The sequence below is a fragment of the Serpula lacrymans genome (assembly GCF_000218685.1).
Source record: "Serpula lacrymans var. lacrymans S7.9 unplaced genomic scaffold SERLAscaffold_17, whole genome shotgun sequence".
NCBI lineage: Eukaryota > Fungi > Basidiomycota > Agaricomycetes > Boletales > Serpulaceae > Serpula > Serpula lacrymans.
The window spans coordinates 737,223-853,755 of NW_006763306.1; the positions used below are offsets into that span (position 1 = coordinate 737,223).

Here is a 116,533-nt window from a genome sequence, read left to right on the forward strand (position 1 = left end):
TACAAGCAATGGAAAGAAGATGTCCAAATATTCTTTCCAAACTCATTTGGGAGAAGAGAACTTCACTCCACTGTACACAGAATTCCTCCAGAGCGATGGGGGAGGAGAATATACTGGCAACACATTCAAAAATCAACCCCCAGAAGATAGTGTCCCCCAAGGAACCACAGCCGCAGATACTCCAGAACAAAATAGCATTGCAGAATACATGAATCAGACATTGGCTACATTAGCAACTGTTACGATAACACAATTTTCGGACCTTTCCTTTATTTTTCATTCTCCGCTTTAACCTTGTACTTTAAGCTTTCACACATGATGCCACGCGGCACTTCCCCTTTTGTCCAAACTCCTCTTTTTCGCGCCGCATTGCCTTTCTTCTTATTTTAGACACAACTCTCTCACGCAGTGGAGCTGGCCATGCGGGCTAGGCCCCATGACATCATCAGCCACTGTCTCTATCAATTGTATAATACACATGTACAACCAAACCTGTAGTAGTATATATACCCCAATAGATCCAGGAGACTCCTCAGCGAGTCCTCCTGTTGTATACCAACAAACTCTCTGCAGCTCAAGGGGTAACCACTCCCTCATCATCTTCCTTATAGTGTGTTCTGTGTGCGCTAGAGTAACTAACTCTTGGTCGTTACAATAGGAAGCCTTATCACATCCAGATAGAGAATTATGGAAGTATGTCTTGAAGGAGGAACTCCTAAGTTTCAATACTAATGCAGTATATGACACTGTCTCACTTCTGAATGGAGTGAAACCTATCACACCAAAACCTGTGTTCCAGATCAAGTTTGATCAAAATGGAAACATTGCGAGATACAAACTCCAGATTGTTGCACAAGGTTTTACTCAAAGGGAGGGGATTGATTACCAGGAGGTTTTTGCTCCAGTTGCTCCAGTTGCAAACTTAGAATCAATCTGAATTATTCTAGCCCTGGCAGCAAAGTACGACCTAGAACTTGATCAAATGGATGTATCCACAGCTTATCTCAATAGAGAGCTTGGGGAAGAACTGTACATGCTTCCTCCAGGGGGTGTTCCTATCCAATCTGGATACTGGTGGAGGTTGAAGAGATCCATCTATGGATTAAAACAAACTGGTTGTACATGGGACAACACTTTTGCTCGCAAGCTCCAGGAGCTCAGTTTCACAATACTAAATGCAGAAATATGTCTCTATGTATTCCGGGGCAACAAATAAATACGCTTTGTTGTTGTCTATATAGATGACCTCCTCCTAGGAGCTTCATCCCAAAAATTCATGGATATCACAAAAGCCAAACTTGAATCCATATTCAAAATGCAGGATCTTGGAGAAGCAAAATATATCCTCAGAATACAAATCCAGCATAATTGTTCAAACAAAACAATCTCTCTATTGCAATGCTAATACATTGACATAGTCCTGGAGCATACCAGAATGAAGAACTGCAAACCAGTATGGACACCAATGGCCCATAGATCAAAACTCCTCAGAAATGCTCCAGGGGAAGATATTGTGCAACATGAGATGCATGTTGAAGGACATCAAGTGTCATACCTCTCAATTATAGGCTCCCTCATGTATGCCATGCTTGGAACCTGCCCAGACGTTGTTGTAATACTAAGCAGACACAGCTCAGCTCCAAGGAGCCATCACTGGGGAGCTGCCAAACATGTCCTCCAATATTTTAAAGCAACCAGGGACATGGAACTATGTTATGATGGCACAGATGTCTTCATAGACATGGATTTCTATGGATATTTGGATGCAGATTGGTCTGGAGACCCAGACACATCTCAATCAACATCAGGGTTTGTTTTTATCACCTTTTGAGGAGCAATCCCCTGGACAAGGCAAAGCATGGTAGCTTTATCCTCCACGGAGTCAGGATACATTGGATTGAGCAATGCTGGACAACACCTTGCATGGCTTTGGACATTTTTTTGAAGAAATTGGACATGCTCAAAATGGACCTACAACATTGCACTATGATGATCAAGCAGCTATTATTCTTACACAAGATATGCAGTTCTGTGCTCGCACAAAGCATATTTAACGGAAATATCATTCCATCCAAGATGACTTAGTATCAAAGGGAGAGGCAGTAATCAGATATGTTCCTACAGGAAATATGGTTGCTGACATTCTTATTGAACCCCTCACTCACAACAAGCACTGGAAATTCTCTAAAGCTATGGGACTATGGTTGCACTTGAGTGGGAGTGACAAAACTGGATAAACCCGGTCTCTGCTAAAGCGGCCATTGTTCTCCATGGAGCATAGCCACCACTCCATGGAGTCACTATTGTTCTCCTAGGAGTCTTTATACCTTGGCGAGTAGCACCTCCAACTATAAGTAGTAGGGGGTTTAGTATAGGAATACCTCAATCGTTTCTATAGCCTCTTGTGCAGTGGCTGAGGTATGTTACATTACATTTATTAGAGATTACCCTAAACTAACATCTATTGTAGTTTCACTTAGATTTATTATTTGTTGACTCCTCAATTGATAGTGATTCTGTTTCCACTGAGATCATTTCATGAACTCTCTACACTGATGGCTACCACAATCACTGCTCTAGATTTGTGTTTCATGTAGGTGTTAGCTGTCAAAGCTAGATAGAGTGTGTAACAACCAAAAGTTAGTTACTCTGGCACACACAGGAACACACTATAAAGGTAGTGATTAGGGAGTGTTTACCCCTTAGGCTGCAAAGAGTTTGTTGGTTAACAACAGGAGGACTCGCTGAGGAGTCTCCTGGATCTATTGGGGTATATATACTAATACAGAGTGTTTGTACTTATGTACTGTACAGTTGATAAAGACAGTGGCTGATGATGTCATGGGGCCTAGACCGCATGACCAGCTCCACTACATGAGAAAGTTGTATCTAAAAATAAGAAGAAAGGCAATGTGGCGCAACAAAGAGGAGTTTGAACAAAAGGGGAAGTGCCGCGTGGCACCCTGTGTGAAAGCTAAAGTACAAGGTTAAGGTGGAGATGAAAAATGAAAGGAAAGGTCCGAAAATTGTGTTATCATAACAGAGTGATATAAGTTTGACTGGCTTGCTAAAGCTGATATATTGGTATTATATACCTAGATAGAGTGATATACTGGAAAGCTATTAATGAGGTGTCTCTATAATGTTTGTATAATTGTTACTCGCAGTTTAACTGGCTTGCTAAAGCTAAGGCAGTTAAACATGTTTCTGTATGAGTGGCTGTGCAAATTTGTAATCATGGAATAGGAAATCCGGTGAAGTTCTATCTATGGTTGTCATATCCTAACAGTAGGCTGTTGAGAAGAGGAGGCCGTAAGTTGACTGCCTATAATCCAATGCTGTTTGTCTGCTTTTCGGTCAAGCTACAAAGAAATAACGCATCTCCCCCTCTATTGTTTGACCCACCCACAATGACTGAAGAATTTGTACTAGACCCGTAACCTTGATGCACAACACTTTGGGAGAAAATATACTGGTTCATTGTAAAGTTCGTTGCTTGCGAGATTGGCATCTCTTGAATAGCCCGAGTAAAACCTTGTACTTGGGCTGTGACTTGTTCCTCGTTTTGCTCTCGTTCACCGGAAAAATTCCAGAGTAGTCTCGTCGTTATCGTTGTCATTATCATCAGTTACCTCTTACGGATGCAGGCATAACATGATGAATCAGTCCTTCTCATTAGGGGATCGGAGAATTTGATCGCTCACCACCCTGTGTCACAATTTCAACCGCAGTAAGAAAACTTGCCGTGGTACTGATTAATGATGCTTGCTCTAGCAAACAGAAATTGACATTGGTCAATTTGAACGGAACATGTCTATCTTGAAAGAGTTTTATTTCTGGTGCTCACCTTCTGCGGTAAGTGACATTCTTGCAATGCTATCTGAAGTTCGCTACTTCACCTTGAGCAATGATCTCAGAAAATCTGCAGCTTACTCACCTTAGCCATTTGTAACAGGTCAAGGCTTTCGGATGCCAGTTGGAGATGGCGACGATGCATTTTCCAGGATTTGTAAAGATTCCGTGACTTCCTTGCTTGCTCATACCCGCGTCTGGTGAGAAGCAGGCTAAATGAGAAAACAATCAGATAAAAGAACGGCGGATGAAAACATCCGAGCTAATGGATGATAGAATGTCTGGGGCAATCCTAACACTCTCCATAGATTTGAAGTCGATAAGGAGGCAGCATGGAAAATAGGTGGATTTTCGAGCTTGGAAAGGGTGGGTCTGTGGGTTTCAAGTCGGGCCGCGCTGAGAAATCACCATCACTGACAGGTTAATGGCTCATTGAGGTATAAAGAGATATAAACACCGTGACTGGCATGGATTCAGAGGCCGAATGTACGAATACTGGTTATTGACGGCCCGCCGCCATGGTACTTCTTCAATGGTCTTCAGGGCCCAGTCGATCTGCTGGGAGCCTATAGCTATAGTGGAAAGAGAAATATCTCAGTTGTGTATGATTGATTACCTTAGAGCCTGAGGCCTGCCTGAGGACTCGTCACCGATACCTTCCATAGAAGAGCCACAGAAAGTTAGTGAAATATATTCAAAATATAGATCCAAGTGATCGAATGTACAATCCGACGGATGCCATAGAAAGGGAAACAGCGCACTGGGGAAGTATTCAATTCGAACGTCTGGAAGGTCTGCCGCTGTGTTTAGAGCACACCGCGGTCCTTGGTTTTGTGGCGTGGTGGTTATTCGGAGGTCCATATGTAGATGTGTTTTCGGTCAAACTTCACTTTGCCAGTCTTCATTACTAGTGGCTTCGCTGCTGGCAAGTACTCATTAATGCTGTCTCGTCGCAAGCGTCAAGCTGAAGAGTATACGAAAAGAATCCAGTATGAGGCGAGCATCGATGAACGTGCGCTAAAAACGTTCGGCGAACCTATATCGAGTATGCCCGGTACCATCAGACCAGGTGAATTATGGTGGTGCAAACACTACCAATGGTTGAAAGATGCTGGATATCTGCTTCGCCCTCGATACTCTCCAGAATGGGTCCCTTCATGGCAAGGTACTAAAAAGGTTTGGATGGAGTGTGAAGATAGTCGAGGTCCGAGGGTACGCTGTGATACATATTCTCTGTGTTTTTCCAACACGACTATTCTCAGGTACAACATATACTGGATGCAACTCGCACATTTGATGGAGTATTCGTGACTCTGAAGTTAATGAACAAGTCCCGACATCCGTATGAGATTGAAATAGGGCAACTGTTTTCAGCAGAACCGCTCGCCTCTGACCCTGCAAATCATTGTGTGCCAATTTATGATGTGCTCCAAGTACCAGAGGATCAGGACCAAGCCATTATTGTGATGCCTTTATTACGGCCGTTCACGAAACCTCGCTTCGATACTTATGGCGAAGTAGTCGAGTGTTTGCACCAGCTGTTTGTGGTAAATCACCTGCACCTCTCAAATATATACATATATCTCTAATAAGCTTCATGGGTACGCCAGGGCCTACAATTCATTCACAAGCAACATGTTGCTCACCGGTATGTATATTTATTGATGAGACATCATAACGTTCCTTGATAGAAGATTATTTTAGTGACTGTATGGATCTGAATATTATGATGGATGCTACGCATCTTTTCATCGATCCTTATCATCCTCAAAACCTTCTCATGAGACGAGACTACAAAGGAGAAGCGAGGTGCCTCACTCGTACTCAGTGCCCTCCAAAATATTTCTTCATCGACTTCGGCATATCTCGCCGCTACGATGCTAACAACGTTGCGCCGTTGGAAGCCCCAATATGGGGTGGCGATAGAAGCGTGCCCGAGTTTCAAAAGTCGAACAAGCCTCGTAACCCATTCCCGACGGACGTGTACTATCTGGGCAATATAGTCAGGAATGAATTCTTGTTGGTGAGTTATATCCGCATCATCAACTCAAGTGTTAATCTCGGATGGTTTTGTGCATGTCCAGACACAGGATGGCTTCGACTTCATGGAACCTCTGGTGAAAGACATGGTACAGACTGACCCAGCAAAGCGGCCTACTATGGATGAAGTCGTTGCACGTTTTGACCAGATTCTCAAGCAGCTCAGTAGCTGGAAACTACGGTCACGCGTTGTTGACAAGGAGGATGGAAATATCACAGGCCTTTATCGTGGTGTCACTCATTGGACCCGTCGCATCGGTTATATCATCAGGAGATTGCCGGCGATACCAACGCCTTGAAATCCTTACACTCTTTACCATTATACCATTATACCCGCTACGTCTACCGGATTCCTCGACTCTGTGTAGTCTACTTTATGTGACCAGGAGTCGCAGCTACGCAGGAAAAGCCTTGGATTGGAGGGAAAGAATAAAACATCCCTTTTGGGAACAGAGGTTGGCCAAAAAAAAATTAGATCGCACAGAGGCTAAGGTCATGTTCGGTAGCATCATTTTGCAGGTTATATCATGTTCATATCATGGCCCTCCGGGGCAGACCTGGACCTGACATCTCGCGTTCTACAGTGCATTATTGAAGATACATTATTTCATTATCACTGATACATTAACGCTAGCAAAATCACTTGTTAAAGTAAGGGTTACCAATGCTTTTCAGTGGACAGGGGATGGGTCATCACCTCCCCTGCAGGCACATTCAACATTCCAGCAAAAGGAAGAGTGAATACAGAGGAAATAGCGAGTAAAAAAAAGGCCCATGGTATCTCAACAACAACCGGTGTTGATGATGAGAACTGTTGTTAGAAAAACCACACACAAAACAAACTAACACACAATCCTCCCAGATTCCACGGAACTTGTTTATGGGCTTTGCCTCCTAGAACAGTGGGTGCTCTGGTTGTTCGTGGGGTGGTATGTATGACGAGCCTTCAAAGTAAAACCCAGGGATGTATGGGTGTGGGTTTTGAGGAGGAGGGATAGTTGGAATATAGAAAGATAGGGGCTTTGTGGCGAGTATAGATGAGCACTACCTTGCTAATCGTAGCACAAGGTAGGTTTGAGAATGACAAGATGACAAGGTGACGAGGTTCCCAGTGATAGCAGGCTCCTGACGCACAAACTGTAGTGCTCAGAAGGACTCTAATTGAAAGGGATGATAATCACTTTCAAAAAGTGACGAGTGACGATGACAGCAGTTAACAGTGGTAGCAGTGGGAAGTGTTGTGACCACACTGGATCACAAGTAGTAGTAAGTAGTGAACTTGAGATTAGAGAAGAAGTCTGGAATCGAGTTCTTGTTGTTATTTTACAAGGTAAAATACAGGGGTTTATATAGTAAAAGAAAAGTAGGCTATGCACAGTATAGCTGTGCAAACAGAATGAGAAAGAACATGAAGGAAGGAATGTATGCTGACAAATCCTGTGTAGGTAGTACAGAATAAGATTGTCAAAAAAGGAAAAGAAAGGGATAGAACAATAAATGCTGTGAGTAATGTCACAGGTTTGTACAGCCATAAAGTAAAGTCCAATAGCAGAAAGAGAGCAAGAAAATCATGATGTCATGGGAAGATGCAGTAAAAAAAGGGCAAGGCAAAAAAATGTCAGTATCAACACAGTTCCTTTATTGTCAGTCAGGCATTCTAAAAAAATATGTGTCCATAAAAATGATTCAAAAATCAAAAATAATTGCACTGTAAATGAATGTTCTGCTGAAAAAAAGAAACTGGAGCCACCAGTCCACCACCTAGTCCAAATCTGACAGTTCCATGGCCTTACCAATAGACTGGTTGTGTTGGACCACCTGGTCAAACAAGGGAGGGAGAGGAGTAGTCCCAATTTGGAACAAGTGAGTCCCAGGCAGTGTGTGGTAGGTGTAGCTGTAGTGAAGACAATGGACGAAAGATAAGTGTACCCAAGTGAATGGGACAGCAGTGTACATGGGCAACGCAAGGGGATGAACCTGTTCCAGCTCAAAAACTACCCACCCACACTCCAACCAGGCAAGACGAGTGACCAATGTTTTGATGGAATACAATGGAAGATCAACGTCATGAAGATGGACCTGTTGCCCAACTTGGACCGGCCGCCAGGGCTTTGCTAATATCAGCAGTGGCACATGGTGGTTGATGGATTGGCGACGGAAGCGGATAGAAAGTGGTGACATCAGATATGATGGGGGAGCAAAGAAGATGAGGAGGAGGAGGGTGGAGGTGATGAGGAGGTGAACTAAAATAGGGAAGTGAAGGAAACAACAAAAGTGAGGGCGCAATGCAATGTGTAGCCAGTGGCAACACAAAAATTTGCCAAAATGCCGAAACATGGAAAGTACCGAATAGAAAAGCAAAGGTGAGCGCGACTGTATTGCCTAATAGAGGTGGTGCTGATCAGCCACAAGTTCAAAAAAGGCAATATTAATTACTATTCCACGTGGCACTGTGCCTGTGTGGCGCAAAGGCGAGTTTTTTTGAATATTTGCTTCATTATTGACACCTGTCCATGCTACCAATCAACTTTGGTGTATGACATCGCCAAAATGGTTTGGCTTTTGGAACAGCGGGAATATTGTCCCATCCACTGAAAACCAGCTGTTTTGCCACGATGGGCAGACCTTTAACCCTGCATAAGCTTTAGATTTTATTTTTTCCTCATTTGTTGGTTTGCACATAACCATGTCATGCAGGGAAATGAGCGTGACAACCGCCCGCTTAGTCAATAGCACTACAGTGCCAGCCCATACTCCAGCCCATTTGGCTACATCATTGCATGATGCAGCATTCACGTAATGTCCGGCCCAAACAAGAAAATTGGCGAGCTGGAGGGAAATAGCGAACTGGGGGTTGTTGGACTCATTATGAAAGATTGGGTGGTTCTCAATCAGGGTCATGATCACATCAAAAGGGTGTCATTATGGCAAGCCCACTCAAGCAAGCCAAGTTGAGGCTGCCAAAATGCAGGTGCTTTGGGAAAAAAACCCTGGTTGTGAGGCAACGACAAACTATAACAAAAACAAAACCTCTCTCCTTCTGCACTTGCAGGGAGTAAGAGGTTCAATGAGTCTTGAGATCGACAGATGCTAGTGAATATAGCAAGTAGAGAATATGAGAGGAGACTCAAAGGTTTCTGATAAGAGGTAAGGTGGATAATTCAAGTAATAGAAAACTAAAAAGCTATACATGAGATGTGTAGGGTTTATATAGCTAATTATCCGTTCCTGAGACCAAAAGGGGAATAAACGAAAAGTGGTCTGAGGAATAAATCATCCAATGAGAAAAAGAGACAACTATTGTACGACTTTGAATGATTAATCAGCGAGTGAGAGAATTGTACTAATAATAGGTGTTTGTCACGCGTGTTCAGGAACCGTATCCTCATGATGAGGTACGATCCTGACTAAAGTGTTTATTAGTATATCCAGGCCTTGATGGGGCTTGGAGCTGGTTGGCGAGATGCCTACTACCAGCCCCTACCCATCGTGCTGGCTGGCTGGGAGTGATACCCAGTCTCTGATCTGCGATATAAAGTGGTAGCGATGATTGAGAAAGCCTGTGAGGGCTTTGAGAAGTAGAATAGCAAATAATACCTCTAGCCCTAGAGCCAGAGGTGTAACAGGGAAAGTGTTCAAAAACCAAGACATGGAGAAAATAATAAATGGTCCTTACACTGGTCTCTTCCATCATTTTGTGTAGCATCATGTATACTACAGATGTGAACTGCATAAGTGTGAGCTGAGTGATCGGATGTGATTGATACCCCATATCCCCGGCATTGTTGTCCTTACCACCCTCCGACCCTCAATCCAACTTGCCTATGCCGTCAGACCCGCCGCTAAGTGATAAGCTATCCAAATTGAGCCCCAACCCCAACTCTGATCCCACATTGGAGCTAACCAAGTTGCTGGAGTCAAAACCACTTGATGATGACATTGAAAGGCCAATAGACAACTGGGCTGGTTTTTTCAGGGAGGCTAGCAAGTTATTAAGTAGCGTCATTTGTGAGTTGACAGATAAACTGTCGAGAGCATCAAGATGCTTATCACGGATTGTAGGATAGCATTGGCTCATAGTTATGATGGATTTGTGGGTGGGGAGGCTCAATCTGATCTGAATTCAATTCTTATATATACAACCTTTGTAGTCTGACTTTGTGGATCTGATCAAGAATTCTTCTATACCCGACCCTTTCTGGTAAATCTCCACTTTTCTTTTCTTGTTTTCAGGCTCCTGAAAATATTTCAGTGTTTACTTTGAACAATGCTATTGCTTATGTTTTGTGGTTGCTGGCCTATGTGATACATTTCAATTGTCATTGATCATAAATTATATGCTTGACGGGTGCGAGATGCGGGCGATGAGAAATAATTGCCACTCGTTGTAAACCCGTAGAATTGTATGTAACAAATCACAAATGTGGCATAAATAATGGGAATAGGCAGTAAAGTAACATTGCCTGGCATTACAAATTGTAACAGTGTGTATACAGGTTCAAGCAAGAACAAATATGATCGTAGCCACCAAAGCAACGTGGTAGCAAGCTGAGTTCATTTTGTTGATGACTGCGCTACTGCAATCACGTGAAACAATCGTTTACTTCAACGCGTCAGATAGGTGAGAATGATCATGGGGCCAGTACAACAATATCTCACGTATTTTATCACCACAGAACCATCTTCGCTGTGCGTCCATATTTCCTCTGGCTAGAAGAGATTTTCTGATTGTCGCATTAATCTCGTCCTCTACTAGATGCAAATGAATGCATCACCGCTCGCGGCTCGCCATAGCTTCGGACCAATACGACTACCAAGTTGATAGACGCCATTTTTCTGGTCCCGGAACTGTTCAGATCCCACGCTGGCACGTTCGACAAATGTATGTCTCCACTAGATCTCTGGTCCTCTTTGGTGATTCTAGCCAAGCACGCCATATTGACTTGGATCTCAAGTAATACACGAAGATCATGCAAGATTACGGTCAAAATTCACAGTTCTAGGAAATGTCTAAACGAGCAGGATCGTCCATGTCCGCATCCATCCTGTGGGTACCCATAGTTTTCATCCCTTCAAAGTCCAGACCCAGATCATGAACCGCAAGGCTTCCAAACTATCACCGTCGCTGTGCGGTGCGACATGTCATCTTCCATGGAGCTCGAACAATGCCTCAATGCCAGCACGGAGGCTTCTAGTCCCAACACTCTATCCTCATTCTGCCTGCACGAGGCCTAAAAGTCCCATGTAACGCTGTAACGTGTTCTGCCCTACCGCTCACATCAGAACTAGCAGCCAGCTATATCTATAATTGAACGTGGGCCTTCCTTTTTCGTTATTGAACGCCGCGTTTTTGGGGGTATCTTGATATACAAAACGATCGGATTACCTTCCTCTGGATCTGTCACAGTAACCTCGAACAAATCGAAAGGAATCTTGTCTTGCGGGTCTTCTTTCTCGCACTCCCTCTCCCACAATCATCAAAGCCATATCGCGTCTTACACACTTTCCGTAGTGTTCTCCGTCATTCTTTTTGGCGTTCCATGTCACTTTTTTCAATCTTCGGGTGTAATTGCACAACTTACTACGGAGTTTCGGACCTAAACAACTGTCACCCGTGACCCCGCGGGGACCAGTGTTCAGACGACATGGACGTACAATTTCCAATAGGTTTCCTTAAGCCTGCCAGTCCTAGCTTTACCCGTATGTGGTTAGAAAAAAAAGAAGGGCTGCAATCGTAACCTGGATATGAGAGACGCTTGGATGATACCTCATCGGCAGCACTATACCATGGTGGACAGCATTACTCGTCAACTACTCGAGATGCGAGATGCGAGACACCAAGTTGTAGGGTTGCCCGATGAGTTCCAAAGAAGTAAAATATATCATAAAGGGGGTATCAAGATACCGGAAAAAAAAGCAAAAAGAAAGCTGCGGAGGAGTGTTTGTGATGACGGACAGAGCTAAAATTGCAGAGCAGGCTGAATGAGTGTGGTGGTAAACATGTAAGAATGAAAGGACACAGTCCTGATGAAGATCATATCGGTGAGTACGGTTCGATTAAGTGGGGACTTTTACCGAAATATCATGACGACTCACCGAGGTGTACAGTAATGTATACAAGGTCGTGAATTAATCGTAAATCGAATGGAACCCTAAGCGGACCTGCCTAAATTGAGTACCCAATCTCCCCCTGACTTCGGCTGTGTCAAGCCCTGGAAGACAGTATTGTGCAAGAGCACATCTACGCGCTTGAGGCCTTGCGCCTCTTCGACCGCGGTGAGGCCATGGGTCGCCTTACATCGCAGCTTGCAAGCCTCTTCATAGCTCTTCCTGTCCTTTAGAGGAATCGACTGCCGCTCCAAGGGCGTCAGCACCGTATTGAACGATGCGTATATGGCATCGAACACATCACGGCAGCGGATGCCGTCTGTCCGGCTGACATACACCTCCCAGTCAGTTTTAAAGGGGCACTGGATCACCATTTTGGTGATCGTGACATCGGCCGCAGGCTTATCGAGGTCTTTCGCATTCAGGTAGCGAGGAGGGTATGTGGAGTTGAAACGGATGAGGTCGATGGGGAACGCGATGTCGAAGTGCATATGCTGCTTTGACCGCCGGGCGTCGTAGGGGAGTAGCTGCCAGTGGAGGTCGACGGCGGGGGGCTTCATGGGCACTAGAGAAATTGAAAGCGGCCCGATGATCAGATAAGGTACGTAATGAGTGGCACACGGGGTATATGCTATTTACCTTGACGGGAGATAACGTTCCGAAGGGGCTTGCCCTCAAAGGCTTTGGCCTTCGTCGCCGCCGCAGTGGGCGACACTCTATCGACATCGCCCGCAACGTGAACGGGCTTTGATTTTAGAATTGGCCGAAGTGTGCGCTCGTTGCTTGAGGGCATGGTTGACGGAGGCCTGTTGTATGATGTGCCAGGCTTGATCGGTGTGCTTGGTCTTGACATGTGTCTGCTCGAGGTCGATGAGGATGATGAGCAACAGTCTTCCCCTCCTCCTTCGTCTGGTAGCGGTTTATTCGATATGAGGGGCGTGGCTGGCGTGCCACTACGGCCCCCCTTGAGCTTCTTGAACATGACGGTAAGTGAAGGCGAGGTGGATTGGTCCGACAGAGATAAATGAAGTTCTTGACAGTGCGGAGGGGAAGAATGAAGGCGACGTGGGGAGAGAAGGAGAAATGAAGATCAAGAGGGCTGATCAAGAAGAAGGGGAAGGGAAACAGTTAAGCAGGGTTCGATCGCTTTATATTGATTTCAGGAGCGAACGTTACCTGGTCGTGACAGAAAGAAGGACGAGTGAAGTGTCGTGAAAGCCTCGTAGCCCCGCACGGGCCAGCGTAGTCAGCTAAGGACGCTGATATGGGTGGGGGGGTGACGCGTGCAGGACAGGAGGGAGTGAGTGAGGGGGGAAGAAATACCCTCCTCGAGTCTGACACGAGGCTTGGAACTCTTATGGCAATCTATTTAGGCTCCCAAGAAACACTGGCCAATCACAGCGCGCGTACCGCCTCACGTGACTCCAAAATCAGCTTTTTGGGCGTTTATATGGCCATGCCTCCTCAGCTCTCTCTCCACCGCATGGCACAACAAAGCATGCTCCACCCAGATGCCTTTCTCCCTGTAACACAGCAAGTGTTCCACTATCACCCCCGTGCGTTCGCCTGGGTCCTGCAAGTTACCCCACCAGAACAGCCCTCCACCGCCTTATCATGCGACAGAAGAAAAAAAAGAACACGTTTCTCGACGTCGAACCCCATTACACCGCTCTGGATACTAAATGTGTAACAGGTTCAGCGCATGGCTATATGACTCAGTCCTGTCCTTGTCGTGACGCCCGGTTAATTCTACCCTCCTAAGCGCCTTCTATGTCGCAGGGTCGCAGCATTGTGTACGTAGCACTTCCAAATTGATATTTCCTACATATATTCCGCAGAATATCTGATTGATAAGGCAGTGAATGCGCGTTTGTCAGTTACGATTACCCCTAACTAGGATCGTGGGTAACGCATCCATAGAGGTACACTGTACAATGTAAACGCTACCTAGAGCATAAACACTGAGCATTGATATGATGTAGACCTAATAAAGATTGACAGATGTGACGTGATCGGCGTGCTTTGGGGATGGACTGAAACATCAATGCTTCTGGAACAATGCAGCTCACGGTGGACACGACCAGCTCACCTGCACTGATGGAAAGTGGGATGTGATCCAAAAACGCGTGTGGTGGAGCAACATGGTCAGATGGACTCGACTCAAAGGGGTTAAGATTCATATGAGGCATATGATTCGACGTTCTCTGAAGGTTCGAACGAAGGCTCAAGTATAGCCCTTCAAGCTATCCGTCCGGTCTGTCGTGACAACATTACCAGAACGAGCTGAATTCTGCAACAAGCAAGCAGCGGAAAACCAGAAGCCAACAAGTCATCCTGCCGGTTGATGAGCAAGTCATGAGATCAATTGTATAGGGAGACATGTAGATGAGGGGTGCAAATGATTTTGAAGGTGGTGGCTCAGGCCTTCCAAACCGTTAACAAGACATGTACACAAGATCCAGTGCCAACTGGTACGGAGCGCGGCCGTTCCTGGCGGACAGACCACTCTCCTGGTAAGGCTGATGCCCGCCGATAGGTAAGCAATTGATAGGGGCCTAGGACTGAACGGTATGAAGACCAGTCATGATTCAGATCAAGGAGGAGTCATCCGTACAAGGAGGACGCAACGCCAAAAAGTCAGACCCGGTGCTGCAGTGTGGGAATTGATTACCAAGTATGTCACTATCTGTTCGGACATTCCCGACCCAAAATTTCTCCACTTTCCTGTCGCTCGCCATCGTCCTCGACAACGACGGGACCGGTTTTTTTTCCTCCCAACAATGGTCACCCATGTGCTGTTCGAGTCGGCGTCTGGCTATGCCATATTCCAGGCGATGTTGTTCGAGAACATCGCTGCCCAACACAAGGCCGTGCAGGATTCGATAAAAGACCTCTCCAAGTTCACAAAAATGGTCTCGTTGGTCAGTTTTTCACCATTCAAAAGCGCTGCTGAGGCTCTGGAGAACATAAACGACGTTTCTGAAGGTACGCATGGCTTGTTTGCACGATAAATCAACGGTGGCTTTTGAATTACTTCCTAATGCGAATTTTTCTCCACCTCAGGTCTGCTAAACGAGCACCTTCAATCTCTGCTCGAACTCAACCTCTCAAAATCCAGCAAAAAGTCTCCCGTCTTGCTCGCCGTATCAGAACCCGCACTCGCAAACTCAATAAATGCGACACTCAAAATCAAATGCGAAGTCTCAGAACAGGGCCTCGAGCTCATCCGCGGCATCCGCCTTCACGCGCCCAAGCTCCTCAAAGGCCTCGAATCCAACGACCTCACCAAAGCCCAGCTCGGCCTCGGCCACTCCTACTCCCGCGCCAAACTCAAGTTCAACGTGAACAGGTACGACAACATGATCATCCAAGCCATCGCCCTCCTCGACCAACTCGACAAGGACGTCAACCTGTTCTCGATGCGCATACGCGAGTGGTATGGATATCATTTCCCAGAGCTCGTCAGGCTCGTCCCCGATAACTACACGTACACCCGCGTGGCGCATTTTGTGGGCGATAAGGATACGCTGAATGAGGAGAAGCTGGAGGAGCTGGCTGTTATTTTGGAAGACGATACGACGCTTGCGCAGAACATCCTCGACGCGGCAAGAGGGTCGATGGGCTCGTCCCTCTCCGAGATCGACATGCTCAACATCTCCGCCTTCGCCGTCCGCGTCGTCTCCATCTCCGACTACCGCAAATCACTCATAGCCTACCTGAGCGAGAAAATGAACCTCGTCGCGCCAAGTCTCACCGCGCTCCTCGGCGAGCGCATCGGGGCGCGCTTGATCAGCCATGCGGGCAGTCTGACGAATCTGAGCAAGTACCCGGCGAGTACGGTGCAGATTTTGGGTGCGGAGAAGGCGCTGTTTAGGGCTCTTAAGACGAAGGGTAATACGCCCAAGGTGAGCGTGCTTTTTTTTTCCCGTTAATTTGGTGGACGATTCACTCATGCGTTCGACAGTACGGTCTTCTCTACCACTCCTCCTTCATTGGCCGCGCAGGACCCAAGCACAAGGGCCGCATCTCCCGATTCCTCGCCAACAAATGCTCCATCGCATCGCGGATAGATTGTTATTCAGGTAAAGCTCCCTCGTCCCCTCGTCTTCGTACTCCCATCCCAACGTTCCACTACCCCCCCTAGATAACCCAACTCCAAAATTCGGCGAAGCCCTACGCGCCCAAGTCGAAGAACGTCTCGCCTTTTTCGAGACAGGCGCAGCACCCTCCAAAAATGCAGACGCCATCCGCAAGGTCCTCGACCAGCTCGCTCTCGATGACGACGACGACGAAGGCGCCGACTCGGACGCAGAGATGGCAGACGGCGACGCCGAGCCCATCCTCACCCTTCTCGAGCCCAGTCCCAAGAAGGAGAAGAAGAAGAAGCGGAAGAGCGACGCTATGGATGTCGATGGGGATGACAGCGAGGGCGAGGGCGAGAAGGCTGCCAAGAAGCCCAAGCTGTCAAAAGAGGAGAAGAAGGCGCTGAAGAAGGCAGAGAAGAAGGCGGCGAAGGCGAAGGCGGCTGTTGATGGCGAGGTAAGCACCCCCTCCTTTTTTGTGACGCCAAGCTACCCTGTCATCGCACTTTTTCACTCACGCGCTAAAATGTACAGGAGATTCCTAAGAAGAAGAAGGAAAAGAAGGAGAAGAGGGAGAAGGAAAAGAAGAAGAGCACGGAATAGCGAGATGATTTGCGCGTCTTTTCGTCTTTTCGGCACACACACCCCCCCCCCCTCTCATCATCTCTCATCTATCACGACTCGCCTCTGTTCCAAGTTATATTTGTTGCATGTTATGTGCTTTGGGTGTAGAGTACATCGAATTGATACACTATGTATTACCTGCCCGCCCTGCAAAACATGCGCGAGATATTGACAGTGCCCAACTCACAAGAAATGCATCGACAAGGTGCGTCTAGCTTTTAATTTAGTAATTTAGTGCTATAAAACAGATGATCGTTGCTGGTATGAACACCTCGTTATGCGTTATGCCTCGTGCCATGCGAAAAACTAGAGAGGTAGTCGAAAGTAGCTGCTATGGAAAAGATCGTGACAAGTCATGTACATGCTGCTGGTATCTCTAAATGAATACAACAAAAGCAGGAAAAAAAAACGATTATACGCGCGACGAACTGAAAAAAAGGAGCTGCGTCGCAAAGTGAATACAATATCGAACAAAACCGAATCATGACTCGGCGAGTCTTGCACACCCTCTTCATATTTCGCGATTCCATGCCTAATGCTTTTCAACCCCATGCAGATCCAGAGCGACTCGAGCCAGGGTATCAGTATCACCCCCCTATCGCTATCGGGTATCCCATCCCCTCCCCCCTCACTCACTCCAACCCAACATTAACAGCCTGCACCACCACCATCCCCGCCATCTCCACCCCCGCCAACACAACAGCAGCACCCACATCCCCAATCGTCTTCCTCACCATCTCCCCTTCGCTTCGACTGCTTCCCCCTCCCCCTCCCCCTCCCCCTCCTCCTCCTCCTCCTCCTCCTCCTCCTCCGCCCCCGCCGCCAGCACCGTGGCCCCATAACCCTTGTTTACACTCTTCCGCTACTTCTCGGAGCTCGCTCACGTGGCTCTCTACCGACATGCGTCGCGAGCGCCCAGCAACGACGAGTAAGCGCGTCCCGCTCTCCACCGGGCGTATACCCGCCCCCTGCGCACCCGCACCCGCACCCGAGCCTGCACCAGCATTCAAGCCCGCATTCACATTCGCCAGGGACGTCCCAGACCGGAGGGCAGACACGTGGTGCAAAATCGCATGAATGGGCGCAGGCGTCGAGAGCTCCGAGAACGTCATGCGTGAGAGCGCAGCCGTCAACGTCGATGCAGCCTCTCCCTCGCCGCCCTCCACCACCCTCGCAGCTCTCGCCGCATACCTCTCCCACACCACGTTATCCGCTGTCTCAGACTGCAGCCGCGTCGCCGTCGTCGCAGCGCCATACACCGTATCAGGGAACCCGATAGTCTAACGCCCCCATCAAGTGAGCACATGAAATGATGTCGTCAGCACATTCCCCTCGCACACAAGGAGAGAAAACACACGCACAGAAGTCACCGTCAAGCCATGATCCCTAATATGACTCGCCACAGTCGCCATATCCACCTTCTCCCTCTCCTCCCCACCATACGCCGTCTTCGGCTCTTCCACATGCCCAACCGCCACCCTCTTACACACCCTCACCACGCTCGCGCTCATCCTCCCACTCGCACATAGCTGAACGACAAACTCGAGGGCGAGTCGGTCGTCAGGGCCTCCAAAGAAGGGAAAGAAGACGTGCTGCTTGCCCCTTCCTTTACCCTCCATCCCCCCAAGCCCGCGTCCACGTGGGGTGGGATGAAGATGCGAAGTAGAGTGTCCAGGATCAACAAAGATAGCCACATCCGTCTTCGCCTGCGCAAACACGCCCCTCACAAACTGAGAGTGTATCGCACTCGCACTCTTATCCCCTCCCCTTCCTCCTCCAAAGAATGCTTCAAAGGGGTTGTGCATCACAGACGCGCGAGGCGTAAACGCAGGGGTGTCTTCCCCAGCTGTGATCGCACCTGTGGGTGAAGACGACATGGGCGGCAACCATGGAAGGCACACCATCTCGCTTCCCCTCCCTACGGCCCACTCCGTAACACACCCAGCCATCCCTTCCCATCCCACAAATTCGAGTCCACCCCTCACACCGACCCCATTCAGCTCGCCGTACATTCCAAATATGCCAAGCAAGGGATCGGTGTAGAGAAGAGTGGTCGGCAGGGGGAGGAACGCATCACAGCAGAGGTACGGTCCGAGGAGCTCGAGCAGGCGGAGGGCGTCATGTGGATGGGGGGTGGAGAAGGCGGGAGTGCGTGGCGTGGCGTCAGCGGGGACGATGATGAAGAAGGATGAGGAGGCTGGATCAACTGCGTAAACGCCATCATCCCTGGCATATGCTCCAGTTTGTCCAACACAATCGTGAACCGCGTCTTCCACCTCCCAAGCCCGTCTTCCCCTTCCCACCCCTCGCCTTTCCCCTCACCTTCTCCCTCCCATTCCTCTCCCCGTCCTTCGCGTTTTAACTCAGCTCCAACTCCACCTTCCGCGCCGCCCTCTGCGCCAGTAAGAGAAGGCTGAGCGGGACCGCCCAAGGGCGACACACGCGTGCGGCGTTCGGGCGGGTAGAGCGTGTTGACGAGGGGGGTTGTCATGAACGTCAGGAGCACCGCTTCCAATACGAACATCGAGAATACGCGCTACACCCATCACAAATCGTCGCGTCAGCAAAAAGGCATATCCCACCCTTAGTTCCCCTTCCTACTCACCTGAGACAAAATACCAGCTGAGAGACCGACGTTGAGCACGATGAGCTCGACAAGTCTAGAATGTCATGCGAACGATATGAGCAACCAGGTTTCAGAGCTCTCGCAAAAATGAGAAGAATCTCGAGAAACTGTCCCACTCACCCCTTACAACTCATCAAAGCCCCCACCGCGCTCGCCTCTCTCCAACTAAAGCCCGAAAATCGCGCTGCAAGCATACATCCTCCAAACTTTCCTGTAAACGCAAGCGAGCAGATGGCAATCGTGAACCCCCAGGTGATCCCTGCGAAGCGAGTGAGTGAAAGGTGGCGAACAATGAGTAATGAGTGACGAAAGAGAAGTGGGAAGTGGCGAGTGACGATGACAGTATTGATTATGACAGGATCGTACGTAAGTAAGTGAAGGAAGGAAGGTAGTCTCACCATTATTAAGCAACCCGAGGTTCGTGTTCAGCCCCGATATCGTGAAATACTATCAAAATCAAGCGTTTTGGTCGGTTAGTCAATGCGAGATGTGAAAGGATAGACGATGAATGTATGGTGAAGCCAATAAGTATAAACGCATAAACGCAGATCGTCAACGCATGAACGCATGAACAACCCAGAGTATAAACGCATGAACGCATGAACGAGTTCAGCGGGCCAACGCATGAAAGACGCAAGGCAATCCAAACCGCCAAGGGCCCAAACCAGCCCAACAGGCGTAGATTTGACCGCATAATCGCATGAAAGACGCAAGAGCGCCACATCGCACCGCACGCACACACCGCACACCGCACACCGCACACCGCACATCGCACATCACACCGCACGAACGCCCACAACGCAAATCAAGGAACCACACTCACAAGCGGCAAAAAGATAATCGACACCATGTCTTCCAGTTTTTCAGTGAGCGCGATGGTGAGGCCGCCTTCGCGGGGGACGATGATGCCTGCTAAGAATGCGCCTGTGGAAAGTGTGATTAGTGGTGGTTGGGAGCGGGCCCCAAGAAATAAAGTGCAAATAACGATGATTCTCAAACACACTGCTACGACCTCATCCCAACACACCAAAAAAGCACGACTCACCAAAGATAGCATTGACACCGATGATGTCGGTAAAAAAGGCAGAAGAGAAGAGGGTGATGATGACGACTGTCATGAAGAACATGGTGGGGCCATTCTCGATGGAGCCGGTCTTCCTCGCGATCCAATACAAGGCCCACTTGACGGGCCACAGCAAAAAGAGGGTCCAGGCGACGCAACAAAGCAAGACCCAGACGGCGGTCAAGCCGGAGCCTGCATTGACGAGTGCGACTGCGAGAGCCAACAAGGTCCAACCGACGACATCGTTTCCGACGCCGGCGGAGAGGACGATGATGCCGACGGTGGTGTCGAGGAGTTTGAGTTCTGTGAGGATGCGGCAGAGGACGGGGAAGGCGGTGATGGAGTAGGCGACGCCAGTGAAGAGCATGAAGTGGGTGAATTGGATGGAGGGGTCGATGAAGTGGTGGTAGAGGGGGAGGGAGAGGGCTGAGCCGAGGCCAAAGGGGAGAGCCATGCCAGCGAGGGAGACGATGGTGGAGAGACGGGCATTGCGTTTTATGATGGCTGCGTCTATTTCGAGGCCGACGAGGAAGAGGAAGAGGCAGAGACCGATGTTTGCGACGAGGGAGAGGTAGGGGAGGGATTCCGAGGGGAATATGTGGATTGTGAAACCGGGTATGCGACCGAATGCGGTTGGGCCTGTGGAAGGGTGAGTGGTAGGAAGAGGGAGAAAGGAAGGGAAAGGACCTAGGAGGATACCGCCCAAAACCTCTGCGATGACCTTTGGTTGTCTCATTTTAGCGAGGAGGAGACCGAGAAGCTGTGTCATGATGATGATAACGCCTGGAAGGGGTGAGTGAGGGAGAGAGTGAGCAGCAGAGCACGGACCGACTTGGATGATCCACATGCGGAGGGGATCAGTGGATGTGAATGCAGAGGGATCAGTGCCTGTGAGGAGGCCACCCTGTCTGAGGTGAGGACATGAATTCGGGAGAGAGACGAAGCATACCTCGCCGGTTGCCGTTGCTCGTTTTGCATAGTGGTTGAATATGCGAATGATATTATTTGAGAATTCAGGCATGGTGGGCGGGAGGGAGATGGAGAAAAGGGAGGATGATGGAGAAAAGGGAGGATGATGGAGAAAAGGGAGGATGATGGAGAAAAGGGAGGATGATGGAGAAAAGGGAGGATGATTTAAATAAGGAAGGATGATGGAGAAAAGGGAGGATGATGGGAAGAGACAGTCTGGTGGAGCAGCAGGCCAAGATGACCAGGAACAGGATCAACGCCTCCGAGTCTTGGCTGGCTTTAGACTCATTCAACGACGCGCAATGTTGAAAATCGTGTTAGCTATTAATAGAAGAACGACGTCATCGCACTCTATCGGGCGCAAGGGTCATCAGACAGCGTCCCACTTGGAAGCGAGCCCCAAACCGCAGAGCTCATCGATGCCCATGATGTTCGAGCGTGCAAGGCACTCGCTCCCTACCACTGACACGCTCGCCCCCACACCCTCTCCACCCATCCATCCTACCCACCCTCGCTTCATGCTGTGCCCAACAAACTAAACGAGCAAGGAATGAACCCAAATCAAGGGCTGCCTTTACAGGCAATTGCACCCCGGAATCATATTCCTCCCTCCCCAACTTGATTTCCTGAATCCGAGTCAGCTTCACGGCGAAAACAATGTGCAGTGACACATGTCATATGCGTATGCCTCAGGTTTGCCAACCCTCCTCAAATCAACACGAAAAAACAAGCCGAGTATCGGAACGACTTTAAGCGAGCCACTGCCAACACTTCAAGCACGTTTATAAACGCTCATCCTTCAACAAGCTCAGCGGGGCCCACAGTACCTTTCTTCGCGGCTGCATCTGACCATCAACGAGACGTTGTCAATCGCAAAATACCTTGTTTATCGGGGGTCAACTTTCCACTAACAATCACCAAGACGAATCGCCGTTGGACGTTGTCTGCCGGCTTTTTCTTTGCAAGCAGTTGCCACACTTGCAGGGCGACATAGTTCCTCGATTCTATGGTTACTTCAGCAGTGGCGAAGAAGAGAAGACATCAGATGTAGCATGCATTTTGATGCAATATGGTGGTCCGCATCTTAGCACACCGTTCACGTCTGTCAGGAATCTCTGTCTCGCGTCTCAGCTGCAAACAGGCTCGAACTCAACTCGAGCTTCAACTTGCAAATCGCCGGCGGCCTGGAGCGAATGTCGGTATGTGAAGCTTTATGTCAGTTGTTGATGTTCTGCCTGATGTTTATCGTCAGTAACTCTTTTATCCAAGCACTTGTAGAGATACATAGAGCACATCTGATCTTCGGTAACGTTGAGGAAAGCCACGTCCTCTAATTCAATGCTCGCCCAACATTGTGGTCCTCACCTTAGTACACCCATCGGATCTATCGGGGACCTCTGTCTCGAGTCTCAGCCGCAAACAGGTTCTTCAACTCAAAATTCAACGTGGGTAGTGGCTGCGAACAACAACTTGAAGCTCATATTTTTTACATACGGTCAGGCCACATTCGCTTCGAAGGCATGTTTGTTTCGGTTAAGCATGCAGCCACCCCGTAGCTTTTGGCGGAGTGGGTGACAGACCCCTGTTATGACCTGGAATCAGCAAGACGGGCTATTGATCGACATATTGAAGAGTATTATCCAGAAACAGTGAAGCCTGGGGAACCCGAACTTGTCGGTGTTGACTACAATCTGTATCATCCAGGAGATGATGAGACGGACTCGGAATCTGAGACTGAGACTGAGCTGGTTAACTCTGGCTTGCCGGATGACCAGGCAGGTCGCTGAGCACATTATGTTTGTCCAGTTCTGACTGTAGGCCCCGGTTGTATAATATGCATGTAAATTCGTATAAAGTGCATGTTCTTGGCATATTCTCCAAGTATATTTCAAGCTCGGAAGCCAACCAATCTGAAGTTCTTCTTGCTTTATGACACACCTCAAACTTTCACCAATGGCAGTGCTGACTTGAAAGCCTCTCGTGACTCAGATTGGAGGGAAATATTCAGTACATATTATAGTGCGTCACTTTCCATGTTCACTTTCACAGCATCATGTATATGACCCCTCTATGTTATGGTTGTGCCTATTGTCTGCAGACTTGTGCATCTGGACAAGAAAGCATTTTATGACCCCAACAAGTTTGCACTCCACGTCTCACTATTGCCGCACTCACCAACTTCTTGTACTGTCCTTGCTCTCCATAGACATTTTCAGGATAGACGATATGTTTGTTGAGTTCCAAACGACAACTCGACAACTGCCTAGACTCTTGTTATTCACACTCCGCATTTCTGGCATTCTCTGTTGGTATTCTACATAAACATATATATACAGACCGTACTCGTAGTCAGGACCTCAGCGATTCTGTTCCCGCTGAGGTATGTTCGTCTTCTCCATGTACACATAGAACTCTCCAATTGATAGTGATTCTGTTCCCGCTGAGATCCACCTCGTGAATCTCTACAGGTTATGAGCCATCTGGTTCACGACTGATCTCACCACGCGACCTATATCACTCTTTTCGCCCGCTTCCGCTATCTTATCAGATGGGCAAGTTTGATCACATTCCTGACCTCACTGGGTCTGACAATTACCTTGGATGGAAGCGCGTCATGTTCCTCGCCCTTTTGGGTGAGGGCTACTGGCGTCTCATTTCCTCTGGTCAGGATCCGTCCAAACCTCGTGAATTCGCTAGCTATTGTCCAGTTGCTGCCGATCCTCTTCATCCCTCTGCTTCTGAATCGAAGATTATGGACAATTGGATCTTGCGTGACTGCACTGCAAAATCCCTCATATGCCGAAAAGTCTCTCCTATAGTTTCCAAACTCCTTCCAGACAATGTCAACCTCACTGCCCGTACCTGTTGGGATATTTTGGCTACTCATTTCCGTTGCAGCAACTCCTCATTGCAATTTGAACTGCACTCTCGCATGTCTTTACTTCGCATGAAGGATCTTGATGATGCTGAACGATTTCTTTCCAAGTGGCGAGACATCACTCAATGTTTCTCCGCCTTGTCCACTGATTCTTTATCGGACAAAGAGGCCATCTTTAATTTCATGGGGGGACTTCCTGCCGTTTCAGTGTGGGACACTTTCAAATCCCATCACACTCGTTCCCTCCAACACGTCACACATGGCATTGTGGACATCAGGGGAGTATCTACTCCTTTCGTTGTTCCAGCCATGGACCCTTCTTTTGATCAGGTCCTCACTACCTTCAGCGTTGAGGTCACCCGCCTCAAAGGTGAATGATTGTACCATCGTTCTGCGCCAGAATTTGCCCATGCCGGGGTCACCCAGTCCTCCAAGTCACATCTTCCCCCTTCCTGTGTGCACGAAAACAATCCCTTGGGTCTCCCTTGCTCGAACCCGGCTTGTGCCTCAAATCCTCGTCGCAATGGTCACAATCTGTCCCACTGTTATCAAACCGGTGGTGGCATGGCGGGTCAGGCCCCCTGGCATCAACATCCAGTTGCCCCTCTTCCTGATCCTTCATCCTCTCCCGCTGTTTCCCCCCCCCCCCATTGTTGCTCAATTGGCTGTCACTTCTTCCCCCGCTTTTCCGTCGCACTTTGGAGACCTGTCATGTGCCATCACTGATGCTCCTCTTCCTTCTCTGGGCTCTTTCACCACTATTCTCGACTCCGGCACCACCTCCACTCTTATCATGGATCGCTCGGTCTTCTGGTTTTACACTGTCGACCCCTCCATTTCCATTAAAACTGCCAATCAGGGGACCCTCAACTCCGCTGGTCGTGGTGACTGCCTGGCAGTTCTTACTTTGAATGGCTCTCGACACCGGCTACGCCTTCGTGATTGCATTCATGCCCCCAGCGCTCTCATAAATCTCGTCTCCGTGGGTCGTTTATTGAGCAAGGGCTGGTCCTGCGTCTTTCAGGGTTCTCCCAGTCGCTGCGTCCTTTCCTATCGCTCTTCCACTCTCGGCTCCATTCCCATGACCAACAATCTCTTTTACATGGACCTTGATTTCATTCCTCCCTCTTCCATGTATGTCATCCCTGCCAGCCCCACCAACCTTACTGCTTTTGCGCGCGTTGTCCAAACACACGATTTATGGCATGCTCAACTCGGTCACATTGGTGGTTCGGCCGTCTTGCGCCTTCCTCATTTTTCCACTGGCGCAGTTGTTTCCTCCTCCTCTCCACTTTCCTCTTGTGAAGCCTGCATCTTAGCCAAGCATCCCCACCAACCACATCCACCATCCTCTTCACCCCCCGCTTCCCACCTCCTCGACCTCATTCATACCAATCTTTGTGGTCCTTTCCCGGTTGCCACTCCACATGGCAAGCTGTACTTTCTCATCTTTCTTGATGATCACAGCAACTGGCTTTGGCTCTACCTCCTCGGTTCCAAGGGTGAGACTCTCTCGGAGTGGACAGCTTTTTGTGCCCGTGTTGAGAAACAGACGGGGTGTTCCATCTAAATCCTGCGCTCCAATAATGGCGGGGAATTCACTGGGTCTGCTTTTCAACAGGCCCTACGTGACGGCGGGATAGTTCACCAACTTTTGGCGGCATACTCCCATCAGCAAAATGGCAAGGCTGAACGTGCTATGCGGACCATTGAAGGTCGTCTTCTCGCCCTCTTGAAAGGTGGGGGCCTTCCCCTCACATAGCATTCTCTGTTGGTATTCTACATAAACATATATATACAGACCGTACTCGTAGTCAGGACCTCAGCGATTCTGTTCCCGCTGAGGTATGTTCATCTTCTCCATGTACACATAGAACTCTCCAATTGATAGTGATTCTGTTCCCGCTGAGATCCACCTCGTGAATCTCTACAATGTTTACATTATTTGGGTTCAAGATTGGTGAAGGGGTAGGCATTCCTTGACATATTACAATTGAGACACCGTAACAGTTGTTTGATTCCCTTTGAATGAATCACTTCCTCCGAGTGGTCCGAGTTGGTTTATAAGTGGGGTCTCTGGACTCATCATCACTGTTGGAAGGTGAATCATCATCGCTCATATCAGGTATCCTATCTCACGGGAGCGCTGCGATGCCACCAGGCCCATGACTGGTATAGCTATATATGAGCATAGCAGTCCGTGCTCGAGAAATTGGGCCCACCGTAAAGATATTCCCGCAAATTGGTCCCATTCTGACGGTTCAGCATCAGTAAAATGTCAACTTTCTTTGAAGACCTTAACTCAGCTTAAAACGATTTTGAGAGTGATTAAGATTGGTTTGGTGCCAAGGGACCCATGGATTTTCAAGGCGAGAAAAGTTTGATTAAGGACACTCAATTTCTTGAATCTCACACTGAGTATGACTTTGAACAAACTTGAACAACTCTTGAATATTTATCAAGGCATTAAAAAGTAACTCCTAAGACAAAAGCAAGATATTTTCGAGAACCAGAACAAGTAGCATTAAATGAGAATAAGAAAAATATCAAAAAAGTCAGTGCTCCAAGTCGTAAAAGACGAAACGCAATTCAAGACACAATTATCACCAAAAAAAACTGAGCAGGGATGTGGAAAGAGTCTACAAGGAATCCATGATAGCTGGGGCAAACACTAAATGTATTTGATCATCTATGCATAGTTCAGTGATCCTAATGTAAAAAAAACCTGTAATGAGTGGGATTGCGAGGGCAGACATACAAGGAAAACTTACACAGCCTAAACATCAGCTAGACAGGCTCGAGGGTCAGCACCTCCATTTGTACTTGTGGCCGGCTGTTTAGAGTGTCCTTTTCCAACAACCTAGGTGCTTGCTTTTGCCACTATATCGTCCATCGTCTCTTGTTTGAGTGCTTTGATTGATGTAGCTATCACAACACAATGGGATCCGCACCTGTGTACAGTGATTCTGGACCTTCTGGGCATGCAACCAATCAGTATGCTTTCCAAGTACGCCTTGGTAGCTTAGTTGGTAAAGCACCAGACCATGAAAGCTGGAGTCCCAGGTTCAAGCCCTGGCCAATGCATGTTTTCTCATACTATAAACAAATGTCATAATTTGTCAGTAGCATAATAGCGAGTAGCCTCGCCCCAGTTCGTGTCAGAGAACGCCGCATGGCTACCGGTTGTTTTGCCAGTAGCCCTGTTGAGCTCTCGAACCGGCTTGACTTTCCGAGCTACGGAACCTACTTGGGACTGCACTACTGGCAGGTCCCAGCTGACTTTTCTCTCAGCCCACATAGTAAATGCACGTTCAACCTATATTCAGGCTTTAGTAGAGACCTTGAAACGACACTTGTTTTGTACTCACGGCTGCTGCGCTCATTGCTAGGGCCCCTACCTGTGGATACTTCTTAGTGTCTGTGGCATTACTAGGCACACTGTTAGCTCGCAATATTTCAACATCAATAGATGTGTTAACTGTGGCAAGGTGGGCCGCAAATGTTTGCAGGACAAACGGTGACCAAAGAGACCACAAAATTCCTAAAAACAAGAGGTGAGCCAAATATGATGTATTATGAGACCACATACTGAGGGATCATCCCCTATTTCTTCGTAGAGGTATGCAAAATCAGTGAGAATTTCACTAGCAAATTCTTGACAGGTGTGATAAGTTGTGTAAGCGGGATCAGATTCAAAAAAATGCTCCACCATGGTTATGGCAGTAGAACCGAAACCACTTTGCCATTCCAAAAGACGTTGAGAGGCCTAAAAGCTAGTGAAAGAAATAGCAAGACAAAAGACAAAATAAAACTTACCACAAGATAGACGGGGTCTTGCATGGTAATTATATGTTGAATGTCAGGGTAGATAGCATTCCAGGCTGATTGTAGAGCCCAGATTGCCTTGATGTCACTAATGCTCCAAGGGTTTTTGTAGGTCCCAACCTATTTCTCGTACATCGTGATAAGGATGTTGCGCCAGCGGCCTCCTTCCATACAACCCTCTGGTAAGTCGGAGTTGGTTATTTTTGTTGGATGTTCCATTTTGACACACTTCGAGGGAGGGTTAATACCATCCTTAACTTTAACCAGGTTCTGAAGAAATAAGGTCAGTGATTTGAAAATCTATCTCAACAGGTTGACTCACCGCACTTATTGTATGCTTGCCCTTGATAGCCTCTACATACTCTTCTATTTCAACTTCGTCCTCAAACCCACCTGCCTTATATCTGACACCAGTATCCCCACTCAAAGTGGTCCCCACCACATTTGAAGTCAATTTTGAGGAAATGGTTTTCTTAGTATGTTTTGAGACCGGTGTGCAGGCAGTTGAGCTGATAGTTTTGGGTAAAAGTGAGGAGACATCCAACTTGATTGAGGTTGTGCTGAGTTTGTTTGCTTCATTTGTTGTAGCATTGTGCAGCTTTTGAATATTGCTGCACCATAATTTGATGCCCGATGCCTTGCTGTAAGACACACCCAATACATTCATGCGGAGGCGTTGATAGAAAAACAGAGTTGTTTTCGTGAGGCAAAGCAATTCATCAGTCATTTTGTGAGATCAAATGATGGAAATGTGTTAAACCTTCCACGCGGCCCCCGTGTACCATATTGGATCTTAGCCGGCATCAGTTGCGTGTTGGAAGAAGCAGTTGTGCTTGCAGCTGACTGTTGCCTTAAGGCTCCAATGGCAGCTCAAATCTCCAGGCCGCCCATCTTCTTCTTTTTCTTAGCTACAAGCTCCTCTTTGTCACTCAACTCTAAAACATCCTCATCAACTCCATTTATGCCACCGACAGCTTGAGAGGCCTCCTCCATCAAGTTGGTATCTTGTCGAGAAGAGTCAGCTTGAATCCCTATGCTGCCCATTGTTGTCTTCTTACCAGCAAGTTCCACTTCATCACTCTCCTCAAAACTATCATCATTGACTCCACCCATGTCATTGACGGCTTGAGAGGCCTCCATCGAGTCAATATCTAGTTGAGAAGAGCCCATCAGATCAATAGGTTCGTTATCACCATCACCAGCCTTGCTGCCCTTGCTGCCTACTGATCTCCTTTCATCCTCGCTATCTGGGACAGCCTTCAGGCTGCTCTTACGACGGGATAAGCGTGCCAGGTGCCACTGGGAGGGGGGAGGTACATCTTGTTCTTCCTGTAACAACCAAGAGTTAGTTACTCTGGCGCACACAGAACCACACTATAAAGAAAATGAAGAGGGAGTGGTTACCCCTTAGGCTGCAGAGAGTTTGTTGGTATACAACAGGAGGACTCGCTAAGGAGTCTCCTGGATCTATTGGGGTATATATACTAATACAGAGTGTTTGTACTTATGTACTATACAGTTGATAAAGTTTAGTGGCTTGATGATGTCATGGGGCCTAGCCCGCATGACCAGCTCCACTGTGTGAGAGAGTTGCATCTAAAATAAGAAGAAGGCAACGCGGCGCAAGAAAGAGGAGTTTGAACAAAAGGGGAAGTGCCGTGTGGCACCATGTGTGAAAGCTAAAGTGTACAAGGTTAAAGCGGAGAATGAAAATGAAGGAAAGGTCCGAAAATTGTGTTATCGTAACACTTCCTCGGTATCAGCAACTATCTCAGGACAAGTTTTCCTGCTTGCACAGTGTCATTGAGAAGGAGGGAGCATAGGTATGTCCTTTTCCATCTCTTCTCTTACATTCTTATCTTCGACCTTTGCTGCAGCAGCAAGACCAAGCTTCATGGCCTGGACTAACTCCTCCTTGGTGAGTTTAAGCTGTTCCCTCTCCTGCACTACCTCTGCTCGAGAGTGCTTTTTTGGTTGCAGATTAAGTAAAATCTTTCCAGGATGTTGATTGGCATTCTTGGCACGTGTTACTGGGCGAGGCATGAGGGGCTGATGAGGAGGAAAGATAGGAACTGGAGGGATGCAAGGTTTTTGTGGCAGAAGAAAAATGGAGTTCAGGACAGTAGGTAAGGTTCAAATGAAAATTCATGTATTACTTTGGAACTAAAGTGTTGTCACACAATACACAGTTTTCATTTCCCTGACTTGGTTCTTTTGTTTTAGACAACAATGCCCTCCCCAGAAACTTCAACGCCAGCTTACCCACCCACACCACAACAGTCGAACAATACCCTGTGAGAATGTTCAGTGCAAACACTGGTTTCATAGTGTCTCCAGTTTGAAACAACACATGCATTCCTGTCATTTGGACATCAGCACACCAGGCCCTAGCCATTCACTCCAAGTCCCTCTGATGCATTCACCACATGTTCAAAATCAGCCAGAAACCTTCAATGAACAGCCTAAGGACGAACAAGAAATTCAACCTGATCAGCTATTAGATGATCAGCCCCAAGCACAAGGTGAAATTGAATACCATCTATTTCTAGATGGTATGTCTACAATCTCTGTCTCTATTTATCCTTCTGACTATGTACAGGACGACCCTGTGATGAAAATGGGAATCTATTGCCCCCAGGAGCAAAGCCTGTACTCCCTGAAGCCCTGTCAGCCAATGATTGGTCCCCGTACCGTGATCGCATAGAGTTTGAGACTGCAGAGGTTCTCTACAAAAAAATACAAATGTCTGCAGGAGACATTGATGCCCTCCTTGATTTGTGGAGGGCTTCGTTTATTAAATGTGGACTTGTAGACCAAAATACCCGATTTGCCAACAAGGATGATCTATACTGGATGGTTGATTCAACTTCAGCTGGCGATGTGCCATGGGAGTCTTTTTTGTTGTCATACAATGGTGAGATTCCCAAAGAAAATGCTCCTGGGTGGATGAGGCAGGAGTTTGATGTCTGGTTTAAAAATCCTCGCACTATCATACAAAACATGTTATCAAATCAAGTTTTCTCTGGCAAAACCAATTTTGTTCCTTACCAGAAGTTCAATGACAAGGGAGAACAAGAATACAAAGACTTCATGTCAGGCAAATGGGCCTGGAAGCAGGCAGACAAGATTTCCACTGATCCAACAACTTATAGCTCATCATTTGTGCCAGTCATTCTAGGCAGTGATAAGACCACGGTTTCTGTCGCAACAGGCCAAAATGAGTATTATCCACTGTATATTGCAGTGGGGAATGTTCATAACAATGTCCGGCGAGCACATAGGAATGCTGTAGCGTTGCTGGGATTTCTAGCCATCCCAAAAAGTATGTTACATTTATTCTTTACTTTTTCTCTTGCATATACTAAATCCAGGATTTATTTAGCTGATAAGAAGTATGCAAACGATCCAAAGTTTCGCAGGTTTTCGACACAGCTATTTCATACATCAATGTCACATATTCTTCAAGGTCTCAAACCTGGGATGTTAGTCCCAGAGATTGTACGCTGTGCCGACATGCACTTAAGGCATGTTATTTATGGTATTGGGCCATACATTGCTAACTATCCAGAGCAAGCTCTTCTTGCATGCATAATTCAAGGATGGTGTGCTCGGTAAGTACATCTATTTTTTATACCACTATTCAGACTATATTCAGACTAATCTCACCTGCTTAGTTGTATTGTGTTACCCAACAACCTCAACGGTGAAGGTGGCCAACACTCTCATGATCATACAGAGGTCCTCGCTGACTTCCTTGATCCGCATGTTTTACAGGATCAATATGGTATTGTGAGCAACATTGTAGTACATCATTTTTTCTTTCACTTATAAAAATCATGCTGACTGTTATCATAAGCCATTCACCCATGATTTTCCTCGTGCTGACATCCACAAGATCCTGGCTCCCGACCTTCTTCACCAAGTCATTAAAGGTACCTTTAAGGATCATCTTGTGACTTGGGTGGAGAATTATCTCAATCTAATGTATGGCAAGAAGCGTGCTGAAGAGATCTCAGATGACATTGACCGGCAGTAAGGTTCTTTTTACATTGAAAATATCAAAGTAATATATACTAAGATAATTCACTAGGATTGCAGCAGCTCCATTGTTTTCTGGACTTCGACGATTTCCACAGGGCCGTGGATTCAAGCAGTGGACTGGCGACGACTCAAAAGCCTTGATGAAAGTCTATCTTCCCGCTATTGAAGGGCACGTCCCACCGGATATAATATGCACATCCCGAGCTTTTTTAAATTTCTGCTACTTGGTCCGGCATGATACTCACAGCGACAGCAGCACTCAGCAAGTGCAAGACACAGTAAAAGATTTTCACTGGACCCGTGTTATCTTTCAGACACTGGGTGTTTGGCCAACAGGCTTTTCTCTTCCCCAGCAACACTCAATCCAGCACTATCCCCTACTCATTCGCATGTTTGGCTCTCCAAACGGCCTTTGCTCCTCAATCACAGAATCAAGACACATCACAGCTGTGAAAGAACCATGGCACTGTCATGCACCAAAGTTGATTGGTAGCATGGACAGGTGTCAATAACGAAGTGAATATTCAAAAAGACTCGCCTTTGCGCCACACAGGCACAGTGCCACGTGGAATAGTAATTAATATTGCCTTTTTCGAACTTGTGGCTGATCAGCATCACCTCTATTAGGCAATCCAGTCACGCTCACCTTTGCTTTTCCATTCGGTACTTTCCGCGTTTTGGCATTTTGGCAAATTTTCACGTCGCCACTGGCTACACATTGCATTGCGCCCTTGCTTTTGTCATTTCCCTTACTCCCCTTCCTTTGCCTAGCCCCACCATGGGCCCCTTCCTCTCCTTTTTATTCTCACCTGACGGTCGTTTCTGGATCCCCATTCTAATCCACCTTTTCGTCACCTCCACCCTCCTCCTCCTCATCTTATTTGCACCCCCACCATTTCTGATGTCACCACTTCCTATCCGCTTCCGTCGCCGATCCGTTGACTACCACGTGCCACTGCTGATATCAGCAAAGCCCCGGCGGCCGGTTCAAATAGGGCAACAGGTCCATCTTTATGACGTCGATCTACCATCATATACTATCAAAACATCGGTCGCTCGTCTTGCCTGGTTGGAGTGTGGGTGGGTAGTTTTTGAGCTGGAGAAGGTTCATCCCCTTGCGTCACCCATGTTTATTGCTGTCCCATTCACTTGGGTACACTTATCTTTTGTCCATCGTCTTCGCTACAGCTACACCTATCACACGCTGCCTGGGACTCACTTGTTCCAAATTGGAACTACTCCTCTCCCTCCCTCGTTTGATCAGGTGGTCCAACACAACCAGTCCATTGGTAAGGCCATGGAACTGTCAGATTTGGACTAGGTGGCGGACCGGTGGCTCCAGTTTCTTTTTCTTCAGCAGAACATTCATTTACAGCGCGATTATTTTTGATTTTTGAATCATTTTTATGGACACATATTTTTTAGAATGCCTGACTGACAATAAAGGAACTGTGTTGATACTGATAGTGATTTGCCTTGCCTTTTTTTACTGCATCTTCCCATGACATCATGATTTTCCTGCTCTCTTTTTGCTATTGGACTTTACTTTATGGCTATACAAACCTGTGACATTACTCACAGCATTCATTGTTCTATCCCTTTCTTTTCTTTTTTTTGACAATCTTATCCTGTACTACCTACGCAGGATTCGTCAGCGTACATTCCTTCCTTCATATTCTTTCTCATTCTTTTTGCACAGCTATACTGTGCATAGCCTACTTTTCTTTTACTATATAAACCCCTGTATTTTACCTTGTAAAAACAACAAAAACTCCAATCCAGACTTCTTCTCTAATCTCAAGTTCACTACTCTCTGCTACTTGTGATCCAGTGTGGTCACAACACTTCCCACTGCTACCACTGTTAACTGCTATCATCGTCACTTCCCACTTTTGAAGTCATTGTTATCCCTTTCGATTAGAGTCCTTCTGAGCACTACAGTTTGTGCGTCAGGAGCCTGCTATCACTGGGAACCTCGTCATATTGTCGTTCTCAAACCTACCTTGTGCTACGATTAGCAAGGTAGTGCTCGTCTATACTCGCCACAAAGCCCCTATCTTTCTATAAATTCAACTATCCCTCCTCCTCAAAACCCACACTCATACACCTCTGGGTTTTACTTTGAAGGATCTTTATATGTACCACCCCACGAACAACCAGACCACTCCACTGTTCTAGGAGGCAAAGCCCATAAACAAGTTCCGTGGAATCTGGGAGGATTGTGTGTTAGTTTGTTTTTGTGTGTGGTTTTCTAACAACAGTTCTCATCATCGACAGCGCCACTCGAGTAGATATGAGGTGCTTGGCCAAATGTTATTAGTCAACCAGCAACTCGATAAACTTGCAGCTTCTCGTGTAGATTTCACAATGCGCGGCATGCTGACAGGTAGCATATTCAACTATGCAAACAACTACCACAACAATACTATCGATGAAGCTACAAGAGCTGTCAACACAAATGCAGGCTCAGAGCCACATATCGGCGGCTTGGATCATATTGAAGACCCCAACAACAACAACAACAACAACAATGACAACTACAACTACAACAATAGCAGGCCAGTCCCAGGCCCAATAACAGCCAGTCATGTCAAGCCGTCAGTTTGGCGTTGTACGTTTAGTCTCTTCCATATACACACTTGTACTAATATATTTTTTCTACTAGTTCGTCATTACTCAACCAAATATCACGAGCTCAGTCTGCAGCTCAATCAGCCCCACCTGGTTGAGTTGATTTGGTGGTTTCTCTACAGCCAAGCACGCATCAATGATTGTGATGCACCTTCAGCCTTCGATATACCACTGCATCAGTGCCCCACATTCAACTCAAGGGTAGTCGCAACACATTCAGCCATTGCATATTTTTATACACCAAGTGATAATAATGGGGTTGGTGGTATGCGCCGAGAAACAATTCGAGCTACACCTCTGTGGAGAAAATGTGCGGCTTGCTATGACTGTGCATTTGTTGAGCGTGATCCTTTAATCACAGGAATCAGAGGACTTGACATTGTTCGAATCTTTGCATTTCTTTCTTTCTCTCATAATAACACAACTTACCCTTGTGCACTTATACAGTGGTTTTCTCATATTTTAGATGAGCCAGATGAACTCACTGGGATGTGGAAGGTCCAGCCTGATACAAATGACGACGGATCAACCAGTCTTGAAATCATTCATCTGGACTGTATATTTCATAGTGCGCATCTCATGCCAGTGTTGAGTGAATATGGTCACTGCTTTATTCCATCTGACATTGATTTTACTAATTTGCTAGATAGATTCTCTACATTCTACATAAACAAGTATATTGATCATCATGCCTTTGGGCTTAGCCAACTTGACATGTAACTTGTGGGACTTGTTTTATATCTCATGTATTTACACTACACTTGAACTACCCTTCGCTCAACTTGTCTGAAGGATTTCGCTTATACCAACCCAGATATCCTTGCCTCATCTAAATTGAACTTGAAGGTTAGTTGACTCACTTTTTGTATCACTTGATAGAACTTTAATCCCTTACAATGCTTGATTAGTCTTGAAAGTCAGCAAAGTGTGATCAAGGTGCGTCAAGAAATTTGACACTTTACTGATGGGATTGATCCTCTGGTATCTGTGGTGTTCCTAGTTTGAAGGCATCTTTGGGAATGGGATCCAATGCCAGGGGCCGTCCAGCAGAACGCATGCATTGTGATATTATCCCATGGATAATAAGGAGGAGACATGTACAGTATACCATTGTTGGCTTGATAAAAACAAACCAAGCTCTTAAAAGATGATATCAGGGCAAAGTGTGTACCCTTTGCAATCATTTGTGACCAAACCTGACATGACATCGGCCACTTGGCGGTTCACAAACCCACAAAAAATGATGGTATGTACCTGTATCAACAGTTTCCCATCTGTTGTCAGGAACGACAAGTTCCGTTGTTCTGAAGGCCAGATGAAAGGTATAGATATGGGCATGGAGGGTTTCTGTTTATTGCATGCTCTCCAGATGGCTACATCCAGATGACTAAATGCTGCTGTGTCGGATGCTTCAAACATGCCGCATGAATCTAAAATATGGTGACTTTTAGCCTCCAAGGTGAGAGCTGGTGGCTTATTGTCATTGATAAACAGCATGGCATCCGGTATAGCATTGCCTGAAGAACCTGCCAAGGCTCCCCAGTATGGATATTTATCATCAAGTTCTCCTGGAATGTTTTTTGCCTTGATTGCCCTAATAAATGCCAGTGTCCGGGGTTAGTTTGTCAAGCAACTTGCAGCCAACTGCAGTGAGCTGTTGTACCAAGTCAACCTGATAGCACAAAATGTTCAGCTGCCGGTCTTCTGACAGAGTTTGGTCAAAGGTACTAGGGCTACGTGTGGATTGTAAAGCGCCAGGCTTCATCAGTAAAAGTCAAAGTTACTTTGGTCATATTAGACAGCTTAATGTTACTTTTAAGCTAGATCAAGCTGATAAAGGTGACAAAGTCAACCTAAGATCAAACTTGCTCGACTTCAAGGTCTACTAAGGTACCCAGAAAAGTATCAAGGGAATTGGAAAAGATTTTGACGGCTGGATAGCCTTCTTCATTGACGTCTGGTTGAACCATCCATAAGCCAGTCAGTTCATCTGGGTGATCAGCAATGTGTGAGAACCACTGAATCAGTGCGCATGGATAAAACATCCCATATATACAAAAGAAAAAAAGAGGTGAACTCGAACAACATCAAGTCCTCGCATTGCAAGAGCAGTGGGGTCCACGTTCAACAAACACACAGTCATAGAGAGAAGGACCACCCCGCCATGATGGACACACTTGAATTGTCTCTCGTCACATCCCACCAATCCCACTGGGATTGCTTGGTGCATAAAAAAATGCTACAGCGGAGTGGTGAACAGCGATTTTTGAATTGAAAAGAGGGCAGCGAGAAAGGGGAACATTGGAGCCTTCTGAATCATTCAGACTCCTGTGAAGCTGATCAAATAAAAATTGTTGGATCATTTCATGCAGTTGGGGTTGGTTGATCCAAGCACTAAGCTGTTCCACCCTTCATGGATAGCCAGACTCTGGTTCAAGGAGACATCAGTTAATGGACAAGAAGAGGCAGAAAGGAATGTACATTGACACTTTGCAAGTTCTACATGGCTCACTACACCCACATTAGAAATAGGTCCACTTTCCTCATCAGCGTCATCAAAGTGATTTGCTTCATTGTTGTGTTGAGATGAAATATGATTGGCGGCTTGATTGTGGTCATCTGGCACCCCCACCATATCATGATTATCAACTGGATAACAGATGAGTAAATAGTTAAAGGACAGCTGGAATAGACTATGTTATATACCTGATATAGTGTTTGCATAATTGAGAATATGGTCAGAAAGCATCCCCCGGTCTGTGAAATCAACCTGGGCCGCTGCTAATTTGTCGAGTTTTTAATTGACGAGTAACGTCTGGCCAAGCACCTCAAAACAGCTTGAATGACGCCATGGCTCCTTGACTGCTTTGATATGCTTTGACTCTGTGATTGAGGAACATAGGCCATTTGGAGAGCCAAACATTCTGATTAGCATGAGATAATGTACCAGAGAATGTTGGTGGGGGAGAGGAAAGCCATTTGGCCGAACACCAACAGTCTGGAAGATAATACGGTACTGATGGAATCTTGATAGGGCATCTTGTACAAGCGCAAGGGTGTCTTTATCATGTAAATCACACCGTACAAGATAGCAAAATTCAAGGAAAGCCCGAAATGTTCTGACTACGTCAGGCGGTACATGTCCTTCAATTGCAGGAAGGTAGACCTTGAAATCAGAGCTGAGTTCAGTATACTATAGTTCAGTAGTAAAAAAAAACATAAAAACCTTCATTAAAGCCTTGGAATCATCTCCAGTCCACTGCTTAAACCCACAACCTTGAGAAAATTGTTGGAGGCCTGGAAATGATGGTGCAGCAGAGATACTGAACAGATTGTCAGAGCCTGATATATAAAAATGAGATACTAAGTATTCTTCCACCCATGATACAAGGTGATCCTTGAATGTGCCCTTAATGACTTGATGAAGGAGATCTGGGGCGAGAGTTTCATGTATGTCGGCTCGGGGAAAGTTGTTGTTAAAAGGCTATTTTTAAGAAAAAGATATAATAGTACAGATCCTTGAAATTTAACCACGGCATGAGACTTACTGTGATATCTGCTACTAATTCATACTGATCCCACAGAATGCACCAATATCAGCCGAGTTTACTTTTAAAGAGTTGAGACGCGTACCGCATTAGGAGAAACCCTTTTGCTATATAGCGCTATATAGCCACCACCTATATATATAAATGCATTCATAGAGACTATAGTACTATCAGTGCAATCATAGCTCTTATAGCATAGTAGTAGGCAAAACTTTAACCAAGGGGAGAAGTATCTATAATTCCCTCAAACTCTGGATTAATCTAATAAACTTGTTCAATAATAGAAAGAGGCCAAAAGTGTCCGGAGTCAAGTATATTATTATAGGCAAGGTACTATAAGTGCTCTTATAGCTTATAGCAGCCTACATAGCTCCTATAGCTGTGAAGGTCATAGTTATAATATAGTTAAAGGTGCTTAAAAGGGCTAATAAATCATATAGTATTAATTAATTATGTAGCCTGTATTAGTGAAATAGTAGTTTGTATCTTTGATATTTATAAAATAAGAATAATGATTTATTCAAATATAAGTAAGTGGTGACAATGAGTAAAAAAATAATCTAAGTCCATGAAAAGGTCAATATAAAACACCTGTATAATACATTTTATAAGCTCTCATGGTGTAGTGGATAAATGTGATGTGTGGCTATAGGCTGCTTAGTCACGCAAAAGCTGACTAGTAGGTTGAGAGTTCAAATCTTGTCTGCATTAATTTTTTTTTTATCAGCCATGCAACAATTTCCAACATTTATAAGAGCATTTATAGAGCTATATGAGGCTCTATAGATGGCAGAGGTTCTATTACAGGTTTGACCACTATAACAGCTTTATGAGTACTTATAGTGCTATAGAGCTCTATATAGCTACCCCCATTTTTCCTGATGCGAGGACACCATCCCTGAACAATGCAAGCTAGTAAGGCTTGTTCGGGATAGTCTGCTATGTATGGGCCAATCCCATACACAACTTGCCAGAAGTGCTGGTCAGCACAGCGAACAACCTCCAGGGTGGTCATGGCTGGCTTGAGATCTTGAAGAATAGCTGATACTGACGTGTGGAACATTTGTCGTCAAAACTTGCAAAACCTTGTGTCATTCCCATATTTCTTATTGGCTTAGTAACAATTAGTTGAATGGAGGAATGATATGAAACAAAATACACACTTTTTGGTATAGAAAGAAACCCTAAGAGAGCAAGAGCATTTTGATGGGCTCGATGAACACTGTTGTGAACATTACCAATAGAGATATATATTGGGTAATATTCATTTTGTCCTGTTGCAACAGAAACAGTTGTTTTGTCGCTACTGAGTATGATGGGTACAAATGTTGATCCATGTGTGCTTTGGTCTTCTGCGATGATGTTGGCCTCTTTCCATGCCCAATTACCCGACATGAAGTCTTTGTACTTCCGTTTTCCATTTGCACAAAACTCCCGGTAAGGTACATAGTCAATATTATCCTTGAAATCAGAATTAGATAGTATGTTGTGTACTATTGTTTGTGGACTGTGGTACCAGACATCAAAACTTTGTGACATCCATGGCAGCACATTTTCCTGAGGTACTTCTCCATTGTAACTAAGCAGAAATGAATCCCATGGTACACCACCAATAGGTGTAATGGTCCGATATAAGTTGTCCTTGTCAGAAAATGGAATTTGAGCGTCGTCTATGCCATGTTTTATAAATGAGGCTCTCCATAGCTCTGTAAAAGTATTAATGTCTCCTGCCAACATCTGTGTCTTTGTATAGAGCAGTTCTGTTGTCTCAAACTCAATACAATCCCTGTACGGCATCCACTCAGAGCGAGACGGGCATTGAGAAATAGTTGGTGGAGTGTTTGGTGGTAGGTATTGGCCGTTCTCATCACATGGCTTGCCTGTTCTGTGATTTAGCCAAATGTCGCCAGGAAACTTTGAGGGACTTACCATTAAAATATCTGTGGTATTTGTACTCAGACTAACTAGGTAGTTCTCGCTCGTTTCCATCTGGAACACTTTGATTATTGTTTATTTCGCCTCTGTCTACGTCCATCAGTACATCTGGCGTGTGGGTGGGCAATTGGGGCAGGCAAAAGAGTTGAGTGTTCTTGTGAAAGGTATGCATGTGTTTCTTAAGGCCTGAGGCATTCCGGAACCAGTGTTTGCATTGCTGGATTTTACATGGGATGGTCTGTATCCTTTGAGGGCGCCAAACATGCTGAATACGAGGGACTGGAGCCATTATAGCCCATGAAAGTGTGTGAATGAGCAATTAACTGCTATGCGGCTTGGGATCGTGCGTCAAGACTCAGAATTGAGTCTCAAAATAAGCATAAATTTTTTTTGTCACACTTACCTTGATCCACCTCATTGTTCAATATCCCCCCTGTTAACTGCTCCACAACTCCTTTGATCTTCAAATGAGTCGCCCGACTACTCGCGCAAAAAATGCTAGCCAACATCCTGGCAAAGTTTTGCTAGAACTGCAACGCAAAAGGCGTACAAAGGCTGAGATCGCAGCAGCAAAGAAGAAAGAAGAACTTACGTTGGAGCAAGTTGAACAAGGGGTGCGAGCAGGACTTGCAGCGGTGGCAGCAATTGAAGATAAGCAGGTGCTTGAGGATGGGGAGGCTTCATTGACAATGCCCCCACTCTCTCAGCGCCACTTAGTTCATTGCATGAATAGCATGAGGGCTGTACCTGATAGTGAGGAAGAGAGAGGAAGATCAGTTACAGCCAGTGAGGATGGAGATGCTGTAGCAGACCTCTATGATGATGAACCATCCCAGCGTCAAGGAGTCATTCAGTCACAGGAACCAAACTACGACGATATCAAATCTTCGCAGGTTCCAAATTATGACTACCTTGAGTCATCTCAGCCTCAGCACTACAGGCCATTTGAGCTTCAGAAAAACAAGATGGAGCTCAGGTCGACACCAGATGAACAATCCCAGGCTGCAGGTTCTGACTCAGATCATGCAGGCTCAGAACTTATGGATGAAAGAGAAACTGCCTTACCTTGCACCCAAAGAAGCAAGGTGATTGAAATTGATTCCAGCGACGAGGAAGGAAAGGGTCAAAGAAAAAATTTGAAGGTAACTATGAGTGGGAGAACAGCTGTTACAGTGTTGCAAAAGCAGCTAGCTGCACCAGGTGCTCAAAGCAACATGGAGGTTGCGGCTATAAAACTGGTGGTGGCTCAAGCTGGTGGCTAAAAGCCACATGCAAAGTCAGTTTCTTCCTGAAGCTTATCACCACAATCACCGATCACTATTACCGCCGCAACAACAATATGCTCTACCTCACTGAAATCATGCTGCTCTTCTACCAAAACTTAAGGCCTACAAAATCCATAGAGCCACCAAATTCCAAGCTCTCTGGCATTAAATCATGGTGTTCAAAGGTCATTATGTTGGAAAAGGAGTCTAAAAAAGGCCTACACGGCATCTCAAGTCTCAGTGAAAAAGGCTCTTCTGTGTCAAGCTTCTTCAATAAAACAACACATAGTTCCTGTACCTCAGTGCCAGTGTCTGTGCGAAAAGGCCCCATTTCCAGAGACTCACAGGATACAGAGGCAGCTTTGCAGTACCAAGTGGGAGGTCTAGAGGACGAACTTGAGACAGATGAAAGAGATTATGCATTAGTAGGGGAAAAATGTGGATTAAGCTCAGTAAACTTTTTTTCCCATCTGTTTAACGCTGATAAACATTAGCAGGATTCTTCTGTGAAGATTGAGAAGACAACTGATGTTTTCCCTGTAAAGTGTGCAAAGACCGAAACTATTGCAAAAGCTAGGAATGCCAATTTACCTGAAGGCTGTCTTGAAGGTGGCCGCTGGCGCAGCGTGTTTGTACCCACATATGAAAAATGGGCAGCATCTCAGAAAAATCCATGGAGCATTGAGGACTCGAAGGCCATTCCAGCCATGCAAGCCATCTGGGATATCATCTTCCCAAACATTCCATACACAATTACCCCCAATAGCCCCGTATATTGTATAGTAAGCTCTTGCCATTTCAATGACTTATATATTCACTCATTTTCTCTTATTTTAGCTTGGCCAACGGGTTTCTGAATGGTGCGGTAGCTTTGGTTCAGCAGCTGCTATAATTGTTGAGCACTTCTTTGCATCTGACCCTGATTCTAGCTTCGACACATACATCAACTGCCAATTGTTTTCTTAAAGCATGATTGAAGACTTTGCTTTTTTCTACGAAGATGTAGGGGATAGTGCTTCAGTGAGTCTGATCTCAAATTGTTCTGAAATTTTCTCCATAACTGATGGAAATGTAGGAACACCGAGGATTGTTTCGCTCAACGTTCATCATACAGACATTTGCATCACACCTTAATTCTATATCCGGTGCTGTGGAGGTCAAAGCATTGAGAGCAGCTGGTGTTCCAGTGAATTCATCTGATATTCAGAAGTTCCCTCCTGTAGGGGCTCTGGCCTTGTCTGCTGCTGCTGTAAGTAATATATGCACTCTTTGTGACAACACCAACAAGGCACAGTCTTGGGGCACTGGAGCACAACCACAACAACAGCTCAATGGAGAAAAGGGAAGTGTACAACTCAATATGAGAGGGAACTTGCCATACTAATGTTGGTAGACACTAGAAGAGGACTCGCTAAGTCCCTCTATGTATTGCTCCACTATATATACTAAAATACATGAGGTACTGTACAGTTGTAAATAAAGTTTAAAGTCCGATGTCTAACATGTGACCTGTCACATGATGAGCCTAGACACTGTTTAATGGTCACATGACTGGTTATGTGACTTGGAAAAAGTAAAAGTAAAAGTACAAAAAGTGAAGTGTAAGTAGGTACTGGTACGTCAATTGTAACACTCTTTGGCACTTTGATAATCTTTTATTTTATTTTAGGTCGAGCGTATTTTCACAATGTGGGCAAAAAAACAAATCATGTGGGATGAAAACTCAGAGGGCAGTAATGGTACCGCAAATGAGGGGAAGGCATCTTCAAAGGCACTTATAAAGCCCATCCCCAAGCTGAATAAATCAACCGGGAAGGAGACCGCTAGTCATGCATTATTCTCTGATACTAACTGGGGACAAGCGACCCACTATTATTGCTCATCCATTCAGAAACTCAAACAGGACTCTATTGAAGACATTGTACAAAAAGCCAAAGTGTTTGCAAGGATTCCTAAAAGTGCAGTGTCCTCTTCTGTGGACAATGACTCTGAAGATCCTCATGCTTGCCTTGTTGATGTCTAAGGTTACATTCCTCATTCTCATTTCTCGTTGCTGATGGCTGATATTGCAATTACAATCACAGATATCAGTGTGCTGCTGCTAGGATCTGATGGTCCATATGCAATTAAGCTGATGATTAGCAACTCTCCCTGACGCATCCATTATACATTTCTGTCCACTAATGATTGTTTTCTGAGTCATTACATGACACTATATGCTCATTTGGACTGGATTGTTTTGTTTTTTCCCCCTGCTTTACTCTTACTTATTCTTTAATTATCTTGCTATGCTTAATTACTATGCCTTGAAATTGTCTTATAATGAACTGTTTTCATGCTTTGTCTCTCCTTGAAGTGCCTTATAAGTGTTTTAACAGTCCTTTAATGGATTTCCAAGTCATCTTAAGGCCTTGTCAAGACAGCCATAAGCTTGAATCCAGACGGTTATAAGCTCAAATTTGGATAGCCATAAACTCAAATCCAGAGCAGCAACCTCATTGGTTGATCTTGACGGAGGGCTTTGTACTTGGAAAATATTGTGTCTTTAGTTGTCTTAAATGGAAATTAAGCTCGATTAAGATCAAAAAAGTAAGTTCAACTTTTACTGATGTTGTAAATACCTGGAATAGGGGGAAGGCTGCAATTTACAACGCTTGATAATTTGACGGGCTGAGTTGCCATGATTATTGGAGTTTCTAGGCAAAGGGGATAACAAAGTGTAGGAATGAGGACCTAAACACAATCCCACTATTAAACCCTTGCAAAAAAAACAATAAGAACCATACAAGAAAGAAGAGTGGTGCCGCACATTACAATCCTGCTGGTGCATGACTGACGCCCCAAGTTATCAAGAAAACCATGGAATGGACGAGATGAAACTGTTGATTAGTATCCAGCATAACAGAAGCTGAAGCTTGAAGTGTGACAAAACCAGTATCTTGGATTTTCTCGCAGGCTCCCTGCCATATGTTTAGGATGCCATCTAGTGCTCAAAGTAGTGGGGGAATTCATGTGTGCATTGGCGAACTCATATGGGGCAAAATATACAGAGAAAGAAAGAATGAAATGTGTCAGCCAAAACATCGGAGCATTAAGCGAGCCACACCTCAACTACTTTCATCGTTTAGAAACACTCACTACTAGCAGTCATGTTCATGCAAAATGGCTACCCTCACTTTCAAGCTTCCTGACAGCGAAATCAGCTACCATCCCTCGGAAATAGTCCTTTAACAAGCTCGGCAAGATCCACAGCCCCTGTCTGCATCTTCTGACCATCAACCAAACATTTTCAAGTGGAAAATACCTTGTTTACCGAGGTGAACTTTCCAATAACCAAGACGAAACACCGTTGGATGTTGTCTGCAAGCTTTCCCTTTGCAAGCGCGACATGAAAGATGATCATCCATTTCCAGATTGTTACACATTGAGACGGGAAGCACGCATATATCAAGAACGGTTACAATGCTTGCAGGGCAACATAGTTTCTCAATTCTATGGTTACTTCAGTAGTGGCAAAGAAGGGAAAGCACCAGATGTAGCATGCATTTTGATGCAGTATTGTGGTCCTCATCTTAGTACACCGCTCAAATCTCTCAGAAACCTCTGTGTCGAGTCCCAGTCACAAATAGGCTCTTCAACTCGAGCTTTAACTTGCAAATCACCGGTAATCTGGAGTGATTTTTGGTATGTTCAACTTTGTATGAGTTGTTGATGCCTTGCCTAATATTTGTTATGATAACACAATTTTCGGACCTTTCCTTTAATTTTCATTCTCCACCTTAACCTTTTACTATAGTTAACACTCCGTGCCATGCGGCACTTTCCTTTTTTGTTCTAACTCCACTTTCTTGTGCGACACTGCCTTTATTCTTCTTTTAGACACAAAAGTCTCTCACACAGTGGAGCTGATCACATGGGCTGTGCCCTCTAACATCATCAGCCACTGCTTTTATCAACTGTACAGTGGAGCTTATCACACGGGCTGTGCCCTCTAACATCATCAGCCACTACTTTTATCAACTGTACAGTACATAGGTACAAACACTCTGTATTAGTATAAATACCCCAATAGATCAAGGAGACTGCTCAGTGAGTCCTCCTGTTGTTAACCAACAAACTCTCTGCAGCCTAAGGGGTAACCACTCCCCATTCTCACTACCCTTATAGTGTGTTCTTGTGTGCGCCAGAGTAACTAACTCTTGGTTGTTACAATATTTATCATCAGTAACTCTTTTATTCAGGCCCTTGTGAAGATACATAGAGCACATCTTCTTCTTGGTAACATTCACACAAGCCATGTCCTTGAATTTGATGACTGCCCAATTATTATCAGCTTTCAGTCTGCATTGGTGAAGCCATGTCCTGCTAAGCATAAGCTAGTGTGTTTGGATGGAAACATCAAGGTGGCGCCAGGGAACTTTGCTTGCCTGGAGCTTTTACAGGCAGTGTTGGCAGTTAGAGCCTGGAAGCCTCACGAGTAACCATGTCATAATGGCTTTAAACAGCAAGCTCGTGATTGTTCATATGATCAGGCTACCTTCGCTTCCAAAGTAAAATTGTTTAGGTTAGACATGCAGCAAGCCTGCAGCTTTTGGTGAACTCGGTGACAGACACCCCTCATAAAGATGATCTGGATTTAGCAAAACGAGCTATTGATTGGCATATTAAAGAATATTATCCAGAAACTTTGAAGCCTGGGGAACCCGAACCTGTCGGTGTTGACTACAAGTTGTATCATCCAGGAGATGATAACACGAACTCGGAATCTGAGACTGAGACTGAGCTGGTTAACTCAGGCTCGCCAGATGACCGGGCAGATCACTGAGCACATGTTTGTCCAGTCCTGACTGTAGGCCCCAGTTGTATAATAATGTATGTAAAGTGCATGTCCTTGGCATATTGTGCAAGTCTATTTCAAGCTTGGAAATTAGTCGGTCTGAAATTATCCTTCTTGCTTCCACCAATGACAGTGTCGACTTGAAAGCCTCCTGTGGCTCAGATTGGAGGGAATTTTTCAGTATGCAATATAGTGCGTTGCTTTCATTTTCATATTCACTGCATCATGTACATGCCCCATCTATGTTATGGTCACTTCTATTGTCTGCAGACTTATACATCTGAACATGAAAGCAGCAGTACAGCCGTCTTATAGGGAGTTCAAGTTTGTGCTCATGCTGCTGGTATGGTCACACAAGAATATGGACAACCATATTTCCTGGATGCTCGAGCGCAAGACCCCAACAGGGGTCTGTGAGAAAACAGAGGGTATCATCCCAGAGATGGAGACCATCATCCTCAAAGGTATGAAAGCAAAGGATGCTTCCTGCCTCCTCCAGGACCATTGCCACCTCCAGGAGGAGATGGTGATGAATCCAACGATGACAATGACTCATATCATTGTAACAGACAGGGGAGTTGAGGGCCGTATTGAAATGATACACCAGTGACCAATCCGGGCTATGCCCAAGTAATCAGGCGGGCTGATTATAAAAGGCACATTATGGAGAGGTACCAACAACTCATAGAAGAGGGGGTTGGACAATCCAGAATGAGCTTGGTAGAGTTAAGGGAATAAAGGTCTCAGCCCTTGACAAGTACACGTGCCAAGACAATACTGAGGTGTTTGACACCTGGATCTGAGCAGTACTATGCTGGATGTGAGTCTGCAAGGTGATAGGCCCTGACAGGGAATGTATAGACTTTCTGGGCACATGCACAGATGGTCTAGCGGCCCTCTGGATTGACAAAGAAGTCAAATCCCCAGAATGCAGGCAATGTCACTGGACATTCCCAGACATTGTCTGCGGACTATATAAACATTTCATCACGGAGACAACTGCACAGAAGGCAACAGACACCTTCCACGCAGTGAGATACTCCTGTAATAAGGGTGCATTGGCATTCTTAAACGAGTTGCAGTGCTGTGCAAATTGCATGGTGTAGTACCCAGATGAATACACATTCAGGTTACAATTTCTGAAGGGATTACCCCTAGACCCCTTAAAGGATGTGCTGAAATCCAAAAGGATAACAGCAGAAATTAATAAAACTATGTGAAACTCAGCCGCTGCCCAAGAGGCTATAGAAACAACTTTATTATTTACCTATGTGAAACTACAATGGATGTTAGTTTAAGGTGATCTCTAATAAATGTAATGTAACATACCTCAGCCGCTGCCCAAGAGGCTATAGAAACAACTGAGGTATTCCTATACTAAACCCCCTACTACTTATAGCCAGAGGTGCTACTCGCTATAGTATAATGACTCCTAGGAGAACAGTGGTGACTCCATGGAGTGGTGGCTATGCTCCATGGAGAACAATGGCTGCTTTGGCAGAGACCGGGTTTATCCGGTTTTGTCAGGTGAGAGGTAGAGTAGAACTTGTACAACCCGGTGGACGTATCGCGGATCACTTTGAACTAATGCACGAAGCCACAACAAGCAATGAGAGGGGAGTATGAGAAAATATCAGGCCTCAGGGAACGCAAAGGCTTGGGGTTGTGTTCACTTACCTGCTCTTTCAGATCCTTGCGGTGAGAGCCTATGACGAAGTAAAAGGGCGGAAAGATGAGAGGGGCCACCAGAGGGATGTCAAGGTGGCCTGCTGATGGGTTCAAGAAATTTGGTAGGTTCCATTGGGGATAGAGGTCATGATAATAATAAAAATCGGGTGGACGAGTTGGATAGGTGAGATAGATGGGTTGGGAGTTTGGGTTGTTGAATTAAAGCTGAGGCACAACCCTCCTTATATACATTCCACCCGGATGGGTGCTTGGGTAGGACAACTTGAAATGGGCAGAAGATGTCCTTCCCCTGAGATACTCCCTCAGAAGACTCCGTTGAATGGAAGTCACGGAAGTCAAAGATATCTAATATAAACCAAATGCTCAGACTTCGTGGGCAAAGCTCTGAGGTGGGCAATTGTTGCTACGAAGGTTTTTAAACTCGAACGGAAGTATAACTAAGGGGGTAAATTGCCCCATCAAAACGCACGGGCCATACTACTACTACACTTTCCTAGTATGGTGTCCCGCACCATACTTTCCCTTCGTACGACACTTGTCTTCGTCGACTCGCGTTTTCTAACAGGAAGGTCATTATAATGACGTGTAAATCAAACGGGGAAACTTGGAGAATGGGGTACGGCTTTTTGTGAGGGAGAGATGAAAAGAAGTGTAGCGGGTTATGGTTGTGGTTACAGTTTTCCCTGTACCCGTGCCACAGAGCATTGTGGTGGCCTACTCGACACATCGCGAACTTGTGGGTTCATCCGTGATCACCTCGGTGACCTGGGGATGACATAGCTTGTATGTACACAGAGAAAAGTACTCAGACTAGGTATAAGGACGACTGAAATGGAACATACCCTGAACATACTTCCTTTCTTTCTTGCCTTGTCGATTTGGAGAAGAACCGAATAACAAACCTAGTCTAGAAAGGAATGGTGATTTCGTGGTAAGGTACTCCAAACATTCGTCATCAACATGCAAAAGCACGTACATAACTTCGGGTCCTTTCCATACGCAGTAGGATGGAAGGGACCCCTAACAACGTGTAAAGCCTTACCATAACCCAATAGTCCCCACCTAAAGAGATATCGGCGTTGAAACACTCACTATTCCGCCCTATATGACAGATGCATACAAACTTATTCCCATAACTAAATGTTGATGGAGTGGATGCCAAGCTTTATAGTTTTGTCGATCAAATGATCAGGTGGTTGCAGACCTGAGAGGGTCTATTTTATGCAGCAAGTAATAAAAGCGCAATACTATCGTCGATTCACGTAAGGACGTCAACACGTTGGTGCTGCTGTGACAAATGACTTGATGTCGATAGGACCTACGTATTGAGGACCATGGCATGGCCATCAACCTTAAAGACCTGATCGGTTGGCAACCAGATAGATGTGTGCTGCTCCATGGTGTACTCGCTGCTGCAGCCCCCGAGGTTCAAGAGTACCAACTAGCACTTACCCGCTTTCCTCTCAATATCCGAATAGCTCTCTTTGATGCATTCTAAACCCTCAGCGAGCCTGTATTTGCATTCCCGTTCGCCTCTGAGATGATATGCTTTGTCGTTTGGAAGGGGGCTGCACATTAAGTGGTTCAAATCGAATTGAGCTATTCTGTGAAGTAGCAATACAAAGGAAGGACAGGAGTGCAATACGCGACAACACCTACTCTCTGCGCTCGAAGTCTCTAATTTTCCTATTGCAGTCTTGCACTCTACCCATTGATCTCGGGCTGATGGCCAAGCTTTCAATGGACCTAAGTTCAGTGTTCCCGGTCACCTACACCCCACATTGCCATCTTGATGCTTTGGTCGTGACTCTTCCATTTACAAGACAAGCTCCAAATTTAACGTATGTGGTAAGGTATAGGGGCGACATGGCTGCGCTGGGAAGTTGGGCCGATGTTGAACATTGATTATAGAATGTTGAAGAGAGCGTCGAGGGAGTGAGTGTACAGTGTTTTGACGAGAAGTACTGGATTTGCTGAAAAAGCCTCCTAATGATATACTTGCGCAAAAAGTACTTTTGATTATCAGCATCATGTGTGCTGCTTCAACGAGTTTGATTCGGCATTGGTATGTTGTGATCATCATGATGAGTCAAGCTAACATGGTCGTGGTCGGAGTCGTCGCGGCACCGTTTATGGTCAATTGAAGGTCCGCGACGAACGATACATATACTCCAGTGCAACGCTCATGGCTGACGATTGTCTGCCCTAATGATACACTTCTTGTTGTAATTTTATACATTCACATTTCATTCTTTCACTGTTACAATTGACAAAAGAGTCCGCACACAAACCATGGTTCAAGATCGTTCACTTCCCGAACGAGAACAACTGAGAGTCGGTTCCATTTGCGGGGGCTACGCGGAGCTATACCACGAGAAAAAAGAGTAGTAAGTAATATATATTATTTGGATTCTGTATACTGCGCATCAAAAGCATATAGGCGACTTACCACATCTTCTCCGGCGTTCTCAATCGTGGCGACCAAGTCTTCGTTAGGGACATGAATTCTGAATAGATCGGGCGGTCAGTGAAGACATTTCAAGAGGAGGCACGGCAGGTTCGACAGTTGAACAGCCCTGTCCCTTGTTGAGAAATTGCTTACTTGTACACTCCTTCACCAGCAGGCTCGATAGAAAATGAGTCTGCGGCGCCTTCGGCTTCAGACAACACAATCAAGCCGCCCTAGAACATAGAAATGCAAAATGAGTGTGATAAGAAATGCATATTTCATCGCGGGACAAGCTACAAGAATAACGCACTTGCACATGGAATGCAGCTTTGGGGCGGGAGGTAGAGTAGATTTTGTACAACCCAGTGCTTGCATCACTGATAACCTTGAACTAACGCACAGAAAATTATGACATGAAATAGAAGGGTTTAATGAGAAAGGGCTAGAGAATGCGAGAGCGCTCATGAGATCGTTGACTGACCTGCTCATTCAGATCCTTCCTGTGAGAGCCTATAACGAAAAAGTAAGGGGGGAAAATGCTGGGAGCTATAAGAGAGATGTCGAGGTGGCCGACTTTCAGGTCAGCGCTGAAGATTTGAAAGGTGCCGTCAGGAATGGATGTCATTGTGATAAAAAGGTTGGATAGGTGAGATAGATGTGTGGGAAGTTTGGGTTGTCGGACTAGAGCTGGGTCGTTGTCCTCTTTATACTTTGTCTTCAGCTGGGGTCGGCCCTTGCTATATGCTGTAGAAGTTCAAAACGGATACAAGGTTTCCTCCCCGCCCGTTCAGTGTTTCCCGGAGAGATCCATGGAAGTTATAGAAGGCGTCATCAAAGTATAATTTTTTGAGAGTGAAGTTTAGGTCTAGTCAGGGAGGAGTACCTCGCATGTGCCACCATGTGGCATCTGGTGGTCTATGTTACATGTCAGGTATACCTATGACTTGGGGGATAGCGTGGCTTCTACGTCCCAAAGTTGGAGAGATTTGACCCTCCGCCGGAGGCTAACGATGAGAATTACTGTAAGGAACTCACGTCTTTGAACGTGCCCCTATCTTGCGTACCTAGAGCAGAGCCGAATAGGATAATCATCAATGGAACGTTGGTGCTGGGCCGAGGATCTAAAGAGGAATAAAATTGCTTAGCTAGGTCATTCAATGGAGTAAGCACTCGCCGTTAATGCACAAAAGCACGCACACAGCTTCTTGCCATACATAATAGCATGTAATGATGACGCGTGGCACGAAAGGCTTTACACCCCGACTGTTCCTGAGAAACTTTCAGTCTCAGCGCGAAGGAGGTCATTCCTAACGGTTACATATTGATGGAATAGATGCCCGTGTTTGAATGACCAGATTACCGTTTGGGCATTGCGCGTGTGGGAGTGAGATGGTGTCAATGAAAAGGGCATGACGCGTAATAGACCAACTTCAAACGACGTAAGGACAGGGCCTGAGAGCCTAGGCATCAATGGACTCGTTCCTCAGGTCTGAACAAAGAAGTTGATGATAGCAGCTTGCCAAATGATGATACTGATAGGTCCCCAAGTTGTTGGGCCACCGTTCATACACGTTTGCGTCATGAGTAGACATGTACACCATGCGCCAACAGCAACGTCGGACCAAGATTAGCTACTTGATTGACGTAGTCTCCTATGGTTATTATGTGTTGCGACCGGGGTCTGGAACGTAAAAATCGCAAGATCATTCACATGCTCAATGGCTGATGTTATAGAAGCTAGAAGTCAGTAGTACCACCGTACCGAGTAAAGAAATAAACTCACGCCGAGCGAAGACTAACACCAAATTCCAAGTCAACGGTCCCAATGCCATATCTAAGGGGTGATTAGATCCATCGCGGGGGTAAGATGGGTACCAAATTCTGTTTAAGTGGGAAGAGCGATGTCGATGTCGTTGATCTTTCTTTCAGATTATTCTTGGAAAAGCCAATAATGAAGTAATACAAGGGCAGGTCCATCCGGGAGAAACAGAGAAGATGGCGCCATCCGTCACGAACTTCAAGTGATGCATACCGAATGTACGGTGCAGTGGCCTGAGAGTAGAGTAACTTGAAAAGGCTGTCATCCCATTAGGACTTTCTCCAGCTTCTTAATTTGCAGTTAACGAGAATTGTGTCTCTCTGGAGTAATTGGGCTTTGTGCTGTTCAACTGACGTGTCGTCGACCCTGGAACCGAGCAAAAAGACTTGATAAAATTTTGGATCGGAGCAGATTTGATATCTAGAAGGTCTGGGAGGGAAATACCGATTCCCTTCCTGTGTAGCGTGATATTCACCATTTCAGCACAAAAAGACATACTGAGCTTCCTACAACTCGGATGCATGATGACAATACTGTACTTCATTCAGTCAGACTTCAGCATTTGTGAGCAAAGCGGCGAACCGTAACAGATTCAACACTATTGTATGATAAAAAAAAGTTGGAAGTATAACTAAACCGACGACTTCAATGTTCAACCTAAGGCATTAGCGGAGATCGGAATCAAGATCGCGGTTTCTATCACAACACAATGGGATCCATAATAAAACTAAGTGAAACTCAGCCGCTGCCTGAGAGGCTATAGAAACGACTTTATTATTTACCTAAGTGAAACTACAATAGATGCTAGTTTAAGGTGATCTCTAATAAATGTAATGTAACATACCTCAGCCGCTGCCCGAGAGGCTATAGAAACGACTGAGGTATTCCTATACTAAACCCCCTACTACTTATAGTCGGAGGTGCTACTTGCTACAGTATAATGACTCCTAGGAGAACAATGGTTACTCCATGGAGTGGTGGCTATGCTCCATGGAGAACAATGGCTGCTTTGGCAGAGACCGGGTTTATCTGGTTTTGTCAATATGGGCTAGGCCCTATGACATCATCAGCCACTGCCTCTAGCAACTGTATAGTACATATGTACAAACAAACCTGTAAACAGTATATAAGCCCCAATAGATCAAGGAGACTCCTCAGTGAGTCCTCCTGTTGTATACCCACAACTAACTCGGTCCTACCTAAGGGGTAACCTGTAACGACCAAGAGCTGGTTACTCTGGCGCACAACTAGAACAAGCAAAGAGTGGAGATATGAGAAAGGGATCACCCCTTAGGTTTCAACAAGTTAGTTGTGAGCATACAACAGGAGGACTTGCTGAGGAGTCTCCTGGATCTATTGGGGTATATATACTAATACAGAGTATTTGTACTTATGTACTGTACAGTCGATAAAAGTAGTGGCTGATGATGTCAGAGGGCACAGCCCGTGTGACCAGCTCCACTGCATGAGAGAGTTGTAGCTAAAATAAGAAAAAGGTAGCGCAGCGCGAGAAAGAGGAGTTTGAACAAAAGGGAAAGTGCTGTATGGCACAGTGTGTGAAAACTACAGTAAAAGGTTAAAGAGGAGAATGAAAAATAAAGGTCCGAAAAATGTGTTATCGTAACATAACCACTCCCTCATCACTACCTTTATAGTTTGTTCTAGTTGTGCGCCAGGGTAACTGACTCTTGGTTGTCACAGAGGACTGGAGACCTCACCAGCTCCAAGGAGTTATTTGATAAACTTGTCTCACTCCATCAAATGTCCAACATTGCCTCGGCCTTCTATTCATTCCAGCAACTCACCAAATTGTCCTGGGATGGGACATCACCTATCCAGGACCACATTGCAAAAATCCGGACAATTGATTCACACCTCTCCGGAATGAAACTAGGAGTTGATACCAAACTCATGGCCTTCGCTCTTCTCCAATCTCTCCCATGCACTCCTGAATGGCAAATATTTCAGTCATCAGTAATCAACACGATTGAAGAAAATAAACTTACCTTGGATGCAGTTGAGATCCGGATCACTGCAGAAGTTGCATGACAGTCAGGGAAGGCCCCTGGAGGTTCCGAATCAGCACTCTGAATCAGCACTCAAGCTCAAGGAGAAGTGGTGTGACTTCCACAAAGCCAAATCACACAACACCTTGGAGTGTTGAACACTTCAGTCAGCTGGAAAAGGTCAAAAGAAGAAGGGAAAGGAAAGACACAAGGATAAAGGAAAAGAGAAGGAAAAGGCAAATACAGCGGAGCAATCATCTGGATCTGACTCTGAGGAGGAACAGAGTCATATTGCATTGTACATATTTCCAAGCCTCTTGCTAAACACATTCAAGCTTACCTTGTGTCGGAACCCGATAAGACCAAAACAACAATCATCATTGACTCCGGAGCAACATCTCACATAGTCCCTCACTGCTCCTGGTTTGAGTCAGGAACATACCATGTTCTGAATCCTCCAAGGACAATCAGTTTTGGGGATGAATCCTCTGTAAATGCCATTGGAATTGGAACAGTAATCCTACAAGCAACTGTTGGCAAAAAGGACTACAATATTGCACTGTCAAACGTCTTACTTGTGCCAAACTTCACTCTGTCCACAAATTGTCTAAGACGGGGTTATCAACACATTTTCTAGCAGGGTCAAATGCTTGTGAAGTTCAAAAAAAAGAAGGAACTTATCCTCACTGCCTTACACAAGCGAGGACTTTATCACATCCAAGCAAAACCCAAAATCAACCCAGAGTCAGCTTTTGCAGCAGTAGATGTAAATTTATTGTACAGGAGAATGGGACACATTGGAATGGACCGCTTGCAATGAATGGTTACAAAAGGACAGCTCCAGGACATAGACACCATTACCAGAACCCCGGAGTTCTGTGAACCTTGTGCTTTAGGAAAGATGAAGAAATTACCTTTCAAGCCCACTGGAGGAAACTGAGCCAAGCACCCCATATAAATTGTGCACACAGATGTTGGAGGACCAATCAAACCAACCTCCAGAGAGGGTTTTTGATACTGGATTATCATTGTAGATAATTTCTCCAAATTTCCATGGATATATTTCCTAAAACACAAAAGTAAAGCACTGGAATGATACAAGCAATGGAAAGAAGATATCCAAACATTCTTCCGAACTCATTTGGGAGAAGAAAACTTCACTCCACTGTACACAGAATTCCTCCAGAGCAATGGGGGAGGAGAATATACTGGCAATGCATTCAAAAATCAAAATCAACTCTAAGGAAATGGTGTCATCCAAGAAACTACAGCTGCAGATACTCTGGAACAAAATGGCATTGCAGAACGCATGAATCAGACATTGGCTACATTAGCAACCACTATGCTCCATGATCCCAAGCTCCCAAAGTCATTTTGGGTAGATGCCATGCAAACAGCTGCATATATCACAGCACGCAGCCCAGCATCAGGACTCCATGGAAAGACCCCATATGAAATACTGTTTAAAAGGAGAGTTGATCCAACTTTATTTCGCCCTTTCGGATGCCAAGCATATGCCTTGATTCCGAAAGACAAAAGGCAAGGGAAGTTTTACTCCAAGGGGCGCAAAGCCATAATGATTGGCTACACACATGGAAAGATGGAAAGCAAGCCTACAAACTCCTAGACACTGAAAAACGAACTGTGTTTTCCTGTCGGCATGTCATATTCAATGAATCCGGAAAGGTACAAAAGGACGACACTGCTCCGTGGAACACAGACACTAGCACAGATCAGTGGGAGGGACTCATTCCAGAGAATGCTCACTATCCAGACCAAAATACATTGGAGGAGGATGATCCTGACCCTGGGATCCGGGATCCAAATGAATTACAAATGGAACCGCATCTACAAGGAGATGTTCTACAAGTAATAGAACCATATCAGCATAAAGATGTTCCGAGAGCAGTGAGAGCACCTGATCAGCTGAGACACCCTCCACAACAGTCTCTACAACCAAGACCTGAACACTGGCAATCTTCAGAACAGAAAGCCAAAGTAGAGTCACAGTCAGTGGGAGGACAGCTCCTCAACATACAGCTAGACCGCCTGTCCATCAGATTAGCTTCTGGAAGGCATACAACACCTCCAAGGAGACATTCAACACCTTCAGGAGTGAGTGGGGCAACACACACACAAATGTGTCTACTCTCTGGAGTACCTGCACAAGTTCCTAAAAGAGCAGTCATGCCTGCTGAAGTCCTAGGAGTACGCAGAAGCAGTCGCCAGACTCGTCCTGCAGACAAAAACTGAGATTATCAAAGGACTCTAGATGAGGAACAGTCTTGAAAAGAGCAGCATGACAACTCCATGGAGAGACCTAACACTCCTGAGGTTCATGAAGAAACATCTGATACAGAGGAGACATTATTTGCTGGAATAGCAAGTACCGGTCCATCTAACACAGACCTTCCTTGGAGGAGGAACTCCTAAGTCTCAATACTAATGCAGTATATGACACTGTTCCACTTCCGAAGGGAGTAAAACCCATCACATCAAAACCTGTGTTCCGGATCAATTTTGATCAAAATGGAAACATTGAGAGATACAAACTCCGGATTGTTGCACAAGGTTTTACTCAAAGGGAGGGAATTGATTACCAGGAAGTTTTTGCTCTGGTTGCAAACTTAGAGTCAATCCAAATTATTCTAGCCCTGGCAGCAAAGTACAACCTAGAACTTGATCAAATGGACGTATCCACAGCTTATCTCAATGGAGAACTTGAAGAAGAACTGTACATGCTTCCTCCAGGGGGTGTTCCTATCCAACCTGGATACTGCTGGAGGTTGAAAAAATACATCTATGGATTAAAACAAGCTGGTCGTACATGGAACAAAACCTTTGATCGCAAGCTCCAGGAGCTCGGTTTTACAAGACTAAATACAGAAATATGTCTCTATGTATTCCTGTTACGATCTCTATTGGACATTTAAGGACTATCCATTTTTTTTTACTCATCGGTTATACCATCAGACCAATGACTCATTTTCTTCATGTACACTTCCGTTCCTCTCGCATTCACAGTACCTATTATAGTACTTAGTCCTCAACGGACGGACCTGCCCTAGATAGGACCTAACTCCTATCACCGATTCCTTTCCATTATAAATACCATGTAACAGTAGTAGTATACTCCAATACGATTCTACGCAGTTTACGCTTACAAAGTTAGACTCCTAAGATCAGACTTCTACTCAGAAGAAGACCAACTCTCATTGGAAGACCTCCACTCAGAACTATGTTCTCGAACTTGTCTTCGGATAAGTCTCTTTATAAAACCTCGACGAACCCTCAGACTTTGTTAAGCACTTTGTGCGTAACAAAAGAATTGTATTCTAACCAGAAGTCCCACCTATTTAGTCTTGGGAAGAAAAAGTCGACAAGACGTCGCAACAACCAACAACCAGATCCCAGAGAGCAAGAGGAAGCTCAGACAACCCACAAACAGCAACCCCACTGACGTCATCCCGACAAGAAAGGATAGCAGCACCACCTCCCTTTCCCCAACCAGACGTAACCCGACTCCACACCAGAGAACAAGCAGACGCTTTCTACGAAGCCAGAACACGTTGGCTACAGTACTACGCAGGAAGCCACCCACAGCTACTGCCCATAACACAACACGATCCCCCAGTAACCATAGAAAACCTCTACGACGAAAACGACTTTGAAGAGTTTGCAGCAGGCGGCGACCCGATACCACCTCCCACTCCACAGATACTCCCCGCCGCACCTGCTCCATGTTCTCGAACTTGTCTTCGGATAAGTCTCTTTATAAAACCTCAACAAACCCTCAGACTTTGTTAAGCACTTCGTGCGTAACAATTCTGGTACAACAAACAAATATGCTTTGTTATTGTCTATATAGATGACTTTCTCCTAGGAGCTTCATCCTAAAAATTCATGGATATCAAAAAAGCCAAACTTGAATCCATATTCAAAATGCGGGACCTTGGAGAAGCGAAATACATCCTTGGAATAGAAATCCGACGTGATTGTTCAAACAAAACAATCTCCCTATTGCAACGCCAATACATTGACACAGTTCTGGAGTGTACTGGAATGAAAAACTGCAAACCAGTATGGACACCAATGGCCCATGGATCAAAACTCCTTGCAAATGCTCCAGGGGAAGATATTGTGCAACACAAGATGCATATTAAAGAGTGTCAAGTGTCATACCTCTCAATTGTAGGCTCCCTCATGTATGCCATGCTCAGAACCAGACATTGCCTACATTGTTGGAATACTAAGCAGACATAGCTCAGCTCCAAGGAGCCATCATTGGGAAGCTGCAAAATGTGTCCTCCAATATCTGAATGCAACCAGGGACATGGAACTACATTATGATGGCACAGATGTCTCCATGGACATGGATTTCTATGGATATTCGGATGCAGATTGGTCTGGAGACCCAGACACATCTCAATCAACATCAGGCTTTGTTTTTATCACCATCCGAGGAGCAATCTCCTGGACAAGCAAAAGACAAAGCATGGTAGCTTTATCCTCCACAGAGTCAGAGTACAATGAATTGAGCAATGCTGGACAACACCTTGCATGGCTTTGGACATTTTTTGAAGAAATTGGACATGCTCAAAATGGACCTACAACATTGCACTGTGACAATCAAGCAGCTATAATCCTTACACAAGATCCACAGTTCCGTGCTCGCACAAAACATATTCAATGAAAATATTATTTTATCCAAGATGACTTAGTATCAAAGGGAGGGGCAGTAATCAGATATGTTCCTACAGGAGATATGGTTGCCGACATTCTCACTAAACCCCTCACTCACAAAAAACACTGGAAATTCTCTAAAGCTATGGGACTACGGTTGCACTCGAGTGGGAGTGACAAAACTGGATAAGCCCGGTCTCTGCTAAAGCAGCCATTGTTCTCCATGGAGCATAGCCACCACTCCATGGAGTCACCATTGTTCTCCTAGGAGCACAATTGTACTCCTAGGAGTCATTATACTGTAGCAAATAGCACCTCCGACTATAAGCAGTAGGGGGTTTAGTATAGGAATACCTCAGTCATTTCTATAGCCTCTTAGGCAGCGGCTGAGGTATGTTGCATTACATTTATTAGAGATTACCTTAAACTAACATCTATTGTAGTTTCACTTAGATTTATTAAATAGTACAAAAGAGGCTTTCAGGGAGTGCACAAGGAGTGTCAATATTTTAAAAATTATAGATTAAACCTCTGAAGAGGCTCTTGGCAGCGATTTTGGCTATATGCCAAGTATAGTAATCCCACTGCTACTGGGGTTTTTATGTCGCGAGAAACAGGTCTCAGAGAGCCACCATCCCTCCAGCCTCTGTAGCCCCCATCTGAAAGACCCTGAGAGCCTCCTCAAAGTTCTGCCTAAGGTGTCAACACCATGGTTGCCGTATTCTTTACTATGTAACGTTCAATAGTGCAGAAACAGAAACATAGCAAGTGTAAGAACTACTAGGGGGAGTTGACTACCTCGATGGTGTGGTTTCGCAACTTGAATAAATAATACTTAGATAACCCAGAGACATTTGTCAATGTCCAGGAATTGGTACAAGTCTGCATTCATATTCGCTCTTCTCTACAAGTACATATCCATATAAAATTTTACACAAAATCGCTATTCGCGTTCAAGGTTCATTATACTTTCACTTTTCACTCCGAAAGAAGTCTCTGGAACGTGAATAACTGAGAAGGAGTACCGTCCGCACTAGCCACATGGAGCTATACAAAAAGAAAGTGTATGTAGTCAGCATTAGTGTCCTCTTTCAGGATTGTACGTGTCATGGGATGCATGTGAATGAACAACCTCACCTTATCTTTAAGGGATAAGATTGTGGCAACAGAATCTTGGGCAGGAACGTGAATCCTACACAATAGTGTACCGTCAGTGAGTCCTTATTGCCATGCCATAGGATGGGCGTCCAATAATCTAACCCTGGTATAGTACTTACCTGTGTACTCCCTCACCAGCCGGCTCAATCGAAAAGGAGGTGGCTGATCCCAGGGCTTCAGATGCAACAATTAACTCGCCCTATAAATGGGAAACAATCAGGAGCCTTTTGATCATGGCAGGATATGACACTGTATGTAAGATGCATAAAACATACCTGGATGTGGAGCGCGGCATTGGGGCGCGTGGTAGAGTGAATTGTGTACAAGTATGAACCTTCGACTTGTGTCACTTTGAACTATGATACACATGCAGAATAAGATCATGAACAACGGCTCAGAGACCTTAAAGCGGCCATAGAGTTGCTACTTACGATCTCTCTCTGATCTTTGGTGAGAGAACCTCGGATGAAGTGGTAAGGAGGCAAGGTGGGATGGGCGGTTGGCGAGATGACGAGTTTGCCAACGCCGGGCCCCGAGCTGAAGATGAGGTAGAATCCGTTCTCGATAGACATTGTGATAGTGTGGTTATGGGCGGGTAGTAGGGTGGGTGGGTTTTGCAGTTGAGAATATTGGACTAGAGGCGTTGGCAGTCCCCTTTAAATACAGTATATACTGATTTAGCACTAACTACACCTGGAAATGGGGGAGGCATGAGACCCACCCTACCTTCTTTTCAGTATGCTCCATTGAATGGAAGTCACGGAACGCCCGTACATAATTCGGGAGCAAGACGAGAAGAAGCCCTGGGGAATGATGTTCAGAATCATTGGGCAACACGGAAAAGTAAATCACGATACTACATCATACGTACAGGGGTTTATTGACAGTTTGAACTCACATTCCTAACTGATCACATGCCTTCAATAGTCTTGTCCGTCATGAACTTGAAGCAAGGCGAGCCAACTATATGGCTTGGGAATACAGTAGTGTGAAAAAGTATGCCATTCATTTCAGGACTTGACAAGCTTCTACGTCCACAGTTGGAAAATAACACTCCTCAGAAGACCGTTGCTTCTCAATTTGAGCCGAGAACAGCTGTTACTGCACGGTGGACATGAGCATATTTGCGGTGATCACAGCACAGTGAACTGCTTTCCCATTGTACCAGCGCTCAATAGCTAAGATGCTACAACAGCAATAACTTATTAGAACACTCTGTGTGTGGACATAATATAAACTTCGAAACAAACCTCGAATATGAATTGGCAGTAAAATAACCATGAAGAGATCTCATAATTTCGGGCCACAGAGAACGCTTTTAGCGAAAGTTTGCACGGTCGTCGATGATATAGTACGCAGAAAGGAGGATAGTCCTTGTCGGTATCAATTTGAGCTAGGCACTTTGAAAGTAGTCTGCTCACCGTGAAAAATGAGTCTGAGCGTAATATATGAAAGATTAAAGCGGGAGGTGTAGAATGTGCAGAATATGGACCGGGGAGCCCCATTCGATCATTCTGGAGCTAGTTTCGTATGACGATGAGTTGCTAGCATTGGTAACTAGCGCGAAGTCTGCGAAATATGCTTTAGAAAATAGGCAGTATTGTCACAGCGGTTTTAGAGACGCACTCCAAACAGCTGCATATTACTCTCATGTGGTACAAATGAACGAGACGTGTAGCAATGGCAGATTACCGGTGAATAACCCATTGGGCCAATCTCAACATATTAGTCTGCTCCGCGGTTATTGGTGGCCCACTCGTCAGCGGAAATTTCTTGTTGCGTACCCTCCTATGTACACGCAAACCTCCTGCCTTTGATGAAGACGAGTGTTTTGAATTTTGGGAGGCAAAGTGGAAAACTGCGTGGCTGAGAGGATAGAAGAATATGCCAAGATCCATTCATCATACATATACAGAAATATGTGCGTTTTCTTGTCTTATTTCTGATGGGAGCTATCTTGTAGTCCTTACGTCGGCAAAATTTACTGGATAACGTGAAGTTTGCCATGTATTCATAATTATAAGTTGACCTAATTCTCCAGAAAGGACAGGCTCAAAACAGACCCAGCATCTGCGGAAAAGTGCCGCGCCAAAACTGCTATTAGAGCTCTGAGCAGCTTTTTGCGCTCGGCTAACGTCGGACTTGACTGCAGATGAGCTAGAGATAGAGTTCATTATTAAAGATGTATGAACGCCTTGGCTCGTCGTACTGATCAACGTTCTTGGAGTCAATACGGAGGCAGGGGCAAGCAATGATAAATGGATGGTCACGATCTTAAAACTAGCATCCTCAGAGCTTCTTCCTGAGAACATAGAATTGTTCATAGCGGTGGGAGCCGGAGGTGACTGTGATATATGCTCTCGTAGCAATATGGTCGCATCCCGATCATCGAGGGAAAGACTGATTCCAAGAGCAGCCTAGAGGGGCGAAGGGATGAAACTGTTACCTAACTAGTTGGTAACTGGTTGGACACGCGCTGAATAATAAAACGGGTTTTAAGGAAATACCGAACATGGAGCAAGATAAGGGGCGTCTCTGAATGATGTATCGGACGAAGAGTAGTGAACAGTCTTCGCCTCTTCACTCATAGCCTGCATTATATGACCTATAAATATTGTAACCCTTAAGAAAATCAATAAGAGTCTGTGAAAGGATGAATACCGACGACGAATCATGAACTGGACCTTTGAAGGCGACTTACTCACTAGCCCAATCCACTTTACTTGCCAATTTTTGACTGAGAATCATGAGTTAACAAGATATATGCACGTATCACTTATTGTTGAGTTTTTTTATACCAAGACAAGTCGAGATTACTTTCTCATAAGTAGATAAACTGGATCCCCAAGAACAACGTTCGTCATATGCCGGAATGATCCTGTAAGAGACATAAGCAGGCCACCGAATGACGCATATGCGGTCCTATCACAAATAAATCATCAACACATAATTGAGAGACGCGCTCGATGAAATGCGTACACCACTTCCGCTGTTCCACCGTCAAATTTGTACACCTATCAACAAAGTCAGATTCAAAATCAAGAGGATACGTTTTCGCACTAAATTTCACCTTGCCGTACATAACATAGCCATAATCATCATCTAGTCCTCCTTGCCGCTTGGCATCCGGTCTCCAGAGATCTCTCTCTTTCCCTTCCGAATCATCTGCACCGTCAGCTCCGGCTCCAGCTCCTCCACCATCACGCGATAAAGATGTAGCAAGAGCGAGAGCGAAGTTTTGATCTTTGGCAAGTGGGAAAAGTTCGATGTTATAGTCCAAGGTCAGATCCATATCATAATTTTTTGAGTGTGCATACAGTCTAGAAACTGCTCAAAAGCCAGGCCACGATGGTCATTGAGCAAGAGAATAGGGTGATGTAAAAGGCAGACCTCGATCAAATTTTTTGCCCTCCTTATCTATGGCATTGATGTTGAATATATCGTCGAAAACGATATTCGAGGTTGTCGATGCCATATTGACGATCACAGTGCTTACCGATGTTCATATGTTTGCGGAAATCTAGTCGGGGACTCCCGGAAAATTCCCGCAGATGGGCATGCATTATTTGTGAAGTGGGTGGCTCAGTCCATGAATAAGCGCCGAGTTGCGCCTGGCGAGTTCATGAATAAGTCTAACAATTTACAGGGACCTTCATTAAGCTTCAATAGCAAAATTCAATTCGTACACGATTTTATACATCACTATTTACACCACCCAGTTTTATCTTGCAAATTTTATCGAAAGAATACTTTTTAGCTGAGAGGTTCCCTAGGATAGTTCTTGCAGGCGGTGAGATATTCGTCTTGACCTTCAATCGTGTATTCTAATGGCCTTGTAAGTGGCTCAATACTTTCTCCCCTCGCCCTGAGCTCTTCCAAGCGCTTGGCCGTCGCGGGTCTTGTTTTGTTAACGCTGTATATCTTGATACGGTGGCAAGACGATGTGACATGGAGATCCCAACTATATTTGATAAGAACGCCATGATAAATCAGCATCAACCTATTACTGCAAAAGAAAGGTGATGAGGAACGCACTTCCATGCAGAGCGCACGAAGGTAGGCTCGGTATTGTTAGAGGAGTCCCAGGTACGGACGCAGAACTCAAGCCAGCCTTCAGCGTCAACGGGCAGTTTGATTTTCCACAACCTCCATGCGTGATAGTGCTATTTCATCGCAACGGCGTTCAGAAATAATTATTTTCATTTAAAGGTTCGCTACTGACCTTTTCAGTCATGTCTTCCGGCTGAACAGCGTACCAAACGTGGCCCCTGTAAGCGATCGTCAGAGCAACCAGCTTGGATTTGTGGGTAAACATTACCCGTCTGGAGAAACCTCGACACGCTCTACCCAATTCCCTCCTCCGCTATACCCCCAACCTTTGAGCTCAATGGAACCATCATGAACGATCACAGATTTATCGACTGGGGATATAATGGCACTCCTGTAACATCCAATAAAAAGATGTCAATGCTCAGCAAATAAAGGGTATCAGGGCACATACGAAACAGGCATTTGCTGGATTGAAAAGCCGTTGGAATATTTCACATTTTGCTTGCCGAGCTATTCGTCACCGTAAATATTCCAGCATAAAAGCAAATGATGGTTATTGAGATCACCTGCGACGTGTAGTACAGATATTCTTGGCTTTGAACAGGGCCCATGCTTGGTTCCGCGAGTGCATTAATCTGGTAGACCCATTTGCAGCTCCTTGCACCAATGTATCCTGTAACAACTAGACGGAGAGGAGCACCGTGAATTTTGGGCAGCGGTTTCCCATTCATTTCCCATGCGAGGATGACCTCTTCATTCATGCGGACCTTACGGTATGGTACAGAAACCGCATAATTGAAGACATTCCCTTTTCTACGTGGAACCGTTAGCCAAAACAGATGACGATGTCTAGCGAATGTGCTTTCTCACTTGAAATAGGTGTCACCACCAATGAACTCGAGATGCTGGCATTCTGGAAGCACTCCACCACAAGCTCTTTTGAGAACCTTTTTCAGGGGAACACCACGATAAACAGCTGTCCCGCTTGAGAAAAGTAAAGTATATTAGCAGCCGTACATACGGAGGCAGGGATTGCGACAAACATAGCACCTTCACCCCAAGGAGCGTTAATCAGTTCATCACCATCGCCAGGGTACTCCCTGATTTGCTCAATGCGACGTGTACCACTGCATTGCAGGGTAACAGTTACTTCACACTGGCTAAAATATTCGTATATTCATGAGTAGCTTTTATACGAAAGATATACGCAATACATACGGGAATTTGGAAGGATCCTTGAGGTCTTTCAAACTCAACTTGACAGGGTTATTCACGAGACCGCCTATTTCAAGTTCAAATGCGTCTTCCTCAATAGCAGGAACACCTCCGTGGTTGCGAACGCTATCGGTTATGGTATCAGCATCCTTGCCCGACAGGACCCCGTGGTGACTAACAAGTGATGCATATTGTCAGTGATTTTGCCTTCTAGTAGCTGATCACGGGTAGTCTCTCCATTGTAAGGAAAGTCGAGCAGGTGAATAAGGTCAGGCTTTTCCTTCTGCACGACCTCCCAACTGTAGTTGACGATGGATTGCAGACCGAGTGCCTTGTGGTAATCTTTCCAGCGGTATCCGATGAGGACAGGGTTGGTGTCAGGCAAAGGTACAAACTGGAATTCTGCATTATGTAGAGCATCGACACCATGAGTACGTTTGGCGCTTCAAATATATATAAAAGGAAAGTTGTCTGTTACTCACCAGGGGGGTGTGGAAAAGTGTGAGTCTTCAGTATCTCTCTAGCTAGAGCTTTCTTTTCCGGATATTTTTCCCATTCTACGTATCTAATCCTTGTTAAGACGAACTGGGCCATTTATCGAGAAGATATGAGAAATTACCCTGACCAGCCGCTCCTTTCCTCAGCGAATAGCTGGCTAAGCGGCTTTCCATTGTAAGTGGTCTCTGCAGGTACAGGCATATGGAATGAGATGGGTCTTTAGTAAAGATGCAAGCAGATTGTAACCCGATATGCCCTTAGCCCATCTCCAAACCGTATTTATGCGGGTAACCCAAACGCCTTAACCCAAATTCTGATTATCTGCCTTGATACTATATTTGGTGTCTCCCATTGTGCCCGTACGAGGCCGTGAAGAATTTCCGGTCTTCACGATATTAAAATACCCCATGATCAAGATATGGTGATTATCTAGGAGGTTGTATTCAGTTTCGTAAGAGAATGCACTTTCGAAGGCAGGTCTCGCGCCCGAGGCTCAGAAGCACTGGAAAGAAGGCGTAGATATGCTCCAATTTGACCGAGGGAAGTGCGCTATCCGACGACAGGGCCGAATACACTGTAGTTATTTGTTATCCAAATGTACCAAGAGCCATCTGAAATAAACTGACTCGTGGAAAAGGCAAAAAGTACGACAAAACCAACGTTCTCATATATCGACTTAGGGGCTAAACCTATCCTTGAGGTAGCCATGTAGAAGACGTTCAAATGGAGCATACAGACCTCGTGACGATTTTTTGACGCGCAACGGTCAGGTAACTTCATCTCATCACCGAGAAGCACAAACACGTTGAGGAGCATTGAAACGTGTCAGTCCTCCAACAGCTTCTGACAGGCACTGCAATACAAAAAACACAGATATAGAACTGAACTGGAGCGATAATTGTTACCTCGTGTCGATGTCTTGCCTAGAAATGCTGCGTAAAACATAAATACCCCACTGCATCACAGACCTCCCGGAGTATCAATGAAGTAATTCGTAGCCAGATACCTATCCCAGTGTAAGACTTGGCCGTTCGTCACAAAGCTCCATGGTGCTACCCATACCTACGCCATTTCCTTCTCGAAAAAGAAAACACCAGGTTCTACTCCAGGATGGTTCTTCCTTAACTGGACTGCTGCTTGTACGGCGATCCGCAGATCGTACTCCTGCATAAATTTCAGTCTACAGTCAACAAAATTTGACACTCGTGACAAGAGAAAGACTACACCAGTCGGGTGTCAATAGGTATGCCCAGCAATTAGATACCGGCACTCCTCAGCTACATAAGTACATATTAGATTCAAAAACAGCTTATCGCAGCCTTCCCTCGGGCCGAGGCTTCGACGTTTGCTACAGGGCGTAAGAACTATAGAACCAAAAACGTTGAGCATAAGTACTACTATCGTTGGACAATAGGTGCAATTGGTCTGGGGAGAAGTTGAATAACTCACCAGTCGTTGAGCTTTAGACTGTCGGAACTTGACCAGTAGATATAATTTTTAGTTTTCTAGCTGCCTATGTAGAAAAATAAGCAAGAACTTGAAGCATTGGAGCAGCGGAACAAAACCGAAAAGACGACACATGTTTTGGAATGGTTCTGCAATTTCTGGTCACACTGGGTCACAGCGGCACTCACAGACCAAATCAGGCGGAGCTTACAAGTCAAATTCCGCCAGGTCACACCAAGTCCTGACGCTGGTGGTATGTGCGGTACGTACCGAAGCGGAGCTAGCGGTCCTTGATTGATTATCTTGGTGTGTGATTGCCTGTTTCGGTCGCCTAGTCACGACTCCATCATTGTTTTCGTTTCTCCAGACTTTGAGGCCCCAATCAGCTCAGTAAGTATCTGGCATTGTAGGGGCCTACCTATTGACGTTTTCTAGAAAGGCAATATTCCCAGCACGAGATCTGGTCAAATCTGGCCATCTTTCCCTCACTTCTGGAGTTCAAGAGCATAGTGTCAGGTCTGTCGTTGTTGCTACAGATAAGCTATTCACTAAATTCTTTCACAATTTTATTCTCTATACTATATTCTACATCTGACAATTTTCTAGCTACCTGTACAGTGATCGTTGAGCCTCTGGAGGCCCAAGTGCATATCTCTTACCGGTTGCATCAGGTGTCCAACGATAGTAAGGCAAATAAAGGTCAGGGAAAGCCTACAGCACTGGAGCTTTTCCCAACAGATCATAGCAAAGTCTCTTCAGGACTTATCCGAATTGAGGCCTAAAACAGACTCTTAGTAGTCCGGCGTAAAGATTTGATAACGATGGACTACGATGCCGCATTGAGCATATTTAGTTTGGGAATATTACGAACCATGATAGGCTATCCCGGCGTGCGGCGAACTCAAAGCTCAGAGATAACAAGTGGGGAAAGCGGTATCGGTATGTCTGTAGTCGTAAACGCCGTGAAGACTGCGGGAAAATACACACACAGAGGAGCGCTCATAGACGTTAATCCCGAAAAGGTCGAGGATTACATTTGCCTGCAATATTCCCAGAAAAATCACAATTTGACACTGCCTTCAGTCAAATATACCGTATGCCTGCAATTGATGTATTGTAAGTAATATCAATAAACAACTTACAGTAAAGCTTTACCACCTTTGATGACATGCTGGCCCAAAGTTGGCAAATATAAGATACAATAATTAGTATATATGAAGCAAGGCAGGAAATACACTACTTTTTGCTGCGTGCAGTCATTCGTCTACTTTTACCTAGCCGTTTGTTGCCTCCACCCCGACTGCCTCCTGGCCCGCCTCTCGTCGCCCCGTGTCCTCTTCTACCTGCAGACCCAGCATCAAAGTTATCTGTAGATGCTTTAGTATTTTGCTTTGACCGACGCCCCTTCCCACCGAAGCCGAACTTTTGATCCCGGCTTTGACGAGATATGTTTTTCCCACCAGGTCCCTTGCTGCGCTTAGCCGGGCGGTCAGTGATAGCATCTTCCACAGCAACATCAAAGGCGTCCCCATCGGCTTGAGCATTGTCCAATGCGCCTTTGCGTTCTAAAATCCATGTCAGCATGATCCTAATCATAATTCAGAGCAAATGCACGTACTGCGCTTCAGATTCTGGATTCTGTCTTCCATATCCTTTTTATTTTTCCCCCTCTCCTTGAGTTTCTCCATCTGTACCTGTTTACCAAACTTCTTGCCTTCACGTTCTTTCCTTTTATCTTCGCTCTTCTTGATGCCTGCACTTTCATCTAATAGTCGCTGTCGTATGCGTTCCATGTGAGAATCGGATTTCACCATCTCAGCAAAATAATCTGAAGGACGAGTGAAAGGCAGCTTGTTTTTACTAGCAAGTGCGCGAGCAGCGTCTGCGCTGTGCAAAGCCTGTTTATAGCTTTTGTCTTCGTGAGTTCCCTTAAGCTGCATTAGTGAAAAAACAAGGAACGTACAAAGCGAGTTCGCGATTTAGGTCGTCGTTAACATCAACATCAATACTTTCTGGGTATGTCACAGCTAATGTCTCGGTCCAAGGAAGAGATGGATCGAGTTGTATCAGGTTTCGAATTCGTTCAAGTGCAAGCTGATGTATGATTTGTATATTCCGACGGAAAACAAGAATTATAGAAACTCACCTTGTTATCGACCTCAACTTTTTGTGTGGGAACCGCATCTTCATCTACAGAAACATCTTCAAGGTCATCCAGGGCAACTCCATCATCCTCTTTGACATTTTTTTCGTCTGCAGGGCGATTCTCCTTTTCACTGTCTTCTTCTACCTCTACCTCTTCTTCGCTCTCTTCATCTCCTTCTCCCTCATTTTTATCGCTTTCACCCTCCTCACCCTCAATCTCCACAACCTCTTCCTCGCTATCACCTTGTTTTTGGCCTCCTTCGCCTTCCTCGTCCGACTCCCACTCATCTTCGTCCTCTCCACCCAGAGCAGAAAGCTGAACCTGGTCAAACTCGTCCAAACCATCCTCACCGAGCATTTCGATCAGCTTCTCCATGCCTTCCGGGTCTACACCTTCTTCCTCGTCGCTTGAAGCATCTGATTCGTCTGGCGATTCAGCCTTGGGTTCAGGTGCTGGTGCTTCCTTCTGAACTACTTTACTCTTTACGGGTGATTTTGATTTTGAGGAAACAGTCTTTTTTGGTTTCTTTTCAGAGCTTTTTCTTTTTTTGACCTTTGTTGTGGACGGCATCGTGAACTGTGGTAAGTTCTCTGGCGAATTTTGGCTAGCCACCTGAGAAAATGTGGTGGCAAAGTCGAGCAAATAAGTGGTCGCTGAGTTTGAAGCATCTTCTTCTGGCTAACGATCACACCGATGGTAGCACTACTTGTCTTTGACCACGAACTGATTCATATCCTTTCAATCGCTGATCCGAAATCCTCAAACTTGTACACAAGCATGTCCAATACACCAACACCACAACCAAGCTCCGGGTACGCCTCACCAGCTCCATCGACAGTCCCATCAAACCCCAATACACCTAAATCCAAGGCAACTAACGTATTTTCTAACGACGGCTCTTTTCTAGAGCGATTTCAGCGTAACAAGAAGGTAGCTTGGTTGCGCCTCTCCACTGTTTGTCCTTTCATTTATTTTCTGCAGGACGAAGAAGATAAGAAGAAGCAGGAAGAGGCGCTTACAAGGTACTAATGTTTACGTTGCAATGCCTTGGGCTGCATGATCTCACACATATTCTTTCAACTAGAAAGCGGGAGTTCGACAGTCGTTTTGTGAGTCCATCTTGCATCATTAGCTTAGCTTGCATGCTAAGTCCATTTCTTTCCCCAGAAAAAAAGGGGCAAGCGTCCCCCACCTGATCCATCCCCTGCAGTGACTGTTCCTGAAAATCCTCCATCCAAGAAAGCAAGATCAGACAAACCACTAAGTATGTTCTCGCTTCTTTATCTTGGAAACTACTTCTTACTACTGTCATATAAGCCGAATATGAGAAGGAAGTAAAGAGCTACACTCCCAGCCTCAAAGACAGCGGTATTGGCGTTCGACCTCTTGTTAAATAATGCATATAGCTCTTGTCAGTGAGTACCAGCTACTGCCTCCCTGGCCATCGTTATCATGGACTTGAACACTGGATACCCAGGATCATGTCTAGTAGTAATTATTGATTTTTATCAGACGTTGTATGGTAAATCGCCTCTGTATACCACCTGGCCACACAACGTCACCAGGCCTGCTTTGTTGTCCATTTGGTTCATTGTACAACCACCAATGTACAAATTTGATATATTTGAATATTATCGTGTCCTAGCTTGTGTCCTAGGTTGATATTACACTGAGTGAAGCGCTTACAACATATTGTTTTACTTAGGCATCTATACACAATAAAATGTGGGGTTTTCGATAGTTCAGGATAATTCAAGACTCGAGTACTCTGAAAATCTGTATAATTTCATCAGTATTCAAAGGCAGCAGAAGTGTGTTTTGTTCTAACCTTTACATGGCCGCTTTTCATATCTTCAAGGCGATAGCTGACAGATTCAACAGTCTTAAGGAAATGTACTCAGTAATAAGAATTTAGCGACTTGAACGTAGAACGTACCTGCTGTCCAACATGCTGGTTTGCTTGGAACACCCTGACCTTCGACTTCTTTGTCTCGAACTCATTTATCACACCAACCAAAGGCTCGCCAACACCCACAGATTGGTGGTATGTCTGTAGACCTTTATGCCCTTTAAACTTCGCATCATACAGAGCAATAATATCACCAGGCAGGATCTCGCTCATCCGCCGCTGTACAGCGGAGGAGGTCTGCGCATAGACAATATGTCCAAAGTCCATACCGGAGGGTTGCATGGCATTGGGTACTCCATGAAGCACTGCCATCACGAAACCCATAAAAGATCCATCACCGATAAGGGACTTTTTAGACTTCTCATGAAGCATAGTCGCAGCCTCGCATATGTGCACGCCAACCTTTCCCCATACTGCCATAAGATCTTCAGAAGAAAGCTGTGCCTCTATCGCAGCTTTCTGAACAGAAGGGGGATGAGCAGGAGGAAGCTGACTCGATGGCCGCGAGACTGGCCTTGTGGAACGTGGCGGGGGAGGCGGGGTGTCAGTCGACGATTCTTCAGAGAACTCATTGCTGCTACCGAGGCCTAGATCAAGCGAGGCACTAGGAATCGAAGGGAGTACCCATTGCGAAGAACTCATCATTGCCGAGTCAGGTTCCACTGCAGAAGGTGGAGGAGGGGGTGGAAGAGCTGAGCGAGGCGGAGGTCCGCGAGGGGGGCGTTGTGGCGGGAGTGGAGCATTTTCGACTTCCATATTCTCAGGAGCTTCTACCATCACATACTCCGATTGGGACCGATATGCACCCACCGGAGGGGATAATGCACGAGGGGGAGGAGCCGGAGGAGAACTTTCAAGGACATGGTCGATAGACGACTTCCTTGACCCAGGGCGACGAATCTGTAAGCTGGGGCGACGATTGAATATCGCTGCCGGGATTGATGGAATTGGCGGGCGGCCACTAGGCACAGGAGGAGACCTAGACATCGTTCTGGGCGGGGGCGTAGGAAGTACATCTGTTCTCGGGACTCCCGAAGCGCGCCTGCCTTCTCTTCCAGGCACTGGTGGAGGGGCTACCCCTTGTTCACCTTCATCGTTCGCATCCTCGAAATCGACTTTTACCTCTTCCATTTCGCTGTCTTCAGCTTCTACTCTCACACCATCATCAGAAGTTCCTCGACTCTCTTGTTCTGAATCTAACTCCCTCACTACAGGCGGAGGCCTGGCGGGTGGAAGTGCTCGATGGGGGGCAGGAACAGGAAGGGGAGACTGGGATGACGCCTCCTCAGTCTCGCTCTCTTCCTGCCTGACGAGAACTGGCTTCGGCCCAGAACCCAATGCTTGCGGTAACATACCAAATCTCATACCACCCATCCCGGCGAGTTTTACTGCGATTCTTTGCTTTCGTGCGAGCTCATCCTCTTCTTCTTTGTCGACAACATTTTGACCACTTTCTTCAGGTTCGATTGTAGAATCCTCCGAGCGAGCGGAAACTGGAGGAGGAGGAGGAGGAAGAGGAGGACGAGCCATTGGAGGCATAGGTGCACCAAATCTGATACCACCAAGGCGAGCCATACGCTCTGCGATGGTTTGACGGCGAGCTTGTTCTGCATCTACTTCACTAGTCTCATTAGCTGTTTGAGGTTCTGCATCATCAGAGGCACTTTGAGGAACTGAGCGCCCACTGGCAGCTAAGGGAAAATTGAGCTTAAAAGAGACGTGGACGGTGTACATGCACCAACTCACCCTCCTCAGTGTCTTCGTACGTTAACCTATCAGTAGCCGCTTGCCGAAATAATGGGGAAGGCGCGATAGGAGGTGGTAGACGTGCTAGAGGTGGGGGTGACACCTGTGAAGCGCGACTAGCAATTGCTTCTCTCGCCTGGGGCTCAGCAGTTGCAATCTTGACGCTAGCACGACGAGGTGGTGGAGGCATAGATCGTCGTGGAGGTGGGATAGGTGCCTCTTCCTCGGACGCAGTCGATGTTCTTTGAACATGAACTGGATTTGTTGATAAGAACAAGCTTTACAGAGTATATCAATATAACGCACCATTCTTTGTGGGCGAGAAAGGAGGTGGAACAGGGCGTGGAGGTATATCAGGAGATTCTGCTCGCACTCTTTCTTCATTCTCAACCTCGATCGCACGCTGGACAATACGTGGAGGAGGTGGAGACACAGGAGGCGAAGCTGGGCTTCTAGCAGAGCCTGGACCAGGAGATATGACACCAGGTCGTGAGTTCAAATTTACAGGTGGTAGAGGAACTCGACGCGTTAAACGGGATGGATCCATGTCGTCGTCGTCGTCGTCGTCGTCAAAAGTCGGAACACCATTATCGCCTTCAGCGTCTACATCCCCTTTATAGTCCTCGGCGCTTATTTCGCCATCATCAGAATTTGTGTAGTGCCTTTGATATCTTTCTTCTTCTGTATCTCCTGCGCTGTCAACCATTGTTGTATGTTCGTAATTAAAGTTCTCTTGATATGGTTCCTGAATATGCTGGGCAAGATAAGTTGTGTTTCTTCCCGATATACTTTCCCTGCCATCATATGAGTCATGATGGTGATAGTCATCCGTGGCTGTGTCTTGTTCACCCTCGAGCTCATCAGTATCGCGTTCAATATGTGTATCATCTTCATAGCGCAGTCTATGTGTAGCTTGGCCCTCTTTACGCACTTGTAGAGGCTCCGCTTGGTCCTCGACTTCATGATCAGAGACTTCCCGTCTGAGATCTGGGTAAAAATAAAATAACATTAACGCAAAAATCTGTAAAGATACAACGAGATTAGGCAGACTGTGGATATTTACCATCCTGAGCTTCCTCTTCTACATCGTAACCTACTTCATGGAACTCAGGTTCTCCAGCATCAGCGTCCTGGTAAGAAACCTGGGCCGTGTCAATTCCTTCCTGGGTGCTGGTACGCCCCTCCAATCCCGGGGATGAGGAGTGAGCTTCTTCGATTTCGATGCTCTCACGCCTGGGTGCGACAGGAGGCGCTGATGATTCCTCCAACTCAGGCTCATCTTTCGCGTCCTCATGTGCTTCAGTGTCTGCATCAACTTCGGTAGGGATGGAATCGGCGGAGACACGGCGGGGAACAGGAGGTGGCCCAGTAAAGAGGTTGAATCCTCCCATTTGGGCAAGTTTATCAGCTACACGCTTGCGACGCGCCACTTCATCCTCCTCATCTTCTTCTGCCTCTGCAGAAACAGGCTCAGAAACAAGCTCTGCAGTTGTATCATATGTAGCCTCTGGTACATCAGTAGGCTCCTCTGCCAGATCAAGGTCATGAGTGACATGCGATTGATTTGCCGTTTGTTCGGAATGTGCCAGTGGCTCATCAGGTATTACGAGCTTCTGCTCTTCCTGCTGAGCAGGGACACTTGGAGGAACGGACAGAGCGGCATCTGAAAGGGGATAATGGTCATCCACACTCTTATTCACTACACCAATCTCGCTCTCCACGTCACCACCTAGTAAATCCTTGATCGATGCAGGGGTATGTGCAGGATCTTCGCTGACATTAGATATCTGGGCGGGACTAACACTGGTCTCTTCCTTATCGAGAATCGTGTGTGCTTGCTCTTGTGGAGAGGGCGACTTCACAGCTTTCTTCCTGGGAGGCGCAGCCCTGCGAGGACCCGTAGGAACAGGCATAGCGCGAGCAGGTTGGAGTGAAGGTGAAGGTTGATCGACAGAAAGCGATGAAGATGAAATCGAGTTATCATGCGAAGCAGAATTCTCTGTCGAAACAACATCTACATGACATCCCTTAAAACGCCAGACGCCAGAATATACTCACCTCGAACCACATCAGCGGGAACTTCGCGTGAAAGATGATCTGCATCTACAACAGGTCCTTCTAGTAAAAAATAAAATAGTTGTCAGGCAACCAATAATCCACTAAAAGTAGTAACTTACGATCAGCTGAGAAATCAACGCCTTGGCTCTTCAAAGATGTCGAGTCAATTTCCTTCTCGATCTCTTCCTTGGGAGTTTCCACCTTCTTAGTCGCTGGTCTCATACCAAAGGCGGGAGGCGCCATCCCAACCCTAGCACCTCCAAGACGAGCTATACGAGCTGCGATTGCAGCACGTCGCTGCCTTTCTTCTTCCTCAGGATCAGCGTCTACATCGGGCCCTTCATGTGTTACGTCTTCCTGAGTATCAAAGCTAGATTTCACATCCTCCTCAGACGAGTTAATCGCGTCAGGGGCTGGAGACCTGGAAGCTTCGCGGGTATCCTCGGTTACCTCTTTATCTTCTTCATCAGTGGGGGGCGACTGTACAACGGGAGGAGGCTTCCACTTCGGTTTCTCAGTTGGCTTGGGGGGGATGACAGGTGCCGGGGCCCCAAACCCACCTCTCCCCTGAAGCGCAGCCATCCTTTCCTTCAACGTCCCTCCCATCCCGATGCTTTCCTTAGCATCAGATGCAGACATACCACTGCCCGCCCCCGATGTCTTTTTCTCAGGTGTCTGAGCACGATCTGCCGATGATCCTGGCGACGACGGTGGTGATGGGGCTCTCGGTTTCCATTGCAATCCACCTGGCTTTGGGCGCGGAGGAGGTGGAGCTGATGCTGGTGCTGATTGTTTGTTTTCGAAAGCTGCAATCCTGTCTCGCAGAGAACCAGGCTTGGGCTTTGGTGGGGGAGATTGATCAGACATGGTGGTGAAACGCAACGCAGCTGTGCATCGAGTTGGTGTCTGCACCAAGGCAGATCTGGGTTTCTACCGTGACATACCATAACGGCATCTTTCACACGCATGTCATAAGCACCTTTCCACAGGAAATGCCTAGACGAGTGCCCAGCTTTAGAATTTGCATACATGAATACTACTCTAGCATGAAAGCATTACAGGAGGTTACCATAACATATTGGAATGCATATGTTTCCCAAAAAAAAGATTCCTACACGCGTCCTCATTCTCGCATTCCATAATCATCGTCAAATGAATAGTTTCTTTGCATGTAAAAGGGACCTTCAAGAACCACCATTGTCGATAGTCAATTCTAAAAAAGTGACGGAGACTCGTACCTATGGGATCCGAAGGATCGTGAAACACAGTTGTCCATGCTCCGCAGACGCCAAAAGGCGAGCGAACGTTACCAACTTGAATCGCATCTCCACTATATGATTGACCTCCAACATTAGTAAAAGTAAAAGGAACAAGGGCTGGCATCGAAACACGCCGCAAACACCACCAACCTCCAAACAAATTGCCCGTGCTCTCCTGCAACCTGTACCACGGATGTTAATGAAGCCTGACTCGGCAGGTGGTGCAAGACAAACGTACAAAGTGCCAACGTATTTGATTATCAGGTGTAAGTTTGACCCACCCCATGACAGTAAAGTGGCCGTCCATTTCACCAACGTAATTTATCACCGGTCGGGTTGGATGAGCGGGATCAGGCTCGACATTGATAACACGAAAATAAACGTCCACAGTACGATACGTTTCTTCAAATTCACCCTCAAAGACACTATAATTCAGCTCGCCTTGATTTGCTTGCTAAACCAGAGGTAATCAGCCGACTGAAAAGTAAGAATAAGCGGCCCAAAAGGAACATACATCGTAGTTGTTGAAGCCTAGTAGTAAAGGAACAATGTCAACGACGAGATTTGTGGAATGAGATATGACTTACGCAGCAAGTCACGATGATCCATGAAACAATAAGCTATCTGCCACAACCCTTCTACGTCTGCCCAATCTTCGTCTTCATCGAGATTCAAGCCACGAGGAATGATACTCTGGACATAGGGAAGACTCATCGGAAAGATATCGTACTCGAAATCATCTTCCTCGTCCTCATTGGCATCATAGAGATGCATAGACAATACGTGATGAATGGCCTGCATGATCACCCAGTCTACTCTTCCACTCCCATCCATCATATATGGCCCATACTCATTCTGCGGTCCGTAGTGTTGTAGATTATACACGATCGCACGGGACTCTGTCCTCGACATCAGCGTCGTATCATGATGCGTGAGCCCAAAGCACGTGTGCAGATGAGCCCTGAGCTGTTCCTCTTGGAAAGATATCTGCCAGCGACGGTGATGGAGGAAATAACCGCCGCCCAGTAGTGCCTTGACCCACTCGATGTTATCGGATATCTGATCGCTGTCTGCATAGGGGCTCGGGCGGACATTGCACACCATGTCGAGCAAAGTTTGAATTATGGTGCACCGTTCATGAGGCCTGCAGAGAGCGATATTATTGACGACTGTCCTCGCCCTGATAATCCTTTGCAGTTCGCCTCTCCAATCTATATTCAGTCTCGCTGTCCCAAGACGTGTGACAGCAGTCCTGGGATCGTCAAGAGCCTGCGCGAGATAGAGCTCACGCCAAAAGTGAGCATCAGAGGTATTGTACACGAGCTCGCGAGATAAACGAGACACCTGGGCGAATGAGGCGACGTCGATGGGATCACAGGAGAATAGGATCTGCTCGAGTATTTCAGAAGGAAGGCCGATAAACGTGACGTGGGGCATATTTCTGTAGGCTTGAAAAGCCGTTTTCTGACATGCGATAGGAAGGATAAGGAAAGTGGGGGAAGGGGTCTTGAGAGAATTTTTGTGGATATTTGAATGGACGATACAGCGAGGAAGGCGGCTTTTGGAACGGCTTTTGAGGACTCATGTTTCGTGGTCGGATCCTGGAATGTGGGTTGCAAAAAATTCTTTTCACCAGTCAGTCATATGGTGGCATAAATGGCTGTTCACGGCACGCACGCAAAGTCGCATTTCTCTTTGACTATCATTGGTCGGAATTTATAATGTGCATGCCCATAAATGACCCAAGCACAGGCGGGACGTGTATAAAAGCCAGCAATACTAGGACAATAAGTAATAAGGAAGTGTATGCCTATTATTGTTGCATTATATGAGGGGCACAAAACGGGTTTGAGGAAATCAATCGATAAACAGGTGGCGTAACGGGATGTGCAAACAGAAAACAAAGCTTAGTAGAACTAATCGTGGGGCGCCATAAAATGACAGTTCTTGTGTCGTGAATGACAAGTATTCCTGTCGTCGTAATCGGAAGTCGAGAATTGAAATAATGAATGTAAGTAAAAATGAATGCAATGTACGTGTGTGTTATGCAGTTTGAATAGAGTGTATGAAGTTCGATTCTTGTCATTGTTACCATGTGGTGTAACCTTTAAAATGCCTGAGTCATGGCCATGGAAGCCGTCATCTCCCCCCCGAGGTCACCGCAGGCTGAATCGCAGGAGTCGATTTCGTCGCACGCCTGCTTGAACCGCCTGCATTGCGGCTCCTTTCTCCTTGTGAGGCCGTGTGAGCAAGAGCCAGCCATTCATCTATAAGTTGTTGACCGATCCCCGGCTCCAATTCAGTCCCATCTCGAGACACCTTGACTTCTCGGTCATGGTTCCACGGATTCCTCATATGTCGCGTTCGGTAGAATGGAAGTCGTTCAGTGCACAACCATTCCACTCTAAATGGCTCGCCCCAAATTGCTTCATGGACCTCTCCTTCTTTTGGCTGTACGATTCCCTGATCTGGCTCCGAATTGCCGAGGCGCTTCTCCTTCACCTCATTTTCTTCTTCGCCATCCCCACCATTATTCTCTTCTTTCACCGGTTGTAGAGATGATGTCGTCCCAGATATTGATTCATCAGTCCCTTTCTTATCTCGCAACGCGCGGATCGGGGCAGACCTGTCTAATGCGAATTCATCTGCAGGAGATCGCGCCTTCTCGTTAAGGCTGAACTTTGTGATAGGCTCTTTAGGAGCAACTTCACGACGTGTTGCACCCAATTCAGCAGGTGCTGACCGAGGGGTCCGCCCACTAGCAGTGACGGTAGGCGGGCGAACAGCAGGAACGAGACTGACAGCACCCTTATCAATGCCAAGACCAGGAGTGGTTTGGGAAGGCAATAGGGGTAATGGTGATCCTTCGACCATCCTGTGTTCAGTAGGAGAGAAATACGTTGACATCCGTTCTTTTCCCTTCGCACTTATTTTTTGCCCACCAAGTGGATGTTCTTCGGAGACTGTGACCGACTGTCGACGACCTTGTGCTGACGACACTGGGGGCGAGGGTGAACAGTCAGCTTGTCCAGCCCACGATACTCTATGCTCTCCTTGCAAAATCCGACTAACCATTCTGCAGGGACGAAATATGGGTCATATGTCTTAGAAGGTCCTTCAAAGCACGTACCTGGCGTAACCATAGAACTCGCCACTTTTGTTCACACCGAAAATCAGGTACACTTCTTGGCTCGTGCGGTATGCCTGATCAAGAATTCCCTCGTTATGTGTTTGAGTTGCCCATAAACCTTCTTCAACGCTAGTGTCCAGGTCAGACTAAATGAACCTTCAGCGAGCTATTTTAACGGTATACTTGAATTGTCTCACCTGAGATAATGACTTGAGAATGAAAAAGCGCTTTGGAAAATACCGCGATAAAACACTCGAATTCGTCGATGCATACGACCCAGTGCTCGACTGTGTCTTCATCCCATATGATTTGAATCGCACCTGACTACGTCCAAGATCCTCATCACTTGACAATGATAAAGAGGTGGTAGGCCTTAAAAATTGGCCGACAGCATCAATTGGGCTACATGAGACACTCGACGTAGGATCTTCAGTCTCTTGAGTTCGACGGACCTGTTCCTGTACCCAGCGCATGTGCATACCTATCCCCCTTTGCCCTCCTACTCCAGCCCTAAGATCATCATCAGGCTTTCTGACCCGACAAACTAATCTCGGACATCGAGAATCGTGCGTCCTGAGTGGAACTCCATTGAATCGTGCAATTGCGGCGTGCAAATGCTCCTCCGAATCACAATTGACAAAAGCACAGTTCGAACGAGCGATGAGGAAGATCGATGTTATTCCAGTATCACCCAATTGACTCGAAGACATTTTACCCGATGTAGAGATAGAGGGCGAAGAAACTGGAGGCTGGTGAAGAAAACGCCAAAATTCGTCATGGGACGTATCTGCCGGGACGTTACCCACCCACATGACCCATGCAGATCGATGTGATGGCGGATTAGGATGATATGGGCGACGAAGAAGGGGTCTCTCTCTATCGCTTTGCAACTTTGTCGGTAATGAAGCGACAGAACGATCAGCCTTACTCGAAGAAGCCGGTGAACCGCCCTCTCGACCTGCAGAGGATGAAGCACGGTAGTGGACATTGCTGGAAGACGGTGGTAGATGTTGATTGGTTTGCCCCACATACTTCCCTAAAACATCGAGAGTGGCACCTGGAACTGGATGTGGGCGGTGTTGATAGTGTGGGTCCATGTCGGGGCGACTCATAAGGGGATAGTTTATCGAGGGATAGCGATGCTGATACTGCATCTGCATACTATCGTTGTAAGCAGGGACTGGCCCACCGTGAGGCATGTACCACCATGCTGCCATACTCTCCTCTGAAGACGGACGATAATGTTGAGAGTAAGGCGATGGAGCAAACTGACCTTGAAAGGACGAGGGCAAAAACGTTTGAGGTGAGTACGAATAAGGCGTTGATGGACTGCCATAACGTATGGCCTGGTATTGATTGGCATGGCCGCCGTAAGAATTTGGATGTTGTGAGCCAGCCGGTGTACCAGAAGTCTGTTGATACGTGAGAGGGGACCCTGGAGGCGAGGACGGATTGACGAGGGGCAGAGAATATGGCGAAGATCTACTAGAAAATGGAGACTGACTAGAACCACCATCAGAGGACTGGTTCTGGAATTGATAGACGGGAGAGTGTGGTGGCATGGACCGAAAATTTATGTGGGGAGCCTGCGACATCATGCTAGAGTCCATGGCGCCAAGAACGCCATGATAAAATGCAGGAGAACACGGGTAGGAAGGCGGACCCGGGCCAAGGTTCACGGAAGGCTGTGGGGACATGGTGTATTGCCCAGCGTAGTTATTCGGCTGATTGTAGGGTGACGCTGTCGTCTGATAGGTCTGCGGCGATCTGACTGGGTACAAAGGCGGAGGAGCCAAGCTTCTGGTGGCTGGCTGCTGAGCATTGTCCTGCACACGGGGTGATGGTGACGGATAAAAAACAGCTGGAGTTTGCAGGGACGTCTGATTCACGGTAGATCGACGTGAAGGAAAATGTTGCTGACGCTGCTGGTTAGAATGGCGAGGTGGACCAGGAGGCCGGTTAACATCGGACGCAGATGAAGAAGAAACGGGTATATTAGGCATGTTAGACGGATGACCATTACCGAGCATGAACTTTGGACTCGAAAGGTGAGTTTGCTCTCCAAGATCGTGTGTTTGCACGCCTAGAGGACCTGGGTTTGACGGCGGCAAGACAAAGGCAGGATCATAAAAACCTTTGAAGAGAGAGAAAAATGATAAAAACGAGAATCACGTTAATGGTGAACAGGGTAGAAGGCACTAGAATGGTGAACACACCAAGGTTAGTCTTATACGGATCAGCGACAGTAGTGGTGATAACTAGGATAGAAAATTCAGCATGGCATTTGAAGAAAGCAGACCGGTAAAATAAAAAAAGGAAGGGATGCAAGTGGGGGAATAAAGGAAAGAGAGGCTCAGAGAGGCCCAAATTGTCAGAAACTTTCATGGAAAAAAAGAGGAAATCTTGTTTAACGCGGCACGTGGACGACCACAAATTTCCACGTTAAACCAGCACGCAAAGTCACGAGAGGTGGCAACAGTGAAGACATGCATACATACCTTTTTCGGAAACTTCAAGGCCATTGAGGTCTCTGTTCATAGTTAATCTAGAAGGCAATGGCCTGGGTGTTCTTTCGCGATAAAATTCAGAGGGGCGCTCGATTGCCATGAGAGTGGATTTTTAATATGATGTTGAGGGTGAGTATATAATAAAAGAAATATGCCTAGGATATGTACGACATGAGGTGATCAGGCTCCAAAAAGCGGTGAAAATACTCACAAATTTAGCAGAACCAGGAAGACGTTGAAGCTCGTGTCTATGCTTTTTCCTGGAGAACGATATGGTGTGTGTAAGAAGGACAGGAGGTCTAGAAAGACTGAATTGAATATTTCATGTTGGAGTGACTAGAATCGTGGTAAACTTGACGTCAGAGCCATTCAGAGGTTTGCACGTGCCAATTCACTCTCCGTGACCGACTCCACTGACCCCACTTGACCTGGTGGGACGGCTGCAGCCAGACTGTCCCCGCCTAGCCAGTGCTTCCTGCTCCAGCGTTACTCATCTCGTGGAAGCGCATCCAATGATCGCAATGTGATCGGATCCCACCCGGCCACGGACTGAGAAAACTCGGTTAGCTGCATTGCACAAGCTGATACACTCACTTTCGAGCACTCCGAACCTCAACTCCGGTACCGTATTTACATAAACCACAAACGATCCCCTACTACACTATGTTTTCCACTTTACTTTTTGTACACTGCAGCCGTTTTCCGTCGGGCCTCTGCACATAACTCACAGTAGTACAAGAATTGACCCTGAGGTACTGATAGTCTACTTCGTCTTCGTGGTGGTAACTGCCTCGGAAATCTAGACTGGTCTAGATAAATTTAGGTAATATCACTGCAGTAGTAACTCTGGACCAACAACTTACGACACATAATGACTTTAGAAACTCCATTACTCCAACAGCCCGTCTGTCGGAACTTAACGATCACAGAAGCCTCCCAGGCTAACCCGATAGCTTGGCTCTCCAAGGGTGATCGATGACCTGTGGTACTCGTAAGTATCCTCAGAATATTCAGTTTCTTCCACGCTTGATATCCACAGCTCCAGTTCTTACGACCAACACAACAGAGCATCGGTGCGCCCACTCGGTGTATTAGCCAACGCTTCGTCATATTAGATGGCTACTATCCAGTGACACGAATTTCACTTGCATACAGCAAACCGCGAAACGATAGGCGCTCGATGAGAAATGCCCCACTACACCCACTTGCCTCTAATAGGAGGGATATCAACGCAGCCAACAAACCTCAGTCAAACATCGATTTTTGGCTTTTGTTTTGTTTTGTTTATTCACCAGCTCATTCATTTTCGCTCTGCTGTGTTGCCGACCCTGTGCCTGAGCGTGTCATGGCTTGTAAATAAAACCTCCTTCTGTGAAGGATACATTGTGGCGGTTGGAGATGACAAGCCACGTAGTAAACAGTAGTACCGGTGAGTGTGGCTCCAGGCAATTCGTTTCTTTGGGATTACAGATTAAATGTGGACATACCAGGCAGGTGGGGTTCAAAGTTTACGTGGCCAACCTGTATAGATTTGCAGATTGGAAACAATGTGGTGCTATTCTGTAACTCATGCTCGCGAGTGGGTAAAATGATAGTCCAAGTTCCGGGGCCTTCTGGGTATAGCTCGAATTCAAAATTGCCCCGTAGAATGAAAGTCGTACCATAATGACAACACCAATTTACTCGTCGTCTCCAAAGTCCGAGTCATAGCCCGCAAGACTTTTGGGGAAAAGGGAACGTGGTGTGCACATGCCGTAGTCCGTGGTAGTGATTGAATATCGACGTCACAACCCGTATACGGGTATACGGGGCAAAGTAGTAGGACTAGATGAGTACTAGACAATTAGTCAGAGATCTCCCGAACAGTGAGACAGTGGACTCAAAAGAACAAAATGCAGCAGACATCGACCCCTCCTTATTCTCATAAGAATTTAAATACAGTGAAACGGAAACGCACTCTGTGACTGGCCAAGAACGAATCTGTCGACAAGCTTTAGGACTCAAAAACTAAAATAAAATAAGAAACCCGAACAGGACTGGCGTCCAGGAAGAAGTGAAGATATGGAATAAAGGGGGATTTTGTTTTAGCAGGAGCTCAATGACATCAGTGAGATGGATGCGCTTTGACTTGAGACGATATGCTAAGTAGCTTTTTTGTTGGAAGAGAAGGCAATATATGCATTGCGATTGGTCGCAATCTTTGACCCTTTGAACATGTTATGAAGTCTACCGTCAGGCATATGAATTTCTCCAAGTGCGTCGTCAAATCGGGGTCGAGTCATGGAGAACCACGCTGACACGATAACATTAAACCACAAAATAGACATCATGTGAATAGGTACCTACTTGGATTCGGAACCATAGAGCGATAAAGACGCGTGTGCTTCCAAGTCATTATGCAGTGCAGTCAAATTGAAAACTCAAATAAGAATAAAGGCTTCAAGTTAGAATACGAGTTTGCTAGTTTGCTGGTTCGAATGTCGCCATGTCTGTCTCGTGTTTACCTAGCAATGTTGGACTATCTGATACATCTAAGGAGCCCTGAACGAATGTGGATGGATGTAATGGTAGAAATGGATCACAGGAACATAACGAGTGTTTGGCTCACCCAATGGACAGCGAAGACGGTCGAGGTGGATGAAACACTGAAACTGGCAAATTAACGACATGCTGCGGTGACCACGTAAGTAAGCCTGTTTTTATGGATGCAGGCAATCGTGCGAGACGGCTGACCAACTCGGACTGAAGAAGGGAAAATGATGCCCACTTATGGGGACATTCAAGTTTACTCAGTCGTCGCTGCGGTCCGAATATATCACAGATATCGGAGTAGCCATTGAAAGCCTAGTGGGGCAGTAGATTCTGGCCGCAAGGGTCATGCGCTGTAACTGTAGTGCTCAGGGACAAGGTTCAGTACTCCATTCTAAGGTTCTGTCACAGTATGTATTAAGTCAAGTTTTGCGCACCTTGATAACGATGCGAGAGCTTGTTTATCGGCATTTAGGAAGAGATGCCTCTCTCAAATCAAGCTGACAAAGATGGTTGCAATCATGATGCTTGTTTTATTGGTGCGCACTACCTAGAAGGCAAAATTTACGGGAGATTTGTAAAGGTTTGTGACATGGTGAGAGTTGCACCGGAAACGTTGCACTATAAAAAACAATTGATGGTGATGATGATATGATCAACGGATTGGGTTTTCTCAAGCTTGTATTAAGGGACCCGTTGCAGAAAATCCAGGTGTGTAAGCGCAAAGAAGATCCTGCACATGCAAAATAAGTAAACAATCCAAACTGAACGCTTCAAGCATAGCCTCACCTGTGTAATTTTGAATAGCCTTGTGTATGTAGGCGTGAATAGCGGATTTTCTATATCGCTTTCCAATATGTGGTGGCCAAGTCTCTTCAGTGCAGAGCCAGGAGCTTTCACCAGTCTAACTTCCAGGTGGCGACATGGATCTACTGCCAGCTGCAATGTCGAGTAAACCGCGGCAAGCGAGTAGCGTTGTTAGCTGGACCAGTGTGTGAATTCTTGATGTCACTGTGACAGATTTACGTCGTAAGTATTCTATACACTCACGAGGTCAGTGTACTGCGCGCCAGTTCGAACCTGGATCCCTTAGTATTGGAAAATCAAATACTTTTAGCTTCGACATGGTCTTGATGGGGAACTGACCTTCAAGTTCAACGTGGATTCGCCTGAACACCGCCATGTTCGCCATTTTCCCCCTGTGGTGAGTCCTGGCCATCGTGATTCAACAGGCATGAGACCAGTCCTTGTCCTCCTCCCAAAATCCACCTCTCGCCCACTTAATTTGGACCTGGTTAATTCAAAGGTATTATCATGTCCTACAAAAGTCTCGCAATTACCAAGCGGAAGATCGGGGTCAGTGGATGACATGAGAGGCGTCGTTCAATTCCTTCCCCAAGTTGTCCCGGAAACGAGGACTTGGACACGAGTAACGTTATTTGCACTCTTCTATTGATAATATTTCTATTAGCTTTAAACCTGCATCTCACCTGATGAAACGCCCACGAGAAAGTCGGGTTTATTAAGTCTACTCATGAAGTATAAGTACTAACAACATTCAGTGTTCACGACGCTCGTTATCTCCGTCTCTCATGTCTGTCGCCGCCGTCGACACTCTGTGGGCTCCTGGTTTCATAGGTGGGTGCTCCTGCTTTCTTCTCCCGCCGCTGCCTTCTCAATAATGATTACATTGTCCTCCAGGTTATATGGTATCCTTGAGGTAATTTCATCAAGGATTCCTTTCGCACAGTTTTCTCAGCTGATCTTTATGACTCCTTTCTGTCGATGCAACTAGCTTGTATGGAGTCACACTCGGGCAGACATATTATTATTTTCGTACGTTTCCGCGCGACATGCTCTCCTTGAAGTTCTTGGTAAGTAGCGATATCCATTGTTTGTTCCTCTCTTGCCAGTGGTTGATACATTCCTGTAGGTGGGTTCTCTATGGTGAAGGCTATTATCCCATATATTATCCGCTGTTGTACTGACGTATAAGCACCACTCTCAGCGTGGCAGACACATTGCACGTGTATTGGATCTCCACGTCCTTTTGGATATTACTCGTCAAAGCGAGGACCGATGCGTCGTTAATCGATTTGCTTCCTTGGTACGTATCTGTCCCATCGTATTTACTCTGACGATCTTACGGACTATTTCGTGTGAAGGCAGCTCGTTGTGAGTTTCCACCGTTACCGAGCAGAATTATGTTCGTTCTGATATCATATGACAGGCTTCCACGCTTATGACTGTAAGGCATTCAACTTTCTAAAGTCGGGTGATTCGTAATTTAACCATAAGTAGTATTTTCTAACTTTTGTTGCACAGATGTGAGTGATGTTTTGTTTTTTGGCATATAGCTGCTCAAATTTTGTCAAGGTTTAACGCATTCAGGCTTTGGCGATGTAAGTGTCATCGTCCTGATCAAACATGCATGTTAATCATGCCAAGCACGCTCATTGGCCCTTTGTAGTTAGCGGAAGAAATACGATATTAACGGGGGCAATTGTGAGTGATTCTTGGTGATAGAGCATGGCCTTTGTAAACCATCAAAAATTCAGCTTCTTTTGGCATGTGTTCAAATTAGTATGAGTTATGGTTGAATACGTTGAATGTCCCTGATTCGGACTTGCTCCAGCGTCAGGAATAGGTGAGTATTTACATATGATTTTCGAGTTTCAGACGCTGAACTTCATGATCCAAGCATTTACGATATGCTCGTGAGTATAGTAAAGCTTCATCCGCATCAAAATATAATCAATATTTTGTCCAGCACAATTCCACATGGGATAGTGATTTATAACTACCAGGTTGGCCTCCATTATTGGAACGACTTCCTTGATCAACTGACACAAGGGTGGAGCTTGCCAGCACAACCGAAATAGTTAGCAGTGTACTGTGTGACATTCTCATAACAGTGTCACTGGTATATTACTTCAGGAAAAGCCAACCAGGTTACAAAAGGTGGACAGCGCCCTCCTTCACTTTTCATGTTACTGAAGTTGCCGTATGTGTAGCACCGAGAATCTCATTCAGAGGTTGACTATCTTGACCGTTAACATGGGACTTCTTGGGTGGTAGGCTTATCATATTGAAGCTTTTCTTCAGAGGCTGAACCATATCCCCCAAGTCTCGTTGCTTCCCTACAACTTATCTTGGTGAGCACTCACTCTGTATCCTTCGCCGTATTGCCCTAAATCTTTGGGAAGTATTACGCGCTGCAAGACGTTAGCACCTATGTGGCTCCTCACTTATTGGTTAGTAAATGTAAGTATTACCGCAACATACCTTATCACTTGAATATTTATCCAAATCTATGCTAGGTTATGTTAATTCAGTAATGGCTATGTAAGATTTTACCTTATCTTGCCACGGGCCATCGCTGACCGCTTTCTAGCTTGAACGCTCGCCATTCGCTCAGAAAAATGATTAGACGCGACAATGCGCTAGATATGGCTGTAATATCTAGTTCTGACAATCCCCATACACTAAACACGTCTTCTCAGTGATCTTGTTAGATGGTGTAATTTATACTATATAAAATGTGTATGTAGTATCTCTATGGTTTGTTTCACTACTTCTCGATTAACAATATCACTATATCACTACGATCTTTCGGTAAACCCGCACGCATGCACAACTTGAATTACTACCATTTTGGCAGGCTAAATCATATTCTATACCTTTCTTAAAGCCATTGACATTGACTAGTCTAGGTCTATCAAACCCCGAGATATTTATTTTTATAGAACTAAAACCATCAACGTACTTCTGGCAAAGTATAACATGCTTAATTTTCAATCACTAGGTCTCCGTAGGGTTTGGCTTTGGAATACGTTTCATCATAATGATGTACTCGCACATACCCATCTTCTCCTCCTGATGCATAGCTACTTCCTCCAGGATGTACAGCAATACTTGTGAAATAAGCAGGAAAAATTTAAGGTAGGGTTTACTGAGTTAGGACATGTACTTACGTGTTGATTGGACCGAAGTGACCTTTTACTCGCCCTATCTCCTCTTCGAATACCTTGTGCCAAAACCGAGTTTCGAATTTACCTTGTCGTAAAGATGTAGTCGTCACTTGCATAGCTTCCTGGCCACCTCCAAGAAGCACCTGCAAAAAGCCACGTAAGATAACGATAAGCTACGATTACATTGCATACATATGGTCGGAAAGGATCTAATGCAGCACTGTTCAGTGGTGTTTCAGTCGTGAAAGTTTTGAGGACTCTAAGAGTTTTGGTATCATGTAACTGTTGTTTGGTAAGAACAGAAATCAGCAACTGAGCATCCTTTGTTAGGATATCACGCACCCGAGCGGTCTTGTCTTTACTGCTTGTGATGAAATATGTTTTATCAGTACTGAGTTGCATATCCGTGACCACATCCATGTGTGCACGTTCATTGTTCAATACTTCGTCTCCCGTCGTTACGTCAAACAATGCAACTTTTCCAGATTCGTGACCGGTGACAATGAGGTTGGGAGTGTAGGTAAATGCGCAGACTGTAGCTTTTGAGCCAATAGGGTTGAACATGTGTAACGGTTTGGATGGCTCTTGTATGAAGAAAAAAAGTCGACTGGGCATTCTTGCATTCATGAGCGGAGAGAGCTACTCACGGTCTGAACCATCGCCATCTCTATTGATCTGGAAAACCCTTACAGCACCTTGGTGACCCATACGTTGTTCTGTAATGCAGACCACCTGTTGGTCATCGTCGCTGAATGATACACGCTTCACAGCGGTGGGAAATTCCCAAGTGTAAAGACATTTTCCGGTAGAAACCGACCACAAACGAAGAGTGTTGTCGGCCGAGCCAGATACAAGAAATTTGGACTGAGCTAGAACAAAAGGGTAAGGTCAAGACATCCGATAATTGCAACCATGCAAGAGACTCAAGTAAAGGATGATATCTCACAGTCAACGTCCAGAGTCCACACAGTCCCATTATGCCCGTCATACGTGCCTAACCGCTCGCCATTATGTGAAAACCATGCATTGACAATATGATCTTTTGAGCAGGAGAAGAGTAGATCGCCTTCAAGATTGAATTTGAGCTGGGTAAGAGAACGTTCGTGACCTAGTGGATAATTTCAAGAGCAGAGATCAGAATGTCAATGTCAGTCTTTTGATTTGACTGGTAATTTGGGGTAAGTCACCTTGTAAAAGGATTGGCCTCTGCAGCACGATATCAGTGTATGAAAATGAACAATAAGTCACGCATTCACATACCATGTTAATTTCGTAGGTCTTTTGATCGAACTAGACTCTGTAGAGAGCTTTCTAAGGTGTGAAAAGTAGAGCTGACTCTGATAGGCGATGTCTGAATTTTACAGATGCGGCACGTGACACTACTTTTCTTCATCTCTAATCTTCAAATGATCCCCAGTCACATTGAAAATAATAACTTTAAATGCATCCAATTCAGTGACGTCCTTGAATATTCACTCTCAAACAACATAAGCTCAACGTTCAGTCTTGCCTAGTCCGGGACTGCCTTCGTCTGGTCCAGCCCGTAAACGACCTAGATTAACGAGGCCGACGGGACAAAAGCTAAACGTTGAGAGCCCACTCAAGAAACCAGTTTATGATCTGAAATATTATTTGGAAGACGGAGATCTTGTTGAAAGGGTGGAGGACATCAAGGTACTTGGTCGTAACCCACATATTTTCAATGTTAAATCTAATGTTATAAGGTTCACCAATGTTTCCTTACCCGTGATACTTCTGCCTTCGCAGATATGTTTGCAATTCACGTCGCCAGTCACCGCGATGAAGTTAGCTTGAAGGCGTGTGGTTCAAGCGATCAGTGTCCCGTAAAGTTGCATGGCGATACTAACCAACAGTTTAGGTCTCTTCTGTGGGTTTTGTACGCGTTGTGAGTAAAAGAAAGGTAGTCACTGCAATGATGTTGAAGCATTCCTACCCAAAGGCCCAATAAAATTACTGCCAACCACCAATGCAAAACCTTGAAAAACTTTCAACGTTTGCTGAGCATCGCAGAATCCCCCAACAAACTCACATCGAGTCGTGGGCAATCAACGTCATAACGGCATTCGTCTCATTGTCTTCCTGTTCAATGTGGATGGATTAGCTTTAGCTAATCAATTTATCGGATTTACCTTCGCATCCGAAAACCATAGCTTACGCGGCACACTCCTCAGAGAATGGGTTCCTAAACTTCTTTCCGGAAGTGCCCCCTTAACGCAGGCTCTAAACATAACCGAAAATTTTCGAGTAACAGTTACTTAAGGTGCAGCGTATTACGATTGGAGAGACTTGTGTACAAATGGGAGGCTGCCTGTAGGCAACCATTCAAATCAAGCTCAACATATCCGACTAGCGCATATTCATTGGTTGCTTTCTCAGCGCTGGACATGGTTTGTGGATAATCCTCCTACTCGTCATCGTGCACGCGCCCTGCTCGCGTTTGTGCGGCCAAATGGAAAAAGCTGTGGAGTTACGTGTCCTGCCACCAGGAATTCAACAAGATCGGCCATATGGATGTGGTTGCTAGGTTAGACTGTGCAGTACTGCTCTTTAATTCATTGATATCAAGGATCCCGCCGCTTGCTATGAGAAGGCTCTGTGAGCTGTCACCGATAGAAGACAAAAGCACTATACAGACTTCTTATTGAAGGTATGAGATCTGACGAAACTTAGTTCGGTGTCTTTCTCCAGATTCAAGGATTACTTGGTCAGTATGCTGTCCTTGCCTTGAAAAAATAAATGCACTGCTCATTCTCAGCTTTAGCATTCTTGAAATATTTATGTAATTCGACATACAGTCCTCCGAGTCTTCAATTGGTAATTATAAGGGATGATTTGAGGAGCCGACCGTAACTGCCCTCCGAACTCTTCACTCTTCAAGTCAGTAATGGATTATCACTGCAAATAACTCAAGGCAATATAATCTCTCCTACAGCATAGCAACGTTCAACTCAAGTCTTTGAACAATCCTCATAATCCACAATGAAGCAACGGATGCTTTCTAAAATGCGTACAATATAGCGATGCCCCCCTTGAGGATTTCTTGTGCATGTTTTTGACCTTCGACCACTGTGCACGTCAAGTTTGGGATCGCCTTTGTTCAGACCATTGTTCATGATCTGAGAATTTTCCTGGAAAACGGAGATTCTCTTTTAATTGTAGAGGATATTTGGATATTTTGATCAAGGTACATAGATTTCACATTTATGCGTGCTTTCGATGCTAAAGTTGTGAAAGGTTTACTGTCTTGTCTTTTCCGTGATCGTGATAAGTCTGCCTTCGCAGATATGTTTGCGATTTACACGTCGAGTGCCGTCAATCGAGACAGTTCACAGACATGTGATTCGAGATACAACTAACCCATGATGTTGCATGGAGATACAGTTGCATAGATTCGGGCTCTCCTTTAAATTTTGTATGTTCTGTGAGCAAGTCTAGACGCTTCCAGTGCCAAACTTTGAGCGACTTCGAGCTATTTTAAATCTCACCAACAAGCACCAATTTACCAATATTGAAAGCATGGGCAATTTGCTTATATAGCCATTCATCTTCTCTTCTGACTTGGCTCAAACATTACTGGGGAGGTGATGGAATAGATTTGCCTTATCGATTTGTTGAACTTACATTCGTTTTTCAGAACAAGGACCTACGCAATGCGCTCATCAAGAGATGGGGTGCCCCGACTCCTTTCTAACGTTGTCCCGTCCATTTCTCCAATTCCGGCTCTTATCATGGCCGACATATATCCTTTAAGGCTCCGTCAAGGCTTTTGGATGAAGCTCGTACCGATGGGAAACTGTCCTTGGGCAGTCCTTGAAATCAAGCTCTACACATTCGACTTTCATATATACTGGTGACTTTCTAACCTTTGAAACTAGCTAGTACATCATCCTCCTGCATTTATACCTGGTTAAGGTTAACCTTTTCTTGCGCAAATCACGACACGCATCGGATAGTGGAACGGAGGAAAATGTAAGTGCTGTACTCAACCATGTCGATTTCAGAAGATTAACCTATGTATCATGTTTAGCAAGCCGAGTTTCCGGGTCGCCACTATTTTCATGGATATTGAAGTCATTAACCCTTGCCCATTACCTTGCTTGCAAGGTCATATGCCATGTCACTCAAGCCACAATTCTGTCAAATTTAACATACACAAACAAAACATCGGAACGTTCCGTGTGTCTCAATCTCCGAATGGTTGGAAAAGTCTCCTTTTGCTGGTCTATTGTAGTTGGAACTTCTCGTACAATAAACTACAGGTGAATTATGGTCTTGTCAGATTATAGTGGCCCTGCCTATATCGTATTTCGGTATTCGTGTTTAACTCTTCTAATCTTGAGTCATCCAGCTTCAGATCCTCTGATGGGTGTACTGTGACAAGTTTTTCATCAAAATCCCTGAGCAGCCGAATCGAACCCTTTTCGCGACCTCTGGACAACGCTACATATGCTCCGAACTTCGAAACCTGAAACGACGGTGTCTTCCCAATACAACGATAACTGTTTCCAAAGTCTGGCCTTGGGACTTGAAGTCGGTAAAAGCTGTTGCAGGAATAACTGCATCACTAAGTACATCACAAAAGAGGAGACAAAAGAGAAGTAGGCATACTGTGTTATGTAAGCAAGCAAGGTCAGAGTCGGCGCCTTGCGACGACTCCTAGTCTGTTAAGGAGCCGCTACAACTTGTCTATGTGAGAGAGGTAAGAGAAACATTGTACGCAATGTTGGAATGACGAGCTCGAGGGATACAGTGCAAGCGTGCACGAAGGACGAGAACCTAGAAAGGAAAGTCAGCATAAGGTAGAGTTGGAGTGATGCGACACTCACCAATATATATCCATCAAAAATTTTATACTTCCGTTTTCACTTATAAGCCGTACGCTGCCACGTACACACCTCAGAGTCCCCCATTAACTCTGAGGTGAGAGTGTTTTCTGTATGTTAGTTGTACCCATACTCACAGTACCGTTGTAGGTTGTTTACTGTGTATAGGTGCATATTGCCGAATATGATATTCAGAGTCCCCCATTAACTCTTGAGGTTGTTTGCTGTGTATAGATCAGATAAAACGCAATGTTGTGATATTTGACACCACATTAGTAGTGATCCATCAAATGGAGTAATATAACTTTGAGTTTTCTGGAAGTTTCGCCATTCCTTTCCTTCCAGCACGAGCATGTTTTACTCGCAATTGTTCAAAAGGAACTATCATGTATGTTTATTTGCTTGTATCGATACAAGAACAGATTATACTGCTGGTTACCACATCTCACGTGCTGGTCGCAAATTATACAAACACGGCGTCAAGACAAAATCGAGATAAAGTTAATGAATACTCCCTCTTAGTAATTGCCGCCAGACTTGAAAAAGGTATAAGGTCAATGACAAATTTGTATGTGCACACACTTGCCAACTCACCTGACGTTCCTGGCCCCTCTCGGCGAGATCAGATTTACCTATAACCTTACCAGCCATCTTTTCCATTCCACCTATGACCGCAACATCATCAGATCATCGTCACTACATACTCATTCATGCAAACACATACCTCTCATCTTGTCACCTAAACCAGGTTTGTCCCCTTGTGCGCCTGCACCTCCGCCTAATCCCGAGTCATACTCGTCATTATCTCTCTCATATCCCTTGGACCCAAAGCCCCCAGAGCGCTGCTGTTGCTGACCTTGGCCTCCAAAGCCCTGGCCTTGACCTTGGCCGGCACCGTAGTCACTCTGACCATACTGTCCCTCACCGCCCATGCGGCCAGCTCCAGGTACGTTTACATCTTGGGTGTCCCCTGATCCAGCAAGACCAGAATCAGTACCATACTGGTTTGGCTCGTCAAGACCGGGATCGCGACGGCCACCACTGCCGGTGTAGCCACCACTCTGGCCATAACCACTGCCGCCGTGAGAGCCAGCAACGGTATTCTGTCCGCCATCATCTTGGCCAGCAGATCGAGGGTCGAAGTTAGCGGAATGGTCAAATCCACCACCTAAGCCTGCGTAAAAATAATGATATTAGCCACTCATGTTTGAAGTAGTGTACATCAGATGAGATGTTACCTCGATCTTGGCGACCGCCCTGAAATTGCTGGTCGTTGAATTGGTTGTTGTTATCGTAAGACATGTTTATAAAGATGATTCAGGAATATTGAGGTATTAAAAGTATGCTCGTCGATGAGTTTATATACTAAATATCCAAACCGCTGGGAGTGGGACCTATGACGCATGCGCAAACCCGCCATGACGAGGATGACGATGATTCGTGCTGAACCGGACTAAGTGGAGTAAAACATTGCCTCAGTTCGGTGTCCGCAAAGAGATTAGGGGTACTATGGCTCGGTTTACTCCATGGATAGTCTCCTCTAATCAGACCTTCCTTTGGAAGGTCTGCAATGATTCACGCTATGTATACCGCTGCTAAGGCATTCACCACCAACTGTCGGTGATAGGAAGTTCACCACGCCACATTAAGCTTAGTAAGCACATATCAATGCTCGAGTGAGCGATTCTAAGTCCTACTGTCTAACCAAAAAAATTCGACAATGAGTCCCCAGCAAAATCCAGAGACTCCTACTCCTAATAATATATACGCTGACAATCAGTATATCAATGTCCAAGCAAATTTGAATGCTATTACCCCATCCCCCACTTCACGGCCACTAGCTGCCTCATTATCATTACCACTTCTCCCCTATTTTCAAACACCTATTGGTAGGGAATACAATGACCATGGCTGGGTTAGACGGCACATGTCTGGGTGGTGTGCAAAGGTTGGGATTCTCAGATAATGCAAGGAGGATGAGCATATACGTATAAAAAAAGGCCGTTTTACCCCCTCCTGTGGGTATGATAACCATAAGATCATTTCCGTTGAGACTTTGGCAGACGCCTTCAATCTGATAGTTGTGGGGTTCATATGGCAAGTATTTCGCAAGTATCTGGCGAGCAAGTAGGGTTCTCTTGGGTGAGCTGAACAGAAATGGAGTCTCGGGCATCTGGGACATTGTTATTTTGTGTTGTCGGGCATATCACGTCAAGTGCGAGTATTCTGGTGGTTTCGAGCCTTCGTTTATTTCTATGTAGCACACAACTCTACTACTGGGGCGCGACGCGACACGTCATGTGATGTCCCTCAACGCCGGAATGCTCATCACCTGCGAGATGGCAACCAATCGATCAAGACTACTCCATGGATGAGACTATGATGAGGCGATCTTGGATGCCTGCCTTTTTTGGACTCTAACGCCACCCCTGGGACTGAAACTAAGCGGCCAAGAACTAAGTCTATCATTGGCAGATGTGGCGCGGCTGCTATATTTCGCTGCTATCAATGGCCTATGATCAGGATAAACCCATCTCCTTGAACTAGAGAAGATTAAATCCCGCCAGTACAACCTTCGCAAGCAGGGTCCGTGAATACAAGATGTGGTCAATGGGTTGTTCGATTCTCATCCCATAATGCTGTGGATAACAATAACACGATATGGAATAACCCGTCTTCTGCAACATCTGCTTCTAGATGCGTACGGATGGTGCCTAAGTCAATGACACGATAGATTATCCGGACGGAGAACAAGTGTTTCTGACACAGCATTGAGCCTAGGAGCCTAGGCTCATCGCCGTCAATTGGTGGCGGCTTCCGTGCGACTTAATTATCTAGAATGCAAGTCATTTTCTAGTGCTGTACCTTGCAAGACGTCCTTATCAGCATAAGGATACAGTAAGAACTGGTGTTTGTTACCTATCAACCTTTGCGCATTATATCATGCGTACTTGCACCTCAAATCAGTACCTATTTGCTTGTGCTTGCAAGCTCTTCCGACGACATGGTCGACCCTAACTCGACTATAGTAACGTGTCTCAAGGATGAAGGACTTCATGAAAAAATTAGTATGCTCTAATGTGAGAAGCAAAGCAATGACCCCCTGGGTAGATCCAATTGATTCGTCTACTGTTTGAACTAGCAGCAACGGGCTTGAGCACGGCGGCGAGGTCACCATGCAAACATAGTTGTATAGTGGGAATAAGTGCTTGCGATCGAAAGTCTGATGTGAACATGAACCGTTGATACAATTCGATTGAAGCCTATTACAGGAGCTAATGAAGCGTTTCCAAGCAAAGCTTGAAAGTTTGGAGGCAGAATCGTCCAATGGCAGCTCCTTGACCTTCCTGGATGCATAGATATCCGAAATCAATTGCAAAGCCCGCCGAACGCGACTTATGTCAACAGGAAGAGTGTTGCATCTATACATAGGTTAGATGGCAGACATATTCTGGCTTATCCATTGTGCGCAATTCTTTTCAACCAAAGGCTTTCCAAAGGCCCTTTTCAGCGTACAATGTTCTTTGTTGACGGTGTCCGTGCTAGTCGGCCTTGTACGCGAGAATAGCTTAACCTGTGCTGTCGTTCAATACATTTAGTGCTGGTAATTTACAAGCGCGATGAACGTACCTTGCAACACTAACGTTAACCATCCCGTAAATCAAATATGCTCATTGAAGATAGCGAGTTGACTGTAACAAGGGGCTCGGACTTGCATGGAATACGCATTTGTGCCGCAGTAGGAGAAAAGGAGGCGACTGGTCAACAGTCGGTGGTCCAGCGCTCAGGCTTTACCATATCTAAGTGCTTACCAAACCAAGCATCATTGCCATTCATCTCCAAAACACGAGTCGACAGCGCATCAGTTTGGAAAATCTGAACGTTTGGTGTGGAAGGTGGCGCCACCGTCGAAGCCGAACAAGATTTGGCACGGTGATAGCACTGATACATGTGAGGAGCCTGAGAAAGCGAATGCACCGCCAGCCGCCTGATGAACGTTATACCCAGTTGTGCAAAGAGTGATCCCACGGGTAAACGTAGGCGTCCGTCGTCGTGTCGAACAGCAACCAGGCAGCCAAAAGCCAAGAAGACAAAGACATAGAAGAGACATAGTAACGGTCGCCGTCGTTCAGCGAGTCAGGCTCAAGTTGTTCGCCTCGTATTGTGTCTCTTGGAATGGTAGCTTACCTAACGCGGCTATAGCTGGAACAGAAGGTGTTATATTCTTGTAGGCGAATCGAATCCACTGCGGGGCGACAAAAAATTACTTAGAAAGCGATATTTTTACCGTGAAACTCAACGTTCTTTGACGAAATTCCTCTCGTTTTGTGGTTCTCTCGTTATCTTCTTTTGCTACTAGACCAGTCACGACCGTCCACTTATACCACTGGCACATTATACCTGGCCTTGCATACCTCGGAGCACTGGACTCTCAGCCAACGATAGCTGGCACACACACTTAGATTTATAGACTGAACAATGGCTAGGACATCATATCACTGGCGCTCGCTTTCGTACATCCTCGCAATCGTAGAGGTCGCGCTCGCAGCCCTTGACGGCGAGGGCATCGCTCAACCACACGGAGTGCCACCTGCGTCATCAATACCAACACCCACACCACGTTCGGTGGCTCAGCGAGCTACTGTTAGCGTACCACCTGCCGGATATTATAACCCGTACGATGGCGGAGGGAGCTTGCTCACTGTACGTCCATATTCTTTTCCCGCCCATCTTAGTCTACTCCCAGCGGCCGCTTACATTTCCACAGGCCGTCGTAGGCACATACCCACCCGGGCAAGGCGAACCCATAAACGCCATCATATCTGCTTACTCCGACAGCGCTGTGCTCCAGAGCACGGCCTCGAACGGAGGGCTTATCAACTATTACCAGTACGTCGCGACCGTCTGATATGCTTAGCCAGTGAGTGATATTCACGTCTGTAACCCAGATCATTCGGATTCTCGACGGAATGTCTCGGTCAACATGCCGGAAATAACCAGGGTGCGAATCTGGGTGACGGAAATGGATATCGTGAGTAGCTTTTCTCATGCATGTGATGCCACGTTGCTCATTAGCGCTCACTACTCACTCATCGTTGGATGCAGTAAACCAAACCGCCGTAATCCGATGGGACTATGGTGACCCCACCCTAGGGACATGTGAAGAGACCATAGAAGGCGGGAACCACGTCCGGTACTGGATTCAAGACGGCAGTCAAGCTGACAGGTACGTTACAGCCTTCACCTAGATTATCTCGTGTGTACCGACGAACCTGTTGTCAGTGGGGCCATATTCATGGCTGTTTCGTATGAGATGCCTATCGCCGGTACGTCCATTTCAACCGGCGAAAGGTACTTGAGATGCAAGCTGACGGTTCATAAGAACAACACAATATCGTCCCAAATGGGTGAGTCTCCTATCCAGTTCACCCCTAACCTTGGACATTTACTGATAAGCCACCTCTGCTAGTTACAATCTTGGACGGTAAGCACATGTTTCACCCTCCTAAGACTGATATTCTAACTTTACGTTTGCAACAGCGACTGGCTCGTCGGCAACGCAACGTCTCAGTCCCAAATCATTCCCACGCTCAACGACACCAACTCCTCAACCTACAGTGGCCAAACGGCATTCAACGGGTACACCTACTCTACGAGCGTGAAATACGTCTCAGGCCTCCTTCCCAACACCAGCTACGGCATCAACCACAATGGTTCTGTCCCCGTTCCAGGTGACAACGCCGTCGACGGGCTTGTGGCCGTCATGACAGTGAAGATCGTCGGCGAACCCGCTAGTTCGGGGTGAGTAGTGTTTGATCTGAAAGTGTTGGGACTGGCGCTGATCTATGTGACTCTAATCTTACTACTTGGGTATATGTAGAGCGGAGTGGTCACTACCGTCGACAGGAATGTGGACGCTTTCTATGCTTGTGCTTTTGCTATCGATATTTTCAGCTTCGCCTCTGCTATAACTTGTGTCGCATCCGCTGATTCCACACTCCATCTGATTAAGACCGGTACTGTTACCAGTTTTAATTTCATATTCTGTCGACACCACCCACGAGTCGCGTCTCTTCGTGAACAGCTCAGCCCCCTGCACCCCTTCGCCAACAATACCCGCCACTTACGGACGTTCTCGAATGACACTCGCCACCTCACATGGAAATATATGCCCCACCTCATCGTATTTCCTTCCTCATCCTCGCTTCCATACCTTCATCTCATTCATCCCACTTCTTTTTTTGTCTTACACAACGTAGTAGTGTATTCCTAAATTTCCCGAATATACTGCTATACGTTCTAGTCAAACGTTCACGAATTTTCACGTTGTTAGCTTTCCTTTTCATACTTTGTTTTCTTTATTATTGCTTGCATACCCGGCCAGACCCGCTGGTAGGACTACCTCCGTAGTACCCGCGCGCAGGGTTTAAGTCGGTGTAGCGGACCTTCACCATAACCTATAATGTGTTTCTGGTTGTTATGGATGTCGTATACATATTGCCTTGTCAATAATTGGACACTAAATGTGACCTATGCTCAGAAAAGATGGAATATTCAGTGCTCGACAGCTAAGATTGCTCAACTTAGACTTGCGTACAAGTTATATTTTGCACTCAAATCTAACGTGCAATTTGAAGATTATGATATGACGCAGGAAAATATATAACATTTTGTTTGTTGCGCTTTTTGTACGTAGACAGAAAATCTATTAATGTGAGATGCGGTCTAATCTGTAGATAATGCATGTGTGCGAAAGTGGACGAGTAAGTACTAGGACATTAAACAAGACAAGAGAGGAGATCATAGCCAAGAAGGCAGGCACTATCGCTACAAGATACAAAAACAACTCCACCGTAGGAGTCCTCCGCTCAACCACTCGAACCACCAGCGGCCAGCGCTCAAGCAACCAACACCCTATAAGGTCACGGTGAACTTCAACCGCCCATCCCCCTGAGGTTCGCACACGACATGATCCATATTCTCAACAAGATAGTGAGCACCTGCGTTCTCGATCTTACGCCTCTCGTGGCTCGTGCACAAAGCGATCACGGTAGCGCCGCTAGCCACGCCTGCTTTGATACCACTTGGCGAATCTTCGAACACAACGCATTTCTTTGCATCGTATCCGAGCTCTTTAGCGGCGAGCAAGAAGGGGTCGGGGGCGGGCTTGCCAGCTTTGAGACGCTTGTCGTCGGCAGTAATAGTAATTTTAGGAGGTGTGATACCGACGCGAGTCATGCACCCATACGCTGGAGAAAGAAAAAAAAAAAAAAGCGAAATAAATATCTCGATTATGCAAAAGAAACAACGAAAAAAACGAACCGTAAGTCTTAGCGCCAGAAGTTGCTACAGCGTACTTCCCCTGAGGGATGCTCGCCATCATCCTTTTCACACCAGGAAGGATCCTCACGCTGCGGTCTACACCTGCGGCTTCGATCTGCCACGCCTGAAGACGATGCAACTCGCGCTTGGCCTTGTTGGCTTCAATAGTGATAATCTCTTCCTGGTCCTCTTCCATGATAGGGCTGTCGAACTGCGGCGGCTGACCATAGATGCTCGCCTCAGGAACAGCGGTCATCGTGAGCATACTGTTAAGTCTGCTCGCAAACGATGGACGACGGGCACCAGCAGCTGCGAACGATGAAGCACGCGAACTGGGTGCTGAGCTGCCAGGAGTCAAGTCAGGGGTTGCGTTCCCGGAGCTATCTGCTGGCGTCCTCACACCCCAGGGGCTGTTGATGGGTGATTCGGGCTGCGAGCCAGGACCGTGAAGGTTGTAGGCGTCGGCGAAGAAGAGAATGGTTTCTTCAAAGTCTTGGACAGCGTCCTCCATTTCATGCTGCTTGATATGGGGCTTGAAGGCGGAAAGGTTGTCGACAGCGCGCTTGCCGTGGGTTGCGGCGATGACATGTGCTGGGTCCTGTCCGATGTCTTTGGCAACTTTGCCCCAGGCTGCCTCTACGGCTGCGATAGAGTCGGTGAGTGTACCGTCCTGTCAACACACTGAAAGAGTTAGACTTGGCAAGCCAGAATACGGATATTACACACCATGTCAAAGAGGACGGCATCAGCGTAGAAGGTGTGGACGTTATTAGGAGAAGACATTGTGGAGGGAGAGGTAGTAAAGTGGTCTGGAGTTGTGGTATGGAGAGACAAGTTGCAAACTCGGATCTTAAGTCAAGTAGAGTGGTTGTTGGGAACCAGACTGGCAGTTTGATCTGGTTTATATATGAAAGGAATGAGCGATAACGAGGTATGACGTCAAGGGCAGGAAATCGGCGGACGTGGCTGGTGGAGCAGGGTTGACAAAGAAAGCGATAAACGTTGGTTGACAGTGGCGGCATTTGCTTTCAAACTGAGTCCACCCGAACAAAAGGGGTGTTTCGAAGAGACACCCAAAAGTATTATTACCAACGCGTCTAATTCTCCACGGCAAACGGGGGAATACGAACACATAAAGAAAAGAGGGAGGAGCGAGAAGATACGGCACACTCGATATGAACTTGAAGAATTACCTAATTTGGAAAGGAGCAGAGTATCGCGAGCATCGATGAAGGCGTTGAGTCCAAAAAGGAAACTGACCTCAAAAAAGCGACGCTCCGAGGGTCGTCGGCACGGCCGTCGGGCATGATTGATAACCGCTCCGCCCAGTTGGAAATAGCCCTCTCTCGCTCAATCGGGAACATTCCTCTTGTGTAAGCTCCCCACTTCCTCCGGCAAACGCGGCATTGAAAAGATTTCATGGCAAAACATCTTCCAAGTGCCTTGATAATTCACATCACCGCATGAACAGCCATGTGCAAGACAGAAACGGGGCGCTACCGACGCACTGCCTTGACAGATGCCTTCGATGACAGAGAGCGAGCACCGCACTGTGAGAGGGGAGCACTGAACGGCTGTGGAAGGTTGGTGTGGGTGCTGGGACGTCATGCAAGCACCGTGAGTCGAAAGCAGTGCAACTTCGCGAAGTCTATCTGCTTTGTTATATCGGCTCTTTCCGTCGACGAGCGCGCACAAGTCCTTGTCTTATCTCTCATCGCTCCTCTGCCATACTTTGGGACAGCTTTGGACGCTTATTCTTGTTTTCCTCTACAATGTCTCGATACGGTTGCACCGGTGCAGATAACAAAAGTGATAGCGGCTATTTTATGTTGAGTGCACGTGAATGTGCGTCATTGTCGGCGTGGATGGTGATCTTCTCAGATTCACGCTCTGTGCAAACGTCATCAACACCCTCCCATCACACAGTACCTTACGTCCCTCAAGCTGAACCTTGCCTTATTCCATCAGACCATTCTGTTGCCCTCTTTTATTCAATACCTTTGGAATAATATCCATCACCGCGTTGATACGGTCACTTCATCTCGCCTTGTTCCATTATAGACCCCATCCAATATCGTCCACCAATCTTGACCAGCTCCAAAAATTACCATTCCAATCCGCATTTGTACTAGATAACTCACCCCCCCTTTCAAGTTTAGTTACGCCCCTCCACCACATCACTCTTCATTGGCGCACATTGATATCCGACCTCTTCTTCCTTTCCAGCTTTCACAAGCGCTCAAAACACTCCGCGTAGTACTTTCTGCTTTTTCCAGAACTCACCTCGTCCAATTCGTCCTCTTGACATCAGGGGTGCAAGTGCAAGGTGGCGCTTCCATCTTTATATTTGACCGTGGTTTCTGCGCTTCGCCGCTTATGCGCTCCTCTCAGACGCTCCACAACCGTATACGCGTGTAGAAACCTTGGGTACCTACCATATATGTTTGATTTCCCGGATTAATAGCCTGCCTTCGCTGAATCCAGTAGAGCTGTGTTTTAAAGATAGTAGATAGTGTGGGTCCCCCCAGTAAGTACTAGTCCACCCTTGAATGGCAGCTGTATGTTGGCTGAATTACTTTACATCCGGAATCAGGGTGCCCGTCAGGATATATCCGAAAGGATGTTTGTCCTTCGACTTTTCCCTGGTGCTGGACAAAATTGGCCGCGGTGCTGATCACAAGCCGTTGATTGACTCCATCATCCCCGTGCCTGGTCGCATTGACATGTTGACCAGTTGAATGGGCACTAGATGAGCAAACGGCGTAAAGGTCGCAAGCATAACGGATACGCGTGCTCATACTACTCCATCCAGCCTATCTGCGAGTGAGCGTCACGATGGAGAACGAGAGCCTTTATAGTGAATCTGAAGCTCTCGTCAACAAGGGTCTGAACGGTTCAGGTAGTATTAGGCACTTCCCATGCTCATATTACATCAGTACCACTGACAGCTAGTTCGTGGCCTATGTTGTGTCTGAACTTTATGCTCTGAGCTAGTAACAGCAAGGTGCCTGATTGTCGATGAGACGAACAAAAACAGTATTTTAGCGTATGCGCGGATAGGAGGCAACAGCTGTATCAAGTTTTCTTCACTCGAATTCCAAGGCTGACGATGCACCGGCGGAGATGATATCGATGAGGGTACTAAGAAGTACTTTGAGGCAGGTGAAGTGTGTTGTTGTTCGGAAGCTATTACGAGGAGGTCGAGATTGACCATGGGCTATACTGCTAAAAACGCACAAAGTGAGTGTTCTAGTTGGGGAGCATTGACAGAAGTGTCGTTGATTCCTATCACCAGATAGTGCTTTCAAGATTTTTCTCGTGGAAGTAAGCCGATGTACCGCAGGACTATGATTACGTATAGAAATGTTACTTGTACTCATCATGAGATGTGCAAGATACAATATGCAATACTGGATCGAGCGCATCGAAAGGTAGTAAGGGGAAATGGGCAGACCGATAACAGATGTGACCTGTGGGCGATCTGATAAATTAAAGAAATCATGTTCAGTGAGTAATCTCAGCCGCTGATTAATAGCTCCACTCAAAGACAGAAATGCATTAACGAGAGTTCAGGGGAATCCGACCCGCGGCAAGCCTGTCCAAACACGTCCAACGGTTGAATTATCTCAACACCAGATTACTAGCGCTAAGGACGGGTGAAGAATGGATAGGTATGGCATACGACACACATCGAAGGGCACATAATTACGGGCTTCAGCGATTATATGAACGTTTTGACAACCGCGAAGTCAGAGTTATGATATATAACTGTTTCTGGCGGCGAGTCCTCGTTAAAGCTGAGCCAGTGCTGATACTGATTTGGCTCCGCCAGACCAGTGTAGCGTTCGAACTTCTCGGCTTTAAAGTCTCTTCCGGGGCAAAAATCTGGGATTGTTTGACAGGTCGAACTTGTTAAAGAAGCCGATGGGAGGAGGAGGTAGTTCAAGGTCGTGGTTCGTAATTTCACGTACCGTAGCATTTGCCACCAGGTTCTCCGAACATCGTGTATCGATACACATTGACAGGCGTTTCTGGTTGTGATATGGAAGGAGAGACTGGAGTCTGCTTTGATCGATTATCCAGAAAGTCAAGGTTGCGGTAGACAACGGGGAAGGGCAATGAAGGGAGATACTGACAGTAACCGACTACAGGACGACAACCTGGATCCTGTGGCAAGGCACCCTGATATCAACATTGTGAAACAAGTGGTGTGCACATCCATTGTATTCACACGACGAAGGGTTTTTTGTATAATTGCCAACAGGAACGATCCTTACGATTCTTACTCAATGTGTCGCGACTAGATGTGAGTTCGTCTTTTTGCTAATATGTACTGTTCCGAATCTCATTACGAATCATCATCACTGGTGGTATTCGTTTTTTCAGATGCCGTTTTGAAAGTTATGGACTTCAATGTCGTAAAAATCGCTTTTTGCCATATTAGGCCTATTCGCAATCTTTTGTATCTTTTCTGGTCTGCCCCAATCTGACCCAATTTGGCTGCGTCAGAGTACAAAAATGTATGAAAAGATACAAAAGATTGCGAGTAGGCCTAATATGGTAAAAGTGACATGTATAAAGTCTCAGACGTCAAGCTTCAAGGACTCGGAAGCCGTTCCAGCGAGACATAGCGATCTACAGGCTGCTCTGTCATGGGCCATGACCGAATAAAGTGTGTTGCTTGTTTCAAGCCAGCAGTTTATTGTTCATGTTGTTAACAGGATAACCGGTTCCAATGAACTCTGCTGGGATATATTCTGTTCTTCATGACTAGAAGTCGTTTGGCAGTAACGAACATATGTATAATCGCTGTTGCAGGAATTTTAATTCATCTCCTTGGTTCGAGGGAGCATGATGGCATACTCGGCGATCATGCACTTGTGGTATTCTGGCAACGTACTTCTTTTTTACTCTGACGCACGTCTGGAACCGATTAAAATAATGTTTTGGTTTTGACATGTGCAAGGCGGCGCAAATCATTATACACAGGAAATGTCATTTCTATCGCTATTCTTTTTATGGAACTTTACTAGTAGGAAGAACAATATATTTTGTCTCACCTGCTTTGTTTTGTCAGATAGTGGCCCAAGTGTTCATATCGAGATTCGTGACTTAGTGAGTAGGACGTAACTTTGTTCCTTTGTCTGTGACCTTGCTGACGACTTTTTTTCTTGGGTACATAGGTACGATACTGGAACTGTGCATGGCCTACTTCGTGCGGTGTAGGAATGGAATCAAATGATGTGACTAGTCATTGTACACTGCATTAACACTAGCTGACTTACAATCCCGTTCAGAGAGACCCACGACTGTCCAAAAGGATAGGTTAGATCTGTGGGAATAGTTGCTTTGATTGCTACACAATACCACGGCGAATGTAACAACGTAGCTCGTTCCAAGACCACTGCGCTTATACGACAATGGGGTTTGGCCGGTTGAAGCGTATATCGCTGTCCAAGCAAGCTCTCGCGCCTGAGAGGTTTGAGGGATAAATACGAGGTATTATCCCCAGCAATCTCCAGCCCCCAACGTCTTACCACTACATCCAACTTCAGATATTCCTAAGTTGCGCATTCCACTTCATACCCACTTATATTTTTCTCGCCATGCCTTTGGGACGTAGGGATTCGCTAGCATCTATATCCTCTACTACATCTTCCCTGTCGACTGATTCCCTTGACGACCGTGCTTGGGTCAAATTATTTGGAACAGGACCCGCGTTCAAGTAAGTTATCTCTGTATATTCTATTTCTCTCTCGTTAGCTTAACATGATTATTTTGTGCAGGGGAGGAGACCCGGGCGACCTGACCAACTTTCAATCGACCAACCTTCCGGAAATACGAGCCACCCCTGAGCCACCCTTATTGCGGAGGGCCTCGGAGGATGATCTGTTTACTCAAACTCAAATTGCGGGTCCTCTCCATACCTACCCAGCTCCAGGCTCCCAGCAAGGGCAGAACATCACAGTTAGAGCTTCAGCCAGAAGTCCTTTGAAAAGATTGGGAACAGAAGATATGATTACGCTGATACAGTAAGCACGTTTTATCTCTTGACTTGATCTTTAACGGTGGCTAATATCTACTTTTCTTTGGTAGGAAGAACTCGGAGGGATATTCTGAACCCAGACCTCCCGCCCTCGAATTTTCCGACCCCTCAGATGCTGATGATGCTCGAGACTTCAAGCGGGGTGGACCGGAAGAAGGCCAGCCTGCTAAACGGTTGAGGCTTTCATTTGTTAGCGAAAGACCAGCGCAAAAGGCACAGTAAGTATTTTGTTCGTCGACATTTCAACCCTGTATCGATGGTTCAACCTTCATAGGACCACGTACGGACACACATATTCTCCCATGTCTTACAACGTGGATCAAAATCACTATACCCTTTCCCACAAAGGTCACCATAGTACGAGATTCCAGAGTCCGTTCGATGGACAGTCCTCGTCGTCCCCTGTCATTTTCGATAGGGCTATCAACTCTGAACGTTACGAGAGCACGAGGTCCAGGCCTATAGCTTCGAGTTCACGGGCCTCCCCAAATTCTTGCTATTTCAGCATGAGGAGGAAGCGCGCAGAGTAAAAGGACTTTGAACACAAATATGATGCTGCTCAATCTTACTAGTACCTCCTGTTCAACGATGCAGGGAAGCTGCTTACTCATGTCCTATATTTCCGTATCTCTGCCTCTCAACTCCGATATATTTCTGATCATCCCACACACATTGCATCACCGCATTTCTTCACGTTCCGTTAGCATGGTGAAAGCAGCATTTTATGCCCATCTTTGCTTGTAACATACTTTCTCGAACCTGTCATATTCTGACTGTCGTTTTTAATATGCTTACGCATCCCGTGAACGTGTACGTTCGACTCGATTTGTTGGTTGTCTACTACTTGCAATCGATAATGATTCTATCTGTTTGACAACTTACTGTTACTTCGCCTAATCAGTAATTGTTGACAGGTGAGATCGGAATACACCGAGCCGCTGGCTTTCAAATTCAAAGTGGTGTAAAGGCTTTTTTCTTTCTCCTCCTACGCCGTACAGACCAAGGTCATGATGGTGCGCCGGAAGTTGTCTGGAAGAAGAAAGCCCACGCTTTTTAGCATTTAAAGTTGCAAATTATCCCCAGTTACTTGGGGATTACAGGAGTAAAATATCGCAATACGCGTAGTCGTGTACGTGCTGTTCTATGCTGGCGATTATATGCCAGTCTACTATCAGCCAGGTGTCCAACTAATGAGTATCTTCGGTGGGTGTATATCCGTGAAAAGCTCAATATTTTAACCATACTCATGCTATCGTCGTATCTTTTATCTATCGTAGAAATGTCTCGATTAAGGTCGTATTTATGCTGTCGAGAGGCGTGTAAGGAGACGCAGTCCGATTTATTAAGAAGTGAGTAACTATACCCTATGCATAGGTACTTAAGTTAGCTGGAGATGCTAGGTTTATTCGAAATATGTGCATCAGTCACTTTTCCATAAACCATTCCCTTCCGGACCTATCGTGATCAAAGAGTAGGGCTTTCGATACTTGGTGTTGCTTTTATCTGTGTCAGAGAGGTTTAGAAAACAATGACAGTTACGTTTAGGCCGATCGAAAAGGTTTCGGCCACCACAATGAGATTTGCCGACATGGTGGTCATATCTCACCAAAGCCACCACTACACTTGTTTGTCTTTTCGTGGGTATAAGTACCTTCAGTTGTTCTTCCTTCGTGCCCATACTTTCAACCCGCATATATTTTTCTATAAATCTTCTTTCTTTTATCTTACCGCTTTGTCACATTGCCACTCTTTTATTCATTTCCTAATTCCCTTTCATTCTTTATCATGCCGTCATCGATGGGCTCTGCCACTCCTACTGTGTCTCTTGAGCTTACGGATGCTGAATGGATAGAGATGTTCGGATCTCCACCTGCTTTCCTGTGAGCTTTCCCCGTGTTTATTCTTCTTTTTTATTATTATTAACAATCATTGTATTTACTTTAACAGAGCGCAGGGTGATCCCCAAGATTTGACGCGATTCATCGCAGTAGCGCGCACCCAGATTCAACCCGCCACGCTGGGCAGTTTCACGAGAGATGCTGCAGGAAATCGTCCTGATCATTCCCTATTCTTCCCTGGAGCACCCCAAGACCTTTGTCTCGCAGGCGAGACTGCACATAAGGATGTGTTGGGGAAGAGTGATTTGATGACACGCATATTGCGAGTGTTCCTCCCTCGACTTCACTGATTGGTTGAATTGAGTAATCACCATACTTTTTGGCCTTTGTTTAGGGAGGAAAATGCAAGGCCTTTGACGGTAATCCCTGCCGATATCTCCCTCCAACCGCGCGCCTGGGCGCCTAGACGCCAAAGCACCTATCATCCATATGATAGACAGTAAGTATCATCTTCATTATCGCCATATCTCCCGCTAAGAAATCGCTCTATAGGCCTGTGGATTTGGAGTACGCTGACTATTCTGCGATGTTGGCACGCCGGAGCTCTTGTAAGAGACCTTTAGAAGAATCAAATAGGAACGAAGGTCGGAAGATCAAACCGTTCCGAAAATCGAAGACCTAATCCGAGGAAGACCCGTGCACGTTAAATTACGCTTTTCTCCATCCCTTTCCCCGCTCATATTTCCCCTGTGCAACCTACTTCGTCAGCATGTCTAGTATTTCCAGTCTCATACTTGTACGCTCATTGCTGTCGCTTTGTGCTTAAGGGAATATACTATCCCACAGCCATGTCTGCTACTTATATATCAAATGATCATTGTCACTGTCACTATTGTAATACAGTGATGGGGACTCATCATCCAGCATAGAGACTTGGCATACAGACAGGCTTTGAGCCGGATGATATCCAAGAGTTAGGTGGATGATTCCTATTTCTAAAAGCGATGTTTAAAACTTGTCTTACATCATTTCCGTAGAACATGATAATACCTAGAACTGACCTTGTAGACGTGCGCTGCAGTGGAAATGGCATTTATTTGCCGAGCACGAAAAATCGCTTTTGGTAGCATACTCAAATACATTCTTTATATTGGGGTTTAGGCGAAATAATGTGGACGTGGATAGTTCCTAAAACAGTAGTGGGAGGAGTAACACAGTGCCATCTATCTAGGCGCTAATGCTTCCGACCCAGGGATTGAAGTTGTAGTAGGTACAGCCAGTCTGGTTGACATACATCGAACCATATCCATCCACGACCTTGTTACCGTTCCTGCTGATCTCGATGTATGGAATTTGCTGATCCTCAGTCGGGAATGGTACGGAGCCCATGCTAATGCCGGCGGGGGCACTGTAGTTCACGGTGTTGCTACCGATGGAGAGTGTGACGGTGGCGGCCTGCGTGAGCATTGCAAGCGCAAAAACAGCATCTTCGGGGAAGTCAGCGTTGCGAGGCAATGAACCGCTGCTACAATTGATGCCCTTGGGGTATGCTCGGTACCAGAAGACGACTTCATCGGTCTGCGAAGTTCCGAGATACGGAGTCAGGTTCGCTAATGTTGCGTACGTGTGGTGGTACGTACGGTGATCGTCGGGGCAGAACCATTTTTGAAGTACTGGATATAGTAATTGGCTACATCACGCCACTTGGAGTGATCGAAACCATCAACGTAGAATGGAGCTTGAGTACCGAGGTCGACCTTTTCATGGAAATGAAGTCAGTATAGTATTCAACCTTGAAAGCAAATGCTATAGATGTGAATTTACTGACAACGGGGTTGATATCACCGATGTAGTGCGACTCGCCGTAGTCGTTCCAGGTGACTGGATAAACGAAGTCAGTTACATATCCATAGTTTTTGATACGTATGATACATACCGATTTCCACGATGTCGGGCTTGACATCGTTGACAGCTTGCTGCCATCTATAATCCCAGAGTGTGTCACTGTACTCTACCCAATCACCTGCGCCGTCGATGTTCTTGAACTGCCAGGGGGACACGGCTGAAAACAGAGTTCAAATCCAAACTAGACTTAATAACACTAGTTTTGGGAATGCGTCTGAGTTTGACTGCTTCCCAAAACGTCTGGGTTCGAGACTATAATAACACTTGCAACATACCCATAATGTAAGGTCCACTCCTGGAAGAGATGGCCGATTGGTAAGCCAAGTCAGTAGCAGTCGTCAAGTTCGCATCAACATCAGCAGGCCTAAGTTCCACCGTGTGAGAATTTTAAGGGAAAAATTGATGCAATGTTGTACTGACCAGGACCACCAGTTGAAGAAGCCGTCAATCGAAGGGAAAGTAGACGCCATGGTACTCGCCTGCGTTGGATCACGGTAGCTCGTGAAAGCGGGAGCAAGCGTGATGTTGATTCCCTTCGAAGCAAGGGCAGACTTGAAGCCAGACCAGAAGGAATCGCCGTAGCTTTCGCCTTCATAGCTGGACACGAGCAAGTTACCATTCCAGAGGAAGTTACTGGAGCTAGATGACTGGTTTGCAACGATGTCGACCATGTCAGATTGCTGCCAAGAGTACGACATATCGAAAGAGTAGAAGAGTTTGAAGTTCAGAGCCTCCGCCGCTGCGAAAGCAGTAACGATTTGGCCAACTTCATAATCATTGGCGGCAATGTTGAGAGCTGCATAGCTGAAATGAATAAATGGAAGCCAACGAGAATACTTGGAAATTTTGGAGAAACTGCGTACCGAAACCGTCGATACCGATCGACTGCGCAGTTTTCATGTCGTTGGTCCAATCACTTGGAGTGTAGGAATAAGAGTTTTGTGCCTAGAGTTATAAATTTGCATTGGTAGTTGGTCAATGGTGGAAATGACCACCAGCTTACCATGAAATGAGCAAAAACATTTTGAGCGCTCGACGCCCTCGCCAAAGCGAGAGACGTCAGGATAGCTGCGGTGAGAGCGATCATACTGTGATCTGGGGAAAGAGAGAGCTTCGCTTCTTCATCATACTAACTAGCTTTATAAACCCGAGTACCCCACATCAAATGGGATTGCTGGTAGCAAAACCAACCGTAACAATGCTTCATCAGGAACTAATCACCAGTCTATCACCTCCTCCGTATACTCTCTGATCATCCTCATGATTGCATAGCGCGCCAAGCTTCGAAACATGTGGACCTTGCTACACGCAACGGGGACGAGAAGGACGACTGGTGATATAAGGGAGCATGCGGGTCATATGAGGTCGCGGGTGCTTAAAGGCGTGGGTGTCATCACTGGGTCATCACTTGGAACAAGGCTTGACGATGCCGCAAGTTCGCAGGAAGCGTAGTGGGAACACGCGGACAAAATTCACAGATCCACAACAGACGAAAGCCTCGATCGTCATAGGATTCTCTTGATCGAATCCAATATGTCAACCGTCGTTAACAGCCACGTCACCGTAATTTACAGGCTTCAATTGACCAATATGATCAAGGAAATATTTCGACATTCCTAGTCTCGAATCCAGACGGGTGGGAACAGAGCCCTAGCTTCTGGGTTCGAGACTACGACATTCCTAGTATATCAGGGAAGTATATTGGAGACTTCGTAGAATACATCTTGCGCATATAGACCCAATAGCACCCAGAATCAACATCCAGAAAATGTCAGCCTCATATACTACTCCGATACCAGCACGTGCCTTGCAAGGTAGGAGTCCCCACAGAAGCTTGGTAAAAAAAACCGGCCTTCGACTCCAATGATTTCTCCGCGCAAGCGTAAGGAATATTGGGACATCGGTTTTTTCCACTCTACACTCTTCATCTCGCCCCGCATGTCACTATCAAGCAGAGCCAAGAACCTGGGTCAGCAAAAAGTAGCATTTCTGCGTCGTTCCCAAGGAAGTTGGATGTCTTGCTGCCTTGCCCTCTTTGAGTTGGAATTTACCCAACGTCACATCATGAAAACATTCCAGACTAGCGTGGGCGCAACTCTGAAGGGGGCAGACGAGGGTTAATAGTAGAGACGAGGTGTGCTGCAAGGCATAGTATAGTGAACATGAAGTGTGGGAATCAATGACTCAGCTTAGGATGTCCTTAACGTCACAAGGTGATGCAACACAAAGTATTAAGCACTGGGAGTGGAAATATCGAGACCAAAAGCTAGGAACCAAGGACAAATCAAAAGGGCCGGAAGGAACAACCGCATAAAAAGATGGAGCCAAGGCCAACATATGATAGACGAGAAATGAGATGGAACCGTCATAATAACCAAAAGAACAGAAAATATAAGCCAGAGGCGTAAAAGCAAAACAATTCCGACGACAACAAGATATAGCAGAGACGGAGTGATTCAGTGTACAAGTATTTTCAAGCCTGAAGCTTCAAGAAAACGTTCTAGCCCTAGAAGTATAACAAAACAATAGTGCTTTTCAGGATGGTGAGGGAGGAAAAGCCGACGATGAAAAGCGCACCATTTACTCTACCACGCTCTCAACCTCTTCTCTCGAGTCTTCACTCCCGGTCTGCCTTCCTCGCGAAGGAGCAGAAGTGTGAATGACAGGTGAAGAACCAGGGCCGGAGGGAGGCCCAGGCGCAGGATACGCATTCATAATACTAGCAAATGTAGCAGGTACGGGTACAGGTTCAGTGTTCGATAGATATGGGGAGTGCTGTTGCGACTGTTGCGAAGGAGTTTGATAAGGGTGCTGCGGCTGTGGGTGAGAATGCTGTGCTTGATGGTGGTGCTGAGGTTGAGGCGTGTATGCGCGCCTCGATCGTGTATCGTGCCCATGTCCATGAATATGAGCGTCCTCCTTTCCTTTGCCATACCCATGACCATGCGCCCTCTCCTTCGTGGATGCAGGAGGGTGGTGATATTCGTGTATATTCAAAGTTTCAGCTGTAGGAGGGGGAAGCACTATAGTCTGTGCTTGTCCGTGAGGATGTGCTTGCGGCGGTAGAAGGTGATATGGTGGAGTGAGCCTATCCTCTACATGCGCATCTGCATAATTTGGGTGTACCTGCGCATCGGCGTAATGCGATTGCTGCGAAAATTGTCCGTCGGGGTATGGCGGATGTGCGTCGGAGTAGTTATGCGAGTCAATATATCCATGTGCTGCAGAGGCCGGTGGTCCAGGCGTCGACCCACCATTGGTAGCAGCGTCGTAATCTTCAGGTAGTGCAGGTATGACGGCTGCGTGCCTACCACCTAGAGGTCTGTGTCACATCGCATGATGGAAATTGAGATTGATGATGATAATGAGGGAGGGATAAGAAGAAGAAATATGGAGGAAAAGGAAACTGAATTGAACGTCTCTCATGATAAATGCAGACGGTGGTGTGTATCCGCTTCAACTTAAGCGAGCAGCATATACGGCGACACGAAGGTAAATGAAACAAGAAAGCAGACTATATTCTAACGTCTAAACCCCAAAATGATCAAGTCGCAACGAACACACTGCACCATGACAGGCAGATAGAATAAAATAGAAAGCAGATCAAACACGAAGAAAACTCTAATCCAATGTAAGAACAAGCACTCACCCTCCCTCCACAAAATTCTGCCATACATAGTCTCTCAAACGATCTGCACCAGGGAGCTCCTGAATTAGATGCTTGATCGTATTTTGTCCTAATCCGAAAAAGTCTGGGCCAGACACGCTATTACTATGCTGCCTGTTCCTGATCGCGTTCGCCTGCTTCACGATACTCGACCATGCTCCCGTAGCTGTACCTGCGATTACTGGCCTCTCCGGCGCATCAGAGGGTACCAATTGGAATTTGGGTCCATCCCCGCCATCAAGGATGCTACACTGGTAAACCACTTCCTGGGTCGGATCCACCGTCGACAAATACCTCCTCGTCACTTCATACCCCACAGGAAAGATGTACCTCTCGGTATGAAAGTGCTCACGCATACACACGTCTCCTAGGTTCAACACAGTCATAATCCCTACGTTGAGCGGCAGTAAAGGCCGCCCGCTTTTATCTCGCGGTACTGTTGGTATCGAAAATGACTTGGACGTCACTGTGTGAGCTTTTAACCGCTTAGGTTTCGCATGTCGCTGTAGGTCAGACGGACGGGAGCTAGACATAGTCTCTGAGCGAGAGGACATGTCGAGAGGACGTGACGAAGACGGTGTAGAGATAGGATCGAACGAGCGCGATGCTGAAGTCGAGGTCGGCGTCGGAATAGAATCCGATGGCCGCGACGTGGATGCCGAACCGGGGGGAGGTGTGTGTGCTCGCAAGGCAGACACCGTGCTTCCATTACCTTGGTATCCGCCTTCCAGTCCACTAACCCCAATAGGTGACTGGACAGGGGAGAGGGACGACTCGCGCTCATGTTCAACCATCTCTCCTTGCCTATCGTGCCCACGGGTCCGCTGCTGACGCCCAGAGGGCTCTTCGATTGGTGCAGTAGCAGGAGGAGCAGGTGGTTTGATTCTCAGTCTCGTCCCCTTGTTGGTAACCAACACCGGTGCGCCACTGGGTCCTTGGCTTGTTTGCGGTGCGTACGTCAGCAGTGCTCCCGAGTCCTTTCCCTTACCACCTGCGCCAGCTGCTCCCTTACCCTTCCTCCCACTTTTCCTCGTGGCCTCCTTCTGTTCTTCCTCGACTCGCTCCTTCTCTCTCTCCCGCTGCTCATCCTCGGCAGCCTTTCTGGCTCGAGGTCCCAGGTGCTTAGATGTCAACAATGGGTCCTCCTCTTCTTGGCGTGGTGATGCAGGCGGTATGGCATCTAGTTCGGCCTGCGCTTGACGAAGATTGTTGCGGAAGATATGTTGAGCACGAGCGGTGAGAAGTGAGCGAGGAAATGCGCCTGAAGCGGGATGAGGTATAGTGGGATGAGGACCATTTTGCGATTTTGAAGGAGCATCTCGTAGAACTGATTCAAGTTCGATGATGCGATCGAGAAGGACGCTAGAAATAGTTCAATTTTGAGCAAGTGTGCACTTTTACGCTATTGGATCTGAGTGCATACTCTCTGTCGTCTCTCAATCTCACGTTTCGCTCTCCCGAGCGATGCAACTCGGTGGTTGCCTCTTTATGTCGCTATCAACATGGCAATAACGCAATATAGAAAAATATGAGTATCATGCCCGGAAATAGATCATGATGGCAATGGTAGACACACCTCCTCGAGCTCAAAGTACCTTCGCTTGAGTTTTCTATATTTTTCAGTGATATCTTGGTCTTTTGATGGTTGTTGCTGTTGTGACGAAGGCAAAGGAGGAGGAGGTGGTGGGCCCATGACGACGTCTCTGTCTGCGGGAGGACCCATCAAGGAGGAAGCTGAACGACGACGAGACATATTGCGTTGTTTTTTTAAATTTTGTGGTCCTGGTATTTGCAGTGGGATGGAGGTGGTTGGGATGTGAGAGAGTGGCGGGAAGAGAGACGCGGGGAATGGGACAACAGGAACCAAGCCACGCTGACACAGCAAACCCGAATCCTTCCTTGGCCAAACTCGCACCAAATCGTCAAAACGGTTTTTGACTATCTTTCCTCCGCGTCGGGCTATCAGCACATTACCGTCGCATTTCTGCAGGTACACTCGCCACGGCCATATTTCCGTCTTAGTCGTCCACTTTACCATCTAAATCTTTCTTACTGTGCTGAATTTGTCTGTTTCTTTTTTGCTCAAATCCTGATGAGATCACTATTTTCCCCCGGCGTTGAGTCGAGCCAGCGATGTTAAACCTTGTTGCCACTAACACCCAAACAATGCCCTTTTATGGAAATCTGCATTTGCGGACACATCTCGCAATTTCGGTTGCTAGTCGTAATGGCAAGGTAACTGCTCACTACCACCACCACATAACCACATACAGCGCTGTAGAAGCTCACCGTCAAAGCCATGTCTGAGCTACAACAGA

General features: G+C 46.2%; 39 protein-coding genes across 39 annotated transcripts; 18 read left to right on the forward strand and 21 right to left on the reverse strand.

Annotated features, from left to right (window-relative positions):
* Positions 1 to 3,334: 3,334 nt before the first annotated feature.
* On the reverse strand, positions 3,335 to 4,216 carry SERLADRAFT_479851 (uncharacterized protein; the record flags this gene model as incomplete). The annotated part of the gene is made up of 3 exons (XM_007324015.1): positions 3,335 to 3,770; positions 3,848 to 3,890; positions 3,938 to 4,216. A coding segment is annotated over one exon (291 nt), but the record flags the coding sequence as incomplete, so codon positions are not given.
* Positions 4,217 to 4,791: 575 nt separating this feature from the next.
* On the forward strand, positions 4,792 to 6,191 carry SERLADRAFT_453826 (uncharacterized protein; the record flags this gene model as incomplete). The annotated part of the gene is made up of 5 exons (XM_007324016.1): positions 4,792 to 5,064; positions 5,115 to 5,399; positions 5,463 to 5,500; positions 5,557 to 5,875; positions 5,937 to 6,191. The coding sequence occupies 5 exons, from the start codon at positions 4,792 to 4,794 to the stop codon at positions 6,189 to 6,191; spliced, it is 1,170 nt and encodes a 389-aa protein (XP_007324078.1).
* A 5,059-nt stretch (positions 6,192 to 11,250) lies between these two features.
* SERLADRAFT_402870 (uncharacterized protein) lies at positions 11,251 to 12,750 on the reverse strand (the record flags this gene model as incomplete). Its single annotated transcript, XM_007324017.1, has 3 exons — positions 11,251 to 11,916; positions 11,989 to 12,565; positions 12,640 to 12,750. The coding sequence occupies one exon, from the start codon at positions 12,489 to 12,491 to the stop codon at positions 12,045 to 12,047; it is 447 nt and encodes a 148-aa protein (XP_007324079.1).
* On the forward strand, positions 12,751 to 13,988 carry SERLADRAFT_479861 (uncharacterized protein; the record flags this gene model as incomplete). The annotated part of the gene is made up of 1 exon (XM_007324018.1): positions 12,751 to 13,988. One exon carries the CDS (start codon positions 13,265 to 13,267, stop codon positions 13,688 to 13,690), a length of 426 nt encoding a protein of 141 aa, XP_007324080.1.
* A 783-nt stretch (positions 13,989 to 14,771) lies between these two features.
* SERLADRAFT_358671 (uncharacterized protein) lies at positions 14,772 to 16,855 on the forward strand (the record flags this gene model as incomplete). The annotated part of the gene is made up of 5 exons (XM_007324019.1): positions 14,772 to 14,985; positions 15,064 to 15,905; positions 15,965 to 16,082; positions 16,145 to 16,539; positions 16,617 to 16,855. 5 exons carry the CDS (start codon positions 14,781 to 14,783, stop codon positions 16,683 to 16,685), a joined length of 1,629 nt encoding a protein of 542 aa, XP_007324081.1.
* Positions 16,856 to 21,802: 4,947 nt separating this feature from the next.
* Positions 21,803 to 21,994, forward strand: SERLADRAFT_402881 (uncharacterized protein; the record flags this gene model as incomplete). Its single annotated transcript, XM_007324020.1, has 1 exon — positions 21,803 to 21,994. A coding segment is annotated over one exon (192 nt), but the record flags the coding sequence as incomplete, so codon positions are not given.
* A 1,969-nt stretch (positions 21,995 to 23,963) lies between these two features.
* SERLADRAFT_479868 (uncharacterized protein) lies at positions 23,964 to 24,295 on the reverse strand (the record flags this gene model as incomplete). Its single annotated transcript, XM_007324021.1, has 1 exon — positions 23,964 to 24,295. A coding segment is annotated over one exon (288 nt), but the record flags the coding sequence as incomplete, so codon positions are not given.
* Positions 24,296 to 25,882: 1,587 nt separating this feature from the next.
* Positions 25,883 to 26,290, reverse strand: SERLADRAFT_479869 (uncharacterized protein; the record flags this gene model as incomplete). The annotated part of the gene is made up of 1 exon (XM_007324022.1): positions 25,883 to 26,290. One exon carries the CDS (start codon positions 26,216 to 26,218, stop codon positions 26,057 to 26,059), a length of 162 nt encoding a protein of 53 aa, XP_007324084.1.
* A 1,061-nt stretch (positions 26,291 to 27,351) lies between these two features.
* Positions 27,352 to 28,082, reverse strand: SERLADRAFT_443419 (uncharacterized protein; the record flags this gene model as incomplete). The annotated part of the gene is made up of 5 exons (XM_007324023.1): positions 27,352 to 27,558; positions 27,611 to 27,671; positions 27,722 to 27,783; positions 27,832 to 28,008; positions 28,059 to 28,082. The coding sequence occupies 5 exons, from the start codon at positions 28,080 to 28,082 to the stop codon at positions 27,352 to 27,354; spliced, it is 531 nt and encodes a 176-aa protein (XP_007324085.1).
* A 105-nt stretch (positions 28,083 to 28,187) lies between these two features.
* Positions 28,188 to 28,794, reverse strand: SERLADRAFT_443420 (uncharacterized protein; the record flags this gene model as incomplete). The annotated part of the gene is made up of 2 exons (XM_007324024.1): positions 28,188 to 28,337; positions 28,390 to 28,794. The coding sequence occupies 2 exons, from the start codon at positions 28,792 to 28,794 to the stop codon at positions 28,188 to 28,190; spliced, it is 555 nt and encodes a 184-aa protein (XP_007324086.1).
* A 143-nt stretch (positions 28,795 to 28,937) lies between these two features.
* On the reverse strand, positions 28,938 to 30,110 carry SERLADRAFT_443421 (uncharacterized protein; the record flags this gene model as incomplete). Its single annotated transcript, XM_007324025.1, has 3 exons — positions 28,938 to 29,071; positions 29,126 to 29,396; positions 29,919 to 30,110. 3 exons carry the CDS (start codon positions 30,108 to 30,110, stop codon positions 28,938 to 28,940), a joined length of 597 nt encoding a protein of 198 aa, XP_007324087.1.
* Positions 30,111 to 30,480: 370 nt separating this feature from the next.
* On the forward strand, positions 30,481 to 35,459 carry SERLADRAFT_374622 (uncharacterized protein; the record flags this gene model as incomplete). Its single annotated transcript, XM_007324026.1, has 8 exons — positions 30,481 to 30,619; positions 30,667 to 31,389; positions 31,450 to 31,678; positions 31,742 to 31,871; positions 31,924 to 32,099; positions 32,158 to 32,557; positions 34,386 to 34,719; positions 34,774 to 35,459. The coding sequence occupies 8 exons, from the start codon at positions 30,481 to 30,483 to the stop codon at positions 35,457 to 35,459; spliced, it is 2,817 nt and encodes a 938-aa protein (XP_007324088.1).
* A 5,230-nt stretch (positions 35,460 to 40,689) lies between these two features.
* SERLADRAFT_443424 (uncharacterized protein) lies at positions 40,690 to 41,484 on the forward strand (the record flags this gene model as incomplete). The annotated part of the gene is made up of 1 exon (XM_007324027.1): positions 40,690 to 41,484. One exon carries the CDS (start codon positions 40,690 to 40,692, stop codon positions 41,482 to 41,484), a length of 795 nt encoding a protein of 264 aa, XP_007324089.1.
* A 77-nt stretch (positions 41,485 to 41,561) lies between these two features.
* SERLADRAFT_443425 (uncharacterized protein) lies at positions 41,562 to 43,510 on the forward strand (the record flags this gene model as incomplete). Its single annotated transcript, XM_007324028.1, has 6 exons — positions 41,562 to 41,939; positions 41,985 to 42,269; positions 42,325 to 42,347; positions 42,456 to 42,507; positions 42,563 to 42,736; positions 43,157 to 43,510. The coding sequence occupies 6 exons, from the start codon at positions 41,562 to 41,564 to the stop codon at positions 43,508 to 43,510; spliced, it is 1,266 nt and encodes a 421-aa protein (XP_007324090.1).
* A 7,039-nt stretch (positions 43,511 to 50,549) lies between these two features.
* SERLADRAFT_479870 (uncharacterized protein) lies at positions 50,550 to 51,191 on the forward strand (the record flags this gene model as incomplete). Its single annotated transcript, XM_007324029.1, has 3 exons — positions 50,550 to 50,570; positions 50,635 to 50,803; positions 50,865 to 51,191. One exon carries the CDS (start codon positions 50,926 to 50,928, stop codon positions 51,106 to 51,108), a length of 183 nt encoding a protein of 60 aa, XP_007324091.1.
* A 4,438-nt stretch (positions 51,192 to 55,629) lies between these two features.
* SERLADRAFT_352872 (uncharacterized protein) lies at positions 55,630 to 55,914 on the forward strand (the record flags this gene model as incomplete). Its single annotated transcript, XM_007324030.1, has 1 exon — positions 55,630 to 55,914. The coding sequence occupies one exon, from the start codon at positions 55,630 to 55,632 to the stop codon at positions 55,912 to 55,914; it is 285 nt and encodes a 94-aa protein (XP_007324092.1).
* Positions 55,915 to 59,948: 4,034 nt separating this feature from the next.
* SERLADRAFT_443431 (uncharacterized protein) lies at positions 59,949 to 60,700 on the reverse strand (the record flags this gene model as incomplete). Its single annotated transcript, XM_007324031.1, has 5 exons — positions 59,949 to 60,017; positions 60,108 to 60,162; positions 60,248 to 60,327; positions 60,404 to 60,484; positions 60,560 to 60,700. 5 exons carry the CDS (start codon positions 60,698 to 60,700, stop codon positions 59,949 to 59,951), a joined length of 426 nt encoding a protein of 141 aa, XP_007324093.1.
* A 568-nt stretch (positions 60,701 to 61,268) lies between these two features.
* On the forward strand, positions 61,269 to 61,975 carry SERLADRAFT_402885 (uncharacterized protein; the record flags this gene model as incomplete). Its single annotated transcript, XM_007324032.1, has 5 exons — positions 61,269 to 61,314; positions 61,379 to 61,501; positions 61,550 to 61,697; positions 61,755 to 61,858; positions 61,913 to 61,975. 3 exons carry the CDS (start codon positions 61,604 to 61,606, stop codon positions 61,943 to 61,945), a joined length of 231 nt encoding a protein of 76 aa, XP_007324094.1.
* A 903-nt stretch (positions 61,976 to 62,878) lies between these two features.
* SERLADRAFT_479872 (uncharacterized protein) lies at positions 62,879 to 63,658 on the reverse strand (the record flags this gene model as incomplete). The annotated part of the gene is made up of 4 exons (XM_007324033.1): positions 62,879 to 63,050; positions 63,108 to 63,142; positions 63,199 to 63,455; positions 63,519 to 63,658. 4 exons carry the CDS (start codon positions 63,601 to 63,603, stop codon positions 62,942 to 62,944), a joined length of 486 nt encoding a protein of 161 aa, XP_007324095.1.
* A 129-nt stretch (positions 63,659 to 63,787) lies between these two features.
* On the reverse strand, positions 63,788 to 66,407 carry SERLADRAFT_453835 (uncharacterized protein; the record flags this gene model as incomplete). Its single annotated transcript, XM_007324034.1, has 12 exons — positions 63,788 to 64,089; positions 64,164 to 64,291; positions 64,351 to 64,396; positions 64,447 to 64,569; positions 64,630 to 64,688; positions 64,745 to 64,991; positions 65,049 to 65,162; positions 65,222 to 65,338; positions 65,397 to 65,519; positions 65,573 to 65,795; positions 65,876 to 65,958; positions 66,013 to 66,407. 12 exons carry the CDS (start codon positions 66,090 to 66,092, stop codon positions 63,882 to 63,884), a joined length of 1,551 nt encoding a protein of 516 aa, XP_007324096.1.
* A 3,853-nt stretch (positions 66,408 to 70,260) lies between these two features.
* On the forward strand, positions 70,261 to 70,880 carry SERLADRAFT_402893 (uncharacterized protein; the record flags this gene model as incomplete). The annotated part of the gene is made up of 5 exons (XM_007324035.1): positions 70,261 to 70,413; positions 70,465 to 70,505; positions 70,568 to 70,592; positions 70,651 to 70,747; positions 70,801 to 70,880. The coding sequence occupies 5 exons, from the start codon at positions 70,261 to 70,263 to the stop codon at positions 70,878 to 70,880; spliced, it is 396 nt and encodes a 131-aa protein (XP_007324097.1).
* Positions 70,881 to 71,042: 162 nt separating this feature from the next.
* On the reverse strand, positions 71,043 to 71,714 carry SERLADRAFT_402894 (uncharacterized protein; the record flags this gene model as incomplete). The annotated part of the gene is made up of 3 exons (XM_007324036.1): positions 71,043 to 71,259; positions 71,312 to 71,365; positions 71,420 to 71,714. The coding sequence occupies 3 exons, from the start codon at positions 71,702 to 71,704 to the stop codon at positions 71,236 to 71,238; spliced, it is 363 nt and encodes a 120-aa protein (XP_007324098.1).
* Positions 71,715 to 74,124: 2,410 nt separating this feature from the next.
* Positions 74,125 to 75,581, reverse strand: SERLADRAFT_453841 (uncharacterized protein; the record flags this gene model as incomplete). The annotated part of the gene is made up of 3 exons (XM_007324037.1): positions 74,125 to 75,137; positions 75,197 to 75,256; positions 75,316 to 75,581. The coding sequence occupies 3 exons, from the start codon at positions 75,437 to 75,439 to the stop codon at positions 74,179 to 74,181; spliced, it is 1,143 nt and encodes a 380-aa protein (XP_007324099.1).
* An 8-nt stretch (positions 75,582 to 75,589) lies between these two features.
* Positions 75,590 to 76,109, reverse strand: SERLADRAFT_479883 (uncharacterized protein; the record flags this gene model as incomplete). Its single annotated transcript, XM_007324038.1, has 1 exon — positions 75,590 to 76,109. A coding segment is annotated over one exon (474 nt), but the record flags the coding sequence as incomplete, so codon positions are not given.
* A 70-nt stretch (positions 76,110 to 76,179) lies between these two features.
* Positions 76,180 to 78,002, reverse strand: SERLADRAFT_479886 (uncharacterized protein; the record flags this gene model as incomplete). Its single annotated transcript, XM_007324039.1, has 6 exons — positions 76,180 to 76,378; positions 76,435 to 76,526; positions 76,606 to 76,637; positions 76,694 to 76,909; positions 76,970 to 76,986; positions 77,043 to 78,002. The coding sequence occupies 6 exons, from the start codon at positions 77,890 to 77,892 to the stop codon at positions 76,320 to 76,322; spliced, it is 1,266 nt and encodes a 421-aa protein (XP_007324101.1).
* Positions 78,003 to 78,158: 156 nt separating this feature from the next.
* SERLADRAFT_479887 (uncharacterized protein) lies at positions 78,159 to 80,389 on the reverse strand (the record flags this gene model as incomplete). The annotated part of the gene is made up of 3 exons (XM_007324040.1): positions 78,159 to 79,531; positions 79,586 to 79,731; positions 79,783 to 80,389. 3 exons carry the CDS (start codon positions 80,293 to 80,295, stop codon positions 78,595 to 78,597), a joined length of 1,596 nt encoding a protein of 531 aa, XP_007324102.1.
* Positions 80,390 to 82,734: 2,345 nt separating this feature from the next.
* SERLADRAFT_402906 (uncharacterized protein) lies at positions 82,735 to 83,211 on the reverse strand (the record flags this gene model as incomplete). Its single annotated transcript, XM_007324041.1, is given in 4 exon segments — positions 82,735 to 82,786; positions 82,803 to 82,915; positions 82,974 to 83,083; positions 83,138 to 83,211. 3 exon segments carry the CDS (start codon positions 83,200 to 83,202, stop codon positions 82,902 to 82,904), a joined length of 189 nt encoding a protein of 62 aa, XP_007324103.1.
* A 1,062-nt stretch (positions 83,212 to 84,273) lies between these two features.
* SERLADRAFT_402908 (uncharacterized protein) lies at positions 84,274 to 84,887 on the forward strand (the record flags this gene model as incomplete). Its single annotated transcript, XM_007324042.1, has 3 exons — positions 84,274 to 84,385; positions 84,439 to 84,762; positions 84,826 to 84,887. The coding sequence occupies one exon, from the start codon at positions 84,489 to 84,491 to the stop codon at positions 84,753 to 84,755; it is 267 nt and encodes an 88-aa protein (XP_007324104.1).
* Positions 84,888 to 85,017: 130 nt separating this feature from the next.
* Positions 85,018 to 85,572, forward strand: SERLADRAFT_402909 (uncharacterized protein; the record flags this gene model as incomplete). The annotated part of the gene is made up of 2 exons (XM_007324043.1): positions 85,018 to 85,354; positions 85,411 to 85,572. One exon carries the CDS (start codon positions 85,103 to 85,105, stop codon positions 85,274 to 85,276), a length of 174 nt encoding a protein of 57 aa, XP_007324105.1.
* Positions 85,573 to 86,213: 641 nt separating this feature from the next.
* Positions 86,214 to 87,268, forward strand: SERLADRAFT_411839 (uncharacterized protein; the record flags this gene model as incomplete). The annotated part of the gene is made up of 9 exons (XM_007324044.1): positions 86,214 to 86,259; positions 86,323 to 86,341; positions 86,417 to 86,495; positions 86,630 to 86,728; positions 86,852 to 86,869; positions 86,947 to 86,948; positions 86,998 to 87,023; positions 87,092 to 87,126; positions 87,206 to 87,268. 9 exons carry the CDS (start codon positions 86,214 to 86,216, stop codon positions 87,266 to 87,268), a joined length of 387 nt encoding a protein of 128 aa, XP_007324106.1.
* Positions 87,269 to 88,266: 998 nt separating this feature from the next.
* SERLADRAFT_479895 (uncharacterized protein) lies at positions 88,267 to 89,910 on the reverse strand (the record flags this gene model as incomplete). The annotated part of the gene is made up of 8 exons (XM_007324045.1): positions 88,267 to 88,535; positions 88,596 to 88,735; positions 88,785 to 88,874; positions 88,935 to 89,176; positions 89,240 to 89,461; positions 89,539 to 89,700; positions 89,780 to 89,798; positions 89,853 to 89,910. 8 exons carry the CDS (start codon positions 89,853 to 89,855, stop codon positions 88,409 to 88,411), a joined length of 1,005 nt encoding a protein of 334 aa, XP_007324107.1.
* Positions 89,911 to 95,779: 5,869 nt separating this feature from the next.
* SERLADRAFT_479904 (uncharacterized protein) lies at positions 95,780 to 97,576 on the reverse strand (the record flags this gene model as incomplete). Its single annotated transcript, XM_007324046.1, has 4 exons — positions 95,780 to 96,301; positions 96,356 to 97,010; positions 97,067 to 97,194; positions 97,249 to 97,576. The coding sequence occupies one exon, from the start codon at positions 96,864 to 96,866 to the stop codon at positions 96,378 to 96,380; it is 489 nt and encodes a 162-aa protein (XP_007324108.1).
* Positions 97,577 to 97,671: 95 nt separating this feature from the next.
* SERLADRAFT_479912 (uncharacterized protein) lies at positions 97,672 to 99,987 on the forward strand (the record flags this gene model as incomplete). Its single annotated transcript, XM_007324047.1, has 9 exons — positions 97,672 to 98,140; positions 98,205 to 98,326; positions 98,386 to 98,468; positions 98,543 to 98,663; positions 98,720 to 98,763; positions 98,820 to 98,844; positions 98,907 to 98,921; positions 98,978 to 99,238; positions 99,318 to 99,987. The coding sequence occupies 9 exons, from the start codon at positions 97,916 to 97,918 to the stop codon at positions 99,406 to 99,408; spliced, it is 987 nt and encodes a 328-aa protein (XP_007324109.1).
* Positions 99,988 to 100,065: 78 nt separating this feature from the next.
* On the reverse strand, positions 100,066 to 101,598 carry SERLADRAFT_479913 (uncharacterized protein; the record flags this gene model as incomplete). The annotated part of the gene is made up of 3 exons (XM_007324048.1): positions 100,066 to 100,686; positions 100,760 to 101,429; positions 101,486 to 101,598. 3 exons carry the CDS (start codon positions 101,540 to 101,542, stop codon positions 100,352 to 100,354), a joined length of 1,062 nt encoding a protein of 353 aa, XP_007324110.1.
* Positions 101,599 to 102,199: 601 nt separating this feature from the next.
* Positions 102,200 to 104,785, forward strand: SERLADRAFT_479916 (uncharacterized protein; the record flags this gene model as incomplete). The annotated part of the gene is made up of 4 exons (XM_007324049.1): positions 102,200 to 103,286; positions 103,353 to 103,999; positions 104,055 to 104,266; positions 104,328 to 104,785. The coding sequence occupies 2 exons, from the start codon at positions 104,204 to 104,206 to the stop codon at positions 104,673 to 104,675; spliced, it is 411 nt and encodes a 136-aa protein (XP_007324111.1).
* Positions 104,786 to 106,069: 1,284 nt separating this feature from the next.
* SERLADRAFT_479927 (uncharacterized protein) lies at positions 106,070 to 107,651 on the forward strand (the record flags this gene model as incomplete). The annotated part of the gene is made up of 5 exons (XM_007324050.1): positions 106,070 to 106,258; positions 106,315 to 106,484; positions 106,546 to 106,791; positions 106,856 to 107,023; positions 107,080 to 107,651. 4 exons carry the CDS (start codon positions 106,366 to 106,368, stop codon positions 107,333 to 107,335), a joined length of 789 nt encoding a protein of 262 aa, XP_007324112.1.
* Positions 107,652 to 108,590: 939 nt separating this feature from the next.
* Positions 108,591 to 109,445, forward strand: SERLADRAFT_418589 (uncharacterized protein; the record flags this gene model as incomplete). The annotated part of the gene is made up of 4 exons (XM_007324051.1): positions 108,591 to 108,685; positions 108,753 to 108,971; positions 109,038 to 109,142; positions 109,196 to 109,445. The coding sequence occupies 4 exons, from the start codon at positions 108,591 to 108,593 to the stop codon at positions 109,323 to 109,325; spliced, it is 549 nt and encodes a 182-aa protein (XP_007324113.1).
* A 351-nt stretch (positions 109,446 to 109,796) lies between these two features.
* SERLADRAFT_418590 (glycoside hydrolase family 71 protein) lies at positions 109,797 to 111,951 on the reverse strand (the record flags this gene model as incomplete). The annotated part of the gene is made up of 8 exons (XM_007324052.1): positions 109,797 to 110,221; positions 110,284 to 110,400; positions 110,472 to 110,524; positions 110,580 to 110,705; positions 110,824 to 110,912; positions 110,969 to 111,344; positions 111,412 to 111,493; positions 111,552 to 111,951. 8 exons carry the CDS (start codon positions 111,633 to 111,635, stop codon positions 109,871 to 109,873), a joined length of 1,278 nt encoding a protein of 425 aa, XP_007324114.1.
* Positions 111,952 to 112,176: 225 nt separating this feature from the next.
* On the reverse strand, positions 112,177 to 115,213 carry SERLADRAFT_479932 (uncharacterized protein; the record flags this gene model as incomplete). The annotated part of the gene is made up of 3 exons (XM_007324053.1): positions 112,177 to 113,054; positions 113,126 to 113,870; positions 114,198 to 115,213. 2 exons carry the CDS (start codon positions 115,007 to 115,009, stop codon positions 113,129 to 113,131), a joined length of 1,554 nt encoding a protein of 517 aa, XP_007324115.1.
* Between the last annotated feature and the right edge of the window lie 1,320 nt (positions 115,214 to 116,533).